This window comes from Coregonus lavaretus (genome assembly GCF_964263955.1).
Source record: "Coregonus lavaretus genome assembly, chromosome: 5".
NCBI classification, from domain to species: domain Eukaryota; kingdom Metazoa; phylum Chordata; class Actinopteri; order Salmoniformes; family Salmonidae; genus Coregonus; species Coregonus lavaretus.
In genome coordinates, this window is record NC_139992.1 from 62840963 (window position 1) to 62985141 (window position 144179).

A 144179-nucleotide genomic window follows, 5' to 3' on the forward strand; every position below is an offset into this window, starting at 1 on the left:
CATAAGCAGTGTCAGGACGATAAGCACGCAGATGAGCTTCCCTGAGACGGTTTCTGACAGATTGTGCAGAAATACTTAGGTTGTGCAAACCCACAGTTTCATCAGCTGTCCGGGTGGCTGGTGTCAGACGATCCCGCAGGTGAAGAAGCCGGATGTGGAGATCCTGGGCTGGCAGGTTACACGTGGTCTGCGGTTATGAGGCCGGTTGGACGTACTGCTAAATTCTCTAAAACAACGTTGGAGGCGGCTTATGGTAGAGAAATTAACATTCAATTCTCCGGCAACAGCTCTGGTGGATATTCCTGCACTCAGCATGCCAATTGCATGCTCCATCAAAACTTGAGACATTTTTAGCATTGTGCTGTGTGACAAAACTGCACATTTTAGAGTGGCCTTTTATTGTCCCCAGCAAAAGGTGCACCTGTTTAATGATCATGCTGTTTAATCAGCTTCTTGATATCCCACACCTGTCAGGTGGATGGATTATCTTGGCAAAGGAGAAATGCTCTCTAACAGGGATGTAAACAAATTTGTGCAAAACATTTTAGAGAAATAAGCTTTTTGTGCAAAGGGAACATTTCGAGGATCTATTATTTCAGCTCATGAAACATGGGACCAACACTTTACACATGTTGCGTTTATATTTTTATTCAGTATATATACAGTACCAGTCAAAAGTTTGGAAACACCTACTCATTCCAGGGGTTTTCTTTAATTTTACTATTTCTACATTGTAGAATAATAGTGAAGACATCAACACTATGAAATAACACATATGGAATCATGTAGTAACCAAAATTGTGTTAAACAAATCAAAATATATTTTAGATTTTAGATTCTTCAAAGTAGCCACCCTTTGCCTTGATGACAGCTTTGCACACTCTTGCCATTCTCTCAACCAGCTTCACCTGGAATGCTTTTCCAACAGTCTTGAAGGAGTTCCCACATATGCTGAGCTTGTTGGCTGCGTTTCCTTCACTCTGCGGTCCAACTCACCACAAACCATCTCAATTGGTTTGAGTTCGGGTGATTGTGGAGGCCAGGTCATTTGATGCAGCACTCCATTACTCTCCTTCTTGGTAAAATAGCCCTTATACAGCCTGGGGTGTGTTGGGTCATTGTCCTGTTGAAAAACAAGCGCAAACCAGATGGGATGGTGTATCGCTGCAGAATGCTGTGGTAGCCATGCTGGTTAAGTGTGCCTTGAATTCTAAATAAATCACTGACAGTGTCACCAGCAAAGCACCCCCACACCATCACACCTCCTCCTCAATGCTTCACGGTGGGAACCACACATGCAAAGATAATCCGTTCACCTACTCTGCGTCTCACAAAAACACGGCGGTTGGAACCAAAAATTTCAAATTTGGACTCATCAGACCAAAGGACAGATTTCCACCGGTCTAACGTCCATTGCTCGTGTTTCTTAGCCCAAGCAAGTCTCTTCTTCTTATTGGTGTTCTTTAGTAGTGGTTTCTTTGCAGCAATTAGAATATGAAGGACTGATTCACGCAGTCTCCTCTGAACAGTTGATGTTGAAATGTGTCTGTTACTTGAACTCTGTGAAGCATTTATTTGGGCTGCAATTTCTGAGGCTGGTAACTCTAATGAACTTATCCTCTGCAGCAGAGGTAACTCTGGGTCTTCCTTTCCTGTGGCAGTCCTCATGACAGCCAGTTTCTTCATAGAGCTTGAAGGTTTTTGCGACTGCACTTGAAGAAACTTTCAAAGTTCTAGAAATTTTCCGGATTGACTGATCTTCATGTCTTAAAGTAATGATGGACTGTCTTTTCTCTTTGCTTATTTGAGCTGTTCTTGCCATAATATGGACTTGGTCTTTTACCAAATGGACTATCTTCTGTATGTCAACGCTACCTTGTCACAACACAACTGATTGGCTCAAACACATTAAGAAGGAAAGAAATTCCACAAATTAACTTTGAACAAGGCACACCTGTTACTTGAAATGAATTCCAGGTGACTTCCTCATGAAGCTGGTTGAGAGAATGCCAAGAGTGTGCAAAGCTGTCATCAAGGCAAAGGGTGGCTACTTTGAAGTCTCAAATATATTTTTATTTGTTTAACACTGTTTTGTTTACTACATGATTCCATATGTGTTATTTCATAGTTTTGATGTCTTCACTATTATTCTACAATGTAGAAAATAGTAAAAATAAAGAAAAACCCTTGAATGAGTAGGTGTGACCAAACCTTTGACTGGTACTGTATATACAGTTGAAGTCGGAAGTTTACATACACTTAGGTTGGAGTCATTAAAACTCGTTTTTCAACCACTCCACACATTTCTTGTTAACAAACTATAGTTTTGGCAAGTCGGTTAGGACATCTACTTTGTGCATGTCACAAGTAATCTTTCCAACAGTTGTTACCAGACAGATTATTTCACTTTTAATTCACTGTATCACAATTCCAGTGGTTCAGAAGTTTACATACACTAAGTTGACTGTGCCTTTAAACAGCTTGGAAAATTCCAGAAAATGATGGCATGACTTCTGATAGGCTAATTGACATCATTTGAGTCAATTGGAGGTGTACCTGTGGATATATTTCAAGGCCTACCTTCAAACTCAGTGCCTCTTTGTTTGACATCATGGGAAAATCAAAAGAAATCAGCCAAGACCCCAGAAAAAAAAGGGTAGACCTCCACAAGTCTGGTTCATCCTTGGGAGCAATTTCCAAACACCTGAAGGTACCACGTTCATCTGTACAAACAATAGTACGCAAGTATAAACACCATGGGACTACGCAGCCGTCATACCGCTCAGGAAGGAGACGCGTGCTGTCTCCTAGAGATGAACGTACTTTGGTGCGAAAAGTACAAATCAATCCCAGAACAACAGCAAAGGACCTTGTGAAGATGCTGGAGGAAACAGGTACACAAGTATCTACAGTGGGGAAAAAAGTATTTAGTCAGCCACCAATTGTGCAAGTTCTCCCACTTAAAAAGATGAGAGAGGCCTGTGTTTTTCATCATAGGTACACGTCAACTATGACAGACAAATTGAGAAAAAAATATCCAGTCAATCACATTGTAGGATTTTTAATGAATTTATTTGCAAATTATGGTGGAAAATAAGTATTTGGTCACCTACAAACAGGCAAGATTTCTGGCTCTCACAGACCTGTAACTTCTTCTTTAAGAGGCTCCTCTGTCCTCCACTCGTTACTTGTATTAATGGCAACTGTTTGAACTTGTTATCAGTATAAAAGACACCTGTCCACAACCTCAAACAGTCACACTCCAAACTCCACTATGGCCAAGACCAAAGAGCTGGTCCTCTGTAGCTCAGCTGGTAGAGCACGGCGCTTGTAACGCCAAGGTAGTGGGTTCGATCCCCGGGACCACCCATACACAAAAATGTATGCACGAATGACTGTAAGTCGCTTTGGATAAAAGCGTCTGCTAAATGGCATATTATTATTATATTATATTATATTATATTATATTATAAAGGACACCAGAAACAAAATTGTAGACCTGCACCAGGCTGGGAAGACTGAATCTGCAATAGGTAAGCAGCTTGGTTTGAAGAAATCAACTGTGGGAGCAATTATTAGGAAATGGAAGACATACAAGACCACTGATAATCTCCCTCGATCTGGGGCTCCACGCAAGATCTCACCCCGTGGGGTCAAAATGGTCACAAGAACGGTGAGCAAAAATCCCAGAACCACACGGGGGGACCTAGTGAATGACCTGCAGAGAGCTGGGACCAAAGTAACAAAGCCTACCATCAGTAACACACTACGCCGCCAGGGACTCAAATCCTGCAGTGCAAGACGTGTCCCCCTGCTTAAGCCAGTACATGTCCAGGCCCGTCTGAAGTTTGCTAGAGTGCATTTGGATGATCCAGAAGAGGATTGGGAGAATGTCATATGGTCAGATGAAATCAAAATATAACTTTTTGGTAAAAACTCAACTCGTCGTGTTTGGAGGACAAAGAATGCTGAGTTGCATCCAAAGAACACCATACCTACTGTGAATCATGGGGGTGGAAACATCATGCTTTGGGGCTGTTTTTCTGCAAAGGGACTAGGACGACTGATCCGTGTAAAGGAAAGAATGAATGGGGCCATGTATCATGAGATTTTGAGTGAAAACCTCCTTCCATCAGCAAGGGCATTGAAGATGAAACGTGGCTGGGTCTTTCAGCATGACAATGATCCCAAACACACCGCCCGGGCAACGAAGGAGTGGCTTCGTAAGAAGCATTTCAAGGTCCTGGAGTGGCCTAGCCAGTCTCCAGATCTCAACCCCATAGAAAATCTTTGGAGGGAGTTGAAAGTCCGTGTTGCCCAGCGACAGCCCCAAAACATCACTGCTCTAGAGGAGATCTGCATGGAGGAATGGGCCAAAATACCAGCAACAGTGTGTGAAAACCTTGTGAAGACTTACAGAAAACGTTTGACCTGTGTCATTGTCAACAAAGTGTATATAACAAAGTATTGTGAAACTTTTATTGACCAGATACTTATTTTCCACCATAATTTGCAAATAAATTCATTAGAAATCCTACAATGTGATTTTCTGGAAAGAAAATTCTCATTTTTTCTGTCATAGTTGACGTTTACCTATGATGAAAATTACAGGCCTCTCTCATCTTTTTAAGTGGGAGAACTTGCACAATTGGTGGCTGACTAAATACTTTTTTCCCCCACTGTATATCCACAGTAAAACGAGTCCTATATCGACATAACCTGAAAGGCCGCTCAGCAAGGAAGAAGCCACTGCTCCAAAACTGCCATAAAAAAGCCAGACTACGGTTTGCAACTGCACATGGGGACAAAGTACTTTTTGGAGAAATGTCCTCTGGTCTGATGAAACAAAAATAGAACTGTTTGGCCATAATTACCATCTTTATGTTTGAAGGAAAAATGGGGTTGCTTGCAAGCCAAAGAACACCATCCCAACCGTGAAGAACGGGGGTGGCAGCATCATGCTGTGGGGGTGCTTTGCTGCAGGAGGGACTGGTGCACTTCACAAAATAGATGGCATCATGAGGAAGGAAAATTATGTGGATATATTGAAGCAACATCTCAAGACATCAGTCAGGAAGTTAAAGCTTGGTAGGCAAATGGTTCTTCCAAATGGACAATGATCCCAAGCATACTTCCAAAGTTGTGGCAAAATTGCTTAAGGACAACAAAGTCAAGGTATTGGAGTGGCCATCACAAAGCCCTGACCTCAATCCTATAGAACATTTGTGGGCAGAACTGAAAAAGTGTGTGCGAGCAAGGAGGCCTACAAACCGGACTCAGTTACACCAGCTCTGTCAGGAGGAATGGGCCAAAATTCACCCAACTTATTGTGGGAAGCTTGTGGAAGGCTACCTGAAACGTTTGACCCAAGTTAAACAATTTAAAGGCAATGCTACCAAATACTCATTGAGTATACAGTGGGGGAAAAAAGTATTTAGTCAGCCACCGATTGTGCAAGTTCTCCCACTTAAAAAGATGAGAGAGGCCTGTAATTTTTCATCAAATCACATTGTAGGATTTTTAATGAATTTATTTGCAAATTATGGTGGAAAATAAGTATTTGGTCAATAACAAAAGTGTCTCAATACTTTGTTATATACCCTTTGTTGGCAATGACACAGGTCAAACGTTTTCTGTAAGTCTTCACAAGGTTTTCACACACTGTTGCTGGTATTTTGGCCCATTCCTCCATACAGATCTCCTCTAGAGCAGTGATGTTTTGGGGCTGTCGCTGGGCAACACGGACTTTCAACTCCCTACAAAGATTTTCTATGGGGTTGAGATCTGGAGACTGGCTAGGCCACTCCAGGACCTTGAAATGCTTCTTACGAAGCCACTCCTTCGTTGCCCGGGCGGTGTGTTTGGGATCATTGTCATGCTGAAAGACCCAGCCACGTTTAATCTTCAATGCCCTTGCTGATGGAAGGAGGTTTTCACTCAAAATATCACGATACATGGCCCCATTCATTCTTTCCTTTACACGGATCAGTCGTCCTGGTCCCTTTGCAGAAAAATAGCCCCAAAGCATGATGTTTCCACCCCCATGCTTCACAGCAGGTATGGTGTTCTTTGGATGCAACTCAGCATTCTTTGTCCTCCAAACACGACGAGTTGAGTTTTTACCAAAAAGTTCTATTTTGGTTTCATCTGACCATATGACATTCTCCCAATCCTCTTCTGGATCATCCAAATGCACTCTAGCAAACTTCAGACGGGCCTGGACATGTACTGGCTTAAGCAGGGGGACACGTCTTGCACTGCAGGATTTGAGTCCCTGGCGGCGTAGTGTGTTACTGATGGTAGGCTTTGTTACTTTGGTCCCAGCTCTCTGCAGGTCATTCACTAGGTCCCCCCGTGTGGATCTGGGATTTTTGCTCACCGTTCTTGTGATCATTTTGACCCCACGGGGTGAGATCTTGCGTGGAGCCCCAGATCGAGGGAGATTATCAGTGGTCTTGTATGTCTTCCATTTCCTAATAATTGCTCCCACAGTTGATTTCTTCAAACCAAGCTGCTTACCTATTGCAGATTCAGTCTTCCCAGCCTGGTGCAGGTCTACAATTTTGTTTCTGGTGTCCTTTGACAGCTCTTTGGTCTTGGCCATAGTGGAGTTTGGAGTGTGACTGTTTGAGGTTGTGGACAGGTGTATTTTATACTGATAACAAGTTCAAACAGGTGCCATTAATACAGGTAACGAGTGGAGGACAGAGGAGCCTCTTAAAGAAGAAGTTACAGGTCTGTGAGAGCCAGAAATCTTGCTTGTTTGTAGGTGACCAAATACTTATTTTCCACCATAATTTGCAAATAAATTCATAAAAAATCCTACAATGTGATTTTCTGGAATTTCTTTTCTCAATTTGTCTGTCATAGTTGACGTGTACCTATGATGAAAATTACAGGCCTCTCTCATCTTTTTAAGTGGGAGAACTTGCACAATTGGTGGCTGACTAAATACTTTTTTTCCCCACTGTATGTAAACTTCTGACCCACTGGGCATGTGATGAAAGAAATAAAAGCTGAATTAAATTATTCTCTCTACTATTATTCTGACATTTCACATTCTTAAAATAAAGTGGTGATCCTAACTGACGTAAAACAGGGAATTTAACTTGGATTAAATGTCAGGAATTGTGAAAAACTGAGTTTAAATGTATTTGGCTAAGGTGTATGTAAACTTCCGACTTCAACTGTGTATACAGTGAGGGAAAAAAGTATTTGATCCCCTGCTGATTTTGTACGTTTGCCCACTGACAAAGAAATGATCAGTCTATAATTTTAATGGTTGGTTTATTTGAACAGTGAGAGACAGAATAACAACAAAAAAATCCAGAAAAACACATGTCAAAAATGTTATAAATTGATTTGCATTTTAATGAGGGAAATAAGTATTTGACCCCCTCTCAATCAGAAAGATTTCTGGCTCCCAGGTGTCTTTTATACAGGTAGTGAGCTGAGATTAGGAGCACACTCTTAAAGGGAGTGCTCTTAATCTCATCTTGTTACCTGTATAAAAGACACCTGTCCACAGAAGCAATTAATCAATCAGATTCCAAACTCTCCACCATGGCCAAGACCAAATAGCTCTCCAAGGATGTCAGGGACAAGATTGTAGACCTACACAAGGCTGGAATGGGCTACAAGACCATCGCCAAGCAGCTTGGTGAGAAGATGACAACAGTTGGTGCGATTATTCGCAAATGGAAGAAACACAAAATAACTGTCAATCTCCCTCGGCCTGGGGCTCCATGCAAGATCTCACCTCGTGGAGTTGCAATGATCATGAGAACGGTGAGGAATCAGCCCAGAACTACACGGGAGGATCTTGTCAATGATCTCAAGGCAGCTGGGACCATAGTCACCAAGAAAACAATTGGTAACACACTACGCCATGAAGGACTGAAATCCTGCAGCGCCCGCAAGGTCCCCCTGCTCAAGAAAGCACATATACACTGCTCAAAAAAAGGGGACACTGTGGTATCGCGTCGAATGCTGGTGGTTATTGCTGTCAACAAAGAGTCCGCTTAGGCTGCACCGTGATTAGAGGCTTTTATTAATATCACACGTTTACAGCATAAGTTACAGACCCGCGGTGTCTGGAGAAGCACCTTCCCAAATTAATCTGAATGCTTCTGACCCCTCCTTTGTCTAGCTCCTACTTATAAACAATGGCAAAAATGGGTTGCTCCCTTTTTCGTCCAATCACCTATCCCCCCTGTCTCCAACACACTTCCTGTCTGTTGTATGTGGCGTTACACTAAAACATTCCCTCTTGATACTAAAATCAACGTCCTCTCCGGTTCCACTTAAAACATTAACAACGTCATAATCTTCATATACGATATTCCCCCCTTCGAGACTAAACAGTCTCGAAAACAAACAGAATAGGATTATGACAAGTGACAATTTATCTTATTGAGTATTTTTAACCTTAAACCAAAAAACATTCTCCTCTAGAGTGTAAATACCTTTCTATGAAATATGAACAAATCTTTATGGAGTGTGAATACATTATTATGAAATATGAACAAATCTTTATGGAGTGTGAGAGCGAAAAACCTGTCCGGCAGCCATCTTTCCAGATATCCATCCATCAATCAAGACAGTAAAATTCTCTCACGGTCCCTCTGCCCCAGGCAACCACCTAGATACTCCAGATAAACTCATAAACCATGTAAATGCATTTGAAACTATGATGCAATTAAATACACATGTAAGCCCCTGCAAACAAAATACTATCCAAAAATGTCCACTCTCAGGCTGGTCAACCCATTGGACCCTACAGTGGACCTCTCCCTGCCTAGACTCCCTGTCCCTAAGCATTCACGAAATAAACAAAAACATCTAAGTTCCCCACATGTATCCAATAACATCAAATATCATTCTACAAAAATTTATACCTAAGAATATGACACAATTATGTATTACACATGCAAATATGTCTATATTTCATTGCAGACACTGGAATGTAGTCCACTACACTTCATCTCCCCGTAGTCTCGACTTCCAATGGATTGTTGATGATGGAATGGGAACCTTTCCACACCCTCCTTGTTTCATCTCCTCCAGTCATTGTCCTTTCATATTGTCCTTGGTTGAGTATTTCAATCTCCACATATTCCCCCAAATGCTTCTGGAAGAAAAGAAAAGACCAAACAGTATCTTTTGCAAAACAACACTTTCAAATTAAACATCAATATCAACTAAGAATATACAAATGATATATAAATGATATCAACTAAAAATATAAAAATGATATATAAATGATATCAACTAAGAATATAAAAATGATATATAAATGATGTATGAATCATATTATCCTCTTCCCCCCCTTTGATTCATAAAATCATACTAAAAATCACACTAATATTGAAAAAAAAAATTGAAAAATGATCAAATAATCAAAAAGGATATTTATCCATTAGTACTCCATCCAGACCCCCTTGTCCATCTTCATCCAGATCAGGAACAGTCAACAACGGCATCTGAGTGTTGTCTCCAGGCATCACAACACCAACCCATCTTAATATCATAGCTTTCGCAAAGGTCAGTAACAAAGTACAAAAGCAAAACATCACACACAACGCTATCAGCGCTGCAACTAAAATCTGAACCATCACTGCTCCTATTGGGCCTAACTGATCTTGCAACCAAGACTTCGCTGACCATCCAGCTCATTCAGATCTACCAAATATCCCTTATATTCTTCAACGCATCTATAACACTCGTGATATTATCGGAACTATCTGGGATCAAAGTATAACAATCATCCCCCGTCAGATTCATAGCCAAACATAAGCCACCTTGTTTTGCTAAAATATAATCAAGAGCCATGTCATGTTTCAACAGCGTCAGTCTGTGACTTCTTTGAGTATTTGACAGAAGGTTAAACCCTCTTATTGTTTCATTCGCAAACCCCTGCAACGTATATGTAATATTATCAATATGATCTGCCAAAAATGTTACACCATACCATGGAAAAAGACCGAGTCCCCACTTCTCTCCCAGACTTATTCTCCAATGGTAGGCTTCAAGACTATGAAACGTAGCCATATCTCTTTTCACCCTATTTTCAACTCTAGTTTCAGATTGATCTGTGTTCGGTGCTACCCCTCTTTTAATGGTAAAAACCTCATATGGAAGCTTCAACGTCGACATGTAACAACATCCTGTCCATCCATAGGGTAAGAATATATATGCTTTATCACCACAAACCCACCAAATATCTCTAAAATTCCCAATAGTTACATTGACAGGCAAAAGCTGATCTTTCACCATCAAAGTACTGCTCTTCTTACTACCTGGTACATAAAAAGTTACATTATATTTGTCCTCTCTAACCTTATGTTCGTGCTTATCCAAAGTCATCATATAATCATCACAATCTGATATTCCCATGAACATACCCTTTACATCATCTGTTTTATTAGAACAAAAACAACTTTTAGCCCTCACTGCTTTCACCTCAAATGCTTCAGGGTTCGCTGTTACCTGACTTTCTTTACCATCCAACAAATTCACATAGGGTAATTCATGTAACCAAGAACACTTATACCTAGGCTTAAACAAATGTTGTGACAACGACATTACTTTATCTGTCAATGCTCGTTGCTGATACAACAGCCATCTCAACGCATAGGACTGACACACACTTGATAGCGGTTGAGCGACCGTCTCTAAAATGGAACCCCACGTCTCTGGTGCTGGAATTCTCAACAGACATGGACCCTCAAGATTCCTCACTGATCTTACAGAATGAGTTAACTGCTGGAACCAAAGATTTCTCCCTGCCCATTGATCTTTAATCTTCAAAACAGACGAATCAAATCCATATGCTTTCCATTTAGCTTCTCTTTTCCCTAACGAGCGGTATTGATCAGATGTATCTTCTGATGTTAGGTTGAACCCAAAGAACTCATCCTGTACCTCCATGATATTATCCTGTACTATTTCAGATGAACCTATATTGTTCTCTACCACTATTTGCTGAGTCATTCCTGTTACATCGTTTAATTTCAGAAAAGTTGTTGTCGGTGTCGGTGTCATACTTCCTACATTTGTTATTGCCGTCGTACCATTAAATCCTTCCAAAGTTACCATTAAAGTAGTTGATTTAGTTGATGTATTAACCTTAATTATTTCTAGTGGGAAAGCTACCGATATCCTATGTGCATTATTTACTGTTGGAGTGACTACTGTAACATATTCTTCCTGAACTCCTTTGGTGACCGTGGAGGCTTCACCAGATTTCAAATCTTCCATTATAAGCGTCACTTTACGAATTACATAGCCTTTTAACCAATAATTCTTAACCGGAACAAATTTTAATGCTTGCACTAGATAAGTACACATATATTCTCCCTGATCTTTCTCTGTAACATTACGCAACATAAGTGAACAATCATTCACAACCCTCTTCCCCTCCATATTGTTGTACAAAATATACTTTCTTTGACTAGGGGGCACCGCTTCTACATCTGGTCCTGATAACAATACTTCTTCTCCATAATTATCTCTCCATGTGGGAGGAACGTCCCCTCCCCCACTCCATCTCTCACAGCTACACGGAAGATGAGCTGTCTCACCCCTCCTAACCTCAATAACAGTATTTTCTTCTAAAATTGGTGCTGGAGCTATTGGTTCCCTTGTAATCGAATGCGATATATTTATGGCTTTAATACCTGTCAATGTTGAAAGAGTTAAATTGCTTCCCACTGTTGTTATAACAGACTGAAGTGTTGGTGTCATTGTTGTTACTTCATCCCTAGTTTTCGTAACGTTTTGGTCTGACTTTTCTCCTAACTGGTCTAGGCCTACTTTGTCTAACTGAATCACTAGCTTCTCCTGTAACAGAGTTGCCCTTGGTGGTCTCTGCTGCTTCACATCCCACTGAAATATTCCCTGTTGCTTCTGGGACGTATTGAAAATCAATTTCCCCAAATCCCCTTTCCTTTCCATCCCCTGCATAGTCATCTCTGGCATCATCAGAAGTGTCACCATTATCAACGTTAACCCCAACATTGACAATCTCTCCCTCTTCCTGTTCTCCCCTATCTCCATCCTCTCTCTCTGCGCGTGGCACCTCTTCTGTAGGTGCTTTAACACAATGTGACAAATGATACCACGTAGGAGACCCCTTAACCTGGACAGCTGTTCCAGTACTACGAACCACTTCAAATGGTCCTTCACGACGTTCGTTATACCACTTCCTTCTGAATACCTTTACGAATACTTTGTCTCCCGGTTGTACTGTATTCCTCTTATCCTCCTCAAGCGCCTTCTGCACCTCTTCTTGTCTTTGCCTGTCAGAAACATATGTGGACAACTTTTTATGAAAATTGGCCATATATGTAACGTACGCTCTCATTTCATCTTCCAACAGAGCCAAGCTTGGACCCTTTCCGCTTGTTCGCAAACAAGGCGTAGGCATCCTTCTTCCTGTTACCAACTCATGGGGTGTCATACGTAGATCACGTAACTCACTTGAGCGACACACCATTAGTGCTAAAGGAAGCGCCGCTATCCAGTTTAGACCTGTATGTTGACAAATTTTCACAATGCGATTTTTCAAGACACCGTTCATTCTTTCACACATCCCTTGACTTTGTGGGTGATAAACTGCTCCAAGACGTTGCTTAATTCCCAATTTTTGCAACATCAATTTAACTGATTTATCCACAAATTCCCTTCCATTGTCTGAGGATATTCGATTGGGTAATCCCCACCTGCTTATGACTTCTTTACACAAGAACTTGGCAACCGACTGAGCATCCTTACGCTTGGTTGGACAAGCTTCTGTCCATCGTGAAAATCTATCTACAACCACCAACATGTATCTTTTCCCATCCACTGGTTTTATCATATCAACAAAGTCAATAACCAACTCACGCATAGGACCCCTTGGTGTAGGAATGTAACCTGGATGAACAGGTATCCCTCTTCGAACATTATTTTTAAGACAGATAGTGCACCTTCCTATCATATAATCAATTTGTTCAAACAAATATGGAGCCCAAAAACCATATTCCTTTGTGATCTTCCTGTTAACCTCCCCCCTTGCAACATGAGCTAACCCATGTGCTTCCTGAATCATCAGACCTAAGAGGTCTAGAGGCGCTACTATCAACCCCTCATGGTTTCTCCACAGACCAGTAGCATCTTTGACCGCTCCTCGGTCTAGCCATAGCTGTTTGTCGATCATAGAAGCAGCTTCTTGCATCAAAATTACATCCCGAAGCGTAATTTTGTCTTCCAAGTCCACTACATGAGTGACCAGAAAAACCTTTCCCAATTTATCCGCTCCTGCGACGGCTTTTGCAGCTTCATCAGTAGCTTTGTTCCCTTGTGTCACTCTTGACATATCTGTCTTGTGAGCTGCACACTTAGCTATCGCTATCTCTTTAGGCTTCATCATAGCATGCAACAGTTTCATTATCTGCGCATGATGTTGTATCGGAGAACCATCCGTTTTTTTAAACCCTCGACCTTTCCATACTGCCCCAAACAAATGACATACACTATGTGCATATGCTGAATCAGTGTATATGGTTACTCGCTTTCCTTCTGCTAACAAACATGCTTCTGTTAGCCCCACAAGTTCAGCAAATTGTGCAGACGCAGGCTGTGGTATTACTTCAGCCTTTTCCACAACAAATCCCGTTCCTCTGCCTCTAACTACTGCATAACCAGCACATAATTTATCTCCCACCCGATAACAAGACCCATCAGTCCAATACTCCAGGTCTGCCTCACGTAATGGAAAGGCTTGTAGATCTGATCTAAGCCTCGAATATCTTTCTGCTTCTTGGACACAATCATGTGGCTCACCATCCTCTGAAGTTGGTAAACTCTCGGCTGGATTTACTGTATCACATCTCACTAGGGTGACATCTTCCTGCTCTAAGAGCCTATGATAGTCTCTGAGCCTAGGCATAGTCAATGTATATTTCCCATAGTTCAGAAGATTTCTGAGACTATGATGGGTAAGAATTGTTACTGGGTAGCCCATCGTGACCGATGATGCTTTGTCATACATTGAGTATACTCCCACCATTGCTCTGTAGCACAGTGGTAACCCTAATTCTACCTCTGAATAAGCAGTAGAGTAGTAGGAAATAGGCTGAGGATTCGTCCCCGTGCCTGTCGGTTGACAAAGAACCGCACACGCATATCTACCTCCCGTAGAAGTAGACACATATAGCAAAAAGTTCTTCGAGTAATCTGGTAGTGCAAGTGCAGGTGCCTCCTGCAACCTCTGTTTGATCGTTTCAAATGCCACATGGCCTTCCTGTGTCCAGGAAAGATTGCTATGGAGTTGACCACTCTCAGTACCCCTAACCATAGCTCTCAAAGGTGCCATCAAACTAGTATAATCCTCTACCCAAGCTGAGGAATAACCAGCAATACCCAGAAATGTCATCATCTCTCTGACTGTTCTAGGCTTTGGAGCCTTACGAATAGTTTCCACTTGCCTGTCCGAAATGTTTCTGTGGCCATGAGTTATGTTTTGACCTAAATATACAACTTTCTCCTGGCAATATTGCAGCTTTTTCTGTGAAACCTTATGCCCCTTTTCTGCCAATACCTGTAGTAATTTAATTGAGTCTCTATGACATGTTTCCTTATTTTGTGAGCAAACCATTATATCATCCACGTACTGAATGACAGTGCTCTGCAATATCTGATCTATCCCTACCAAATCCTCCTTCAGTACTTTATTGAAGATATGAGGAGAATGCCGGTACCCCTGTGGCATTCTACTGTACTCATAGAATTGTCCCTTATATGTGAACCCAAATAAATTCTGACTCTCTACACTAAGTGGAACACTGAAAAATGCTCCACATAAGTCTAGTACTGTAAAATGTGTCGCATCAGGAGGAACTTGGGCTAACAAGGTATGAGGGTCTGGCACTTCTGCTGGAAAGTCAGTCACTACCTCATTTACTGCTCTCAAATCATGAACTACACGATAAGTTCCATCTGGTTTTTCCACAGGCCACAAAGGCGTGTTACTCCGAGGGTTTTTTGTTGTCCTTAAAACACCTGCTTTCGAAAGTCCTTCAATTTGTGGTTCAATCCCTTGGATTGCTTCATCTTTCAATGGATACTGATTTTTCCATGGAGGTCTGGCTCCTGGTCGAAGTTCAACTTTCACAGGTTGGGCTGATTTCACAAGTCCAATATCGGTACTATGTTGAGACCACAACCCTTCTGGAACTTGTTGCAACATCTCCTCTTTCATAGAGTCTGAATCCATCTTCATATTGCAAATAGATCCATGTGTCATTCCTACAGCCTGTGGCTCTCCTTGTCCTTGAGCCGAAATCATTATTTTAAGAAATCGTTGATCTTCACTTCTCCAGATCGCCAAATTCTCTTTCATTGGTCTGAAAATAAGTTTCTCTGCTTCTGTCATCATTTCTCCTATTTGCTTTTGTTCATAGCCTTCCGAAACCAACAAGGTAACATGTGGCACACTCTTCTCAATCTCAAATTCTTTATTCAGATAGTCGTCTGTGTTTATCTTCATCGCTGCTCCTTGTGGTCCTAAAATAATACAACTTGAGCTAAGTTGAACATTCTTCGGTTGATGACTCAACCATTCCTCTGAGTGTGGTTGAGCAGCCTTCTTGAAATACTTGAGCGTACAATGGAATGGATATTCCGGAAGCTTCGCATCCGGCATATTTGCAACAATAAATATTTCCCATATCTTAGCCTGCTTCATAAAATCTTCACTGAGATTTCCAATCCAGAATACTGAAGACGAATCCATCTCTGTCATCATCGACAATTGGTAAACCTTTTCCTTTGGCATTTCTATCAGACAGCCGTCTGGTGTACATCTTATTGTACAGTTCAACTTACACAATGCATCTCTTCCCAATAATGCAACAGGTGTATGTTCTGATACCAGTATGGGTATTGTAATTTTCTGATCTTTATAGCAGAGCTCAATTGGTTCCGTAAGAGGAATCAGCTGTTTTACTCCCTCAAATCCGATTGTCCTAACGAGTTGATTGGACATAGGGAGATGTGTAGCATCTTCAGGCCGAACACAGGTGAACGCAGCTCCGCTATCCGCCATCACTTCCAATGGTCGGTTGTTTATTTTCACCTCAATTGTTGGATCTTTTTCCGGTCCTGATGCTACCAGCTGACACCCCCCTTTCGGATCATCTAGGCACCTCTAGAATCCTTGCTACGGACCCCTGTAGGGGTTCACCGGTCCTCCAGATGATCTTGACTGGCCCCTGTATCTTCCTCTAAAATTCCCTCTAATGTTTCCTCCTGACCAATTGCACTCACGGACATAGTGACCAACCTGTCCACAATTATAACACACCTCTGGAGACTGCGGGAAGTATGGCTTAAATCTTCCTCCCCTTTCTAATCCTTCTCGTCCTCTTCCTCTCCAATTCGGTGTCTGTCCAGAAATTGGCTGTGGATATGAAACTGGTACCGCCATTGGTGGCGGGTACAATTGCGGTTGGACCTGTTCTGGTTGAAGCTGTGGCAGTGATTGTTGATTTGGTGCACACTGATTCTGCATAACCAAAGCTTGTTTCTTATCCTTTTTATTCTCCCCCAGTTGTATTTGATTGAGTTTTCTGAGAGTTTCTTCGTCCTGTTCTTTCTGATTATGTTCCTTTTTCCTGTACAGATCCACTTGATGGGCTATATGATCGGTATAGACGCCTTTTGTCATGCTTCCAAGTCCAACCACTTCTGCCAGTTTGATTCTTACTGGTGAGGGCAGTCCCATTTGCAGTTTAGCTCTCAAAATTGACTGCTCAATTTGACTCACATCTGGATCATTTCCAGTAATATTTCTCCACACTTGATGAACTCTTGACACATAGGCTCTCGGATTTTCTTGTTGTCCTAGCGGGTCAATCAGAATATTATCAGGATGCACATTTGTTGGAAATGTATCTTTCAATGCTCTCCACAGACGATTCCTACTTGCAGCCAACAATTCAGGATCGTTCACTGCAGTCCCTACATATCTAATGAGTCCAGCTCTCTGAAAGACTTCTTCCATATCTGGAATCCCAATGAGATTAGCCAACAGTCTCTTAACGTCTCCTATGGCTGACTGTGTTCCCACCGTAATTTCTTCCAATTTCGAAATCCAAGGATAGGCCCCATTTTGAAGAATAGGCAGCTTCTCAAGTATATTTGACATATCGGTATTTTGCAACGGCTTATATTCAAAGTTTTGACCTCGACTGATAACTGGTATCATTTTGCTCGTGGTCTCTTTCCTTGGCCTTAATGCATATTTTGTCTCACCTTTTTTGGATTCTTTTTTCAGCTGTTTCTCCTTCTGTATGGTCAGCGTCTGGAGTTCTTCCTCTAGCTCTCTTACCTCTCCTGCAGTCCTCGCATTCTCCAGTTCTGATAAGCATCGGTCTATATCTCCTTCTATTTCTTCTGTGCCAGTCTTTGCAGGATAAACTCCTTTCGAATACACAGCACCTTTAGTCTCCTCTTTATCGCTGTCTTCATCTTTGCTTTCATCAGAACTCGAATATATTGTATCCTTCTTCTTCAAACCTTCCTCAGCACTGTAATATCTTGTATCCTTCTTCTTCAAACCTTCCTCAGCCCTGGAATATCTTGTATCCTTCTTCTTCCAACCTTCCTCACCCCTTCTCTCCGTTCTGGCCAACCTCCGTTTGATCACAGGATCATATCCACCCATGATCCCCTCTAAATCACTCTGATCATCATCGTCCTCATCCAGTTTCATCCTACTTAACCTCATTCCACCCTTAGTTTCCAGACTTCTCGTTTTCTTTTTACCTTTGGAGCTTGGATGCATTTTTATGGTCGTTTCTGCTTGTCCTCTCTCTATTCGTTCATCTTCATCTCTGATGTAATAATCACCCTGCTGGAGGATCACTGGAAGCTGAGGATAAGCATCCCTAAGCTCTACTTCCTTCTCATAAGGTGGGGGTCTTTTCGCCGAATCCGTATGTGAGAAAGGTATACTGACTTCTACCCTTAGTTTCTCTGTCGACTTCTCTTCCTTTAGCCTTTTCTCCATACCTTTGCTTCCCTTATCGTTGGTATCTTTCATCAGTTTTTGTCCTTCATCTTCAAACAGCTTAAGAACACCCAGCTCCCTTTGTCTCTTTTCTTTACGTCGTTCCTTTTGTTTTCCCTTCTTTTGATCTGCCTTGTAAATTGACAGAAGCACTTTCATGATGTTGATGACGTCAGGGTTAAGAGTCCCTTCCACTGGCCATGGTTGTTCAATGTCAGGCCAACGTTTGTTCCATTTGCCGGATAACCTCGCAATACCCTTAACTAAAGGATTACTATGTTCAACTATATCAACCGGTGTAATAACTTTCATAGCCTTGCTGTCCTTTCTCCCCATTGTAACTACTCTTTTATATTCCTTTATTGTGAAATATTTTATTTTAGCCTATATAGCCTATATAGCCTATGGCTTCCCCCTTTAATTATTAATATAACCTAAACAACCCCAAAAAAAAAAAAAAAGATTTTTTTTATTTTTTATTTTTTATAAATCAATAAAAATATGAATATCAAAAATTCAATTAAAAATTGTATTCAAAAAATATTTTTAATTAAAAATAAAAAATCAATTAAAAAAATCAATTAAAAAAATCAATTAAAAATCAATTAAAAATTATGAATAATTAACACCAATCTTTTATTCCTACACCTATCTTACCAATTTATCAATTAGTGGCCCACTTACCTTAACCCATCCGGAAAGTGAATACCAGTAGTCAACTTCACAGCAATCCCAAAAACAACGACTTCCAATCTACAACCCTACCACACTCATAAATTCCATTGTTTAATATGCACCCAAGTATCTTAATTTCACAGAATAATGTCAGTACCTGCTTTCCAACCGAACCCCTAATCAAGCCAAGTAATGCACAGAGACTCCAAAATGCAAATTTTATTCAAATGATCAGTCTGTTGCCAAGCGTCTGAGAAATTGTCATAACATCAAACATCCTGTAGGGGAAGATTTGTAAACAAAAAAGCACTGGCCTGATTTTGACTGATCCTCTGCCTGCGTCACACCTTGTCACGTCACGCACACGTTAGCCCCTCCTCTCTCTCTCCTTTGCTCTCGTCCTATCGCCTCTCATATGACAAGGGAACAAAACGGGACAGACAAGCATTTAAAGTTTATACACTTAACTAAGTTATCCACATTCAATATTCCCCCACTCATATTCGCTATAAGACTGAACCCAGGACTAAATAGATCGCTCAAAAACATTTTTATTTTATTTTAATCCGTCATTTAATTTAATTCATTATACTCCGTCAACATATATTTAATTTATAAATTCACTACATCTCAACAAATAGTTTCATGTTCGAACAACAGTCACTTTAACGATTTAGAAGATTCGTGTCCAAATACCTCTTGTCTGTGGCTATTTCTCCCCCTGCAGTGTAACCCCACAGAAATATGACCCTTTACCCACAATCCCGTGTTGTAGTTTTAGCAAATCACCTCGTGTCGTAGTTTTAGCGCCGTAAAATCAAGCGCATGCGCAAATCCATTTAACCATACGATTGCCACACAATAGAACGCCAGCGTTCTACCTCAGTTCTCTATTTTACACTTATAGTCAGACAATTACACATAACAGAGCTCACATTTGCGTAGAACTCTGAATTCCACCCACACACAAACACATTTAAGAGGCTTATCTCATCGCAATGAGACCTCTAAGGACACATTAGCATGTAGCACGCAACACAATTAGCATTTAGCCTTAGCCTTTAGCATTAGCCGCTATGTACAATGTGGCATGAACCACAATCCAGCATTTAGCATTAACATTAGCCTTAGCCTTTAGCTAACTGTGGCCTACCACGCCCTAAGTAACCCTGCATTGTGCCTAAATCATTGTCCATTTATCCCCTGCTAACTTTATGCTGCCGTAAGTTATGGATATTATATATGAGCGGTTACCCCATGCAAATACCCCGTCGACTACAAGATGAGAATAACTTACAATATAACCGTCCACCTTATAGTTCCGAGAACTAACCTGAAACACCGAATGCATAATCAGGATTTATGGCCCATCCCTATATGATGGCCCCTTAACCTGGGGTCTTTATCAGATTCACAATGCCCTAATGTATGCATATCTGCCTTAATTGTACACCTACCAATACTTAATTCCTACCGTTTTATGCTCTAAAATTCCAATTATCTGCCGTTTACCAATGGAACCACATTTTAGAATATTATTACAGACTTCCAGTCGACCACAATAGCGCCACATCAACAACGACCCAAGTACTTTTAACTGTACACCTTCAATGCCCTCTCATGAATCAGCGGAATAACTAATGCCCAAATTTTGTGAGTAATCTCACCTTTAAAGCCGGCTTGGGCAGTAGTCAACTCGCGACTCAGGAAGGGAACCAAGAACGATGCAATCAGAATCTCAGCGGAGCCTCCATTTGTGGTATCGCGTCGAATGCTGGTGGTTATTGCTGTCAACAAAGAGTCCGCTTAGGCTGCACCGTGATTAGAGGCTTTTATTAATATCACACGTTTACAGCATAAGTTACAGACCCGCGGTGTCTGGAGAAGCACCTTCCCAAATTAATCTGAATGCTTCTGACCCCTCCTTTGTCTAGCTCCTACTTATAAACAATGGCAAAAATGGGTTGCTCCCTTTTTCGTCCAATCACCTATCCCCCCTGTCTCCAACACACTTCCTGTCTGTTGTATGTGGCGTTACACTAAAACATTCCCTCTTGATACTAAAATCAACGTCCTCTCCGGTTCCACTTAAAACATTAACAACGTCATAATCTTCATATACGATAACACTTAAACAACACAATGTAACTCCAAGTCAATCACACTTCTGTGAAATCAAACTGTCCACTTAGGAAGCAACACTGATTGACAATACATTTCACATGCTGTTGTGCAAATGGAATAGACAACAGGTGGAAATTATAGGCAATTAGCAAGACACCCCCAATAAAGGACTGGTTTTGCAGGTGGTGACCACGGACCACTTCTCAGTTCCTATGCTTCCTGGCTGATGTTTTGGTCACTTTTGAATGCTGGAGGTGCTTTCACTCTAGTGGTAGCATGAGACGGAGTCTACAACCCACACAAGTGGCTCAGGTAGTGCAGCTCATCCAGGATGGCACATCAATGCGAGCTGTGGCAAGAAGGTTTGCTGTGTCTGTCAGCGTAGTGTCCAGAGCATGGAGGCGCTACCAGGAGACAGGCCAGTACATCAGGAGACGTGGAGGAGGCCGTAGGAGGGCAACAACCCAGCAGCAGGACTGCTACCTCAGCCTTTGTGCAAGGAGGAGCAGGAGGAGCACTGCCAGAGCCCTGCAAAATGACCTCCAGCAGGCCACAAATGTGCATGTGTCTGCTCAAACGGTCAGAAACAGACTCCATGAGGGTGCTATGAGGGCCCGACGTCCACAGGTGGGGGTTGTGCTTACAGCCCAACACCGTGCAGGACGTTTGGCATTTGCCAGAGAACACCAAGATTGGCAAATTCGCCACTGGCGCCCTGTGCTCTTCACAGATGAAAGCAGGTTCACACTGAGCACGTGACAGACGTGACAGAGTCTGGAGACGCTGTGGAGAACGTTCTGCTGCCTGCAACGTCCTCCAGCATGACCGGTTTGGCGGTGGGTCAGTCATGGTGTGGGGTGGCATTTCTTTGGGGTGCCGCACAGCCCTCCATGTGCTCGGCAGAGGTAGCCTGACTGCCATTAGGTACCGAGATGAGATCCTCAGACCCCTTGTGAGACCATATGCTGGTGCGGTTGGCCCTGGGTTCCTCCTAATGCAAGACAATGCTAGACCTCATGTGGCTGGAGTGTGTCAGCAGTTCCTGCAAGAGGAAGGCATTGATGCTATGGACTGGCCCGCCCGTTCCCCAGACCTGAATCCAATTGAGCACATCTGGGACATCATGTCTCGCTCCATCCACCAACGCCACGTTGCACCACAGACTGTCCAGGAGTTGGCGGATGCTTTAGTCTAGGAGGAGATCCGTCAGGAGACCATCCGCCACCTCATCAGGAGCATGCCCAGGCATTGTAGGGAGGTCATACAGGCACGTGGAGGCCACACACACTACTGAGCCTCATTTTGACTTGTTTTAAGGACATTACATCAAAGTTGGATCAGCCTGTAGTGTGGTTTTCCACTTTAATTTTGAGGGTGACTCCAAATCCAGACCTCCATGGGTTGATAAATTTGATTTCCATTGATAATTTTTGTGTGATTTTGTTGTCAGCACATTCAACTATGTAAAGAAAAAAGTATTTAATGAGATTATTTCATTCATTCAGATCTAGGATGTGTTATTTTAGTGTTCCCTTTATTTTTTTGAGCAGTGTACATGCCCGTCTGAAGTTTGCCAATGGACATCTGAATGATTCAGAGGAGAACAGGGTGAAAGTGTTGTGGTCAGATGAGACCAAAATCGAGCTCTTTGGCATCAACTCAACTCGCCATGTTTGGAGGAGGAGGAATGCTGCCTATGACCCCAAGAACACCATCCCCACCGTCAAACATGGAGGTGGAAACATTATGCTTTGGGGGTGTTTTTCTGCTAAGGGGACAGGACAACTTCACCGCATCAAAGGGACGATGGGCCAGGGCATTGAAAATGGGTCGTGGATGGGTAGTCCAGCATGACAATGACCCACAACACACGGCCAAGGCAACAAAGGAGTGGCTCAAGAAGAGCACATTAAGGTCCTGGAGTGGCCTATCCAGTCTCCAGACCTTAATCCCATAGAAAATCTGTGGAGGGAGCTGAAGGTTCGAGTTGCCAAACGTCAGGCTCGAAACCTTAATGACTTGGAGAAGATCTGCAAAGAGGAGTGGGACAAAATCCCTCCTGAGATGTGTGCAAACCTGGTGGCCAACTACAAGAAACGTCTGACCTCTGTGATTGCCAACAAGGGTTTTGCCACCAAGTACTAAGTCATGTTTTGCAGAGGAGTCAAATACTTATTTCCCTCATTAAAATGCAAATCAATTTATAACATTTTTGACATGTGTTTTTATGGATTTTTTTGTTGTTATTCTGTCTCTCACTGTTCAAATAAACCTACCATTAAAATTATAGACTGATCATGTCTTTGTCAGTGGACAAACGTACAAAATCAGCAGGGGATCAAATACTTTCTTCCCTCACTGTACATACATGAACTGAGTATACAAACTTTAGGAACGCCTTCCTAATATTGAGTTGCAGCCCCCCTTTTGCTCTCAGAACAGCCTCAATTCATCGGGGCATGGACGCTACAAGGTGTCAAAAGCGTCCCAAAGGGATGCTGGCCCATGTTGACTCCAATGCTTCCCACAGCTCTGTCAAGTTGGCTGGATGTCCTTTGGGTGGTGGACATATTTACATTTTAGTAATTTTGCAGACGCTCTTATCCAGAGCGATTTACGTGAGCAATTAGGGTTAAGTGCCTTGCTCAAGGGCACATCGACAGATTTTTCACCTAGTCGGCTCGGGGATTAGAACCAGCAACCTTTCGGTTACTGGCACAACGCTCTTAACCACTAAGCTACCTGCCGCCCCGAGTGGACCATTCTTGATACACATGGGAAACTGTTGAGCATGAAAATCCCAGCAGCGTTGTAGTTCTTGACACAAACCGGTGCGCCTGGCACCTACTACCATACCCCTTTTAAAAGCACTTAAATCTTTTGTCTTGTCCATTCACTCTCAATGGCACACATGCAATATCCATGTGTCAATTGTCTCAAGGCTTAAAAATCCATTAATCTACACTGATTGAAGTTGATTTAACAAGTGACAATAATAAGGGATCATAGCTTTCACCTGGATCTTGAGCTCCACTATAAAAAGCATGTAGACATTTTCTCCCATTTATTTTAGACTAGCATTTGGTTTTCAACAGCAGAGATTTGTATTAACCTTGCGGTCTGTCTTTCCGACATTTGCAACACTAGCTAGGTTTCCATCCAATTGGCGAAAGATTTTCATGCGAATATTCCAAAATAAAGGAAATATGCTCATTTTCCCACCAGTGGTGTTTCCACCAAATTGATTAATTGCGGATAAAAATCAATGCGTGTTGACTGTAGTGCACACAAAATGTACTTTTTCGCTTATGTTTTCATGTACTGAATAATACTCTAAAGTTCAATGTGTTTCCATCTCCTTTTCAACTCTACCGATAGTTTTGGCACAAAAACTGTAGCGTTAAATAGCAAATGTGCCTACTCTGGTCTTGGCATGTGCGCTCTAGCCAACAGCAGATACAGTGCGGGTAGGCTAGTCTACATGATGAGATTATTATGGAGAAAATATTTTTATTTGTCAAACGGCAGTCGAGCATCGATCATGTCACCAGAATAAGACCCTCAATATTTATTAGAAAGGAGCATCAAGATCACTGTGCACTTTCACCACCCTGTGAAGTAACTGCATGGTTTCCCCTAGTCGTAGTGGGAGGACCACAGACCATATCACCGCGTGACTCCAAGTTTACTTCGATATGATGGTTATTATATCAATATTTGCGCATTAAGGCGTTTCCACCGCCATTACTCGCATAATTAATTTTACGAAGACAAAAAGATCCCACCATGTCGAATGAACAAATGATCTGTCGGCATTTATAAAATTGTACCGAAACTTCCTGTGTCCATCACAGCTGTCATGGTTATTGTTTAAATATTGAAATTCGATCTCCAGCTACCCCATAGTAATGAACGTGTCGGGAGTCGGGAGGAGACAAACAGTCTGTCAGCTTTTCTCAGCCAGTTGAAATCATGAATAAGCATAATTTCTATGGATATATACAAAGAAACACAGCTGGTTTGCAGTCATTCAAGCTTCAGTTTGAAATGATTGTGTTAGCTGTGTAGTTGGCTAGCTCCTCTAAACAGTGTCCTGGCGAGAGAGCAAATGTTCTATGCCAGGCGAAATCACACATTATTATCTCATGGTTATGGATGTATCCCCCCCAAAAATCACTAGAAAACAGCTTAAACAAACGCAAATGCAGCTACTTTGCTGTTATTCTTCCTGCACTGTTTGACATGACTGTGTTAGCCGAAGTTGGCTAGCTAGCAAGCAAGGGATAAGAACGTTACCTGCCATCATGGCAACGGAACATTTAGAATGAACGACTGGGTGGAAGATTTAGAACAAAAAGATTTAGAACGTTCGTCCATAGATTTAGAACAAAAAGACAACGACTGGGTCGTGTCTCTGGCAACCGAACTAATAGAACAAACGACCAGCCGGCTTGGGTAGCAACCCTAGATTTGTGTCGGGACTATATCTCGTGGAAGGATGAAATAGTATGAATAAATTCATCAAAATAATGTTTTCTAATGAAAATATGTCAATCATTATTTGAATATGTTGGTAACCCGTGGTATAAAAGTGATAATGCCCTCGATGCCGGTGTTTGGAGGACATATTTGCACGGCTTGCCGGCCCGAGACTAATATATCCTCCAAAATGTGGCTTCTTGGGCATTGATTGAAGTGGATTTAACAAGCGACATCTCAGCTTTCACCTGGATTCACCTGGGCAGTCTATGTCATGGTACACTGCATTTCTTATAATGTGATCTTTACTGTCACTGCTTCACCTACATTAAATGTTGGGATTTCATAAGTACATAGAACATACACTACATGACCAAAAGTATGTGGACACCTGCTCGTCAAACGTCTCATTCCAAAATCATAGGCATTAATATGGAGTTGGTCCCCCCTTTGCTGCTTTAACAGCCTCCACTCTTCTGGGAAGGCTTTCCACTAGATGTTGGAACATTGCTGCGGGGACTTGCTTCCATTCAGCCACAAGAGCATTATTGAGGTCGGGCACTGATGTTGGGCGATTAGGCCTGGCTCGCAGTTGGCGTTCCAATTCATCCCATAGGTGTTCGATGGGGTTGAGGTCAGGGCTCTGTGCAGGCCAATCAAGTTCTTCCACACTGATCTCGACAAACAATTTCTGTATGGACCTCGTTTTGTGCACGGGGTCATTGTCATGCTGAAATAGGAAAGGGCCTTCCCCAAACGGTTGCCACAAAGTTGAAAGCACAGAATCGTCTAGAAGGTCATTGTATGCTGTAGCATTAAGAATTCCCTTCACTGGAACTAAGGGGCCTAGCCCGAACCATGACAAACAGCCCCAGACCATTATTCCTCCTCCGCCAAACTTTACAGTTGGCACTATGCATTGGGGCAGGTAGCGTTCTCCTGGCATCCGCCAAACCCAGATTCGTCAGTCGGACTGCCAGATGGTGAATCATGATTAATCACTCCAGAGAATGTGTTTCCACTGCTCCAAAGTCCAATGGCGGCGAGCTTTACACCACTCCAGCCGACACTTGGCTTTTACAGTTGACCGGGGCAGCTCTAGCAGGGCAGAAATTTGACGAACTGACTTGTTGGAAAGGTGGCATCCTATGACGGTGCCACGTTGAAAGTCACTGAGCTCTTCAGTAAGGCCATTCTACTGCCAATGTTTGTTTATGGAGATTGCATGGCTGTGTGCTCGATTTTATACACCTGTCAGCAACGGGTGTGGCTGAAATAGCCGAATCCACTAATATTAAGGGGTGTCCACATACTTTTGTATATATATTGTAATTGGATTTGTCCACCAATGCTGCTCTTTGAAATGCTCTTTGGTCTCCGAGTAACAGAGAGTGACATCTGACTCACAGTCTGACTCGTCACACATATCCACACAGCTCCAGAAGCATGTCACCCCTGTGTCATTGTTGGAATGGGTCTTATTTGGCAAGTTTCTCCACTCGGACGTGCAGTGGCCAACTGGGTGCCAGCTGCTCCCACAATTCCCTTCCCTTAATTAGTGACAGCTGCTGGGGTCTTTATTAATTACAGATAGTTGTGTATAGTCCCTGGATACACAAGACGGCTCAGAGATTTGCACACTGTGATTCTGACCGCAAAGCTAAGTTTAGCAAAGCCCTGACACTCTGCTAATTTCTGGTGTTGCTACCTGTTGTAGACACAGCACAGCTGAGCACTTTTACCATTACAATTCAACATATAGTTACAATTACGTACAATACGAACTATTCATTATAACAGTATGACCTGCTTGGTAAAATGTATTTTAACAGCAAGAACCAACAACACAAATTAGCACCGGCTAAATGACAGTACATCCTGGGACTATGCACAACTATCTGTCATAATACAGTGCCTTCAGAAAGTATTCACACCCCTTTACTTTTTCCACATTTTGTTGTGTTAGTGACAAAGTGGGGTTAAAATGGATTGAATTGTCATTTTTTGTGTAATTGTGCAATATTTGCCCATTATTCTTATAAAAATTCTTCAAGCTTTGTCAAGTTGGTCGTTGATCATTGCTAGACAGCCATTTCCAAGTCTTGCCATAGATTTTCAAGCAGATTTAAGTCTAAACTGTAAGTAGACCAATCAGGAACATTCAATGTTGTCTTGGTAAGCAACTCTAATGTAGATTTAGCCTTGTGTTTTAGGGTTATTGTCCTGCTGAAAGGTGAATTCGTCTCTCAGTGTCTGTTGGAAAGCAGAGTGAACCAGGTTTTCCTCTAGGATTTTGCCTGTGCTTAGCTACATTCCGTTTTTTTTTATCCTGAAAAACTCCCCAGTCTTTGCCAATGACAAGCATACCCATAACACGACGCGGCCACAGCCATGCTTGAAAATAAAGAGCGTGGTACCCAGTGATGTGTTGTATTGTTTTTGCCACAAATATCTAACACTTTGTATTTAGGACAAAAAGGTAATTTCATTGCCACGTGTATTATTTAGTATTACTTTAGTGCCATGTTGCAAACAGGATGCATGTTTTGGAATATTTTTTTATTCTGTACAGGCTTCCTTCTTTTCACGCTGTCATTTAGGTACATGTAGTATTTTGGAGTAACTATAAGTTGTTGATCCATCGTCAGTTTTCTCCTTTCACAGTCATTAAACTCTGCAACCATTTTAAAATCACCACTGGCCTCATTGTTGAATCTGTGCTTGAAATTCACTACTCGACTGAGGGACCTTACAGATAATTGTATGTGTGGGGTACAGAGATGGAGTAGTCATAAAAAAAATCATGTTAACCACTATTATTGCACACAGAGTGAGTCCATGCAATTTATGTAATTTGTTAAGCAAATGTTTACTCCTGAACTTATTTAGGCCTGCCATAACAAAGGGGTTGAATACTTTTTGACTCAAGACATTTCAGCTTTTCATTTCTAAAAACAAAATTATACTTTGACATTATGGGGTTATGTGTCGATCAGTGACACAAAATCTCAATGTAATCAATTTTATATCCAAGCTGTCACAAAACAAAATATGGAAAAAGTCAAGGGGTGTGAATAATTTCTGACTACTAATAAAGTTGTCTAGTACTAATACCAGATATGCTTACATATATCCCAGGATGCACCAGCAAAAAAGTTGTGTAAGCATGTGGCACAATTACAATGTGCTAAATCTGACACGTGATTCACTGCACCCCTGCTTTCATGCTGCTTATGAGTCTGAATCAATAACCAAAAGAAAAAAAAGGAACCAGATTACACTAAACTAAGAAACATGCTTATGGATATATGAATGTCTTGAACCCCCCCCCCCACACATTTATATCTATGCTGAATCCAAACACGGGGAGAGTGCAACCCAATAGCTCATCCTATGATAATATTATAGTTGCCACAGGGAAAGGTCAAACCACAGCACACGTCTTGGTTTTCATGGCCTCCGCTGTGACTCCACAGATGGCTTCAGCATTGCTGCAAGGCAAAAATGATCTTAAGGGCCTATGGGGGGGGGGGGGGGGGTACAAGAGGAGGGCTGGCAGCCTTCCCAGAGGTGCCATTATATTGGCCCTGGATCCTGCTTCGATTAGAGCCGAGGATACGCAATTCCCTTAGGAGCTCGTATCCATAGCTGCCACAGCAGCGGAATCTGCCCCATATGTGCTGCCTTTGGCACATGGGGGGCATATCAGGCTGATTAGTGGGGATTAACTGATTATCATCTTTTAAACATGTGACAGTTAAAAAGGTCAGTCATTATTTATTTTACCAGCTGTCATTCAAACCACCTGACATGTTTTTATGTGTTGTTTTTTCTGAGCTTAGAGTTTCTTACCAATAGTTAGTGCAGCAATTAGCATAGCACATCCAGTAATATATTACATACTGCTAGCTTCTCCTCATTATACTTAATGGACTGTCCAGATGGAACATTATCAAGTTATATAATATCTCATATCACTGCTCCAAAGTGCAAGGCCTCTACTTCTCAGGTTGTATTCAACAACTGGGGCAACTGCATAGCTATTTTGCAGCACGGTAACGTAACTCCATTAACAAAGTCATCAAGGCCTAAATAAAATGACACGTGCTATATATTTACCCACCTTCCCACTACTTTTGGATCGGCAATGAGAAATCCATACATACCTAGCAGCACAGAGAGAGGTTAGGGGCACCATCCATTTCTGTTTAGGAATAGGAAACTGGATGTAGGGAATGACAAGGAGTTTTGATTTCCAATTAGAAATGTATAAAGTACACTATTGGCACCGGTATTAGTTAGATAAGAGAGAACACTTGGCTTATGTCAAAAATCAAATATAGTCCTTAAAATAATAGGACAATTGGTGCAAGCAGTTGTACGTTAACAAGGTTAAGTTTAAGCATACTAGTGAGTGGTTAAGGATAGGGTAAGGTTAAGTTTAAGCATACTAGTGAGTGGTTAAGGATAGGGTAAGGTTAAGTTTAAGCATGCTAGTGAGTGATTAACATTAGGGTAACGTTAAGGTTAAGCATTCAAGTGGTTAGGGTTAACAGTTAGGGTGGGTTACATTTAGGCATACTAGCTAGTGGGTTAGGGGTATAGGGTTAGGGCATGGGTAGGGTTACAAAACTAAAACAGGCAAAGAACCACACCTGGATTCAACCACTGCCACTCAAGGATGTCTTTGTTTCCCCCACCTACCAACCTGCTAGCAAATTTCTGAGATGACTCTTGACATTTCACAAAAAGTGTTAATTATTTACTTATGGCTGCATTTCATATGTACAAACCTTACATCTGCATAGCAGTTCCACAATAATTATTCTGACATTTCAATATGGATCAGTGGTGTTGGATAAACAAACAAAATGACACAATGACTGACAGTGCAGCTAAGTCATCATCAAAAAGCTCTGAGCATACAATTGGAATCATTGCATCTCTATGAATTTTTGGTACTCCAAAAGCAGAAATAATATTTTCACTAATCAATCCAACCCCATGAAACATGAGCTGTATCCACCTGAGTTGCCACCTGCCGCTATCAGTCTCTCCTGCCCTTATCACTCTGGTCCTGACAAAATCTAAAATGTCACCACCCCAATGAAATGCCCATTCAAGGCTGGAGCAAGCAGTCCCCAGAGATCCTACCAGGAACCACTACCTGATCCAGGCCTCAGCACTGCCAGGGCCAGAGTCTGCCTCTGGCATGTGGTGACCTCTCCATCACCTCCAGTCCCTATGGGCCCAGTTATGACACAGCCTTATATATTTATATGCCCTACTAGGACACTATTCAAAAGCTGAGCCTGTTCCTTAGCATCGGTTTCATTTGAGGGGACTGATGCCATTAGTTTAAAATGCTCTTAATGCTCATGAGGCAGCTGCAGACAAGTGCCAAGTCCTTTGCCACCCTCAAGAGGCATTTTATTTAACTTGCCAAATCAACAAGTTTGCCCTCAATTTGCTGTGATTTTTAGAGAGCAGCATTTGAGAGGCTTTCCGCAACACTTCTAAGAAAAATTTGATTCTCTCAAGACAAGTTATTCAGCTAGTCAACACCACATTCAATTTCCTTTACGAAAGGAAAAACTGGCAAGAGCTATTAACCCTTCACACTTGAATTGGCCTATATGGATAGGGCTAAATTGAAAAGTTCTTACAGAAGAAATATGAAATGCATAAGCATGGTAGCAATTGAAAGGGAACCGTTTGGAGATTATGGGTAAATTATTAGACCAAAGGTGAGGACCACATTTCACCTGACACAAGACAATCCAAACATTACACTGTTGATTGTATGTGCATTTTACATTTACTGTACCTTTTACCGCATCTAGTGTATTTTTAAACGAAATGTAAAAATACACTAGATACATTCAGTAACATGATTTTGGATTTTGATGTGTGCTTGGGTTTATTGTCTTGCTGGAAGATCCACTCGCGGCCAAGTTTCAACATTCTGTATTTTGGCTAAAATATCCTGGTACTGGGTAAAGTTCATGATGCCGTTGACCTTAACAAGGGCCCCAGGACCAGTGGAAGCAAAATAGCCCCATAACATCAAAGATCCAGCACCATATTTTACAGTGGGTATGGGGTTATTTTCTGCTCACGCATTCTCATTTCAACGCCAAACCCATCACTGGTGTGCGTGGCCAAAGAACTCTATTTTCATGTCATCTGACCAAAGCACCAGTTCCAATCCAAGCGCCAATGCCGTTTAGCAAACTTCAGGCATTTACATTTGTTGGATGACATGAAAATACAGCTCTTTGGCCACGTACACCAGTGGTGGGTTTGGCGTGGAAATAAGAACACATGAGCAGAAAAGAACCCCATATCTGGGGATATTTTCTTCCACTGGTCCTGGGGCTCTTGTTAAGGTCAACGGCATCATGAACTTTATCCAGTTACCAGGATATTTTTGCCAAAAGCCTGGTTGCCTCTGCCAGGAAGCTGAAATTTGGCCGCAAGTCGATCTTCCAGAAAGACAATAACATAAAAATCCACAAATAACTGGTTAATTGGCCACAAAATCAACAAGTCATAAAACATTTTAGGAAAAGTCTCAGTGCTGTTATCCTTGCAAGGTGAGGTATTGAAAGGTATAAAAAAAGGGGTGTCAATAACTTTGACCGCTACCTTTGAGAAAAAAACGTATTACATGTTAAACAATACCTCTTTCTCTGACCAATTGTGTTAGTATAAAATATAATTAAATAAAGGAAACACTTGAGTAAATGATGGATACAAAGTATATTGAAGCTTCCCCACAGGTGTGGTTCCTGAGTTAATTAAGCAATCAACATCCCATCATTCTTAGGGTCATGTATAAAAATGCCCAGTTGCCCATTATTTTGGCTACCATGGCTAGAAGAAGAGTGGCGCAGTGGTCTAAGGCACTGCATCGCAGTGCTAGCTGTGCCACTAGAGAACCTGGTTCGAATCCAGGCTCTGTCGTAGCCGGCCGCGACCGGGAGACCCATGGGGCGGCGCACAATTGGCTCAGCGTCGTCCAGGGTAGGGGAGGGAATGACCGGCAGGGATGTAGCTCAGTTGGTAGAGCATGGCGTTTGCAACGCCAGGGTTGTGGGTTCGATTCCCATGGGGGGCCAGTATAAATAAAATAAAATAAAAATAAACAAATGATGTATGCACTAACTGTAAGTCGCTCTGGATAAGAGTGTCTGCTAAATGACTAAAATGTAAATGTAAGAGATCTCAGTGACTTTGAAATGAGGAGTCTCGAAGGAGCATAGGGGGTTTAAAGGGTGTGTGTGTGTCAGTCACCAGATCTCAACCCAATTGCACACTTATGGGAAATTCTGGAGCGGCACCTGAGACAGCGTTTTCCGCCACAATCAACAAAACACCAAATTGTGGAAGAATGGTGTTGCATCCCTTCAATAGAGTTCCAGACACTTTTAGAATCTATGCCAAGGCGCATTAAAGCTGTTCTGGTGGCTCGTGGTAGCTCAACGCTCCCTAAAACGCTTCATGTTTATGTTTCCTTTATTTTGGCAGTTACATGTAGCTCAGTATTTCAATGAGTTATTTTAGAGTCATTTTTGCTCATCTTTAAATTGAGGGTGTCAATAATTTCAGACCCCACTGTATGCCTCTATTTATACGTGGGAATACATGGGAACAGTTTTCCTAAATTAAAATCACTTTTAACTGATTTCCTGGTGATTTTACAGACTTATGCCCAACAACGAAAAGTATAAAACCCCAAAAAATGAACCCTGCGCCTAAGGTCCCCGGTGCCAAACCCAATGATAACCACCACCACCTTGCTCATGTGGAGTTGATCAAAACATTTTAAAGCCACAAACGATATGTCCACAGGGCACCAACTGTTAAATCCTTACTGCATCTGAGCTTTATTTTCAGCAAGGTAATTGGAGGTGCCTCACTGTGACTGTGCACTTTTGGGCCAACCACAGAAAAGCAACTACTTTCATTTTATGGGCATCAAGCACACACTACTGTGATGGGTGTTAAAGGCACTGGTTTGCAGGAGTGGGATAATTTTTACAGCCACACCACATTTAATTTCATGGGTCAATGGCACCTTCTGTGGGGTCATTGATTCTTCTGTTTTTGATTTCGAATCAGAGGTCAACAAGGCCCATAGTTAAAATTAGATTTCTCAGTGACAATCGCTAAATAGTGATCATCTCACTAATAGTAAGCTATTTTTCAGCCCATTGTTTAATGAGTTCAAAAAATACCATCACAAATAAAATACTGGATCACATCCCACATTTACCAGTAATTGTCATCACTCACTGTAAAAAAAAAATTTTTCTACAGAGCTATATGACTAATATGTGCCTCAGTATTGTCACGAAAGTACTACAACACATAGCGACCTCGTCAAGAGGTTTGGACTAGAGATGCACGATACAATGGTGACCATATCGGTAATATAAAAAAAGTATATAATCGGCGGAGACAAACGGAGTGGTCTGTAGTCAACCGAATGCGCTGCTTAGTTCATAGAACCGTGGTTACATGAGTAACCTTTGATATCCGCTATTAGCAGTTGGGACAAATGGAGCGGTTTCTGTTTTCTTCCTACAATTTTGGCTCTATCTTTTGAACAGTTGGAGCTATTAGTTATTATGACCCCATGAAAGCTGACTCTCCGGAACACGTACATGTCTTCTGTTTCCCTCTACGACACACAAGCCACGCATTAAATGTTAGAAGGGACTGTGACAAAACCGCATTTGAAAGCAATGCAGATCTTATTCCTGAACTTTCCAATACCTTTGAAGCATTTCAGTTACTCTGTGATGCAAATCAACATTATTACAGCTTTCCCATTAAAACTTGGTTGCTTTTTCTATCTGTCCTAAAATGCTTAAAAAGGCCATAAAAATAAATGTCGGTATTGATAATATTGGACAATATTGCAAAGAAAATATTATACATCAGTATTGGACCAGAATTTCCACATCTGTACATCCCTAGTTCAGACTTCTTGGTTGTCTAAGGCAGCATTTCCCAACTCCAGTCCTCAAGTACACATTTTTATGTTGAATCTGGTGTGTTTGTCCGGGGCTACAATAAAAATAATGTTTACTGTTGGGTGTACTCGAGGACTGGTCTCTGTCAAAACTCGTCTCTGTCACAACCAAGAGTGTATTCATTACACTGATACTGTTGCATCGTTTTGCAAAATAAACTGTGTATTCCAAACAGAAATCATTTTGCAATGAAAATAAGACTTTCTATTGGATTAATTCAGTTAGGTCCCTCCCCGTTTCGTTCAGTTTGCACTGTTTGCTTCCGTTTGGTAAACGGTTTCCGCAATGTATACTCACTGGTAAATACCTATTTTTCTAAAAAGACGTTGAAAGGTTATTACAACCAGTGTACAACCTGACAATGAAGTCATAATGACGTCAATGCAACCAGTTTTACCCTCCTGAGATGTGTGCAAACCTGGTGGCCAACTACAAGAAACGTCTGACCTCTGTGATTGCCAACAAGGGTTTTGCCACCAAGTACTAAGTCATGTTTTGCAGAGGGGTCAAATACTTATTTCCCTCATTAAAATGCAAATCAATTTCTAACATTTTTGACATGCGTTTTTCAGGATTTTTTTGTTGTTATTCTGTCTCTCACTGTTCAAATAAACCTACCATTAAAATTATAGACTGATCATTTCTTTGTCAGTGGGAAAACATACAAAATCAGCAGGGGATCAAATACTTTTTTCCCCTCACTGTAGGTGCCTACATGTAACACAGGACAAGGCTGTGCATTTTTTGCTCATGAAGGAATTGTTTCACACTCAAACACAAAAAAATCCAGCACAGGGCCAAGTAAGGTGCGTACCATGGAGAATACGGGGACGTGAAGATATAGTTGGCTCCCATTCAAGTAAATCACAGCTATCAGCAGGAGCATGATCATGCTGAATGGTAACAGCCCAGCGACTCAGGCTGACCCAGTTTTCTTAGAAGTAGGCTAGCACACTGCACAAGAATGCGAGTTCCTGATGGGTAGAGTTGGGGGATGTGTGATGGATATTGTTCTCTACTTTGTGGCCAACATAATCAAACGCCTAAGGGCATTCTGAAGAGCTCTGCAGATAAGCATAAGTACTACACCCACGCTGACACACATTATTCAACCCATGGCTTTCAACATGTCCCTTAGCTGATAGTTAGCAATGTAAAGTATATTTTACACAGTATATAATCATTACATTTACTGAGGCATTCAATCGAATTTTGCCAGCAAAAATTCCATCCATTAACAAAATAAACTTATTCAGGATATTTATTATTACTTTGAAGAATGAATAAAGTGTAAAACGAAATATAATGCATATATTATGTAAGATAGTCGATAAGCTGAAAATTGACATTTCTCGTAACCTTATAAGACCTGCTTAATAAACTATTAAATAATGGTTTATATGCAGTTAACTAAACTGTATGTAAAATATCATAATTTATTACAATATGTATTTATTCACTTTTATTAACATTCGTAAATACATGCATAAACCAATTATTATGAAGACCTGAACATTTATAATAAATCATGAACACCACATCTTTATTATTCTTAATCATAAGCATATCTTCAAATAAAGTATACCAGTGCATTCGGAAAGTATTCAGACCCCTTGACTTTTTCCACATTTTGTTACGTTACAGCCATATTCTAAAATGGATTAAATAAAACATTTTCCTCATCAATCTACACACAATACCCAATAATGACAAAGCGAAAACAGGTTAAGAAATATTTGCAAATGTATAAAAAATAAAAATAAACGGATATACCTTATTTACATAAGTATTCAGACCCTTTGCTATGAGACTCTAAATTGAGCCCAGGTGCATCCTGTTTCCATTGATCATCCTTGAGATGTTTCGACAACTTCATTGGAGACCACCTGTGGTAAATGTAATTGATTGGACATGATTTGGAAAGGCACACACCAGTCTATATAAGGTCCCACAGTTGACAGTGCATGTCAGAGCAAAAACTAAGCCATGAGGTCGAAGGAATTGTCCGTAGAGCTCCGAGACAGGATTGTGTCCAGGCACAGATCTGGGGAAGGGTACAAAAAAATTATTGCAGCATTGAAGGTCCCCAAGAACACAGTCGCTTTTGGAGAAGTCTCTGAATGTCCTTGAGTGGCCCAGCGAGAGCCCGGACTTGAACATCTCTGGAGAGATCTGAAAATAGCTGTGCAGCGACGCTCCCCATCCAACCCGACAGAGCTTGAGAGGATCTTCAGAGAAGAATGGGAGAAACTCCCCAAATACAGGTGTGCCAAGCTTGTAGCGTCATACCCATGAAGACTCGAGGCTGTAATCGCTGCCAAAGGTGCTTCAACAAAGTACTGAGTAAGGGTCTGAATACTTACGTAAATGTGATATTTTCCTGCAAAAATGTTCAAAAACGTGTTTTTGGTTTGTCATTATGGTGTATTGTGTGTAGATTGATGAGGGGAAAAAAACAATTTAATCAATTTTAGAATAAGGCTAATAACATAACAAAATGTGGAAAAAGTCAAGGGGTCTGAATACTTTCCGAATGCACTGTATCCAGGGTTTGTTTTAACTAGCGCTACACTTCCATGGAAAAGGTAACAAAGCTACAAAATATCGGACATGATCTTCAGCGCCTCTTGTTCAGTGTCAGGAATGTCAGAAAGGTGGTGGAAAAAGGCTTGTCCATGGATGCAGGCTTGGCTGGTCTCCAGCTGCTGTTGCATCCGCGAAAGTGTGTCCTCCACATCCTCTTTGGCAAGGGTCATAGGCAGCTGACGGGCCAGTCGAACAGCTTCTCCCTTCAAGCGAAACACACCATCATGCATTAAAGGCAACATAATCAGTATATTTGGCTTTCACCTAGAGATGGAGTCTTGATCTAGTGGTCTTGATCTCGACATTTGGTCTTGGAATGGGTCTGCTTGTTGGCACCACTATCCTGGTCTGGGTCTTGATCTCGGCTCATAGTATCAGAAAATACCATTGTTTTTGTAGTCTCTAAACTCATGTCGTCAAGATACACCACCTTGCTTTCTGGCCAACTCAGTGGCCTTGTGGTAAGAGTGTCTGCCCTGAGATTGGAAGGTTGGGGAGATGGATTTGTGGTAAGGCCCTGCGATAGACTAGCATCCTGTCCAGAGGGTGTACTTGTACATCAAGCTGCCTTATGATACGAACAGGAGTTAGGCTCCTGCCCTATGGTCCATTCTGGCTTGGACATGGCTACTCTTCCTTACCTTGCTTTTTAAACGTGGAAGCCGGATGGCAAATGTTTAGAGAGAGAATTCAGTATTTCTCTGGGTCTCGTTTTATCACAATTAATTGGTCTTGGTCTCATCATGGTGTCTATATACAGGGTATTGGTCTCAATGGGTCTGGGTCTGGAGTGTTCCGGTCTTGACTCCATCTCCACTTTCATCACATGATAAAGGACTTTCAAGACCTTCACATCAATTTAACCACCATACATTTACCCACAGGAAGTACAGTATAGGGACCTTATATATACACACAGTGCCTTCAGAAAGTATTCATACCCCTTGACTTATTCCACATTGTTGTGTTATAGCCTGAATTCAAAATGCATTAAACACATTTTTTTTTTCTCACCCATCTACACATAATACTCCATTATGACAAAGTGCTAATTTATTGAAAATGAAATACAGAAAAATCTCATTTACATAAGTATTCACACTCAAGTCTTTACTTTGTAGAAGCACCTTTGGCAGCGATTGCAACTGTGAGTCTTTCTAGGTAAGTCTCTAAGCGCTTTCCAAACCTGGATTGTGCAAAATTTGCCAATTATTATTTTCAAAATTCTTCAAGCTCTGTCAAATTGGTTGTTGATCATTGCTAGACAACAATTTTCAAGTCTTGCCACAGATTTACAAGTAGATTTAAGTCAAAACTGTAACTAGGCCACTCTGGAACATTCACTGTCTTCTTTTACATTTTAGTCATTTTAGCAGAACCCACAATCCTGCCGTTGCAAGCGCCATGCTCTACCAACTGAGCTACATGGTAAGCAACAGTGTAGATTTGGCCTTGTGTTTTAGGTTATTGTCCTGGCAAAATCCTAGAGGAAAACCTGGTTGTCCAATTTGTAAGTCGCTCTGGATAAGAGCGTCTGCTAAATGACGTAAATGTAAATGTTGTCTGGTTTCTACCAGACAACCAGGTTTTCCTCTAGGATTTTGCCTGTGCTTAGCTCCTTTCCGTTAATTTTTTTATCATGAAAAACTCCCCAGTCCTTAACGATTACAAGCATACCCATAACATGATGCAGCCCCCACTATGCTTGAAAATATTGAGAGTGGTACTCAGTAATGTGTTGTATTGGATTAGCCCCAAACATAACACATTGTATTCAGGACAAAAAGTTAATTGCTTTGCCACATTGTTTTGCAGTATAACTTTAGTGCTTTGTTGCAAAAAGGATGCATGTTTTGGAATATTTATATTCTGTACAGGCTTCCATCTTTTCACTCTGTCAATTAGGTTAGTATTGTGGAGTAACTACAATGTTGTTTATACATCCTCAGTTCTCTCCTATCACAGCCACTAAACTCTGTAACTTTTAAAGTCACCATTGGCCTCATTGTGAAATCCCTGGGCGGTTTCCTTCCTCTCCGGCAACTGAGTTAGGAAGGACATATGTATCTTTGGACTGGGTGTATTGATACACCATCCAAAGTGTAATTAATAACTTCACCATGCTCAAAGGGATATTCAATGTCTGCTTTTTTATGTTACCCATCTACCATTAGGTGCCCTTCTTTGCGAGGCATTGGAAAACCTCCCTGGTCTTTGGTTGAATCTGTGTTTGAAATTCACTGCTCGACTGAGGGACCTTGCAGATCATTGTATGTGTGGGGTACATTAGGTAATCATTCAAAAATCATGTTAAACACTACTATTGCAAGTTATTATTGCCATAACAAAGGGGTTGAATACTTATTGACTCGAGACATTTCAGCTTTTCATATTTAATTAATTTGTAAACATTTCTAAAAACATAATTCCACTTTGATATGGGGTATTTGTGTAGGCCAGTGACAAGAAAATCTAAATTGAATAAAATTTTTAATTCAGGCTGTAACAACAAAATGTGGAAAAAGTCAAGGGGTGTGAATACTTTCTGAAGGCACTGTATATTTAAACACATATTTAATATTGTGTAAGTGAGCTTTATTTTCAGGTACATGAATCAGTGTTTCTTACCTGAAGGTAGTTGGTGACTTTCAGCGGCCGGCACTCCTGCACGGTCTTAGCATTCCTGTGCAGAACAGCGGTAAGGATCTCCCTGAGGTCCTCCATACAGAGGAAAGGCACGCAGTCGGCCATCGCTGTCACTTCCAGATGTCTCTCAGTGGACGAGGACCCTGGCCAAAGAAAGCAGAAAACAAGGATGAATATACTCCAGATACTATCAACTATCTACAGGAAATAATAATAAATAAATATTGTGATTTACACCCATACTGGGGTCCAAGTCAAACAAGTGAGGGGCCAAATAGAGTGCTAAATTACTATTACGATGTCTTTGCAGACTGGAAACAAAATATTGAGTGGAGGCGGAAAATGATACTAATGGCATACAATGTTGTTGAATATACATTATACAGTATATTCAAAATATAAACACAAAATGTAAAGTATAGGTCCCATGTTTCATGAGCTGAAATAAAAGATACCAGAAATGTTCCATATGCACAAAAAGCTTCTCAAATGTTGTGCACAAATTTGTTTACATCCCTGTTAGCAAGCGTTTCTCCTTTGCCAAGGTAATCCATCCACGTGACAGGTGTGGCATATCAAGAAGCTGATTAAACAACATGATCATTACACAGGTACTCCTTGTGCTGGGGAAAATAAAAGGCCATTCTAAAATGAACAGTTTTGTCACACAACATAATGCCACAGATGTCTAAAGTTTTGAGGGAGCGTACAATTGGCATGCTGACTGCAGGAATGTCCACCAGAGCAGTTGCCTGAAAATGTAGTGTTAATTTCTCTACCATAAGCTGCCTCCAATGTCGTTTTAGAGAATTTGGCAATACCTCCAACCGACCTCACAACCGCAGACCACGTGTATGGCGTCTTGTGGGCGAGTGGTTTGCTGATATCAACGTTGTGAACAGAGTGCCCCATGGTGGTGATGGGGTTATGGTATGGGCAGGCATAAGCTACGGACAACGAACACTATTGCATTTTATCGATGGCAATTTGAATACACAGAGATAACGTGACGAGATACTGAGGCCCATTGTCGTGCAATTAATCCACCGCCATCACCTCATGTTTCTGCATGATAATGCACAGCCCCATGTCGCAAAGATCTGTACACATTTCCTGTAAACTGAAAATGTCCCAGTTCTTCCATGTCCTGCATACTCACTAGACATGTCACCCACTGAGCATGTATGGGATGCTCTGGATCGACGAGAACGACAGCATGTTCCAGTTCCCACCAATATCGAGCAACTTCGCACAGCCATTGAAGAGGAGTGGGACAACATTCCACAGGCCACAATCAACAGCCTGATCAACTCTATGCGAAGAAGATGTGTCACGCTGCATGAGGCAAATGGTGGTCACACCAGATACTGGCTAGTTTTTATATCCACGCCCCTACCTTTTTTTAAAGGTACAGACGCATATCTGTATTCCCAGTCATGTGAAATCCATAGATTAGGGCCTAATGAATTTCTTGCAATTGACTGAGTTCCTTATATGAACTGTAAGTAAAATTATTAAATTGTTGTGTTTATATTTTTATTCAGTATATATGAAAAATATGACCACTGTGGAGAGAAATGTTTTGCACACACCAAACAATGTGCTACCAGGATTGGGTAGGTTACTTTCTAAATGTAATCCATTACAGTTACTAGTCACCTGTCCAAAATTGTAATCAGCAACGTAACTTTTAGATTACCCAAACTCAGCAACGTAATCTGATTACTTTTGGATTACTTTCCCTTTAAGAGGCATTAGAAGAAGACAAAAAGGATCCATCAAACGCATTTTGTGTGTCATCATAGTGGTCTCTGACTTGTGGTCAGACTCGCTCAGGTGGAACAAACTTAAAACTTGCATATTTTTTTCAATGCTGAATTGATGTCATAGAGAAAACAGAAAGGTGGCATAATGTATTTTTACGCAAACATCCGTTATGAATTCTAAAGTAATCCAAGAACTAATCATCTAGTCTTTCAAAAGTATCAGTAATCCGATTACAATATATTTGCTGGTATTGTAACTGATTACAGTTCGTGTTTTTGTAATCAAATTGTATTTGTCACATGCACCGAATACAATGGGTGTAGACTTTATCGTGAAATGCTTGCTTATGAGCCCTTCCCAACGATGCAGTTAAAAAATGATAACAAAATAAAAAATACTAACACAAGGAATAAAATAAAATACACAGGAATGGAGCTATATATACAGGGAGTACCAGTGCCAGATCAATTTGAAGGGGTACGAGGTATTGGAGGTAGATATGTACATAAAGGCAAGGTAAAGTGACTAGGCATCAGGATATATAATAAGAGTAAAATAAGTAGTAGCAGCATAAGACGAGTGTATGTATGTTGTCTCTGTGCTGCTGTGCTGTTAGTTGCTACTTGGCTAGCTGCCAAACTTGGTTACCTGTTTAACTTTTCATGAAACTTTTTTTACCCAGGACGCTTAATCTGGACATGGATCTGCAGGACCTCCACCAGCCGAAAAAAACTAAGTAACATTCTGCCTTCCCATTGCAGCCGCTGTACTTATAATATGCAGGAGAACTGTCGCCTTATGGTTAAGATAGCCGAGTTGCAAGTCAGGCTTGTTAAGGTGATAAATTATATAAGTGCCCCTTTCGTCACCCTCGATCACCACATTACAGTGGGGAAAAAAAAGTATTTAGTCAGCCACCAAGTATTTAGTCAGCCACCAAAAAGATGAGAGAGGCCTGTAATTTTCATCATAGGTACACGTCAACTATGACAGACAAAATGAGAATTTTTTTTCCAGAAAATCACATTGTAGGATTTTTTATGAATTTATTTGCAAATTATGGTGGAAAATAAGTATTTGGTCACCTACAAACAAACAATATTTCTGGCTCTCACAGACCTGTAACTTCTTCTTTAAGAGGCTCCTCTGTCCTCCACTCGTTACCTGTATTAATGGCACCTGTTTGAACTTGTTATCAGTATAAAAGACACCTGTCCACAACCTCAAACAGTCACACTCCAAACTCCACTATGGCCAAGACCAAAGAGCTGTCAAAGGACACCAGAAACAAAATTGTAGACCTGCACCAGGCTGGGAAGACTGAATCTGCAATAGGTAAGCAGCTTGGTTTGAAGAAATCAACTGTGGGAGCAATTATTAGGAAATGGAAGACATACAAGACCACTGATAATCTCCCTCGATCTGGGGCTCCGCGCAAGATCTCACCCCGTGGGGTCAAAATGATCACAAGAACGGTGAGCAAAAATCCCAGAACCACACGGGGGGACCTAGTGAATGACCTGCAGAGAGCTGGGACCAAAGTAACAAAGCCTACCATCAGTAACACACTACGCCGCCAGGGACTCAAATCCTGCAGTGCCAGACGTGTCCCCCTGCTTAAGCCAGTACATGTCCAGGCCCGTCTGAAGTTTGCTAGAGTGCATTTGGATGATCCAGAAGAGGATTGGGAGAATGTCATATGGTCAGATGAAACCAAAATAGAACTTTTTGGTAAAAACTCAACTCGTTGTGTTTGGAGGACAAAGAATGCTGAGTTGCATCCAAAGAATACCATACCTACTGTGAAGCATGGGGGTGGAAACATCATGCTTTGGGGCTGTTTTTCTGCAAAGGGACCAGGACGACTGATCCGTGTAAAGGAAAGAATGAATGGGGCCATGTACCATGAGATTTTGAGTGAAAACCTCCTTCCATCAGCAAGGGCATTGAAGATGAAACGTGGCTGGGTCTTTTAGCATGACAATGATCCCAAACACACCGCCCGGGCAACGAAGGAGTGGCTTCGTAAGAAGCATTTCAAGGTCCTGGAGTTGCCTAGCCAGTCTCCAGATCTCAACCCCATAGAAAATCATTGGAGGGAGTTGAAAGTCTGTGTTGCCCAGCGACAGCCCCAAAACATCACTGCTCTAGAGGAGATCTGCATGGAGGAATGGGCCAAAATACCAGCAACAGTGTGTGAAAACCTTGTGAAGACTTACAGAAAACGTTTGACCTGTGTCATTGCCAACAAAGGGTATATAACAAAGTATTGAGACACTTTTGTTATTGACCAAATACTTATTTTCCACCATAATTTGCAAATAAATTCATTAAAAATCCTACAATGTGATTTTCTGGAAAAAGAATTCTCATTTTGTCTGTCATAGTTGACGTGTACCTATGATGAAAATTACAGGCCTCTCTCATCTTTTTAAGTGGGAGAACTTGCACAATTGGTGGCTGACTAAATACTTTTTTTCCCCACTGTTTTTGGAGAGATTGGAAACTCTAATTGGTCTATGCGGACAAGTTCTTGTCTGGTTTAGATCTTATCTGTCGGAAACATATCAGTTCATCTCTGTGGATGGTTTGTCCTTTGACAAATCAATGGTACGTTTCAGTGTTCCTCAAGGTTCCGTTATAAGACCACTATTGTTTTCACTATATAGGGAAAGGGAAGGGAAAGGGGGATACTTAGTTAGTTGTACAACTGAATGCATTATGCTACCTCTTGGTGATGTCATTCAGAAACACTGTCAACTTTTACTGTTATGCAGATGACACACAGCTGTACATTTCGATGAAACACGGTGAAGCCCAAATATTCCATACCCTGGAAGTCTGTGTTTCAGACATAAGGAAGTGGATGGCGGCAATTTTTTAAAACGTTTAAACTCGGACAAAACTGAGATGCTACTTCTAGGTCCCAAGAAACAAAGCGATCTGCTGTCGGATCTGACAATGAATCTCGATGGTTGTACAGTCATCTCAAATAAAAATTAAGGACCTCGGCGTTACTCTGGACCCTGATCTCTCAATGATGAACATATCAAAATTATTTAGAGACCAACTTTTTTCCAGCTTCGTAACATCGCACAAATCTGAAACTTTTTGTCCAAATGATGCAGAAAAGCTAATCCATGCTTTTGTCACTTAAATATTATAACACTGCAATGGTCTACTCTCCGCTACCCGGATAAGGCACTAAATAAACTTCAGCTAGTGCTAAATACGGATGCTAGAATCTTGACTAGAACCCCAAAATTGTATCATATTACTCCACTGCTAGCCTCTGGCTTCCTGTTAAGGCTAGGGCTGATTTCAAGGTTTTACTGCTAACCTACAAAGCATTACATGGACTTGCTCCTATCTACAGTGGGGAGAACAAGTATTTGATACACTGCCGATTTTGCAGGTTTTCCTACTTACAAAGCATGTAGAGGTCTGTAATTTTTATCATAGGTACACTTCAATTGTGAGAGACGGAATCCAAAACAAAAATCCAGAAAATCACATTGTATGATTTTTAAGTAATTAATTAGCATTTTATTGCATGACATAAATATTTGATACATCAGAAAAGCAGAACTTAATATTTGGTACAGAAACCTTTGTTTGCAATTACAGAGATCATACGTTTCCTGTAGGTCTTGACCAGGTTTGCACACATTGCAGCAGGGATTTTGGCCCACTCCTCCATACAGACCTTCTCCAGATCCTTCAGGTTTCGGGGATGTCGCTGGGCAATACGGACTTTCAGCTCCCTCCAAAGATTTTCTATTGGGTTCAGGTCTGGAGACCGGCTAGGCCACTCCAGGAGCTTGAGATGCTTCTTACGGAGCCATTCCTTAGTTGCCCTGGCTGTGTGTTTCGGGTCATTGTCATGCTGGAAGACCCAGCCACGACCCATCTTCAATGCTCTTACTGAGGGAAGGAGGTTGTTGGCCAAGATCACGCAATACATGGCCCCATCCATCCTCCCCTCAATACGGTGCAGTCGTCCTGTCCCCTTTGCAGAAAAGCATCCCCAAAGAATGATGTTTCCACCTCCATGCTTCATGGTTGGGATGGTGTTCTTGGGATTGTACTCATCCTTCTTCTTCCTCCAAACACGGCGAGTGGAGTTTAGACCAAAAAGCTCTATTTTTGTCTCATCAGACCACATGACCTTCTCCCATTCCTCCAGATGGTCATTGGCAAACTTCAGACGGGCCTGGACATGCGCTGGCTTGAGCAGGGGGACCTTGCGTGTGCTGCAGAATTTTAATCCATGACGGCGTAGTATGTTACTAATGGTTTTCTTTGAGACTGTGGTCCCAGCTCTCTTCAGGTCATTGACCAGGTCCTGCCGTGTAGTTCTGAGCTGATCCCTCACCTTCCTCATGATCATTGATGCCCCACGAGGTGAGATCTTGCATGGAGCCCCAGACCGAGGGTGATTGACCGTAATCTTGAACTTGCGCCAACAGTTGTTGCCTTCTCACCAAGCTGCTTGCCTATTGTCCTGTAGCCCATCCCAGCCTTGTGCAGGTCTTTAATTTTATCCCTGATGTCCTTACACAGCTCTCTGGTCTTGGCCATTGTGGAGAGGTTGGAGTCTGTTTGATTGAGTGTGTGGACAGGTGTCTTTTATACAGGTAACGAGTTCAAACAGGTGCAGTTAATACAGGTAATGAGTGGAGAACAGGAGGGCTACTTAAAGAAAAACTAACAGGTCTGTGAGAGCCGGAATTCTTACTGGTTGGTAGGTGATCAAATACTTATGTCATGCAATAAAATGCAAATGAATTACTTAAAAATAATACAATGTGATTTTCTGGATTTTTGTTTTAGATTCCCTCTCTCGCAGTTGAAGTGTACCTATGATAAAAATTACAGACCTCTACATGCTTTGTAAGTAGGAAAACCTGCAAATCGGCAGTGTATTAAATACTTGTTCTCCCCACTGTAGCTCTCCGATTTGGTCCTGCCGTACATACCTACACATATGCTCACAAGACGCAGGCCTCCTTATTGTTCCTAGAATTTGGAGGCAGCTGCAGGCAGGGCTTTCTCCTATAGAGCTCCATTTTTATGGAATGGTCTGTCGATCCATGTGAGACGCAGACTGGGTCTCAACCTTTAAGTCTTTACTGAAGACTACTCTCTTCAGTAGATCCTATGATTGAGTGTAGTCTGGCTCAGGGGTGCGAAAGGTAAACGTCAAGGCACTGGAGTGACGAACCACCCTGACTGTCTCTGCCTGGCCGGCTCCCCTCTCTCCACTGCGATTCTCTGCCTCTGACCCTATTTAGGGGGCTGAGTCACTGGCTTGCTCGCACTCTCCCATGCCTTCCCAAGGAGAGGTGCATCACGTTGTACCAGGCTTTTTTCACTATACTTGACTTGAGTGGGTTGAGTCACTGACCTGATCTTCCTGTCCGGTATTGCGCCCCCTCGGGCTCGTGGACGGGGCCACAGTTTCCCCGACCCAGTATCCAATATCTATGCTGCAATAGTCTATGTGCCAGGTAAATTAGGGTGAGTCTGTCCTATCTGTTGTCGTGTGTGCTGGTCTTAGGTATGCTCCCTCTAATTATCCCATTTCGCCATCTCTTCCTCTCCCGTAGGACCTGAGCCCTAGGAACATGCCGCAGGACTACCTGGCCTGACAACTCATTTCTGTACTCGTCCCCAGTCCACCAGGTCGTGCTGCTGATCCAGTTTCTGCTGTTCTGCCTGCGGCTATGGAACCCTGACCTGTTCACCGGACGTGCTACCTTGTCCCGGACCTGCTGTCTCGACCTCTGAATGCTCGACTATGAAGAGCCAACTGACATTTACTGCTAAGTTACTGACCTGTTGCACCTTCAACCACTGTGATTATTATTTGACCCTGCTGGTCATCTATGAATACTTGAACATCGATGTGGCCTTAATAGCCATGCACAGTGCTTTCAGCAAGTATTCAGACTCCTTCCCTTTTTCCACATTGTTACGTTAGCCTTATTCTAAAATTGATTAAATGTATTTATTTCCTCAATCTACACACAATACCCCATAACGACAAAGCAAAAACAGGGTTTTGCAAATGAAACGTTTGCAAATGTATTAAAATTAAAAACGGAAATACCTTATTTACATAAGTATTCAAACCCTTTGCTATGATACTTGAAATTGAGCTCAGGTGAATACTGTTTCCATTGATCATCGGTCGAAGGAATTGTCCATAGAGCTCCAAGACAGGATTGTGTCGAGGCACAAAAATGTCTGCAGCATTGAAGGTCCCCAAGAACACACTGGCCTCTAACATTCTTAAACGGAAGAAGTTTGTAACCACCAAGACTCTAGAGCTGGCCGCCTGGCCAAACTGTGCAATCGGGGGAGAAGGGCCTTGGTCAGGGAGGTGACCAAGAACCCGATGGTCACACTGACAGAGCTCCAGAGATGGGAGAACCTTCCATACGGACAACCATCTCTGCAGCACACATCAAATCAGGACTTTATGGTAGAGTGGCCAGACGGAAACCACTCCTCAGTTAAAAGGCACATGACAGCCCACTTGGAGTTTGCTAAAAGACACCTGAAGGACTCTCAAGACCATGAGAAACAAGATTCTCTGGTCTGATGAAACGAAGATTGAACTCTTTGGCCTGAATGCCAAGCTTCACGTCTGGAGGAAACCTGGCACCATCCCTACGGTGAAGCATGGTGGTGGCAGCATCATGCTGTGGGGATGTTTTTCAGCGGCAGGGACTGGGAGACTAGTCAGGATCGAGGGAAAGATGAACGGAGCAAAGTACAGAGAGATCCTTGATGAAAACCTGCTCCAGAGCGCTCAGGACCTTAGACTGGGGTGAAGATTCACCTTCCAACAGGACAACGACCCTAAGCACACAGCCAAGACAATGCAGGAGTGGCTTTGGGACAAGTCTCTGAATGTCCTTGAGTGGTCCAGCCAGAGCCTGGACTTGAACATCTCTGGAGAGACCTGAAAATAGCTGTGCAGCGACGCTCCCCATCCAACCTGACAAAGCTTGAGAGGATCTTCAGAGAAGAATGGGAGAAACTCCCCAAATACAAGTGTGCCAAGCTTGTAGCGTCAAATCCAAGAAGACTTGAGGCTGTAATCGCTGCCAAAGGTTCCTTCAACAAAGTACTGAGTAAAGGGTCTGAATACTTATGTACAGTGGCTTGCGAAAGTATTCACACCCCTTGGCATTTTTCCTATTTTGTTGCCTTACAACCTGGAATTAAAATTGATTTTGGGGGGGTTTGTATCATTTGATTTACACAACATGCCTACCACTTTGAAGATGCTAAATATTTTTTATTGTGACACAAACAAGAAATAAGACCAAAAAAAAACAGAAAACTTGAGCGTGCATAACTATTCAATACTTTGTAGAGCCACCTTTTGCAGCAATTACAGCTGCAAGTCTCTTGGGGTATGTCTCTATACGCTTGGCACATCTAGCCACTGGGATTTATGCCCATTCTTCAAGGCAAAACTGCTCCAGCTCCTTCAAGTTGGATGGGTTCCACTGGTGTACAGCAATCTTTAAGTCATACCACAGATTCTCAATTGGATTGAGGTCTGGGCTCTGACTACTTGTTTGCTTATTTTTTTCTTTAAGCAATGGCTTTTTTCTGGCCACTCTTCTGTAAAACCCAGCTCTGTGGAGTGTACAGCTTAAAGTGGTCCTATGGACAGATACTCCAATCTCCACAGTGGAGCTTTGCAGCTCCTTCAGGGTTATCTTTGGTCTCTTTGTTGCCTGGTCTGTGAGTTTTGGTGGGCGGCCCTCTCTTGGCAGGTTTGTTGTGGTGCCATACTCTTTCAATTTTTTTATAATGGATTTAATGGTGCTCCGTGGGATGTTCAAAGTGTTGGATATTTTTTTATAACCCAACCCTGATCTGTACTTCTCCACAACTTTGTCCCTGACCTGTTTGGAGAGCTCCTTGGTCTTCATAGTGCTGCTTGCTTGGTGGTGTTGCAGACACTGGGGCCTTTCAGAACAGGTGTATATATACTGAGATCATGTGACAGATCATGTGACACTTAGATTGCACACAGGTGGACTTTATTTAACCAATTATGTGACTTTTGAAAACAATTTTTTTTTTCATTTCACTTCACCAATTTTGACTATTTTGTGTATATCCATTACATGAAATCCAAATAAAAATCCATTTAAAATTACAGGTTATAATGCAACAAAATAGGAAAAAACACCAAGGAGGATGAATACTTTTGCAAGGCACTGTAAATGTGATAGTTCCGTTTTTTATTATTAATACATTTGCTGACATTTCAAAAAAATCTGTTTTTGCTTTGTCATTATGGGGTATTGTGTGTAGATTGATGAGATTTTGTTTTTGTTTTATATATTTTAGAATAAGGCTGTTACATAACAAAATGTGGAAAAAGTCAAGGGGTCTGAATACTTTCCGAATGCACTGTAACAAGCCACGGCCAAGTGACTCACTGCCTGTAGGAGCGATCCTTTTTCGTGTACGTTGGTGTACCTAACAAAATGTCCGGAGAGTGTCTGTGCATGTGTATGGGTTTTGTGTGATAGTGTGTGTGAGTCAGTGTGTATACAGTGTGTTTATATAGTCTTGTGCGTGTGCGTAGAGTCAGTGCAAGATTGGGTCACAGTGCATATAGTCTGGGCAACCATTTAATTAACAATTTAGCAATCTAATGGCTTGGGGTAGAAGCTGTCTAGGAGCCTGTTGGTCCGAGAGCCAATGCTCAGGTACCGTTTGCTGGATAGTAGCAGAATGGAGTCTTTGGCAATTTCTCGGGCCTTCCTCTGACACCACCTGATATGAAAGTCCTGGAGGGCAGAGAGCTCGGTCCCAGTGATTACTGGGCTGTCCGCACCACCCTCTGTAATGCTTTGTGGTCGAGGGCGGTGCATTTGCCATACCAAGCAGTGGTGCAGCCAGTCAAGATGCTCTCGATGGTGCAGCTGTAGAACGTTTTGAGGATTCAAGGGCCCATGCTAAATCTTTTCAGCCTCCTGAGGGGGAAGAGGCGCTGTCGTGGCCTCTTCACGACTATGTGGGTGTGTGTGGACCATGTCCTTAGTGATGTGGACGCCAAGGAACTTGAAGCTCTCGATCCGCTCAACTACAACCCCGTCGATGTGGAAGGGGGCGTGCTCTCCCCTCTTGTCCACGATCAGCTCCTTGGTCTTACTGACGTTGAGGAAGAGGTTGTTGTCCTGGCACCACACTGCCAATTCTCTCACCACCTCGCTGTAGGCCGTCTCATCGCCGTCATTGATCAGGCCTACCACCGTCATGTCATCAGCAAACTTGATGATGGTGTTGGAGTCATTCAAGGCCACGCAGTTGTGAGTGAACTGGGAGTACAGGAGGGGACTGGGCCCACACCCGAGGGGCCCCAGTGTTGAGGGTCAGCGTGTTGGAGGTGTTGTTGCCTACCCTCACCACCTCGGGCCCGCTCGTCAGGAAGTCCAGGTTCCAGTTGCAGAGGGAGGTGTTCAGTCCCAGGGTCCCCAGCTTGGTGATGAGCTTGGAGGGGACTATGGTGTTGAACACTGAGCTGTAGTCTATGAACAGCCTTTGTTTATTTGGATCCCTGTTAGCTTTTGCAGAGAAGCAGCACCTACTCTTCCTGGTGAAAAAAATTATACAAACAATACAACAAAAAAATGGTGTGTGTTAGTGTGTGCGTGTGTTTGTGTACCTCACAATCCCCGCCGTTCCAGGAGATGTTGTTTAATAAAAGAATGTAAGGTCATTTTGCCATTTGCTTGAGTAATTGGAGATGGAAGGGAGTTCCATGCAATCATGGCTCAGTATAATACTGTGCACTGCTGTGAATTCGTTTTGGATTTGAGGACCGTGAAGTCCCCTGATGGCATGTCTTGTGGGGTATTTATGGGTGTCTGAGCTGAATGTTATTTGATTACGCAGACAATCTGGAATTTTCATCACAGTATTATTTATCTTAAACTAGGAGAAGCAGTTAGTCTCTCATCAACCCTCAACCAAGAAAGACTGGCATGCATGTTGTTGATGTTAGTTCTGTATGTGCAGTTAAGGGCAAGGCGTGCTGCTCTGTTTTGAGCTAGCTGCAGCTTTGCTAGGTCTTTCTTTGCTGCACTTGACCATATTACCGGACAGTAATCAAGATAATACAAGAACCTGAACAACTAGTACAGTTGATGTGTCAAAAACACACACAGAAATGTATACAGACATGCCCCTTACACCCTTTAACAACTCCAGTTGAGGTTTAGGTCTTAGAGAATGTTTTGAACCAAATACAATGTTTTTAGTTTTAGCCATATTTAAGACCAGTTTATTATTGAAATCACCCATTCTGATACTGTAACTCCTTATTTAGAATTTCAGTGAGCTCACTGGCTTTGGGTGCTGACATGTAGAGTGTGGAATCATCTGCATTCATAGTCATTCTAACTTTGTGTAAGACCAGTGGCAAATAATTAGTACAAATAGAGAAAAGTAACTGCTCAAGGCAGCTGCCGTGAGGGACACCGCACTGTATATATCTGATGTTAGAGAAGCTTCCATTAAAGAACACTCTCTGGGTTCTAAATAACTCTCCAACCATGTAATGACAGGTGATGTAAAGCCCTAGCAAGTGTTTTTCTTACAATAACAATTTATGATCAATAACATCAAAGGCTGCACTGAAATGCTGTACAAATTGAGTGCCTTCTCTATATGCATGCTGAAAGTCAGTAGTTAACTTGTTCTCTGAAAAATAGCATTGTATTTGGTCAAACACAATTCTCTCCATCAGGTTACTAAGAACATGCATTCTCACATAGTTATTTCCCCTCTTATCCAGGTTGGAGGGGAGTTCGAAGTACAATTGAGATTGCGTAATCTGTGGATCTGTTGGGGCAGTATGCAAATTGGAGTGGGTCCAAGGGTGTCTGGGGTGATGGTGTTGATGTGTGTCATGACCAGCCTTTCAAAACACTTCATAATTACAGATATGAGTGTTACAGAGCGATAGTAATTTAGGCAGGTTACCTTGGAGTTCTTGGGAACAGAGACAATGGTCATCTTTGAAACATGTTGGGATTACAGACTGGAACAAGGAGAGACTGAAAATGTCCATGAAGACACTTGCAAGCTGTTCTGCGCATGTTTTGAGAATGCGCCCTGGTATTTCTTGTGAGTGTTAACATGTTTAAACGTTTCTCACATCGGCCACGGAGAACGAGCTCACACAATCATCTGGAACAACAGGGGCTTTCACGCAAGACTCAATGTTGTATTCCTCGAAGCGAGCATAAAAGGCATTTACCTCGTTTGGGAGTTCTGCATTTCACGGCTGGGTTTCCCTTTGTAATCCGTTATTGACTGCAAACCCTGCCACATACGACAAGTGTCTGAGCCAGTTAAATAGGATTTCACCTTCCTCCTATATTGTCCTTTTGCATGTTTAATGTCTCGTCAGAGGTCGTAGTGGGCTTTCTTGTGGGCGTCCATGTCCGTGTCCCGTTCCTTGTAAGCAGTAGCTCTAGCCTTTAGGCCAGTGCAAATATTGCCTGTAATCCATAGTTTTTGGTTTGGATACGTTCATATAGTCACTGTGGGGACAATGTCGTCTATGCACTTATTGATAAAGCCTGTGACTGATGTGGTAAAACTCCTCAATGCTATCAGATGAATCCTGGAATATATGCCAGTCTGTACTAGCAAAATGGTCAGCACTATCCAGGATCCTTTGGACGTCCCTACCCCATTGAAGTAGACATTTAAAATTGTTAAAGTAAGGGTTAATAACCCTTGGCCTACAATTTCCACGCTCATCCATCTAATTCTCGAGTGACTGGACATTTGCCAATAGAACGGAGGGGAGTGCCGGTCGGTTTTCTCTTCGTCTCAATCTCACCAGGATGCCGGCTCGTCTACCGCGTCCACGCCTGCTGTGTTTTGGTGGCCCATGAAACAAAGGAATGGGGTCCGGTATGAGCAAGGGAACAGCTGAGTCAGAGTTGAAGTCGGATTTGAAGTCGAAATCGAGGTTAGTAACTGTCGATCTGATGTAAAGAAGTGCTTGGCGGTCATATCTGATCCTATTATGAACTTTCTGTCCAAATAAAGTTAAGACGAACACGAAAAAAGTCTATAAATAAGTTGGAACTCTTTAGATGTCGCACTTCTCTGTCTGCGCTATCTTTCCATCAGATTCCATGTAACTTTTAACCCATGTAATCAGTTACTCCCCAACCCTGTGTGCTACTATTATGAGGCAAATATACCAAAACCCTTGCCTGTGAACAAATATTTGTGTTGAACCCATCGGAACCACATTTGACACCCAAACGAATGTTTCTCTATTGGGAATTCGGTCCCAAATCAGCACCTAGACAAGGTACTTCAAATTGTTGAACACTCAAATCCCACTTGATACGAAGTCATGCGGAACCTTGAATAACTAACATGTTGCATATGATGGTAGCAAAGAAAAAGCCATATCTCAGACTGGCCAATAAAAAGAAAAGATATGGCTTTTTCTTTGCAACTCTGCCTAGAAGGTCAGCATCCCGGAGTCGCCTCTTCACTGTTGACATTGAGACTGGTGTTTTGCGGGTACTATTTAATTAAGCTGCCAGTTGAGGACCTGTGAGGCGCCTGTTTCTCAAACTAGACACAAATGTATTTGTCCTCTTGCTCAGTTGTGCACCGGGACCTCCCACTCCTCTTTCTATTCTGGTTAGAGCCAGTTTGCGCTGTTCTGTGAAGGGAGTAGTACACAGCGTTGTACGAGATCTTCAGTTTCTTGGCAATTTTTCGCATGGAATAGCCTTCATTTCTCAGAACAAGAATAGACTGACGAGTTTCAGAAGTTCTTTGTTTCTGGCCATTTTGAACCTGTAATCAAACCCACAATTGCTGATGCTCCAGATACTCAACTAGTCTCAAGAAGGCCAGTTTTATTGCTTCTTTAATCAGCACAACAATTTTCAGCTGTGCTAACATAATTGCAAAAGGGTTTTCTAATGATCAATTAGCCTTTTAAAATGATAAACTTGGATTAGCAAACACAACATGCCATTGGAACACAGGACTGATGGTTGCTGTACACCTATGTAGATATTCCATAAAAAATCTGCCGTTTCCAGCTACAATAGCCATTTACAACATTAACAATGTCTACACTGTATTTCTGATCAATTTTATGTTCTTTTAATGGACAAAAAAATTGCTTTTCTTTCAAAAACAAGGACATTTCTAAGTGACCACAAACGTTTGAACGGTAGTGTAGCTACTACCGTTGGCAATCGCTCCACCCTGGCTACCTAGTCTCACATTCACACCCACCTGCTGGGATTGGCAACAAGAATACTTGGACATTCTTCCCTCTCTAAAGGGCAGCCATTCTCTTCACCTGCACACTGTGGTACAAATCCACTGTGAGGGCACAGTGCCTGGCAAAATGCCAAAGTCAACTAAGGTGACCCATACCGGCACCAAAACAACCAGGATTTGGAGAAGGCCTTTGGCACTTTTCAACCGCAAGAAGAAATAAGGTCATACCAACTGAAGACAAGGGGGATAGGAGTAGTTTGCTTTAGCTTTCACAGCCATTGAAGGTATTTGAGAGACTGTTCAGTACCATGTAAAACCAAACACAATTCATAGTGAACATATACACATTATAGTGCAGATAAACTGTGTGGATGTCATATGAAAAACATAAAAAAATACCGGTACACAAATATTGACTGAAAAGAGAAACATCGAAAAGCTAATAGAAATGGTAATCTTGACTGGAATTTCTCCCCTCCATAATTAAAGCATTGATGGCAAGGGATTACAACTATGACTAATAATAATGGGATGGATATATTTAGCGCTTTCACCCCAGAGGGAATTCGGTCACAAATCAGCACCTAGACAAGGTACTTCAAATTGTTGAACACTCAAATCCCACTTGATACGAAGTCATGCGGAACCTTGAATAACTAACATGTTGCATATGATGGAAGCATCCACTGCTAATCCAATACTGACACAGCAACTCTGTCAGAAATAATTGACCATAATCCTGTTACTCCAGCTCTTATGTTTGACATTTCTAAATTATTTGTGAACTATGACATTAATGACGTCCAATGAGCACAACCTTTGTTAAATTGAATTGGGTCAATAAGCTTTTAAACAGCTTGAATCAAGAAATTATCAAGGCCTATTTTCTCTCAGAAGGAAAGGGTGGGCTGTAAACTGTACTGTCTTATGTACCAGCGAGAGACGGTAAGTAAGATGAAAGGACCAGACCAGGAGAACAAGAAAACAGTGAAATAATGGAATGGGATAAAAAAACAACAACGCTTAAATCCTTTTTAACAAGTGAATGAACTTTCACTGTGCGCCACCAGGACCAGGGAAATGCTGACATTGTTCTTTTCCTCTCAAGCAATTTATCCTCGCAATGATGTCATCATAAGTGTTAATACTGTAAGAGGCTCTGCTAACAATGTCAGCTTGTGCAAAGAAAAGTCATGTTGCTTCAAGATAATAATTTTAGCTATATTGTCTGGAAACCCTGAAAGGTTCAGAATCAAGTTTGTTTCGCAAAACGAATGGTTTGCATCCCATCTAGTCGATAGCTTAAGCCAGGTTACATGGAGTGGGTCTATCTACTCACCAAACAGCAAAGCAACCAGTGGCGTGTATTCATGTATGCCAAAGGAAGCCAGGCTTCCCCAAAACATTTATCAATAAAAAAACACAAAAACATACAAAATCATTTATCTTTTGTCTCTGTGTTTCATAATTTTCCTTCAATTCGCATGAGGCTGAATGTATCTCACCGGAGAAAGCATCCGAGCGAGTGAAACAGCGCCCCTCTGTCTCTGTATGTGTAGGCCATCGATCTGATGCTGCCTGGTCAAAAAGAGTATGACATCGTTGCCGCCCGTAGCAATGAATGCAACGGAAGCAAGCAAGTATTTTGCCTCCCTTAATACATTTTTTAAATAAAATAATAGCCAATCAGCATTGAGCTCAACTGTGAATGGTCCTGGCACACCAAAAATAAAAAATATAAATACAAAAGTCAATAGAAGCCAGTTCAATAGAAGCCCTCCAATCACATCGACAGCAATACGTCAGACAGAAACAACTTGAATTGTTGCATCTCGTCGTGCTGTTGTCCTCTTGTGGCTAGATAGCTAGCTAAAATTGCCCCTTTCCTAAATTAGCCATGGATGGAGATAGGGATTTGAACTGTTGGTTTTACTTAATTCTCCATACAGTCCAATGATTATAACAGCGATTCTGATTCAAACATACAGAGCATTCGGAAAGTATTCAGACCTTAACTTTTTCCACATTTGGGCCACTCAAGGACATTTAGAGACTTGTCCCGAAGCCACTCCTGCGTTGTCTTGGCTGTGTGCTTAGGGTGATTGTCCTGTTGGAAGGTGAACCTTCACCCTAGTCTGAGGTCCTGAGCGCTCTGGAGCATGTTTTCATCAAGGATCTCTCTGCTCCGTTCATCCTGACTAGTCTCCCAGTCCCTGCCGCTGAAAAACATCCCCACAGCATGATGCTGCCACCGCCATGCTTCACCGTAGGGATGGTGCCAGGTTTCCTCCAGACGTGAAGCTTGGCATTTAGGCCAAAGAGTTCAATCTTGGTTTTATCAGACCAGAGAATCTTGTTATTCTTGGTCTGAGAGTCCTTTAGGTGCCTTTTGGCAAACTCCAAGCGGGCTGTCATGTGCCTTTTACTGAGGAGTGGCTTCCGTCTAGCCACTCTACCATAAAGACCTGATTGGTGGAGTGCTGCAGAGATGGTTGTCCTTCTGGAAGGTTCTCCCATCTCCAGAGAGGAACTGTGGAGCTCTGTCAGAGTGACCATCGGGTTCTTGGTCACCTCCCTGACCAAGGCCCTTCTCCCCCGATTGCGCAGTTTGGCCGGGCGGCCAGCTATAGGAAGAGTCTTGGTGGATCCAAACTTCTTCCATTTAAGAATGGAGGCCACTGTGTTCTTGGGGACCGTCAATGCTGCAGAAGTTTTTTGGTACCCTTCCGCAGATCTATGACTCGACACAATCCTGTCTTGGAGCTCTACTGACAATTCCTTCGACCTCATGGCTTGGTTTTTGCTCTGACATGCACTGTCAACTGTGGGACCTTATATAGACAGGTGTGTGTGCCTTTCCAAATCATGTCCAATCAATTGAATTTACCACAGGTGGACTCCAATCAAGTTGTAGAAACATCAAGGATGACCAATGGAAACAGGATACACCGGAGTTCAATTGAGTCTCATAGCAAAGGGTCTGAATACTTGCAAAAATTTATAAAAAACAGATTTAGCTTTGTCATTGGGTGTTGTGCGTAGATTGATGAGAAGTTGTTTTATTTAATCCATTTTAGAATAAGACCGTAACATAACAAAATGTGGAAAAAGTCAATGACTAAGTCGCTTTGGATAAAAGCGTCTGCTAAATGGCATATTATTATTATATTATAAGGGGTCTGAATACTTTCCGAATGCACTGTAAATTCATACATTGTGCCCCTGGTCTGAGAGGATGGAAGTTCAATATGTAGATAGATGTAAAAGGCTAATGTTGAAGAAGGATAGCTAACGTTGCCCATGAAAGAAAGTTAGGCTAGCGAGCAAGCATTTTAGCCAGGTAGCCTTGGACATCAAAAAAATAAAAATGTGTACTGTATGACAGTCATAGACCGTTTCGTCAACATGAAAGAGAGGATGGCATTAACGTTTCTCTACTAGTAGGGTGAATCAACATGTTTTTTCTACTTGCACACACACACACACACAGAGAGAAATAAGAACCATGGCCAGCCACATCATATTTAGCTTACATATTTAGTTGTCACTGTATTAGACTAAGCATAGGTGATTTGATAATCTTGAAGTTGAAATGGTGCTGGAATAGTGGAGGCAGCTCCTGTTTTCGTTGCGAATTAATGTAACTCTGTGGTTCTAAATCATTAGATGTTTAGTTGTCTGAAAATGTCAGAATCATTAACTTGCTTGACCATGCTGTATGTCATGTAACTGTTTGTTACATGCAATATGCTTTGTGGACTTCACCTGACAGAGATCGCTCTCAGGTTTTGTGATGAAACAAAGGTGTGGTTGAATTTTTTCTGCCACTGTCTTCTTATTGTCTCTGCCTTTAGGCCTATATATCACGGTCGCAAGGCACATGAACTAACAGGTTAACGCACACACAATGCAATTATCACAACACATAAGGTTGTCATTTTTTTCCTGGCTTGGCTTCCCCAATGATTTTAGCCACACAGCTATTGGAAGCAACAGGTGTTCCTCATGGCTCAGTGCTGGATCACCTGTACTGTTGTGAATGTTTTACATTTGACTTTTTCAACTCAAGATTACATTTTCTACTTAAATATGGCTATTTGTCAACTTACCTACAAATGATAATGAAAAATCGTTTCAATTAATATTCTACCCTACCTGGAGTGAGTGTGATTTGAAACCCGTTGGCCACAAGCCTGGGATCAGAGAAGATGGCCATTCCTCTCAGCTCAGGACTTCCCTTCTCCATTGTACAGAGAGCCTGAGTATACTCAGCACCCCCTAGGATACTAAAAAAAGACAAGCACATATTGTATTAACAAAGGATACCAAATCTGTACCTGGTACCACATGGGACATTGTGGTACTTGTTTCAATGAATCTCACAGAGATCCAAAAAGTAATTATCATGTACACTGAACAAAAATATAAACACAACATGTAAAGTGTTGGTCCCGTGTTTCATGAGCTGAAATAAAATATTCCAGAAATGTTCCATACGCACAAAAAGCTTATTTCTCTCAAATTTTGTGCACATATTTGTTTACATCCCTGTTAGTGAGGATTTCTCCTTTGCCAAGATAATCCATCCACCTGAAAGGTGTGGCATATCAAGAAGCTGATTAAACAGCATGATCATTACACAGGTGCTGGGGACAATAAAATGCCACAAAAAATGTGCAGTTTTGTCACACAACAATGCCACAGATGTCTCAAGTTGAGGGAGTGTGCAACTGGCATGCTGACTGCAGGAATGTCCACCAGAGCTGTTGCCAGATAATTTAAGGTTAATTTCTCTACCAACGTCGTTTTAGAGAATTTGGCAGTACATCCAACCGACCTCACAACCGCAGATCACGTGTGACTATGCCAGCCCACATCCGGGCTCTTCACCTGCGGGATGCTGAGGAGTATTTGTCTGTAACGAAGCCTTTTTGTGGGGAAAAACTCATTCTGATTGGCTGGGCCTGGCTCCCCAGTGGGTGGGACTGGCTCCCAAGTGGGTGGGCCTATGCCCGCCAAGGCCAACCCATGGCTGCGCCCCTGCCCAGTCAAGTGAAATCCATAGATTAGGACCCAATTTATTTATTTAAATTGACTGATTTCCTTATATGAACTGTAACTCAGTAAAATCGTAGAAATTGTTGCATGTTGCGTTTATATTTTTGTTCAGTGTAATTATAAAATTACCATTCTACCCAGTCATTTATAAGTACTGTATATCAGGTACCAGGTAAATAGCAAGCTGTAAAATTAAGTGTAACATAAGGTGTTACATAATGACTAGATTATAGAATGCATTATGAAATCACTCTGAACTTATGAGCTGAGAACAAGATTGTGTCAATGTTCACATTTCACTGTTAGGTGAGAAATCTGAGTGATATGTTACCCATCTGTTAACTGTATAGGGTTCTGCAGGCTCGCTGCTGGAAGTATATTATTCTCCAGAAGTCTCTTAAACAGCAAGGCCTCCTCCACCCGAAATGGATTTAACAACATGATCTTTCTACCACATAAAACGACCCAGGCGCTTTGAGAGGCCAAGCGGTTTACAAGCCGGAGGCCCTGAGGTCTTGGGCTGCTCTGGAACGAGAGGCGATGAAGCCGCTGCCTGAGGGTAACCACACTGAATGGTAGGGGTTCTGAGGGCTTTGGCACAGGGCTCCTCTTCTTCTGGGGCTGGGAAAAGAAGAGCTGGTCCAGGACCGGCTGGTTAGAAGGCAGGACCTTGCGTTTCTGGCCCTGGGGCCGACTCAGCGGGGAGCCCAGACAGAGCCGCCTCTCGGGCTCTCTCACACCTCGATCAGAGGCCAGCTTGGTCTGGAGGTCGTAGCGTTCCAGGTGTTTCTTTGCCTTATCCTCATACCTGCAAGGACCAGAAATCAATTAAGCCAATTAAGAAATGGTGTATTATCATCTCCAACATGATCACAAAGGTATCTTACTCTAGGTCTCTGTAAGAACGTAGCAACAGACCTGGGCAGAAAATAGTTGCATTTTGTAGTTTATTTGAAAATGCCAACTTAGTCGAATATAGTTTATATAGAGTTTAACTAAAACTATTTTTCTTTGACATTCAAATACAAATCTCAGAAAAACAAAATTATATTTTAAAGTATTTTGAATAACTCTCAGAAAACCAAATAATATTTGAAGGTATTTGAATATATGCAACTTATTTGATTAAAAAAATAACGTATTTGATGGTTGCCAAATATTTGATGAAGAACCAGAAACTACAACAGTTGGTTGAATTAGTCTAAATACTGCATATGATCATAAGCACATGGTTTGGAGGGCTCTTAGATATTAATCTTAGTATACCCATATCGACGGGTTGGCTGACAACGTCACGAAAATGATGCGCGCGTATCGATGTGGCCAGAAGACGTGGGTTACGATTCTTAACTGTCAGATGGCTAGCAACAATGACAAGAAGCTGCCATGTGGGGAATTATAATATAATAATATAATATATGCCATTTAGCAGACGCTTTTATCCAAAACGACTTACAGTCATGCGTGCATACATTATTTAATTTTTTTGTGTATGGGTGGTCCCGGGGATCGAACCCACTACCTTGGCGTTACAAGCGCCGTGCTCTACCAGCTGAGCTACAGAGGACCACGAATTGTAGGTGGCTAATTTTTCAGCTCGTATCTTGTTATTGATTCTGTCTTGTTTTGAGGTGGTTTGACTGATGTCATGTCTTGCTAATATGGCTAAAGTTAGCTAGCTATCTAACCAACAACTGTACCCTTACGAAAAAAGATTGCAGTTAGAGTGCAGTATAACTGCAGTATGCTGCAAATACTGCATCCAAAAGAACAGTATTTTTTACTGCAGTAATTTTGCAGTGAACTCTGCAATTACTGCATCCAAAATACCACAGTCGACTGCAGTTACTGCACTTTCACTGCAGTTTCAAAACTGCCCTTTTTTTGGGGAAGGGTAAGCATGTATTTGAGAGACAAAGAGTGCTCATTGTGCAAAAGTATTTATGCTTTCAATAAACATTTGGAGACAAAATATAGTTTACATGTTGTCAACAGTCTAAGCCAACCCAGTCTGTTTTGCCCCATAGTTGCACACGTGTTGGTTTTGTTGCTAAACAATCAACCGTCTATAGCCTAGACTTAAATACATGGGAAATGGAATTAAGAGTAGACCACTTTTGCAGCTTCAAAATGACTAACAAATACATTTTCATAATGAGTGAGACATGAGGTAATACACAAACACTTGGCATCAAGTTCTTATGCATGTGTAGTAACTGTGATTATTACAAAAGCAACATTTGTGTTACATAGTACTTTGGAAATTGCTTTATAATTGCATAATAATGGAGTTATTACATAAGTGGAATAAGGAACAGAACCTATTCCTCTTGTGTACAGTAGTTAACTCTCAGCTCATTGCTATGCAATTATGAAAGTATTGTAACATGCTACTACAATATTGCTCCAAAAGTCATTATTTTATTACAAGAACAGTTGAATGTTAAGTGTTACTGAGAATGCTAACAGTAACAAAATATGTCTATTAAGTGTCGAACGGAAACTAAATATCTCAAAACTGCCTTCTTGAATCAACTACAGTCAAGGTATGTGGAAAATCATGTTAGTTTGTATTCTGAGTAGACTATCCCTTTAAAGACGACAGTGTGTGTTTGAAACAAGAACACTTACCCTCAGATGGACAAAGGTTCTAAGTTGTTTTTCCTAAGCATCCAACTTGCTGTTTGCAAATGGCTTTTAATTACTCTGCAGTATTTTCAGGTATCATAAAATTAATTGCAGCTTTTGACCTTTTCAGTGGCATGTTGAAAGAGTCATACAGTAGCTGAGCGTAACAACTTATTTATACTTATCCGTACAAAATATCATTGGTTAATTGGTTTGAATTGATTATGTACATCTGGGGCAACAGACATTCAGGAGAATGGTCATTTACACAATGTTCAGATATAAATGTATTGTGTTGATCAAATATGACTGTCAGACAGATTGGAATAGTATAGGAGATTGTGTGTTCTCTATTCATTCTATTTATTTATTCAACATGCAGTTCCAGATACAGCCCTGCCATTAGTTGAAGGCAGCCAATCCAATAGTTTCAGAAAAGTAGTCACTTCCTGAGTTGCTTTCTCAGATCTGTATTCAAGTAATTTTTTGGGAACTGTATTCAAATAGTTGTAGTCACCTCCAAAGTAACCATTTGTTCGCCTGGAAAAAATTGTTACTTTCCACAAAGCAGAGTTAAAACTATAGTTATCCCAGATCTGGTCAGCAATCACATTCAGGATTCCTCCTACTTCACCTCACTAGATGCAGCACAAAGCTGCACTGGGTTATAAATCATCTTTAACATGTTAAAAGGAGTACTGCACTCAAAAATACTTATTCCTAGGATTTTTGTAGTTGTTCAAATCAGTGCGAAAATGTTTTTTAACACTAATATACCTTTTAAATTATCAATCTGAGAATTCAGAAAAATCCACAAATTTGGGCAAGCTCAGAAAGGTAGTTATTGTAAGCTACTGTGCATTATACAACGGGTGGGTCTAATCCTGAATGCTGATTGGTTAAAACCGCATTCCAGCCGGTGTCTATTCCACAAGTTACCACCGGCTAAATCTATGATGTTAAAATGCCTATTTACTCTGTTCCATCTGAATGCGCAATCCACTGTCTCATCAGCCCAGCCAGACAATTTCTAAACTTGATCTCCACTATAAAAAGCATCTAGACATTATCTCACATTTATTTTAGACAAACATTTAACAGCTGAGATTTTTATAAACCTTGCTGTCTGAGAAACAGGCAGGCAGCGTTTCTCAGCCAGTCGAAATCATGAATCAGCTGGCATCATTTTTATGGATATATTCAAAGAAATGTCAATTGAAAAAAAGGTGCAGCTAGTTTGTAGTCTTTCCAGCTCCAGTTCGAAGTGATTGTGTTTGCTGTGTTGTAGGCTATCTACTCTGAACAACATTGTCCTGACGAGAGAGCACATTTTCTATGCCATGTATCCAAATAAATGTCACTAGAAAACAGCTTAAACAAATGCACATTTGTGTCGGGACTATATCTTGTGGAAGGATGAAATGGTATGAATAAATTCATCAAAATAAAGTTAATGAAAATATGTCAATCATTATTTGAATATGTTGGTAACCCGTGAGAGATTAGATGAGTTTGGATTGGTCTGCCATGTAGCACGCGTCTGTCTATAACATGAGCTGGTCAGTATGTGTAGGTAATTCTTTCTAACGCGACTTTTTTGAAAGATATCACATAGTAGAACTGCAAAAGTGTTGCTCTCCACTTTCTGGAGGACCAAGTTTTGAAATCAGTGGAATGCCCAGTGGAATTAAAGTATGATAGCTAAGGAGATGGAGAAAATTCTGGCGTTTGATTGCAAATATGCAGAGAGTCGAAAAGAGAACACACAGAAGGCTATTGTATAAAACACCCGTCTCCGGATTACATCTTCAAACTAAGGGCAACCATGGCAGAGAGGTAGAAGCGTCCATTGGGTAAGATAGTCTAGCTAGCTACATTTTCAGATATTACACGTTTCTAATTTTGTCAGAAAATAGTTTTCATTTCAAGTTAAAGCGTACTGTTAGCTATCTAGCTAACGTTAGCTGGCTGGCTCGCTAGCTAAAGTTACGTGTATGATCTGTATAGTAATATTATTCATATCTCAGAGCCATTTGCATTGCTAGTTATAGCCTAATGTTAGCTACCTAGCCAACATTGAACCTCGTTGGTTAGCTACTTGCAGATTCATGCAGGGTAGTAACGTTATGAGTTGGGATTATGGTTCATTGTTTAGCTAGCTAGTTACATGTCTAAACAAAAGACTCCACTATGCAAGTAACCATTTCAATAGAATGTTCATGATGTCATTGTGACAGCTGTCGATAGACGTGGCTTGTAAATTCGCGGAATAACTGACGAATTTATGAACGCTCAACACCCGTTGAATATGGCCGGTGTCAGTAAATGTTGGCAAAAATGCGTCATTAAATTGTTGCCCGCAGCACAGTTACCAACGCTCTGGATAACAAAAACAGCCTAACCAGCTCTGATAGGGCGAGTAAAATGGTCAGTGAGCTGTTCTCTCATTTGAGTCTGGAAGTAGCTAGCAAGCTAGCCAACGTTAGCCAGTTAGTTTGGGTGCTTGACTGCTGTTGTTAGGTCAGAACGCTCGGATCAACCCTACTCCTCAGCCAGAGCATCCAGCGTGCGCTCTGAACGCTCCGAGAGCGAAACGCTCTGAATTTACGAACTGACAATGCTCGGAGTGCACTCTGGCACTCCAGATTGAATTTACGAAAACGCCGTAGTATAAACCAGCCTTTAGTCTTGAAATGGTATGTTGTTTAGTACCCAGATGTGAATCCTTAAAGAGATGGGTGGGGCTAAGGCTTAAGAGGGTGTGAACGATGCTGAATGGGTGTAGACAAAGAAGAGCTCTCCAGTAGGTTTATCAAAACCTTCAAGGTTCATTTTCTCAAAAGTGAGGTTACAAGTTTATCAACTTTCAAAGCAGAATTACTTTCCCATTGTTCCCCAACTGTAGTGTATGATATACAATTTTCTAGCTCCGAGTCTCTACTTTCATCCAATGTAAAAAACACAATAAAAAATGTTGCTACATAAGACCGAATCGAGCCGGTCGGTCACATATTGGCACGGTTTGCTGGCCCTCAACTTCGTCTCGGCCCGAACAACACCTATGCCAATATATCCTCCAAACACCAGCTTCTCGGGCATTATCACGTAATTACACAGTGTATATCAGTTTGCAAACTCAGCTTATTATTTGTCGTAAAGCCCTAATCTTTTAGAATAAGCCCTTCTAATTTATCAATTCAGAACCAATTACTCTACGGGCATGATGGAAATAGGTTTATTGAAGGGGTCACCAATTGTGACCAATTAAATATCCTAAATTCACATATGGAATCTTGATTCAATTTACTCTAGTGAATCTAAGTGACATGCAGTAAATCATAGCGTAGAACATGTGCTAAAACCGTCAAGATAAAAAACATCTGCCACTTGTAGCCAGATGGGGGTGGGAGGTGAATCACTCAAAACGGAAGTGGAGGACTGTTAAAATATCCAGTCTTGACCTTCCACTTAGAATTGTTCCACATTCCTGCCAATTAACATCAGTGGCAGTGTGTTGAGGTTTTCTAGCTGCTGTAAATACAGAAGCTTTTTGAGTCACCTCAAGGCTAGGGGTTAGGGCAAAAGTACTATAACATGCTTGAAAGCAATAGCTACTGCTTGTATCCCAGTATGATCAAACATTGGTTTAATCCACTAAAATAACAGAGTTTAGCTCCATAAACCCCATTCATTCACAAAAACACACATCTTTCTCTGGATTATGTATGGCATCTGTTTGGCACTTCCTTTCACAAGTTGTGTTAATGTATGGATTTCGGCAAATAAAGAAACCCATCCCGTCGTTTATGCCCTGAAATGCCCCCAGTTTAAATTTCCTAAATGCAAAGGAAACAGTCGCAAGTGAAACAGGAAACAGCAGTCCAGGGTGATGCACAACTGTGGCAAAATTAAAAAGGAATTGGACCTAATTCAGAATGCGCAAATCAATGTTGTCAGAGGTACACGTCTACGTTTCTGGGAAAGTATATTAAAAATAAGCTGAAACGGTCATATAAAAGTGAACTATCCCTTTAATGTTTGTAAACTCACTTACGCTAAGTTGTGAAGTGCAGGAGCGATGCCAGTATTCTGATGTGAATGGCTCCAAAACAGCATTTGTGGGGAGCTCAGGGGACAAAGAAAAATGTGGGGTACTCCCGAAATCCTGGAGTAATATTGTCAGCTTCGCTATATAAAAGTGTCTATCTATACTGTAAATCGCCTTCTCCCAACGCCGTACCACCTGGAAGTACAAACAGTACAGCCTTAAGACAAAGGTCCACCTACGCAAGAGCAATGTAAAGCCTGTGTAAGGCGGTAAGGCAATTTAAGTCTCCCTGGATAAAGTGTGTGTTTTCAGATTCCAGCAGGGTGTTGGATGTGCAGTCCACACATGGGAAATAAGAGAGAGATCCCCCCAAAAAAACTCAGAAGCTGCAGTGTCCACTGAGACAAGCTACAGTGGACCATGCTCTCCTCAATGTTTCAAGCTACTGCATTATTAGGTAATGCAATGTTTGCATTTAGAGCCTTCATAAGAGAGGATCAAAAGTATATAGTGCGTGCAATAAGAGGTCACTTGCACAGGGATTCTGGAGGCGGACCAGTTCTATACATGTCAGCTGGAAGACAGCCAGGGGGGGGGGTCTTCTAACTTGCACTCCCATACGGTTCCATGTAAATAATCCTATGGGTTTATGGCACTGCATCCACACATGCAACTGACCTGTGTTACTAGAGTACATGTGAGAGGGATAACGATTCCTAGAAGTGGCTTGCCACTTAACAGCGGCGTCGAAAGGAGACAAATATTTGCCTCATCTTATTTCATGTTTAAGACAGCACTAACATGATTCTAAACAGATGTCTTTTTCCATACACTCGTCCATCCCTTACATAGGTTCCACACGTAGGCTAATGCTGATACACATTTTCTGTCCTTTCAATTACTTTAAATTGGTATGCAGTAATCTACGATAATTGGGTGGAGTGCTTTCAGTAGAGGGTAATGATGTTATTCCGTGATGCTGGTTGAGTTGTTCAGTCTCAGTGGATTGAGATCAGAAGATAATGCCATATTTGATTGGCTTTACTGGCCTGTGAACGCGTATCTGGATGTTGTTAGAAGTCCAAAGAATGGCAGTACGACATGCATTGCTCATCTTTGGTACGTCCGATTAAAACAATTCTACACTGTTAGGAAAGCACAAAGGTAAGTTACCTCGTGCTGAATCATGAGTCACGCAGACCCTATTACAGTGTGCTGTGATATACAGATACTGCCAAAAATCATGTCCTCTCAGCTGTGGAAAGGCAATTCAACCAAGGTCACAAAATGTAAGATTTGCAACATTTGTGTAATTTCTCAAAGTTTCAAATGTTCTCAAAATATTGGTAGGACTTTATAATAACTCCACGTAATAAAGCATTTATAATTAATTCGTAAATAGTTTATTCATAAATGATTAATCATTACTCATTTGTAAACATTATTAAACTAGTTATTCACAAATGTATAAACAACTTTTAAAGTATTTAATAATGATTCATAAGATCATTCATAAGATGTTTAATATTGTTCCTTATAAACCATTTACTAATCATTAGTAAAGTTTTTCTTGTGTGGCCTCATCTAAAGTGTGGGCTATTTATACTTTATAAATACTAACATAAGCGTTTCTTGGCAGTGACTTTTCTACCAAAACTAAAGTGTGGATTGCAGTCACTCCTTAGAGCGGTCTAATCTCAGTTAACCAAGAACTAAAATCTTGCGTAATTTGGTCAAATGCGTGATTAAGTTCTGGGTCCATATGTGTTAGAAATGGGGAGTTCCGGTTTGCCCTCGCAAAAGGAAGCTCTCAGCCAAAGTCTGCAGTTAAAAGACTGAAGCACTTGAAGGAATAAAAGGTTATACATGTAACATTTCTACCTACAAATCATACACTATATATATATATATATATATATATATATATATATATATATATATATATATATATATATATATATATATATATATATATATATATATAGTGGGGAGAACAAGTATTTGATACACTGCCGATTTTGCAGGTTTTCCTACTTACAAAGCATGTAGAGATCTGTATAATTTTTATCATAGGTACACTTCAATTGTGAGAGACGGAATCTAAAACAAAAATCCAGAAAATCACATTGTATGATTTTTAAGTCATTAATTTGCATTTTATTGCATGACATAAGTATTTGATCACCTACCAACCAGTAAGAATTCCGGCTCTCACAGACCTGTATATATATATATATATATATAAATAAATAAATACACACTACCGTTCAAAAGTTTGGGGTCACTTAGAAATGTCCTTGTTTTCGAAAGACTACTGATCAGAAATACAGTGGACATTGTTAATGTTGTAAATGGCTATTGTAGCTGGAAACGGCAGATTTTTTATGGAATATCTACATAGGTGTAAAGAGGCCCATTATCAGCAACCATCAGTCGTGTTCCAATGGCACATTGTGTTTGCTAATCCAAGTTTATCATTTTAAAAAGGCTAATTGATCATTAGAAAACCCTTTTGCAATTATGTTAGCAAAGCTGAAAACTGTTGTGCTGATTAAAGAAGCAATAAAACTGGCCTTCTTGAGACTAGTTGAGTACCTGGAGCATCAGCAATTGTTGGTTCGATTACAGGCTCAAAATGGCCAGAAACAAATAACTTTCTTCTGAAACTCGTCAGTCTATTCTTGTTCTGAGAAATTAAGGCTATTCCATGCGAGAAATTGCCAAGAAACTTAAGATCTCATACAACACTGTGTACTACACCCTTCACAGAACAGCGCAAACTGGCTCTAACCAGAATAGAAAGAGGAATGGGAGGCCCCAGTGCACAACTGAACAAGAGGACGAATACATTAGTGTCTAGTTTGAGAAACAGATGCCTCACAGGTCCTCAACTGGCAGCTTTATTAAATAGTACCCACAAAACACCAGTCTCAACGTCAACGGTGAAGAGGCGACTCCGGGATGCTGACCTTCTAGGCAGAGTTGCAAAGAAAAAGCCATATCTCAGACTGCCCATCTTTTCTTTTTATTGGCCAGTCTGAGATATGGCTTTTTCTTTGCAACTCTGCCTAGAAGGTCAGCATCCCGGAGTCGCCTTTTCACTGTTGACGTTGAGACTGGTGTTTTGCGGGTACTATTTAATGAAGCTGCCAGTTGAGGACCTGTTTTATTTTACCTTTATTTAACTAGGCAAGTCAGTTAAGAACAAATTCTTATTTACAATGACGGCCTACACCGGCCAAACCCGGACAACACTGGGCCAATTGTGCACCGCCCTATGGGACTCCCAATCACGGCCGGTTGTGGCACAGCCTGGAATCGAACCAGGGGGTCTGTAGTGACGCCTCAAGTACTGAGTGCCTTAGAACGCTGCGCTACTCGGGAGCCCAGAAACTGTGAAGTGCCTGTTTCTCAAACAGATCCGGTTCATCCTTGGGAGCAATTTCCAAACGCCTGAAGGTACCACGTTCATCTGTACAAACAATAGTACGCAAGTATAAACACCATGGGACCACGCTGCCGTCATACCACTCAGGAAGGAGACGTTTTCTGTCTCCTAGAGATGAACGTACTTTGGTGCGGAAAGTGCAAATCAATCCCAGAACAACAGCAAAGGACCTTGTGAAGATGCTGGAGGAAACAGGTACAAAAGTATCTACAGTGAGGGAAAAAAGTATTTGATCCCCTGCTGATTTTGTACGTTTGCCCACTGACCAAAAAATTATCAGTCTATAATTTTAATGGTAGGTTTATTTGAACAGTGAGAGACAGAATAACAACAACAAAATCCAGAAAAACGCATGTCAAAAATGTTATAAATTGATTTGCATTTTAATGAGGGAAATAAGTATTTGACCCCCTCTCAATCAGATTGAGAGGGTCCCAGGTGTCTTTTATACAGGTAACGAGCTGAGATTAGGAGCACACTCTTAAAGAGAGTGCTCTTAATCTCATCTTGTTACCTGTATAAAAGACACCTGTCCACAGAAGCAATCAATCAGATTCCAAACTCTCCACCATGGCCAATACCAAAGAGCTCTCCAAGGATGTCAGGTACAAGATTGTAGACCTACACAAGGCTGGAATGGGCTACAAGACCATCGCCAAGCAGCTTGGTGAGAAGGTGACAACAGTTGGTGCGATTATTCGCAAATGGAAGAAACACAAAATAACTGTCAATCTCCCTCTGCCTGGGGCTCCATGCAAGATCTCACCTCGTGGAGTTGCAATGATCATGAGAACGGTGAGTAATCAGCCCAGAACTACACAGGAGGATCTTGTCAATGATCTCAAGGCAGCTGGGACCATAGTCGCCAAGAAAACAATTGGTAACAGACTACGCCGTGAAGGACTGAAATCCTGCAGCGCCCGCAAGGTCCCACTGCTCAAGAAAGCACATATACAGGGCCGTCTGAAGTTTGCCAATGAACATCTGAATGATTCAGAGGAGAACTGGGTGAAAATGTTGTGGTCAGATGAGACCAAAATTTAGCTCTTTGGCATCAACTCAACTCGCCTTGTTTGGAGGAGGAGGAATGCTGCCTATGACCCCAAGAACACCATCCCCACCGTCAAACATGGAGGTGGAAACATTATGCTTTGGGGGTGTTTTTCTGCTAAGGGGACAGGACAACTTCACTGCCTCAACGGGACGATGGACGGGACCATGTACCATCAAATCTTGGGTGAGAACCTCCTTCCCTCAGCCAGGGCATTGAAAATGGGTCGTGGATGGGTATTCCAGCATGACAATGACCCAAAACACACGGCCAAGGCAACAAAGGAGTGGCTCAAGAAGAAGCACATTAAGGTCCTGGAGTGGCCAAACGTCAGCCTCGAAACCTTAATGACTTGGAGAAGATCTGCAAAGAGGAGTGGAACAAAATCCCACCTGAGATGTGTGCAAACCTGGTGGCCAACTACAAGAAACGTCTGACCTATGTGATTGCCAACAAGGGTTTTGCCACCAAGTACTAAGTAATGTTTTGCAGAGGGGTGAAATACTTATTTCCCTCATTAAAATGCTAATCAATTTATAACATTTTTGACATGTGTTTTTCTGGATTTTTTTGTTGTTATTCTGTCTCCCACTGTTCAAATAAACCTACCATTAAAATTATAGACTGATCATGTCTTTGTCAGCAGGCAAACATACAAAATCAGCAGGGGATCAAATACTTTTTTCCCTCACTGTATATCCACAGTAAAACGAGTCCTATATTGACATAACCTGAAAGGCCGCTCAGCAAGGAAGAAGCCACTGCTCCAAAACCACCATAAAAAAGCCAGACTACGGTTTGCAACTGCACATGGGGACAAAGATCGTACTTTTTGGAGAAATGTCCTCTGGTCTGATGAAACAAAAATATAACTGTTTGGCCATAATGACCATCGTTATGTTTGGAGGAAAAAGGGGGTTGCTTGCAAGCCGAAGAACACCATCCCAACCGTGAAGGACGGGGGTGGCAGCATCATGTAGATGTCATCATGAGGAAGGAAAATTACGTGGATATATTGAAGCGACATCTCAAGACATCAGTCAGGAAGTTAAAGCTTGGTCGCAAATGGGTCTTCCAAATGGACAATGACCCCAAGCACACTTCCAAAGTTGTGGCAAAATGGCTTAAGGACAACAAAGTCAAGGTATTGGAGTGGCCATCACAAAGCCCTGACATCAATCCTATAGAAAATTTGTGGGCAGAACTGAGAAAGCGTATGCAAGCAAGGAGGCCTACAAACCTGACTCAGTTACACCAGCTCTGTCAGGAGGAATGGCCAAAAATTCACCCAACTTATTGTGGGAAGCTTGTGGAAGGCTACCCGAAATGTTTGACCCAAGTTAAACAATTTAATGGAAATGCTACCAAATACTAATTGAATGTATGTAAACTTCTGACCCACTGGGAATGTGATGAAATAAATAAAAGCTGAAATAAATAACTCTCTACTATTATTCTGACATTTCACATTCTTAAAATAAAGTGGTGATCTAAACTGACCTAAGACAGGACATTTTTACTAGGATTGAATGTCAGGAATTGTGAAAAACTGAGTTTAAATGTATTTGGCTAAGGTGTATGTAAACAAGATCTCCATGCGCAATACCAAGTGTCGGCTGGAGTGGTGTAAAGCTCGCCGCCATTGGACTCTGGAGCAGTGGAAACGTGTTCCCCATTTGGCAGTCCAACGGACAAATCTGGATTTGGCGGATGCCAGGAGAACGCTACCTGCCCCAATGCATAGTGCAACTGTAAAGTTTGGTAGAGGAGGAATAATGGTCTGGGGTTTTTCATGGTTCGGGCTAGGCCCCTTAGTTCCAATGAAGGGAAATCTTAATGCTACAGCATACAACGATATTCTAGATGATTCTGTGCTTCCAACTTTGTAGCAACAGTTTGGGGAAGGCTCTTTCCTATTTCAGCATGACAATGCCCCTGTGCACAAAGCGAGGACCATACATACATTTGTCGAGATTAGTGTAGAAGAACTTGACTAGCCTGCACAGAACCCTGACCTCAACCCAATCGAACACTTTTGGGATGAATTGGAACGCCGACTGCAAGCCAGGCCTAATCGCCCAACATCAGCGCCCGACTTCACTAATGCTCGTGACTGAATGGAAGCAAGTCCTCGCAGCAATGTTCCAACAGCTAGTGGAAAGCCTTCCCAGAAGAGTGGAGGCTGTTGTAGCAGCAAAGCGGGGACCAACTCCATATTAAAGATTTGTAGAACAATTCATATTTCACACTGTCACTTTAGCATTTGCATATAACCTACAACATGTCATGGAACTTCTGGAAGCATGGCCCATCCTGCAAAGTGACACAGAACACGTAGAGCTCCCAAAGGAGGTTTCTATACCTCTCCCACTCTTTGCCCTGCGTCCACTCAGGATGCACAACACTCTCTTGCGCCCTTCAAACTTCAACAGCTTTCAAATAGGTTACAACTCGGTCCACACGCCCTGGTGCCACACTCTCCCCTCTTCCTGCCACTGTAGCCGTATCACAAAGTGAATGCACAAGCTGCATTTTGAATACCTTCAGGGACCAGCACCTGCAGTTTCTGGGAAGGGGCCATTGCAGGGTCCCCCACACAATGTACACATTTATGATGGCAATGTTGAGCGTCCCCCAAAACACCTACTTCCACCATTTTCTGCCTGTGCGTCCAACATTAGCTCCTCAGTTGGTCAAGATGGTCAACCCCGCCCATTTTCTTGTTATAATCCATTACAAGCTCTGGAACAGATCCTACCACTTAAAAATCCCTCCAAAACTCCTACTACTGTCACTTCAGGCCCAGGCTGTGTGGTACAAGGGTGAATGGTGGGACTTGGGGCAGACACATCCCATGAAAACATAGGCTCCCCTCTCAGGTGTGCTCTCCTTCCCCTCCCTCTGCTTCCTCCTCTCCCTCCATGTTCCTCTCCGTCCACATCTCTCTCCCGCCAATCATCTCTAACTCTTCCTCCCTGCCTTTTGCTGCTGAGCCCTGACTCTCCACATCACTTCCTTCTCTTTCACTGCCCTAAAGGAACAGAGGGAGAGGAGAGGAGCAACAAATAGGATGCAATTGTGGTCAGGAACATAATCCCTCTCTCTCACACTGTCTCTCTCTTCCTTCCTCTTTCTTTTTCTCCTTATAAAAAGGTGTGATACACGCCTCCCATCCCACACATACAAACTCAGTCTCCTCCAATCAACTCTTGCTTTCTTGCCTGACAGACTAACTACAGAGTTCGCCAATGTTAGCTGATTAGTTATGAAGCTGGGCCAGTTTCTAAATGAATTACATCGGTAGAAACAGGACAGAACAAGCTACTTGCTAGCTGGCTATGTAAACAAATATACTATAGCAGCAAAGGGGGGACCAACTCCATATTAAATGCCCATGATTTTGGAATGCGATGTTCGACAAACATGTGTCCACATACTTTTGGTCATGTAGTTTACATGTAACATGTCTACGTCGATCGCATATCAGTAATGAAGGAATAAAAGTCCACTAGTTGTAAACTACATCTCCCCGTTTTATGATTAATTAGCATTCGCACGGTTGACATTAGCAAAGCATGTACATTACAACTCTTCCTCAAGTCCGCGCAACAGTTGTTTCACAACAATTTTTGTGAATAAAATGGTTGATATATTTCCTTCAACATCCTGTGTTGTGTGCTTATTCTTTTACCATTGGTTATGTTCTAGGCTATTTTGAGAACTTAAGGAGCATCAGCTTTATAAAGTATTTATAAAGCATAAATAGCCAACACTGTAGAGGCCACGTAAAAATAATTAACTAATGATTAGTAAATGGTTTATAAGGACCCATATTAACCATTGTATGAATGGAGTAATGATTAGTAAATTAATAAACTATTTACTAATCCATTATAAATGCTTTATTACGTGGAGTTATTATATAGTGCTACCAAAATGTTCTATTACATTTTCAAAAATTATATTCATACACCAAACATTAGGAACACCTTCCTAATATTGAGTTGAACCCCACCCTTTTGCCCTCAGAACAGCCTCGATTCATCGGGGCATGGACTCTACAAGGTGTCGAAAGCGTTCCACAGGGACGCTGGCCCATGTGGACTCCAATGCTTCCCACAGTTGTGTCAAGTTGGCTGGATGTCCTTTGGGTGGTGGACCATTCTTGATACACACGGGAAACTGTTGAGTGTGAAAAACCCAGCAGTGTTGCAGTTCTTGACAAACTGGTGTGCCTAGCACCTACTACCATACCCTGTTCAAAGGCACTTAAATATGTTCTTGCCCATTCACCCTCGGAGTGGCACACATACACAATCCATGTCTCAATTCTCTAAAGACTTAAAAGTCCTTCTTTAACCTGTCGCCTCCCCTTCATCTACACTGATTGAAATGGATTTAACAAGTGACATCAATAAGGGATCAACGCTTTCACCTGGTCAGTCTATGTCATGGAAAGAGCAGGTGTTCTTAATGTTTTGTATACTCAGTGTATATCATAAGTTTCTTTCACCTACATCTTATTATTTGTCGAAACCGCAACAAAATGAAATATTAGAACACCTTAATAATTTATATATCAAGACATTTTTGATCCATCTGAAACGTGGCCCATCTTATGCACTTGCTGATTAAGATCTTCCTGACAACGTCTTGATTAGGAACAAGCCGCACCAGACGGGCGAGACAGAGGAGAGGGTTAGTGCGTGTCCACATACAGAATATTAAGTTAAATGTATTAAGCGTCTGACTAGCACTAGCAAAATACTTTTGAGTGCCTAAGATGCATGGCATACTTTGGAAAAAGGGGAGTTATTTCAGCATACAGAATACCTGTTTTACAGTCGAAAATATTGACCATGTAACCTAGTAATCAGATTCAGTTGTCTGGAAAATAAACATAGCTCATCTCAACAATTCTCTGTCTGGGTAGCAACATGAATATGCCAAGCAAAATTTCCTGGGCCATATTTTACACATGCAAGTGACAGGTCAACCTATTTTTTTGCCTTGCTAATAATAATAAATGGAAACAACTGCTTCGAAGGTGAAGTCTGGAAACCCACTTCTTTCGGTCCTCCTCCCCCAGGTTTTTCCATCTCTCCTGCACAGCAGTGGTGATGTCCTGGAGGCTGGCTGTGGGCTTCTCCTGGAGAACCTCTGCCCGGGTCTCCCTCTCAAACAGGGAGGCAGGCGACAGGGGGGTCTTCATGGCACGGTTATTGATCAAGTCGTAGGCCGTCAGCGCCGCCTGTTTCTCCGTTATAGCGTTGGAAACCTTTTTGCCAGGGCTGCTCTGACCCTTGGCCTTGACCTGGCCAAGGTCACTGCTGCATCCGGTGGGCAGATGGACCTTGACGGGCTGCAACGGCTCTCCTGTGGAGGGGTCCGTCAGAGCCGTGCCTCGGCTCCAACTTACTGCTGATAACTGCTCGACGTCTTTGCCTTTGTCAGGACCTTTGTCGTGGTTGTTGAGCCTCTCCAGGCCTTTGGCCGGGCCTGGATTTGTTGTCCCGGTGCAGGTTGAAGCCATGTAATCTTCCAATAGTGGAAATGTCAGGTCAAAGTCCCCTGGATTTAGGTTGACTATCCAGTCTTCAGAGGAAGAGGAGGAGCTAGTGTTTGCTGTCTGGTCACCAGCCACTACCCTGGATGGAGGGCCATCACTGCAGTCAGATGGAGCTTTGGCCACTCTGACACTGTGCTCCTCAAGACTGTCCTCTGCATCAGCGTTTCCCCTACAGTCGCCCAGTGATGGGCCAGCATGCAGGCCGCTGCCTCCATCATATTCTCCAGTGACTGGTGGAGCCTCAGTGGCAGACCCCAACCCAGGGCCATAGAGGGAAACCAACAGCATCTCCACTGCAGCCAGCACAGCCACCTGAGAGTCAAAGTCTCAGTGAGAAATAACACCACACACTAATGCCCATGCTGTTCACTTTTCCCTTTCTGTTTAACAGGAAGTGGCTGTGCATAACTGTTAATTTAGTGTCTGTGGTTAATTACTGCACTTGTCAGCTCCTCCTATTTCAAATGGTGGTGGCTACAGAAGTGATTGGCAACTTACGGTTTACTGTCAGCACTTTCTATTTTTATAAAAGAAAATCAATCAAGTGGTTTTGAGGAGTTACATTTAAGAGAAGTTAAAAAGTAACGAGACTGTAACGGTTACTAGCCAAAGCAAGTACATGGATTCTACACGTAAGGAAATCGTGAATTTGCTAAATGGATCTCGCATTGCATATTTGCAGTTGAATCAGTCTGAAAGCCAAAAGTAACTGGTTCTGCAGCTGCCCCCCCCCCCCCCCCATTATATTCTGTTTCCCCTTAGTTCTCTAATCTTTCAACCTGTCTACGAGGAAATAGAGAAAATAATGGAAAACGGCACCTTGTTCTGGAGCAGAATCTGGGTCTTGTCGGGCGTCAGGTTGACATCTACAGTGGATGCGGGAACAGTGATGTTGAGCATCATAGTGGGATAGCGATTGAGGGCAGAGTCTGCCGGGTACTGAGCCAGGTAGTGCTGCCGGACCACCTGATGGTCAAGCAGAGAGAAGGTATCAGAACTGCAGTGATACTATGAGCAATGCTTCACATTGACAGTGTTGTAGCATTTACATAAAGTGACAGTATCAATGACAGAGCGCTACATTGGGGATAATAGACAGGCCTATATGATGACAAAGTGATACTTTAGAGGACCACAATGGAAATAAGCCTTTGGGTTATATTGTGAATGCATTGCGGTCTTCAGCTGGAGCGACTTTATATGTATTTTTAATCTTCGGTTAAATAAAATAAAATACTACTGGGTGCGCTTCTAATAACCACATTTCTAATAGTGAATGTTGTCTATGACTTCCTTGGACGACTTGTGTGAATGTAGGGTGAATGTAACGTGAATATTAGAGCTGGACGATATGGACAAAAATCCATATCGCAATAAAGTGCCTGAAATGATGTGATAAAGATAAATAGAACGATACGTTTATAAAACTTTTTGTTTTACTATCCTTGAAACTACTAGTAATAGTTTGATGGTTGTAGCCATCAATTGTCCCATTAACAATCACCCATATTAGAAAACTTATTTCATTTCAAAGGTTATATTTCTTTAGTATAGGCTACTTATTATAATGAACAAAATCAGCAAAAAGTGATCGGTATGGTCCGTGTCGATAATGTTTGGTTTATCGTCCCAGCTCTAGTGTACAACTACAGGAAGAGAACAAATATTTTGTCCAAGCAACTTCAAAAGCTCTTGTTTATAGAACAACTCAATTACATTGGCTGCTGATTTTCTTTACCTAAACCACAACAAACAACATATGTACATTTCACTAACACAAAAAACGTTTTTACCTTCAGGATATCCTTCTGGTGGACTGGTCGATCATTCACAAAGATAAATGTTTTGTCGGGGTTACTGGAGCTTGCTAAAGAGCAATCCATACCAGGTCTGGGAAAGAATCCATCTATTACAATCTGTTAAAATAAATAAAACCAACATAATAACTGAGGAACAATTTATCAGTGCAAAACAATATAATATTTTCTACATTTATATTTTGATCTCACTTCATACCAAGTGGCCCTGCCTTTTAACATGCATATTACACAGGCAGGTACAATGTAATACATGGGTTCCCTTTTGTGATAGCAAATTCATCAGGGACCCCCCTCATAATCAGAACAACTCTAGTGCGCTAAAAATGGATTACAGGGAGTTAGGGCTGGGCGATATGGCCTAAAAATAATATACACATTTTTTCCAACTTATGGGCGATTCACATCTCGATTTTTAAAACCTCTAAATAAGCTTTATTGCACAATTGCAGTGCCTTCAGAAAGAATTCATACCCCTTGACTTATTCCACATTTTGTTGTGCTACAGCCTGAATTCAAAATTGATTACATTGATTTTGTTTCTCACAATACCCCATAATGACAAAGTGAAAACTTGTTTTACAAATGTTTGCAAATGTATTGAAAATAAAATACAGAAATATCTCATTTACATACTATAAAGTATTCACACCCCTGAGTCAATACTTTGTAGAAGCACCCTTGGCAGCGATTACAGCGGTGTCTTTCTGAGTAAGAGCTTTCCACACCTGGATTGTGCAACATTTGCCCATTATTCTTTTTCAAAATTCTTCAAGCTCTTGTCAAATTGGTTGTTGATCAATGCTAGACCACTATTTTCAGGTCTTGCCATAGATGTTCAAGAAGATTTAAGTCAAAACTGTAACTCGGCCACTCAGGAACATTCATGGTCTTCTTGGTAATCAACTCCAGTGTAGATTTGGCCTTGTGATTTTAAGTTATTGTCCTGCTGAAAGGTGAATTCATCTCCCAGTGTCTGGTGGAAAGCAGACAACCAGGTTTTCCTCTAGGATTTTGCCTGTGCTCCATTCCGCTTCTTTTTTTACTGAAAAACTCCCCAGTCCTCAACGATTACAAGCATACCCATTACATGATGCAGCCACCAATATGCTTGAAAATATGGAGAGTGTTATTCAGAAATGTGCTGTATTGGATTTGCCCCAAACATAACACTTTGTATTCAGGACAAAAAGTGTATGGCTTTGCCACATTTTTTGCAGTATTACTTGAGTGCCTTGTTGCAAACAGGATGCATGTTTTGGAATATATGTATTCTGTACAGGCTTCCTTCTTTTCACTCTGTAATCTTAGGTTAGTATTGTGGAGTAACTACAATGCTGTTGACCTATCCTCAGTTTTATCCTATCACAGCCATTATACTCTGTGACTGTTTTAAAGTCACCATTGGCCTCATGGTGAAATCCCTAAGCCGTTTCCTTCATCTCTGGCAACTGAGTAGTGACTGGGTGTACTGACACACCATCCAAAGTGTAATTAATAACTTCAACATGCTCAAAAGGGATATTCAATGTCTGCTTTATTTATTTTTTACCCATCTACCAATAGGTGCCCTTCTTTGCAAGGCATTGGAAAAACCTCCCTGGTCTTTGTGGTTGAATCTGTGTTTGAAATTCACTGCTCGCCTGAGGGACCTTACAGATAATTGTATGTGTGGGGTACAGAGATGAGGTAGTCATTGAAAAAATCATGTTAAACACTATTATTGCACACTGAGTGGGTCCATGTAACTTATGTGACTTGTTAAGCACATTTTTACTCCTGAACTTATTTAGGCCTGCCATAACAAAGGGGTTGAATACTTATTGACTCAAGACATTTCAGCTTATAATTTTTTATTCATTTGTAAAAATGTCAAAAAACATAATTCCACTGACATTATGGGTTATTTTGTGTAGGCAAAAGTCAAGGAGTGTGAATACTTTCTGAAGGCACTGTAAAGGTCAATACACTGCATTTCAAACAGTCGAGAATAATCTAATGAATTCAGGGCTTGTAAAGTTATACCTAGGCTAAATATAAGCCTTCACACTATTTATTATTTGATCAGAATAGTTTAACCTGCTTTTTTGCAATAATCACTGATCTGGCTGTCAAGTCTATGAAAATGCCCTTTCTGTTACAAATGTAACCAGACTCATGCACAACGCACATCCACTGATAATGACCAACTTACGGTAGCAGGCGTTATAAAACGTTAACACAGGTCCCATTAACAATCTCTCAAGCACAAGCCAGCTAACCTTTATATTTATAGTCTAGCCAACTTGGATCTATTTGCTTGCTAATATGGTAGAACAGTTGAACTGTTATGAACACACCCTCCTGTCCATCTACAACTGTTTGAATAGCCTGTTCACTTTGTTTAGATGTTGAAATCAAGTTGCCTAACTACCTGAATAAGAAGATGCTTATTCCTCAGAATTCCTTATACAAATGCATCTTTTTAATGCTCATTGCACATTTATAAAACACAGACTAGTGGTACATGGTACCGCAATGCCGCACAATAGAAAGTGAGCATACATTTTCCAATCATGTTCATTGTTGATCCTCCCGTCTTAGTAGGTTGTGCTCTGTTCAACATTTTGGGAGTTGAGACATAAAAAGGGTATCGTTACAAAGGTTAAGTTCTCTATTAGGGTAAAATAATGTCTCAATGTGTTTCGGTGTCCATATGACCGATTACGTCGGACCAAACCTCAAATGCAAATACCAAGTTGAAACCGCTTGTTGTCAGAGAGGAAGAAGTGATCTTTAGTTTCTTTGTTGTTGTGAGTGGCAGGGGGAGGGGCTTGTTGTCTGTGTGCGAGTGGGAAGGTGCACAGTGCACACAGTACAGAAGGAATGAAGGAGACGAGACCAAAAAGACAAAACACTCAAAAACAGAAGTTGAAAAAAATACTTGATTCTTGCGATACAGGTATCTGGAACATCGTGTTAAAACAAATTCGATGTACACATTGTTACATAGCTACTGCAGTTAAACATGCTTTTTGCATAATTTATAACAATATGTACCGATACTGTACTTACAATGCATCTGTCATTTAAATACCATGTAAAAGTAGTCAAATAAAAGGTACTAAAGGGATAGTTCACCCAAATTAGAAAAAAAACGTATTTGTTTCCTTCTATGGACAAGGAGAGACAGTAATCTATGCTTTCGTTGTTTACCTAGGCCAGCGCTTCCCAAACTCGGTCCTGGGGACCCCAAGGGGTGCACGTTTTGGTTTTTGGCCATGCACTACACAGCTGATTCAAATAATCAAAGCTTGATGAGTTGATTATTTGAATCAGCTGTTTAGTGCTAGGGCCTAACCAGAAACCAGTTACCCAATATTAGAATGTTTTAAAATTTCACGCCAAAATCTTAAAATAACTTCAAACCAAGTCTTTGAGCAATATAATCCCAGTGACTTTGAAATTTTAAAAAGTACACTATCAAATCGATTCATGCCGTATCCTCAAGGGTTTCACATCTTTAAAAAGGTATAGTTCACCCAAATTACAAAATTACATATTGGTTTCCTATGTCTATGAACAAGGCATGACAGCAATCCATGCTTTTTTTTGTTGCATTTGTGGCACAAATCCCATTCAAGTCACGGGGACTGATATTAGCATTTTTCTCACATCATGTTCAAATTATCTATAAGTGACTTTGTTAAGCTTCACAATCAATTTTAGATCCTGTCAGATGATTTGGACATAACGTGTGAAAAACACCCATATCGGTCCCATGACTTGAATGGGATTTGTGCCACAAATGCTAAAACATTAGCATGTGGAAACAGTGCTAAGGGAAACTAAACAAAAGCATGGATTGCTGTCATACATTGTCCATAGACTGCTTACAGGGTAGGGAAACCAGTCATTTTGTAATTTGGGTGAAATATCCCTTTAAGGATTAACTTTTTTTTTTTTCAACAGAAACATCACAAGCTGTTCACACTTGGAAACTGTTTGGACAACCAATGACATCGAACTGCTGTTTCCAAGCTTCTTAATTCTAGGAATTAAATGTTGGCGGCATGTGATAGACGAAAGTGTTGGCGAAAAGAGAACCAGCTCCAAATTACTCAATTAGCCACCGTGTACTGCATAACTCAGGCAAACAATTCTAAATTAACAAGCTCTGCAGTTGGCGAGCATTACGGCCATATAATTGGAGTTTTAACGAAATCTCTAATTACTGGCATTGAAACCTTGACAATAGCCATGTACATTACGTATACTTTGCCATTAAAACATTTGTCAATTACTGTGACACAGGTGATCCTGCCCACTGTCTGCCTGGCCATGAATGAGCTCTATTATTATGAGTCGTGTAGAGGTATCTGGGCCTCATTGGCAGCAGTGTTCACTGCCACAGGACCCCGCTCTAGAAATTACAAAAGCTGTACAGCAAAACTGACCCAGGTTCACCGCAGATACTCGTTGACACACTTACAGATAAGCCTCTTGAAAACTCTCGATTTGTCAAGGCGTGACCACGAGTATGGAGTTCTTTACAAAAAAATTGTTTTAATACAAAATGTGTCAAACAATTTGTCTTGCCTAAGGTGATGAAATACTAAATATAATAGGCACCAAAGTTAAAAGGAAAATAACAAAACAAACTAAGTAAGACCTTTGAGGTTTGAAATCTGCAAGACGACCTACCTAAATCTGCAAAACAGAAGTCCTAGGATTGACGCAGGCCAGGGTCCTAAGATTGACTCAAACTTTTCTCAGGTGACCTGAGCAGCGGGCCAGGCTGTGTTCCCCAGTCTGTCTGCACACATCTTCACGTGTCACACCCATGCGCTCGGAACTGGAACACATCTTGGCTTGGTGTCCTACCCGATGAGTGATCATCTCTCCCTGGCTAATGACTGATTACTCAAGCAGACCTCTCACCGCATAAATTAAAAGGGTGGGTCTATAGGACATTCTAAGAATGTTGAGAGGAAAAACCCAAATTGGTAGACAAAAACATTTCCTTATCTGGATAATGAGTTTCATGAGCCAGACTTAAGGCTAATGTTATGTAACAGGCAAGAGAGGGACAAATTGCAAAGCAATCAATGTAGCTGGGCTATATGTAATGCGTTACCGCAAAACAAAAGAACACACTATCCTCACACATGGAAGATGTAGTTCCAGGGACACATTGTTCTGGTTTTAGATTGGCACACTGCTCATTTTAAATGAGCAATGCAAAACTTCTCATAACTTCTTAACACATAGTAAATGAAAAGCCAGTTAATTGATGCAACGCTATTTGAGGATGTTGTTTCTTCTCGTTCTGCTCATTAGGTCAAGTTATGGGAGCACCAATGGCACCTTTGCCACAAAGGGCATGGTTGTGTGTTGTCACGTTGCCAAAATGAGTGTCACATTTTGTTCCACAAGAGGCATGGCACCTACATCAACTTGCCAGAATTGCGTGTGGAATCTTTGAACTGGATTCCGTGATCGCTAAGCTTCGGCGAAAGAAGGGGGAGCCAATAAGCGTTCTTTCATTGCTACTGGGAGGACAAAGGCCAATGAACCTTCTCATAACTGGGACCCAGAGTCCTGCTGAAAAATAACAACAAAGCAAACGGGGGAAAGGGACTTGTGCTCCATATCTGTCAGGCCACATTAGCCGGGAGATGCACGGCAGGTAGCAGCCACACAACACCTACCATGACCAAGCAGAAACTTAACGCTCCACAGCCAACTCAATTACCAGCAGCAAAGCAAATCTCTCACACAAGGAGAAAAGGGCATAGACATAGCTGCCGAACAGCCAACCAACATCATATACTCGCTTGAAATCACGAGTTCTTGGTGTAGTCATTTAATAAGCTTGCTGTCTAGTATTTCTCTTGGGTTTCTCACACACACACACACACACACACACGGTGGACCTGTCCATTCTGTAGCTGAACCAACACCATCCAGAGCAAGGTTCATGCAGACTGTGGAACACACCCAGGATATGGAGAGAGGGTCTCTGGGAACCCTGGTGTTGGCCAAGACTGGAGGGCAGTGGGAGGACGAGTGGCTGGGTGCCAGTGCAGCCGTGCTATGTCTCTCTATGACGCTGGGCCATCCACATGCACCACAGGTCACACAATCTCTTCTAATTTAATTCAGTGCCACATTTGTTACAAGGGTACGAATGGCTTTGACTTGTAAAGACAGTTCTGGTATATCGTTTCATGATTGCCCCTTCCATTTGCATCACACGCCATTCGAGTCACACGGTGCTCTGACTCTTTACATGTCCTCTTTTTCTATTTTGGAGGCAGGATTCAGTATTATAATGTATGTAATGATGAACAACAGAAGCACCTGTGACCGTGCCATGGTATCATAATGGGATTACTTATTGTGTAGGATCTGTCTATATGGGTATAGTTAGGATAGTTTAAACATCAGGTCCCAATTCAGAACAAAAAGAACTCAGATGTAAATTATGCAAAAAGGTCACACCCCATCCTTAATGGTGCCCAGTTTTTGTATCTCTCATTGTACTCTTGGTTAGGGGAATCTCAGGGCACTTATTGTAAAACCCAGAAAAATATGACTGACATATACTTTTGGGAGAGAATGAAATCAATAAAATAGTAATTGGTGTCATTGAGCACTGCAGGAGGGGACAGTACTGCAAAACCAGCAATGTTTAAGTCAAGCTCTGTGTGGACACCTCCAAGAACAGCCACCTGCTAGCAGATTTCAGGACTGAGGTATTACATTAAAGCCCTTGACTGTGGCTAATGTGTAGCCTTGCTTGATCAAATTGCATGTGGCGCATGAGACTACATTATAATAGCCACTCGAAAGAGGGTTCAATCAAAACAGATTGGGAGTTTCTGGGGTAAGGGCCAACAACGTTGGTCCTGTGCTGTGTTTTAGAATTCATATCTAATTTCAGTTTTTCACTTATTTAGCATAGTTAAATTGCATTATTGCAGTAGAACAGCAATGTTTTATCTATGATAACTGGTTTGGATGGACCAGTGTCATGACGGAGTGATGCTGGTGTGAGTGTTTGACTGACCTCTGGTTGTTGATGGTGGACGGGGAGCAGGTGGGCCACAGCGTTGGGCCCCAGTGTAGCCATGAGAGCCATCCTGTGATCGGACACCTTGGCCTTCTGCCACACCACCACCTGCAACAACACGCAGCAGCTTATTTTCAGTCTGGCTAAAAAAAGACCACCTGCCGGATCTCGAAATCAAGACAGTAGACGCTGACCACCAATCAAAGCCTCTCCTGTAGCACTTCCCTTACCTGTGTGGTGGCACAAGAGGGGCTAGGAGAGAGGTTTACTGTGTCAACTGTTCTAGAAAGACCTGAACCAGACCAGGGGGTTTGGGGAAAGCTAGAGAACAAGCTAGTGCGCACTGGTGCATATGTCAGGTCACATACTGTGAGAGCAGTTCTACTGAATCAGCAAGTCTGCTCGGACCTTGGAGCTTGTAAAACGGACACTAGTTCACACCACTCTCAAATCAGCATGTATCTGAGCATATTATTCAACCCAATGGATCAATGTCCAATACATAATGGAAGCTGACCACAGTGGCCACAAGGTTACACAATCTTCCTCATCACTGTGCACCCTCCACCGAGGCATGGATTCCTCAGATTTTCCTTCGTATCAGATGTATGTGAGAGGAAAGTAGTCCAGGAGAAAGAGCGAACACATTTTCACACCCACGGGTGGGCCTGTCATTGGTGTGTCCACAAGCGAGTACATCTCCAGGGTGTTGATTTCTGATAGCATGCTGCCCGCAGCAGCACACGTCTATGCTATGAAATATGCAATTTAGTGACTGTAAACAGATCACTCCCGTAAAAAGCACTTGGAGAAGCCATGAAACCTAACACAGGCTGAAGTGCAAAGTTCGGGATACGGGATATGTCTCCCAACTGCTGATGCCATGAAATGGGGGCACACTCCTCCCATGATGATCTCCGAGTGGTTTCAATGAAAAGTATACGGTGGTCGTGGAACTCCTCTGACCCCCTCCCCTAATGTTATATTCCAAGTGGCCACTGATTGAAACTGAATCTCAAATCAAATCGTATTGGCTGCGTACACTATTTGCAGATGTTATCGCAGGTGCAGAGAAATGCTTATGTTTCTAGCTCCAACAGTGCAGTAATATCTAACAAAACAAAATACACACATCAAAAAAATAAAAATAAAGGAATTAAGAAATATCAGAACGAGCAATGTCAGAGTCTGGAATATAAATATATACACTGAACAAAAATATAAATGCAACATGCCAATGATGTCTCAAGTTGAGGGAGCGTGGAAATGGCATGCTGACTGCAGGAATGTCCACCAGCGCTGTTGCCAAAAAATGTCATGTTAATTTCTCTACTATAAACCACCTCCAACGTCGTTTTACAGAATGTGGCAGTACGTCCAACCGGCCTCACAACTGCAGACCACGTGTAACCACGCCAGCCCAGGACCTCCACATCTAGATTCTTCACCTGCGGGATCGTCTGAGACCAGCCACCCGGACAGCTGATGAAACTTTGGGTTTGCACAACCAAAGAATTTCTGCACAAACCGTCATAGGGAAGCTCATCTGCGAACTCGTCGTCCTCACCAGGGTCTTGACTTGATTGCAGTTAGGCATTGTAACCGACTTCAGTGGGCAAATGCTAGCCTTCATTGGCCACTGGCACGCTGGAGAGGTGTGCTCTTCACAGATGAATCCCGGTTTCAACTGTACCGGTATCTGTGACCAACAGATGCATATCTGTATTCCCAGTCATGTGAAATCGATAGATTAGGGCCTCATTTATTTATTTATTTCAATTTACTGATTTCCTTATATGAACTATAACTTAGTCAAATCTTTGAAATTGTTGCGTTTATATTTCTGTTCAGTGTAAATTACATCTGTATTTCATTTTCAATAAATTTGCACAAATGTCTAAAAACTTGTTTTCACTTTGTCATTATGGGGTATTGTATGTAGATGTAATCAATTTTGAATTCAGGCTGTAACACAACAAAATATGGAATAAGTCAAGGGGTATGAATAATTTCTGAAGGCACCGTACCTGCGTATGACACTGATCTACAAGTCAGATAACTGTGCGCACAGTGCGGGAGAATCATTGGCGTGAGCAGCTGCAAGGTAGCTAGGCATACCCTATCCCTGTTCTAATTTATGTAGGCTACACCTGTGCGGCACCTTCAGCATTCAGATGTTTGTAAAATGGCTTTCGCAACATGAAATCATAGGCTTTATTGCAGGACAACCAATGCAACTTGCTGGGTCATTCTTACCAAATGCGCTGTAGAAAATTGTGTTTTACCGGCGGAGCTGTGTGGGCTACCGGAGTGGACACAACTCACATCTTGCGGATTGCACATGTAACTGCTGATTGAGGCTTTTCGGTCATTTTTACATGAACAGGGTAAAAGTGTAATTTCATAACAAGGACATCAATAATTTTTGTGAGCTGCACTGGTCGGAACAGGAGAAGAGAGCAGCTCTCCTCCGTAAAGTTCCAAACGGTCAAAAACATTAGCTTTTGTGACATGGGTGAAATCCAAAGCTGTGTTATATTAATTGGATATGTATGTCTTAGCTAATTTCTAAAGATAAATATTGACATATTATTAGCTCAAAACATTTTTATCTTCTATATGACAAGTTAATCACTGGGTGATGAGAATTTCAGATAAAAAGTGGGGGGGACAAAAACATAAATTGCCCCCCTCAATCTGATCGTGGTAGATGCTCAGTCTGCCCTATGGCTCAGCTCACACACTACATCATACAAACACACACACACACAGAGAGAGGTCAGCTGAGACAGATCCAGCTCAGATCTAATCGTTTCAAACTAAAAGTATCGTTCCTGTATAGTATCGGAGCCCATGTATCTAGATGCGTATCGAATTGTGCTTGTAAGGAGAGATGCACATCCCTAGAATAAGATTATCTACCATTTTAAGCCCCATCAAGACACCACTAACGTATCAAATCATAGACAGCATTAATGACGTTTAAACAGTGATTACTGGAGTTGGTATGCAGGGATTGGTTTCATGGAATATACAGATGAGGACACCTTGTGGTAAGAAGTATAAGTGTGTGCAAAAGATTCATAAATAATGAGAATGAAGTTGTACCTTATTGTGAGTGAGGGTGAGTCTCAGCTCTGGTTTTATAATGGCATAGGCCATGAGCAGGTCCTGCACCTTCTTCAACTCCTCCTTGCACTTCTTCGTGTTGGCGTAGTACTGCCTCCTCACTGGGAGATTCTTAAAAAGCTTCAGCGCACAGACTGTGGTACCTGAAAAGACATCAAAGCTCATGTCTACCCATAACATTTTTCTCTGTTAAGTATACATAATAAATATTGTTGGAAACTGAGGGAATCAATCCTCTGTTTCAGTAAAAAGGAAAAAGACAAACCTTGCCCTAGGTGAGAGGGCTTCTGGGAAACAACACTTCCCGTGAGGTCAAGCGTGTACTGGGTCCCGACGTCATCCTCGGACGTCTTTGTCGTGACAGCTACCTGGCGGGAGACAACGGGACAAATCTATCACTGCTGCTTAGTACCGCTTTGGACTTTTTGGAGCAGAATTGTGTAAAAGACAGCTATGTCTGACCTCTGCCACAGCGCAGATGGAACACAGGGCCTCTCCTCTGAAGCCATATGTCGCCAGGTGCTCCAGGTCATCGTGGCTGCTGATCTTAGAGGTGTAGTGTTTCACAGCCATCACAGCAGTATCAGCAGCTTTGATGCCAGAGCCATTGTCTCTGATTTCTATTCGATCCAGACCATAATTCTCCTAAGACACATGACATACACAAAAAACAGAGAATGCAGTTCATTAAGAAATTGAAGTCAGTTCAGTATTGTCCCATCAAAGAGTCTCAAAAGCAGATTGAGTTTTGTGTCCTATTAACACCTAAGTTCTTAAAGTACCTTTTGTGGGTTGATCTGACAATATTTTAGTGTCCACTGCAGCTTAGTTTCCAATTCAAGAGGAGAAAGTACAAGAAAATAATAAATTGTGCTTCAATAAAACATTCGCTTCCTTCCTTCCATACAGGCAGGTTTATGTGCTAGATGCTTGGAGGGCTTTTGATATTGATGATGTGGTGTTCACAGTTCCGGAAAAATGTTTTCCTCTTCATAAGTGGATTTGCTTTCCTCTTGGCAATATAGGAGAAGAGTTGGAGATATTAGTCCAATAAAAAAGCTTCACTATGTCCTCAGAGGCTGGCTGTGCTGCCTGAAAGGATTACTGCTGACAGCTCATTAAGAAATGGCTTTGAAGTGGGCAAAGACTGCACTGATGAGAGTGAACTCAAGTATTCCGCCATGCCAAGAAAAACAAGCTCACACTGAGAGCAGGTGAGCCGAGCCCACTCGAAATGGGAAAATATCTTAGGAATTCAGATGACATGACCATGAGTACACTACAACCATTTCAGACAGTATTGGGAGTTGGAGACAGTGTGTGTGTGGCTAGCTACATTCATTTTTTCATGACAGGTTAAACAGCATCCCTTAAAGGACAATTCTGCCACTTTTCAACCTTATATTCATTATTTCCAGCACCAAACCATTGTGTCTACATATGTGAAAACAGCACGTTTCTATGATCTGTGGTTCAAAAGACAAGGTCCTAAAAAAATGCAGGGTAGAAGTAACCCTTTACGCTCGTACTCGTATACGGGTTGAAAATGGCAGATTTGGGCACTTATAAGCGCCTAAATTGGAACGTAGTGCCTGTACAGTAACATGCTATACATGACGCTAGAGCTCTGGCTCTGCGCTTCACAGTGCTGTATGGTTTTGACTGACAGCTGTTCTGAATTTGAGCACCGCGCGACAAGAAGTTACCCCCATCCCTTCCGGTAATTGGGCAACTTTTGCACATTTTTTGTTGTTTGCGTGAGTGAAATGCTGTAAATTAAGATTACTATGTATTTTGACAGATGAGGATTATAATAAATACCTCTTTGATGTCATACAAGCAAGCCATATGAGTCCAAATGTGCACTTCACATTTCCAAATCATAAATCTCTTGTTACATACAATGTCTACTTTTATGAAAACTATGTTTGATGTAGTTACAAGATGACATGGCGTCATACCCTGGGTTGTTCTGAACAGAATGAGCCTGTTTGTTTATTTAAGAAAATGTGCGCAGCAAACACACCTGAATGCACTCATGACTCCTTTCTATGCGCACCAAAATGATGATCTGTTTCTCTGAATTGCCTTGTGAAAGCCTAACACTCTAAGATTGTATTTTATAACTTAGTTAGTCATGTTGGCAATAGAACAAGCTTTCAAATCATGATAGATTGCGATTTATAATGGACTGTTTTTGGATTGCGTAAACAATTGCTTTTGAACTGTGCACACAACGGACCACTACTAGGCTACCTGACACCCCATGTAGAAATACGTCGTTTTAACATATGAATAAACTTATTGTGCTGGAGATAATGAAAATTTGGTTGAAAAGTGGTGTAATTGCCCTTTAAGTAGGCCAAATTCTTGCCAGGGAAAGCAAGTCAAATATGTGCTTTAGAATGTGACAATTTCAACATGCCATTAGTGATTTTCATGTGCTTCCCTGGCCACAGTAATGGGTAAAATAATATTTTACCAGTTTAATGTCGATGCTCAAGGCACCAGCATCCAAGGAATTCTCCAGCAGCTCCTTCACCACGTTTACGACAGAGGTGACGACCTGACAGCTGGAAAGAAGCCGCACCGTGTCTGCAGGCAGCTGTTTCATGATTTGTTACTGTTTATGGACACCTGCAATATGGAGGGGAAAAATGATGTGACATTGTAGTGCAATGAGCTGTCACTCACAACACAATTGCTAGCTAACTTGTTGGCTGAGTAGCGTTAAATTAGCTAGCAAGGGTGTATTCATTCCGCCGATTCTGTTGCTAAACGTTTCTTAAACGGAATAGAGAGGGACTTCACTGAATTTATCCAATAGAAACTCTCGTTTTAGTTGCAGCTAATTAATATACCCATGGTTGGCTGAGTGAATAACGTTAGCGTTGAATTAACGTTAGCTAGTTAACTAACCTTACCTGCCAGCCATGAACTCTCGAAACGATTAATATATTTACAATAAATTATTAATTGTAACACAATAGTGACTCACTAGTGGACTGTGTAGTTATTAAACGTTATTTACTTGAAATACAGCGGTCTCCTACCTCCTCGACCCCGTCTGGTTCAGTAACAATAACGCAAATACAAGTGCTAAAAAATTACACCGCTATGAAGTCGTTCAGTGTGTAAAGCGGGCAAGAATAACTAAGTACTTCCAGGTCACGGATTTTTGGAATCATTCAGAATAAGAGTCCCGTCCTGTATACTTAGTAAATTAATAATTAGGACGAAAATTATGGAAAACGTGCACAATTATCAATATATTTTATACTATATTGAACAAAAATATGTAAAGTGTTGGTCCCATGTTTCATGAGCTGAAATAAAAAATCCCAGAAATGTTCCATACGCACAAAAAGGGTATTTCTCTCAAATTTTGTGGACAAATTTGGTTACATCCCTGTTAATGAGCATTTTCTTGATGGTGGAACAGAGGTCAAATTAGCGCCTTCACCCCTCTGACTTGTGATTGGCTGTGTGGAAAATCCATTGCGGCCCCACTGTGAAGTAGGCAAGGATAACTAAGTACTTCCGGGGCATGGATTTTTTGGAATCCTTCAAAGTAAGAGTTATGACCTGTATTCTTTGTAACTGAATAATTAGGGCGAAAATGATGGCAAATGTGCACAATTATTGATATATTTTATACTAGCTATCATACAAAGAATAATTTAAAGTATTTCTATAAGATATTAAGTGATTTATTTGTGTATTTTTTCAAGGCTAAATGGTCACAAAAAAAAATGTGTGTGTACTTTATAATTTATTGTACCTACATTGTGTCACAGTAAAACGGGGTTCCATTCTACTCAGTAGCACTTGTAGTTTCCAAATCCACAGAGTTTACACCCCTAGGAGCGTTGCTGCTCATTTTGCGGCCTTTATAGAGTGGCCAATCAGTTTAAATGTAGTACGTTTTTTTCATATTGAACATACATATTGCACCATACATAATTGCCTGTACGTGGTGTCGCAGTAAAAGGGGGTCCATTCTATTCAGGAGCACTTCTAATATGTAATTTATTGGCCTACAGTGTATTGCATTGGGACCAATGGAGTGGGTGGGGTAAAAAGTGCTCAGTCCCCTAAGAAATAACACCATATATAGATTCTACAAACCCTACTGAGTAATTCCAACCCCACTTTTACTTCAGCATATAGAATAGTTTTTTCTCTATGGACCAAAGGAGTGGGTGTAAAAAGTCCTGCTGGGTATTTAGACCTCAGTCCCCCAAGAACTAACACCATATATAGATCCTACATTTACATTTTAGTAGACACTCTTATCCAGAGCGACTTACAGTTAGTGAGTGCATACATTTTCATACTGGCCCCCCGTGGGAAACGAACCCACAACCCTGGCGTTGCAAGCGCCATGCTCTATCAACTGAGCTACAGTATTCCCACCCCCACTTCTCTTTTTTAAGCCATATGTAATTTATAGGCCTATAGGGGCCGATTCCGACTTATGTAAGCCTTTTCTATGCACGCCTTTCCTACGCACTTCACAGTAGTTGGTACTCAAACTTACCTTATGCAGGTGCTTAACGGGCTTTGCAGGCGTGGTTCCCTAGCGCACTGAAGACATTTAATTAATCACTGAAACCCCCCCACTTGCTGGCGAACTGATTTTCTTGTGGGGTTTTCATTCAATTGGGTTTTCAGTACATTTATCTTAAGCCATCCCTTTAAATATGGTGTACCTTTAATTATAATTTTGTCAACAGACTCACTAGAATACACAGAGAGAACAGTGTCAGAATATAGGGATCAATGAAATAAATCCATCTAAATATATGCATATTTGTCTACGCCTCAGTACCAACTGATAGATTTTAAAATACTCTGATTTTCTAGATTATTTAGGCAACTTTTAGGGTTAGGAAAGTATGTATGAATCATACAAAAACTGGTTTGGAGAGCCTTTACACACAAAACATATTGAGGAATATAAAATACAGTGGTTTGATTCATACTGAACGTTGTCATATTCAAGTTCAATCCATGGAACATTGGAAGGTGGATAAAGTGTACAATAGGGGTTGAACAATAGTCCTATAAATCGAACCTAATTGTCACTAATCATGGAACTGTATGACAACGGTCTAGTTGTGAATCATGCGCCAGGCACCAGGTTTCATAATGATTCCATAATGATTCAAATTGGCTGCATGTCCCAAATTATTGCACAACGTTAGCCTAATATGATCCACTAACGCTAGCGACCCTCAGGAAAAACAAAGAAAGGTAAATTGAATAGAATGGAATGATGCAAAAGGTAAGCTACAAATTGAAGAAAACTAGCACTAAAGTGACAGTTATAAATGTATGTGGGTATTACTGATGGTAGCTTCCGATAGTGGCTAACATTTAACATCATACAAATTGTAGAATAAAACGTTAAAAAGCCCGGGCATAGGCTATAATTAAAACATTATAAAGTGCATATATCATCTCAGCAGGTTCAGCCCTACAGAAGCCTATAGCTTGGGTGTCCAAATTTCATCCACGCAAATTTTGAGGGCACACAATTAAAATTCTGAATAACAGCACAGCTATTTATAGCCTATATCACTGCGGAAAAGGGGACGCAATACATGTCATGTTGATATGATTTTCTATTTGCTTCCATGTGGCTGGTTTCACATTCGTCTCCAGAAATCATAAGGAAGAATTATCTAAAACAATTGCTATGTGTATTTACAATCCCCTTTACCTTACTCATTTACCTAGCTCTTATCAATAGCTCTTAATCCATGTATAAATTACGGTGCATGGAGAATGCTGTTATTTCTATTGGAAAAATAAAGTAGATGCCTTCAAATAAAGTAGATGCCTTTTCCCACTTGGAACTGGCAGGTTCGCTCGACCTTATTCATGGTTTCCTCGTGCGTAAAGGTGGTGGAATTATGAGGGCATTAAGTAAAGGTCAGAATATGGCTTATCTGTAGACACGTCCACCACACCTTCATTTCTTAGATCTCCACCACGAATTAATAGCGGGTGAACAGCATGCCATTCTCATACTTAAGGTCAGAATATGCAGAGAGAAAAGTGCATAAAAGGGAATAACGTTCCATTTACGTGTGCTTAACTCGGGTCGGAATCGGGCCATAGAGAAAAGTGCATAAAAAGTGAATTATGTTCCATTTATGCACTGCTTAACAAGGGTCGGAATCGGCCCCATAGTGTATTATATTGGGACCAATGGAGTGGGTGGAGTAGAAAGTGCTGCTAGGTATTTAGACCTCAGTCCCCCAAGTAATAACACCATATATAGATTATACAGACCCTACTGGGTAATTCCAACTCCACCTTCATTTCGGCACATAGAATAGTTGTTTTTTCTCTATAAGCCAATATGTAATTTATAAGCCTACAGAGTATTGTTTTGTTTTTGTGTCATTTAGCAGACGCTCTTATCCAGAGCGACTTACAGGAGCAATTAGGGTTAAGTGCCTTGCTCAAGGGCACATCGACAGATTTTTCACCTAGTCGGCTCGGGGATTAGAACCAACGACCTTTCGGTTACTGGCACTATGCTCTTAACCACTAAGCTACCTGCCGCGTAGTAGAAAGTGCTGCTGGTTATTTAGACCACAGTCCCCATGAAATAACACCATATATAGATACTACAGACCCTACTGAGTATTCCCAACCCCACGTTTACCTCAGCACATAGAATAGTATTTTCTCTACAGCCCAATGATTTTAACATAATAATAATACCAATCTGAACATTGTATTTTTCGATAGTAGTCTTAAAAAATATATATATATTTGAGCATATTTGTAATTGTTTCCATAAAGTCCTTCTTGCATTTGCTTTTACGCAAAATAAAAAATTGACATTGATTAAAATGTAATATCTTTTGAATGAGTTATCCACATTGCAATGTTTTGAAAGGCTGGCTTTTATTTTTAAAGGATTCCTCATTACAATACAAAAGTGACGTCATCGTTTGTGCTGCTAGTGAAGGGGAGCTTGGCCTTCTGTCGTTCTTACTGCCACGTTTAAAAACCGATTCATAACAAGGTACTCCGGTAAGTATATGGACATATCTATGTGTTGACTGTTTGTTAAAATATTTGATAACACTATTGATATGCAAATATTGTGACCTAGATATTCCTAGTTTGTCACGAAAAATAGCTAGCTAGCAAGTTAGCAATTCAACTGGTGTTGTTTCAAGCATACAATACTTCACTTGACTTGTTGAAGTTTGGCTAACGTAAACTAGCTAGTTTCCAGCTGAATCATTGGTAGCTGGCACTTATAAAATGGGAAAATAATGGTAGTTACCTAGCTAATGTTAGCTAGTACGGCTTAGCTAGCTAAGCTAACTAGAAATTAGCCATTGATCGTGACTCCCAGTTCCATTACATTACACATAAGTCATTGGATGAAGGCGTCTTCTGTACGGGGGCGTTGTGTTAACCTTTACGGGATCGGTGTCCCATATACGGGACGGTTGAGCTAATGTGATTAGCATGACTGTTGTAAGTAACAGCAAACTTTCCAGGACATAGACATGTCTTATATGGGCAGAAAGCTTACATTCGTGTTAATCTAACTGCACTGTCCAATTTACAGTAGCTATTACAGTGAAAACATACCATGCTATTGTTTGAGGAGAGTGCACAACAACAAAAAAGTTATCATGGCAACTGGTTTGATACATTCACCTCTGAAGGTAAATAATGTACTTAAATTCAGTAATCTCGCTCTGATTTGTCATCCTGAGGGTCCCAGAGATAAAATGTAGCATAGTTTTGTTTGATAAAATCAATTTTTATATTCAAATGTTGGAACTGGGTTTTACAGTTTGAACCCTTGCTGTTTCTGGCTCCACACCCACCCCGCCCGGCCATCTAGATGTGTGAGTTAGTATATAAGCTAATGATCCATCATGTATGACATTCCTGGGAGTGTGTAAATTTACATTTTGTATTACCATATCATTTTTGTATGTTCTCTATAGTTATGTACTTGAAAATGTATGAATTGACCAATTCGTCACATTTGGGCAGACTTGATACAAAATAGTCCAATATTGCAATGTTTCACTGGATCAATCTGAAACTTTGCACACACACTGCTGCCATCTAGTTTTAGTGTAGATTTGACCAATATGACTTTTCAATGGAAAGGAATGAGCTGATCTCTGACTTATCTAACATGTTGCACACTGTAAAAAAATGTTGAGCTTCAACCAAAAGATGTAGAAGCTGTATTTAAAAGGACAAAGCACCTGGGCCAGACAACATTAGTGGTCGCCTACTAAAGATTTGCCATAAGCAACTGTCAGGTGTTTCCTGTGAGCTTTTTAACCGCACTCTGGCAGAACACTCAATATGGAAATCATCCACCATATACCCAGTACCTAAAGAGCAACCCCTACTGCAACAATGACTACCGCCCTGTAGCTTTAACATCTTTGGTGATGAAGAGCTTTGAAAGGCTGATTCTCCCCCAGCTACAAAAGGAGGTATCCCACTCCAGTTTGCTTACAAGTGGCACAGGGGTGTTGATGATGCACTTCTGTTCCTACTGCACTGTGCCTACACCCACCTGGAGAAACCCAAGACATACGTCAGGATGGTATTTGTGGATTTCCCTAGTGCCTTTTAATCTAGTCTTCACTTAATGGGTCAAAAGCTCCAGAACATGAATGTCAATCCACATCTGATTCTCTGGGTCCTCTCCTTTCTGACAAATAGAGAACAGCTGATCAGATTCAATGGTCATTGCAGCTCGTCCAGAACCATCTCTACAGGATCACCACAAGGCTCTGTCATCTCACCTGTTTTCTGTTTTAGGAGCTCAGACCCAGAGATGATGTTCATCAAGTACTCAGATGACACAGTAATTATGGACACAGCAGGAAACTCAGAGGGGCACCTCCAGGCTGAAATTGACAGGTTTTCACTGTGGTGTAGCCAGAACTACCTGGACCTCAATGCAACCAAAACCAAAGACCTGGTCATTGACTTCAGAAGAGACCAACCTACCATCCCACCACTGGAGATTAACAGACAGACCATTGAGCGAGTGGAGGACTACAAATACCTAGGAACCATCATTGGCAACAAGCTAGCTCTCCTTCAAAAGAAACATTGAACACATTCCCTCAATGTCAACAACGCCTGTTCTTTCTACGGAAATGGAGGAAGTTTAATGTACACCCATCAATCTTCCAAGCATTTTATTCAGTGCATTCGGAAAGTATTCAGACCCCTTGACTTTTTCCACATTTTGTTACATTACAGCCTTATTCTAAAATGGATTACATACTTTTGTTTCTCTCAAATCTACACACAATATCCCATATTGACAAAGCGAAAACAGGATTTTAGAAATTTTTGCAAATGTATTAAAAACAGATACCTTATTTACATAAGTATTCCGACCCTTTGCTATGAGACTCAAAATTGAGCTCAGGTGCATCCTGTTTCCATTGATCATCCTTGAGATGTTTCTACAACTTGATTGGAGTCCACCTGTGGTACATTTAAATTGATTGGACATGATTTGGAAAGGCACACAAATGTCTATATAAGGTCCCACAGTTGACAGTGCATGTCAGAGCAACAACCAAGCCATGATGTCGAAGGAATTTTCAGTAGAGCTCAGAGACAGGATTGTGTTGAGGCACAGATCTGGGGAAGGGTACCAAAACATTTCTAAAGCATTGAAGATCCCCAAGAACACAGTGGCCTCCATCATTCTTAAATGGAAGAAGTTTAGGACCACCAAGACTCTTCCTAGAGCTGGCCGCCCGGCCAAACTGAGCAATCAGGGGAGAAGGTCCTTGGTCAGGGAGGTGACCAAGAACCCGATGGTCACTCTGACAGAGCTCCAGAGTTCCTCTGTGGAGATGGGAGAACCTTCCAGAAGGACAACCATCTCTGCAGCACTCCACCAATCAGGTCTTTATGGTAGAGTGGCCAGACGGAAGCAACTCCTCAGTAAAAGGCACATGACAGCCCGCTTGGAGTTTGCCAAAAGGCACCTAAAGACTCTCAGACCATGAGAAACAAGATTTCTCTGGTCTGATGAAACCAAGATTGAACTCTGAATGCCAAGCGTCACGTCTGGAGGAAACCTGGCACCATCCCTACAGTGAAGCATGGTGGTGGCAACATCATGCTGTGGGGATGTTTTTCAGCGGCAGGGACTGGGAGACTAGTTAGGATCGAGGGAAAGATGAACGGAGCAAAGTACAGAGAGATACTTGATGAAAACCTGCTCCATAGCGCTCAGGACCTCAGATTGGGGGCGAAGGTTCCAACAGGACAACGACCCTAAGCACACAGCCAAGACAACGCAGGAGTGGCTTCGGGACAAGTCTCTGAATGTCATTGAGTGGCCCAGCCAGAGCCCGGACTTGAACCCGATCGAACATCTCTGGAGAGACCTGAAAATAGCTGTGCAGCGACGCTCCCCATCCAACTTGACAGAGCTTGAGAAGATCTGCAGAGAAGAACTCCCCAAATACAGGTGTGCCAAGCTTGTAGTGTCATACCCAAGAAGACTCGATGCTGTAATCGCTGCCAAAGGTGCTTCAACAAAGTACTGAGTAAAGGGTCTGAATACTTATGTAAATGTGATATTTGCGGGGGGGGGGGGGGGGGGGGGGGGGGGGGGGGGGGGGGGGGGGGGTTCATTTGCAAAAATTTCTAAAAACCTGTGTCTGCTTTGTCATTATGGGGTATTGTGTGTAGATTGATGAGGGGGAAAAAAACAATTTAATCGATTTTAGAATAAGGCTGTAACGTAACAAAATGTGGAAAAAGTCAAGGGGTCTGAATAATTTCCGAATGCACTGTAAATGCTTAATAGAGTCCATCTTAGCCTTTAATATTGTGGGTTTTAGGGAACATTTTAGGGAATATTGTTTGGTGCTCTAGGGAACACAAGTCAGAATCCATTTAACAGGGTAATAAGAATCAGTGAGAAGGTCATCAGAGCAAGCACCTGTCTGCCATAGCATTGGTGCTGCACTTTTCAAATGAAAAGCTTCTGTGCAGCTGCTTTTGAATGCATTACCCTCTTGGGACATTTGCAAGTGAATAGGTTGGTTTCCCCTTTGATGCTTGAAAGTGAAAATGCTACACGCTTTCTCTAAATGGCTGAGATACCAGCTAACCCTATTCCAAGCATACTGGTATATAAACAAGTATAGCTACTTGCCCACGGTCAAATATTTCGACATCACCATTATCAAGAGTTTGAGAAATCTGAGAATTCATGACGCAACCTCAGACTTTCAATCTCAAGCCAATCAATGGTCTTAAAAGCAACTCTCAGACAAGTAAAGTTCAAATAGGTTACATATGTCATGTTGTGGAAAGCTTAATTTAATTATTTGTCTGAAAACAACAGCAAGAGCTATTGTTGTGCAAGAAAGGTGAAAGTGTACTAAGCAGATCACATTCATTTTATTTGCGTAATCTATCTTGTACCTGCAGGCTATGAACTTTGTATATTGCAGCAGTAATTATTTTATTGTCCTGGAGCAAATGGTTCCCTGTTGGTATAATTTATGAGTGACACATTTTGGTGATGTTTTCGAAGGAATAAGGTGTATTCATTAGCAACACAATCCTCATAATCCTCTTGTTCACAGAAACAAAATGAATGTTGGCGTAGCGCACAGTGAGGTGAACCCCAACACTCGGGTCATGAACAGTCGAGGGATCTGGCTGACCTATGCCCTCGGTGTTGGAATGCTTCACATTGTGCTTTTGAGCATACCCTTCTTCAGTGTACCTGTGGTGTGGACTCTCACAAATGTTATACACAATTTTGTAAGTAATTTCTCTTCTCACGCTTTAATAACCTATTACCAGTTTGTCCTTCTTACTTTCAGCCATATCATGGTAAACCCCCCCCCCCCCCCCTCCCCCCTTCAAAGTTGGTGCCTAGACAATTGTTGCTTCATCAATGCATTGGTCTCTCATTGTTCCTTGCGGAATCTGTTTAATAAAGAAACAAGGTCACTGACTCACTAAGTTTAACTGTTGTCCCCATATTGGAAAGGTCTTCTGTATTACAGCAGTAAAGAAGGCCATTAAAAGGGAACCACAATATTCTGCTATTTTAGTTCAGCAGCTTATTGTTTACTGTATCTTTTGCTTGCCAGCAAGTGCTAGTTCAGCTGGTAAATGCATTTTTTTCACAGACCCTTTTATTCATAGAATGTAGCATTCTCATTCAAATGACCTTATGTCCTCAGTGCCAAGTGTTGTAAAGGAACTTAGGAAGTGAATACCCAGAACATAACACACTCCAATGTCCCATTTATGACCTAGTAGTTAATAAAGTATCAGTTGAGGTAATTGTGAGAGGCTTTGCACCAGTAAGCAGATTTCACACGCACTCCACTTCTTATCATAAATACAGTTCTGATTCTATCCCAGCTCTTTCCATGGAATGATAATTAAAAGATGTATAATATAATTTTAATGAACCAAAAGGACATGTAGTTGTGCTGCAACATCTACCCTCAGTCTCTGGCACCATTTGCTACGTTATGATTAGTTTGTCTTGTCTTAGTGGACTGTCTCTCGCCGTCAAGATTTGGACTCATTCACTGTATCTGTGTCTGTCTTGCAGGGGATGTATGTCTTCATGCATGCAGTGAAAGGCACTCCGTTTGAGACCCCAGACCAAGGAAAAGCCCGGCTCCTGACACATTGGGAACAGTTGGACTACGGCGTGCAGTTCACATCATCCAGAAAATTCTTCACCATCTCCCCAATCATTTTGTACGTCGCCTCCCGTCATTTAGAACAAGAGGTTACATTTTTGTCCATTGGCTTTAGATACCCATTTAGCATCCAGTGCAGAAATAATTGCAAACTGTATGGGATGGTTTCCCGGACACAGATCAATCCTAGTCCTGGACTAAAAAGCACTTAAATCCTCCATTTGAGAATGCGTTTTAGTCCAGGATTGGTTTAATCTGTGTCTGGGAAACTGGCCCTATAAATTACAACTGTTGACCATGTTGCAGAGCTTTTTTAACTGACACATTTGCTAACTTGTCTTGTTTTTTTCTCCTAGATATTTTCTTGCAAGCTTCTACACGAAGTACGACACAACACACTTTGTCATAAACACTGCCTCCCTTTTGAGTGTGCTGATCCCCAAATTGCCACAACTACATGGAGTCCGCATCTTTGGCATCAACAAGTATTAAGCTGAGTGTTGAGGGTCAGTGGTGTGTGACCAACTCTCAAAGGAGCTATTGGCTCATAGCAAGATGAATAGTTAACCCTATGTACTCTGTACCACTGGAGTGTGTACTGAGCAGTTTTGTACAGTATGTGTAATTGTCACTCATTGTTTAGATACGCCAGGTTAAACTATAATGGGAGACTTACAGAGATAAGATAATGCCATGTGCATTACTAACTTAAGTAAATATTATTATTATTAATTTTATTTTTTTATCTGCATAGACCTGGGCTGGCCCATGTATAAAAAGTGGAGCTTTTTTTTGTTCTGTTTTTGTTTGCCCTCACTTCACACAGTGACACAAATATTGAGTTCCTCCTTGTTACAATTAATTTTTCTCATCATAACCGAAAGCCTTATCAGATGTATTTTTGAAGATGATTTCTTCATAAAAGTAGGGGCCTATGGTTCATTGTTTGACACATTTATTTTTTAGATGGGTTATCATTGCTGAAAAGAACTGAACAATATGAAATACAAATGTTGCATGATTTCCTTGGTATATGAATCATTTCTCATTGTTACTCAATCATATAGGGCAGGCATTTTTTTCAGTGTATATAGTTTTATGTGTTGGTTCATGTCTTGATTCTTATGTGAAGATCAGATAATTTTTCATAAGATGTTAAGTGTTGTCAGATGAAAGTGTTTACTGAGACCGGTCTATGGTATGCCTACGTACCTATATTCATGTAGCTGTACTTGTTTAGGAGATCTCCTGGACGCTATTACTAAGGCAGCTAGTCCTGTTTTGTTTGGTCATGGCTTATCCATGATATTCTTGGAGCTTTGTCAGCCCCTGTATCTAACATCATTAAAACATTTGTGCCCTTAAAAGCAGCATATATGTCTTAACTGGCTAAATCTCTTGAGGGAAATGGATGGAAACCATATTTTGGCATGCACTGACTACAGTGGAAGAGAAGTATAAAAACAATCTGTGAATGCTTTTAAGTGATGTCACAGTGGCAAAAGCTTTGTTACAGTTTAAAATTAAATGCAATAAAGTAAAACATTTAATTTATGTAATCCAAAATGTCACATGTAATTTCGTCACACCGTGATCTCATTCATCAACCGTGTGTGCATAGTAGTCTGACACATGAGACTATTCAATTATAAAGGTAGAGCATTCCTGTAACAATTATGTGAAACTTAGGAATTCATTGTGGTACAGTTGTTGGAATTGTTGGCCCAAGACTCCTTTGAAAACCTCAAAACGGTGATTCAGATCTTTTTGAGCATGGATTTTATATTTAGTCCCAAATGCCTCATCGGTAGAGGCTGTTCCATAGAAGACTGCCTATCCTGGAATGGAATAGCGCCATGGCACAAATAATACAAGGCTCTCGAGTAACGTACAGGTCGTACCCGGTGCAGATGTACGGCTGACCGCTCTCCTCTGCACTGTCCCTGTCCCCCAGGACGGCATAGTGGTGGCGCCATGTATTTCAGAGGGTGAGGAGTCGGGCAAAACAAACTGGCAGGCAGGGTACTTATCATGGGTGTAGGCCCCACCACCCTGCCCACGTGCCACAATTCAATGCAGACTATGACAGCGTGATGAAGTGGGTGAATGCCTTCCCGGCAGTCATGTCCCACAGCGATGATCCTCACTGCCTCTGGACTGCAGCCCCCACAGCCTCCATGCCTCTCTCCTGCCCCGCTCTTGCTGCAGCCATAGCAGCCATCATGTAGTCCTGCATCTTGGCTTTCTGAGAGGAGGTGAACAGCTGGCCTTTCAGTGCCACCGTCACCTGGTTGTCCTCATAAAAGGAGGTGGGCCAGTGTTTGTTGGCCTGCTCAAACTGTGATCTGGTCAAAGGAGGGCATGCAGGTATCTTGACCAGGAAAAGGTCTCCTAGACCTCCACAGGTTAATCTACCTGAGGACGACAGATCAGATATGTGCATGTCCTTACTGCAGTCAATGTCTGGTGCATCACTGGCAAGGCATACAATGACCTCCAGAGGGTGAGGGCTACCCTTATCCTTGCATGCCCATACCCTCTTGATGTGCTGAAGTCCAGGTAACGAGTACACTGTGGCTAACTCCTTTATCAAACGAGAGGTTTCTTGTTGACGATGGGAGCTGCAAAGGCCTCGATTAGCTCAGTGTCTTGTGACTGAACGTTGGACAGCACAGGATAAGCGACCCAGGAGTCAATGTCACACTCCGATTATTTGATGTGTTTGGACTGTAGCTCCATTTCATAGTACCTGTGTTAAAAATATAGATGTTCAACCACAAATCAGGTCAAACAACTCAGATCCAGACAATGTTTACATAAATGGGTGATTCTGCAACTTCGGGCACTTTGGCCCTGCAAGCTTTCAGAAATTAAAACTTATTCAAACACCATTTTACCAGTATTTTAATTGTCTATGATTTGTCTAGAAACAATATCTAATAATGGCTGTGATTGTACTATTCAGGAATGTATACATTTTTGTCATTTTTCCCAGACAGCCATAGACAAATGTAATTTCCATCACGTCATTAAACATACATTTTAGTTGAACATGAAATATCATACAATTTACTTATAACACATTTCTTATACATTTGTACATGAACTTGTATGGAATATTATTTTAAGTGATTTTTAAGGTTGTCCTAATATTAATAATTCAACACGACGCCAGAATGTATAAACTTTCCTTGGTGACAGCTGAAAACATTTATCATGAAAAATATACACTGCTCAAAAAAATAAAGGGAACACTTAAACAACACAATGTAACTCCAAGTCAATCACACTTCTGTGAAATCAAACTGTCCACTTAGGAAGCAACACTGATTGACAATAAATTGCACATGCTGTTGTGCAAATGGAATAGACAACAGGTGGATATTATAGGCAATTAGCAAGACACCCCCAATAAAGAAGTGGTTCTGCAGGTGGTGACCACAGACCACTTCTCAGTTCCTATGCTTCCCGGCTGATGTTTTGGTCACTTTTGAATGCTGGCGGTGCTTTCACTCTAGTGGTAGCATGAGACGGAGTCTACAACCCACACAAGTGGCTCAGGTAGTGCAGCTCATCCAGGATGGTACATCAATGCGAGCTGTGGCAAGAAGGTTTGCTGTGTCTGTCAGCGTAGTGTCCAGAGCATGGAGGCGCTACCAGGAGACAGGCCAGTACATCAGGAGACGTGGAGGAGGCCGTAGGAGGGCAACAACCCAGCAGCAGGACCGCTACCTCCGCCTTTGTGCAAGGAGGAGCAGGAGGAGCACTGCCAGAGCCCTGCAAAATGACCTCCAGCAGGCCACAAATGTGCATGTGTCTGCTCAAACGGTCAGAAACAGACTCCATGAGGGTGGTATGAGGGCCCGACGTCCACAGGTGGGGGTTGTGCTTACAGCCCAACACCGTGCAGGATGTTTGGCATTTGCCAGAGAACACCAAGATTGGCAAATTCGCCACTGGCGCCCTGTGCTCTTCACAGATGAAAGCAGGTTCACACTGAGCACATGTGACAGACGTGACAGAGTCTGGAGACGCCGTGGAGAACGTTCTGCTGCCTGCAACATCCTCCAGCATGACCGGTTTGGCGGTGGGTCAGTCATGGTGTGGGGTGGCATTTCTTTGGGGCGCCGCACAGCCCTCCATGTGCTCGCCAGAGGTAGCCTGACTGCCATTAGGTACTGAGATGAGATCCTCAGACCCCTTGTGAGACCATATGCTGGTGCGGTTGGCCCTGGGTTCCTCCTAATGCAAGACAATGTGGCTGGAGTGTGTCAGCAGTTCCTGCAAGAGGAAGGCATTGATGCTATGGACTGGCCCGCCTGTTCCCCAGACCTGAATCCAATTGAGCACATCTGGGACATCATGTCTCGCTCCATCCACCAACGCCACGTTGCACCACAGACTGTCCAGGAGTTGGCGGATGCTTTAGTCCAGGTCTGGGAGGAGATCCCTCAGGAGACCATCCGCCACCTCATCAGGAGCATGCCCAGGCATTGTAGGGAGGTCATACAGGCACGTGGAGGCCACACACACTACTGAGCCTAATTTAGACTTGTTTTAAGGACTTTACATCAAAGTTGGATCAGCCTGTAGTGTGGTTTTCCACTTTAATTTTGAGGGTGACTCCAAATCCAGACCTCCATGGGTTGATACATTTGATTTCCATTGATAATTTTTGTGTGATTTTGTTGTCAGCACATTCAACTATGTAAAGAAAAAAGTATTTAATAAGATTATTTCATTCATTCAGATCTAGGATGTGTTGTTTAAGTGTTCCCTTTATTTTTTTGAGCAGTGTATTTCCACCCAACCTTTTTGTGAGATTATGATAACAACCATATGAATTCCCTATCTAAAACAAATCAATCAATGTAAATGATACATAATATACTAATTTACCTCAAAAATATGGGTTATGGTGGAAATGACAAGGTGTGGTGGAAATTACATCTATGTTAAAAAAACAATATTTTATTGCAAACATTTTGAACAACCACCATTGTTAAACATTTAATTAATCTAAGACAAAGTAAGATTCCAAAACACTGGTACTAGCACCTTTTCTAACCTGAGAACAATGTTTTGTCATTGGCTACACTTAGATGCAACAACTAGAACTTCTAGCACCTATATATTGAGGGAAGAGTTAATTGAGAGCTGCACATAGTTTTATTTAATGTATGATTTGATGTCCTGCTTTGTATTGTATGTACTGTATAGTGAGCTTCCAATGGTATCTAAGGCTTAGAAAGAGAGCTAAGTTCCTCTCAGACCAATGCATCGAGCTCCATGTGCCTTTTGGTCAAGCACATGCTGTGGTCTGTACCATATGATGTCTCTCATCGGCCAAAAGAAACGGTTGGGGCCAACGTGACTCATGGTTTTCAAAAGAGCACCACTCTCTGCGTGAACGTCTTGCACGATGCCAGGGTAAACATCCTGATCATACTCCACCACACACCACTTTCCAATCAATGCTTCACTTAGATCTTCAATGGGCTGGAAGGCGCTGTGAGATGTGTTGGATTTTCCATCTCGGTCTGCCTCTATTTTTTCAACCAGAGTCACAGTCTGTGATAGCATAGTCTAGTGATATATAGTGTAGTGATAATATGTTTGTATAACAAATGTGAGATTTGACATAAAATAACCCACAACTAATACCTGGTGTATCTTCATTGTCCCACAGATTATCTCCAGGTGATCCGGTGGGAGGTCCTCCATGCTCTCTATCTCCTCCTCTGAGATATAGAAGAGCTTGATAGCTGACTGATCTTTTGACAGTTCCTCAAATACAGTTCTTCCATTTGGGAGGTCCTTGCCTTGTGCCACAATTCCATCTGCTCTTCGTTTCACAGCTGCTCCTACCCAATCAGCTGGGCCTTTTCCATGTCCGGCTTCTAGGAAATTCCATGTGACTCTCTGGAAGCCCATTCCAAAGGGAAGGGTTTGATAGTATACATTATTTTTAGACCTATACTGGGTTGTAGGCCCATCACTCACAAAGTGTACAGCAGTAGCCGATGGGCAGAGCTCAAGAAAGTAGGCCAGTGTTTTTGAGAGATGGGCCCAGATAGCAGAGGGGTTATCGAAGAGCTCAGTGAGCAAAGTGAAACTGTATAATTTGTGGCATATCCAACACAGGTGTGGAGGGTCACCTGCTTGTGAGAATCACCAAAGTGAACTGCCTGGATTTCACTGATGTATTTACACAGGTAGTTCTCTGCAAAGTCAATATGCATGATGATCTCCTCTTTCTCCAGATTCTCTTTTAATTCTCTCAGTTTGGAGTATTGGTGTCAAATGTTGTACACGTGTTTCCCCAACTTCTCTTACAATCCTTTGGAGAAGTCCTCCAGTAGAATCTGCAGTGTGCCACACACCTTTTCTTTTACTGTCAAATGTCTTTGTTTTTCCTTCTCTCTCTCTTCAGCATTGTTTTTCCACTCAAACCACCATGTCTGCTCACCAGCATCAAAGTCAGATGTTTTAAGCTCCGTTGCTTGGCAAAGGGAGCACACTGTGTACATACATGCACTCTTTCTTCAGGTTCTCACAGCACAAAGACTCAATAAGGTTCTCAGTATTGCTGCAGCTGATCACTTTGTGATACTGTAGTTTGTCTGCCATGAACTGGAGGTTGGCGTGGGTTTTGCAGAGGCATATGTCCCTATCCTGGACTGTTGGCTTTGCAGAATGCATAGAAGGACATTTGAATCTCTGAATATTCCCTCTTAAACTTCTGATAAAGGTTCTGAATTGTGCCATTCAAGAAGCACTTCTGCTTTTTTTTCTTGTTCCTGGTTAGTGTGTCCTTTTTCCCTGTTGTTGCTCTACTGTTGTCATCACATTCATAGAATCTAGTGATTTTCTCTTCTGTGGCTGTGCTAATTCTGTTACACTTCTTTTTCCTTGAGTATTGAAGACTTGTTGGTCTGTTTTCATTTGCACTCATTGCTTTTGCTGAAAATCCAAATTATCTGTATGCGGCTTTGACCAGGCCATACTTTCTCAGGATGTTGCCACTGAGCATTTTTTAAGCCACTTGTTTGTCCTTGGCACTGCACATTTTTTGATACTTTTGCTTTAACTCTGCAATGATGGCATTTTGAAACAATAAAACAGTTATTCAGAGTTCCCTTCATTTGCTGTTTTGTTTTTGTCTTTGGGGAATCTTTCTCTCCATTTTCTTCATCAGTTGATCATACCTTTGTTTGGTCTTCTCAGCTTTCTGTAAAGCATTATGAAGTTTGACATTTGTCATGCAAAGATCTGTGTATGTTTTTGAGCGACCTCTTCCAACCTTTTTCCTTCCAGCAAGTATTCAACTTCTCATCCCTGTTGCAGACGATGAAGAAGGGGTATCAGGGCGTGCATCAGGGGCAGGTATGTTAGGGGCAGGTATGTTGGCCTCATGTTCTGGCTGCAAGTCATCTGGTGACTGAGGTGGTGTGTTGCCTGATAGGTAGGTCTCCATTGCAACTGTTCTCTTTAAAGTCCATTGGTTGCATTTCCATTGCCTTCTCTTGCTTATTTGTTCTCGCTTTGTAAGCTCGGAGATAGATTTCACTTCTCCCTTCTCTTTTTTCTTCCAGCATCTCTCCCTGTCTTTTTGCAAATGTTCCTGGTATCGTATGGGGCGGCAGGTAGCTTAGTGGTTAAGAGCGTTGTGCCAGTAACCGAAAGGTCGCTGGTTCTAATCCCCGAGCCGACTAGGTGAAAAATCTGTCGATGTGCCCTTGAGCAAGGCACTTAACCCTAATTGCTCCTGTAAGTCGCTCTGGATAAGAGCGTCTGCTAAATGACAAAAATGTAAATGTATAGGACCTTTTTTTTCAATTTTTTTTTCTATATGTCTGTGACCTCTGTGCTATTTTATGTGGCATCTTCTAAAAACAAAGAAAAATACTACTTAGTTTTCAACTTGTGCACACCTTGGAGCATTTCCTAGATGAAACTAATTTAAAACATGATTAAATCAGCCTAAAGTAAAAAAATAAAAATAAAAATTAATAATAACTAATAAGATAATGGATTTTTGTCATTTCCACCATGTTATGTAATTTCCACCACAGTTAATTAAGTTTGTGATGGAAATGACTGTGATGGAAATGACATTTCCACAGTTTTTGGAGAAAAATGACAGGCTGCTTAGCATGCTTTGGCTAGTATTACAGCTAGCATATAGTTTACACTAAATACATAAAATATACAAATTTTTTCAAAATTCTACCACAAATTAAAACAATTATAGCCTGTTTGGAAATGACTGACAATAAAAATAGTCTCTACACAAGCAATATTTACCTAGACTTTTCTTCAACTTCTGGACATCACATCTGGAACAACTGTCAGCTGCAGCCATGTGCTTCAGTGTCACAATAGGTTTCCATGGTAACTAAATTAACAGTCTTTTGAGAAAACATTATTAATTATGGATTTGTCCTCAGTGGTGGAAATTACACGACTACCAAAAGACAGGTATATTTTGTGTAAAAAAACAATATAAAGGGCATACTCACAATAAATATTGATATAGATTTCATTTCATTGACTCTTTCTCTAGTAGATAACATTATAAATGTGTAATTATTAATGTTTTCTCATAGAAAAACATAGTAGAAGCTAAAAACAGTGAAACAGGTATAAAATACATCTGAAAAGTAGCTAAAATACTTGATAGAGGTGTTAAAAAAAGTATGGGGTGATTGTAGTGTGAACTTAACATATAAAGAATAAAACATAAAAAAATGAAATAAAATCCAAAAAATGGACTCCTACCGCATATTGACTACCGAATTCAAATTACCTTGTTGACTAGCTTTGATTAGAACTGTAAAAGGTGACATTCATTCAGATACTTGGAGCTGGCACTACATTTCCATCAACGCTTGTTGATGTCCAACTGCATATAATTTCCCCCTGAAACAAAGGCTATCACTATTCAGAGCCATTCACGGTTTTGTTTTCTAGATTAATAAAAAAAGTACTCATTCAATTCAAACAAATTCCGTTGATACCTGCAAAACATTTTAACATTTTCTTTCACAATTTTCAAATTGGACAAATGTAACTGCACCTAGCTAGAAAACTATGTGAGGTTTCATGGAGGAATCGTTTATATGTGACACAAGCTCCTCAGAAGTACAAGCGTGAGGTCGTGGAGCTCCGCACTTAACAATTTGTCAGCATCGCAATTTTAACTTTTGCGACAAATGCAAACGTATTTCATTCCCACCTGACAGCGGCATTGTCGTGAGACTTATAATCAAGTTATTAATTAAGGACATACCTTTAGAAAATAGTAATAGACCATCGTAATGGTCCCTAGTAGCAGAGCTATTTTTCTCCCACTCTTGTGATTCTCTACGGATAGTGGCGCTTACCAAATTTCAGTAATTTAAAACATGTATTTTGGCAAATGCAGGAAAATCGGGTTTAGTGAAATAAAATGTTTGCATTGAACGCTTCGGCTCAACAGGGCGCACGTATGTTTAGAGTCAAGATTTTATGCAAATGTTATTTTAGAAGAAAAATGAGTTCCAGGCTTGTTCTCGGCATTGAGACAAGCTGCGACGAGACAGGTGCGGCTGTAATGGATGAAACAGGCTTAATCCTTGGAGAATCTCTTCATTCACAAAAAGAGGTGCACTTGAAGTGGGTATAATCTTGTAATTTTTCATGTTCATTCAACAAAAGTGATTGTCAGATTTATCAATGCAATGCCCCCCTTGGTCAAGAATCAAGATAAAACCTTGCAAAGATGTCTCAGGACATCATGTTCTCCATTTGTATTTGATTGTAGGACTGGTGGGATTATTCCCACTGTTGCCCAGCGGCTCCACAGAGAGAACATAGGCCGCGTTGTCCAGGAGGCCATGGAGAGGAGTGGCGTCACCCAGAGTCAACTGTCTGCTGTAGCCACCACAGTGAAGCCGGGCCTGGCCCTGAGTCTGGGGATAGGCCTGGACTTCAGCCTGAACTTTGTAAAGCTACACCAGAAGCCCTTCATCCCCATCCACCACATGGAGGCCCATGCCCTGACAGTCAGGATGCTCCAGCCCGTGGTATTCCCCTTCCTTGTCCTTCTAGTCTCCGGGGGTCACTCTCTCTTGGCTCTGGCCAGAGGAGTCGACGACTTTCTTCTCCTGGGTCAAACACTAGATGAAGCTCCAGGGGACACTATGGACAAGGTAAAGAGTCTAACTTTGAGAAAACACTTATCAGAGGCCGGTGGGTTTTCTTGGCCTTGAATTTGTGACATTTGTGTGTTCACAGGTGGCAAGACGTTTATCACTCATCAAACACCCAAAGTGCTCCATGATAAGTGGGGGTCAAGCAATAGAGCTTCTGGCTCAAGATGGAGACAGGTTGAAGTTTCTCTTCAAGCCACCAATGGGAGTGCACTATGACTGTAACTTCTCCTTCGCTGGTCTGCGAAATCAGGTGACGATGTCAATACAGAAAAAAGAGAAGGAGGAAGGTAATAAATAATTCATAAAGATATAATATGCATTTATATCATAACCTTTCCCTAATCAACTAATTGAATCAGATAATTTAAAGGACAATTCCACCCAAAAGCAATCTTTTGATATTTGTTTCATTAGTCCATTGTTGATATAGTCCCATTTTTTTTTTGCATGTCAGCCAGTCATCAAGGTTTCAAGATATATAACTTTCAAAATACAGCTGGTATGATGCATTTTGCATCATATGATGCAAAATGCATCACACCGGCTATATTTCTGTATTTTGAAAGTTATATCTTGAAACCTTGATTGCTGATATGCAAAACATTTTGGGACTATATCAACAATGGACTAATGAAACAAATACCAAAAGAAAATTTTTGGGTGGAGTTTTCCTTTAAGTGTGAAAATGCTCCTACATGTTTTTTTCATCCAAGGTGTGGAGCAGGGAACTTTGTTGTCATGTGTGAATGACATAGCTGCTGCTACACAGCACACAGTGGCCTCTCACATTGCCAAGCGCACACATCGTGCCATTTTGTTCTGTAAGGCCAAAGGCCTTCTGCCTTCCTGCAATCCAACGCTGGTGAGTGAAATCCCATCATTGGAAGTGGTTTTCACAGCTATCAAGATTTTCTAATCCACAATATTGCATTGAATGATCTCCTTCAGAAAGTATTCACACCCCTTGACTTTTTCCACATTTTGTTGTGGAATTAATTGTCATTTTTTGTCAACGATCTACATAAAATACTCTGTCAAAGTGGAAGAAAAAATTCTAACATTTGTTAAAAATTAATAAAAAATAAAACACAAATATACACTGAGAGTACAAAACATTAAGAACACCTGCTCTTTCCATGACATATAATCCAGGTGAAAGCTATGATCCCTTATTGATGTCACTTGTTAAATCCACTTCAATCAGTGTAGATGCATGGGAGGAGACAGGTTAAAGAAGGATTTTTAAGCCTTGAGACATAGATTCCCATGGGGGGCCAGTAGGAAAATGTATGCACTCACTAACTGTAAGTCGCTCTGGATAAGAGCGTCTGCTAAATGACTAAAATGTAAAATGTAAATTGTGTATGTGTGCCATTCAGAGGGTGAATGGGCAAGAACAAATATTTAAGTGACTTTGAACAGGGTATGGTAGTAGGTGCCAGGCGCACCGGTTTGTGTCAAGAAGTTTCCTGTGTGTGTCAAGAATGTTCCACCACCCAAAGGACATCCAGCCAACTTGACACAACTGTGGGAAGCATTGGAGTCAACATGGGCAAGCATCCCTGAGGAACGCTTTTGACACCTTGTAAAGTTCTTGCCCCGACGAATTGAGGCTGTCCTGAAGGTATTCCTACTGTTTGGTATACTCAGTGTACAATGAGCTTCAAAAGTATTGGGGCAGTGACACATTTTTTGTTGATTTGGCTCTGTACTCCAGCACTTTGGATGCTACCATGATTACGGATAGTCCTGATTGAATCGTGAATATTGATTAACAATGACAGGTTAGTTTCTCACTCATCATTATTCACAATTCATTCATCATCCGTAATCATGGTAGCGTGCACATTCATGTAGAAGTGTTTAGAAACATATTCTATTCTTATTTACAATAAAAGTGACTCCAAAATCACACAATACATTATTTACCATTCATTTCTATTGGGCACAAAATAATCTGAAACACAACCAAAATAAACAGCAAATCCATCCAACAGGTTTGTAGCATCACAAGCTTGATATAATCATTGCATGCCAGGAATATGGGAACAAATACTAAACTTTAATACACATAAGTGAATTTGTCCCAATACTTTTGGTCCCCTAAAATGGGGGGAATATTTACAAAAAGTGCTGTAATTTATAAATGGTTCACCTGATATGGATGAACATACCCTAAAATTAAAGCTGACTGTCTGCACTTTAACCTCATAGTCATTGTATCAAATCCAAAGTGCTGGAGTACAGAGCCAAAACAACACATTTGTCACTGTCACAATACTTTTAGAGCTCACTGTATCTTGATTAGATAAGTATTCAACCCCCTGAGTCAATACATGTTAGAATCAGCTTTGGTCTTTCTGGGTAAGTCTCTAAGAGCTTTCCACACCTGGATTGTACAATATTTGCACATAAGTCTTTTTAAAATCCTTCAAGCTCTGTCAAGTTGGTTGTTGATCATTGCTAGACATACATTTTGAAGTCTTGCCATAGAGTTTCAAGCCGATTTAAGTCAGAACTGTAACTAGGCCACTCAAGAACATTCAATGTTGTCTTGGTAAGCAACTCCAGTGTATATTTGGTCTTGTGTTTTAGGTTATTATCCTGCTGAAAGGTGAATTTGTCTCCCAGTGTCTGTTGTAAAGCAGACTGAACCAAGTTTTCCTCAAGGATTTTGCCTGTGCTTAGCTCTATTCCGTTTCTTTTTATCATAAAAAAAACTCCCTAGTCCTTGCCGATGACAAGCACACCCATAACATGATGCAGTCACCACCATGCTTGAAAATATGAAAAGTGGTATTCAGTGATGTGTTGTGTTGGATTTGCCCCAAACATAAAGCTTTGTATTCAGGACATAAAGTTCATTTCTTTGCCACATTTTTTGCAGTTTTACTTTAGTGCCTTATTGCAAACAGGATGCATGTTTTGGAATATTTTTGTTCTGTACAGGCTTCCTTCTTTTCACTCCATCAATTAGGTTAGTATTGTGGAGTAACTACAATGTTGTTGATCTATCCTCAGTTTTCTTCTATCACAGCCATTAAACTCTGTAACTGTTTTAAAGTCACCATTGGCCTCATGGTGAAATCCCTGAGCGGTTTCCTTCCTCTCCGGCAACTGAGTTAGGAAGGACACCTGTATCTTTGTAGTGACTGGGTGTATTGATACACCATCCAAAGTGTAATCAATAACTTCACCATGCTCAAAGGGATATTCAATGTCTTCTTTTTTACCCATCTACCAATAGGTGCCCTTCTTTGCGAGGCATTGGAAAACCTCCCTGGTCTTTGTGGTTGAATCTGTGTTTGAAATTCACTGCTCAACTGAGGGACCTTACAGATAATTGTATGTGTGGGGTACAGAGATGAGGTAGTCATTCAAAAATAATGTTAAACACTATTATTGATCACAGAGTGAGTCCATGCAACTTGTTAAGCACATTTTTACTTCTGAACGTATTTAGGCTTGCCTAATTTGTAACAATTTTGAAAAACATAATTCCACTTTGACATTATTATTGGGTATTGTCTGTAGGCCAGTGACACAAAATCTCAATTTAATCCATTTTAAATTCAGGCAGTAACACAACAGCATTTGGAAAAAGTCAAGGGGTGTGAATACTTTCTGAAGACACTGTATTTCTACAAACAAGCATATGGTGTCCTAAATGTTTTGCTCTGTTAGGTGGTGTCAGGAGGAGTTGCCAGTAACCAGTACATTCGAAAGACTTTGAAGATTGTCACTGACACCACTGGATTACATTTGCTTTGTCCTCCGTCCAAGTTTTGTACTGACAATGGAGTCATGATCGCATGGTATGTAGAAGACTATTAGTTATTTTGGTTTTGAAAATATATAGTTAGTTGTTTGGTCACATGCACAAGTACAGTGAAATGCTTAACTTGTATGCTCTACCCAACAGTGCAGGAATCAATATCAAAATAGTATAAATAATAAAATAATATATATATATACAGTGAGGGGAAAAAAGTATTTGATCCCCTGCTGATTTTGTACGTTTGCCCACTGACAAAGAAATGATCAGTCTATAATTTTAATGGTAGGTTTATTTGTTGTTATTCTGTCTCTCAGACAGAAAAACGCATGTCAAAAATGTTATAAATTGATTTGCATTTTATTGAGAGAAATAAGTATTTGACCCCCTCTCAATCAGAAAGATTTCTGTCTCCCAGGCGTCTTTTATACAGGTAATGAGCTGAGATTAGGAGCACACTCTTAAAGGGAGTGCTCCTAATCTCAGTTTGTTACCTGTATAAAAGACACCTGTCCACAGAAGCAATCAATCAATCAGATTCCAAACTCTCCACCGTGGCCAAGACCAAAGAGCTCTCCAAGGATGTCAGGGACAAGATTGTAGACCTACACAAGGCTGGAATGGGCTACAAGACCATTGCCAAGCAGCTTGGTGAGAAGGTGACAACAGTTGGTGCGATTATTCGCAAATGGAAGAAACACAAAATAACTGTCAATCTCCCTCGGCCTGGGGCTCCATGCAAGATCTCACCTTGTGGAGTTGCAATGATCATGAGAACGGTGAGGAATTAGCCCAGAACTACACGGGAGGATCTTGTCAATGATCTCAAGGCAGCTGGGACCATAGTCACCAAGAAAATAATTGGTAACACACTACGCCGTGAAGGACTGAAATCCTGCAAGGTCTCCCTGCTCAAGAAAGCACATATACAGGGCCGTCTGAAGTTTGCCAATGAACATCTGAATGATTCAGAGGAGAACTGGGTGAAAGTGTTGTGGTCAGATGAGACCAAAATCGAGCGCTTTAGCATCAACTCAACTCACCGTGTTTGGAGGAGGAGGAATGCTGCCTATGACCCCAATACTTTTCCCCCCTCACTATATATATATATATACAGGTAAAAGTCAGTAAATTAGAATATTTTGAAAAACTTGATTTATTTCAGTAATTGCATTCAAAAGGTGTAACTTGTACATTATATTTATTCATTGCACACAGACTGATGCATTCAAATGTTTATTTCATTTAATTTTGATGATTTGAAGTGGCAACAAATGAAAATCCAAAATTCTGTGTGTCACAAAATTAGAATATTACTTAAGGCTAATACAAAAAAGGGATTTTTTAGAAATGTTGGCCAACTGAAAAGTATGAAAATGAAAAATATGAGCATGTACAATACTCAATACTTGGTTGGAGCTCCTTTTGCCTCAATTACTGCATTAATGCGGCGTGGCATGGAGTCGATGAGTTTCTGCCACTGCTCAGGTGTTATGAGAGCCCAGGTTGCTCTGATAGTGGCCTTCAACTCTTCTGCGTTGTTGGGTCTGGCATTCTGCATCTTCCTTTTCACAATACCCCACATATTTTCTATGGGGCTAAGGTCAGGGGAGTTGGCTGGCCAATTTAGAACAGAAATACCATGGTCCGTAAACCAGGCACGGGTAGATTTTGCGCTGTGTGCAGGCGCCAAGTCCTGTTGGAACCTGAAATCTCCATCTCCATAGAGCAGGTCAGCAGCAGGAAGCATGAAGTGCTCTAAAACTTGCTGGTAGACGGCTGCGTTGACCCTTGATCTCAGGAAACAGAGTGGACCGACACCAGCAGATGACATGGCACCCCAAACCATCACTGATGGTGGAAACTTTACACTAGACTTCAGGCAACGTGGATCCTGTGCCTCTCCTGTCTTCCTCCAGACTCTGGGACCTCGATTTCCAAAGGAAATGCAAAATTTGCTTTCGTCAGAAAACATGACTTTAGACCACTCAGCAGCAGTCCAGCTCTTTTTTTCCTTAGCCCAGGTGAGACGCTTTTCGCGCTGTTTCTTGGTCAACAGTGGCTTGACACGAGGTATGCGGCAGTTGAAACCCATGTCTTTCAAGCGTCTCTTGGTGGTGGATCTTGAAGCCCTGACTCCAGCAGCTGTCCACTCCTTGTGAATCTCCCCCACATTTTTGAATGGGTTTTTTTTCACAATCTTGACTAGGGCGCGGTGATCCCTATCGCTTGTACACTTTTTCTGACCACAGTTTTTCCTTCCCTTTGCCTCTCTATTAATGTGTTTGGACACAGAGCTCTGAGAACAGCCAGCCTCTTCTGCAATAACCTTTTGTGTCTTTCCCTCCTTGTGCAATGTGTCGATGGTCGCCTTTTGGACAGCTGTCAAATCTGAAGTCTTCCCCATGTTTGTGTAGGCTTCAGAACTGGACTGAGAGACCATTTAAAGCCCTTTGCAGGTGTTTTGAGTTAATCAGCTGATTATTTTGTGGCACCAGGTGTCTTCAAAATGTAACCCTTACACAATATTCTAATTTTGTGACACACGGAATTTTGGATTTTCATTTGTTGCCACTTCAAATCATCAAAATTAAATGAAATAAACATTTGAATGCATCAGTCTGTGTGCAATGAATAAATATAATGTACAAGTTACACCTTTTGAATGCAATTACTGAAATAAATCAAGTTTTTCAAAATATTCTAATTTACTGACTTTTACCTGTATATACTACCGTTCAAAAGTTTTGGGTCACTTAGAAATGTCCTTGTTTTCTAAAGAAAATCAATTTTTTTGTCCATTAAAATGACATCAAATTGATTAGAAATACAGTGTAGACATTGTTAATGTTGTAAATGGCTATTGTTGCTGAAAACGACTGATTTATAATGGAATATCTACATAGGCGTATAGAGGCCCATTATCAGCAACCATCAGTCCTGTGTTCCAATGGCACGTTGTGTTTGCTAATCCAAGTTTATCATTTTAAAAGGCTAATTGATCATTAGAAAACCCTTTTGCAATTATGTTAGCACAGCTGAAAACTGTTGTGCTGATTAAAGAAGCAATAAAACTGGCCTTCTTGAGACTAGTTGAGTATTTGGAGCATCAGCAATTGTGGGTTCGATTACAGGCTCACTTTCTTCTGAAACTCGTCAGTCTATTCTTGTTCTGAGAAATTAAGGCTATTCCATGCGAAAAATTGCCAAGAAACTGAAGATCTCGTACAACGCTGTGTACTACTCCCTTCACAGAACAGCGCAAACTGGCTCTAACCAGAATAGAAGGAGGAGTGGGAGGCCCCGGTGCACAACTGAGCAAGAGGACAAATACATTAGTGTCTAGTTTGAGAAACAGACGCCTCACAGGTCCTCAACTGGCAGCGTCATTAAATAGTACCCGCAAAACACCAGTCTCAACGTCAACAGTGAAGAGGCGACTCCGGGATGCTGACCTTCTAGGCAGAGTTGCAAAGAAAAAGCCATATCTCAGACTGGCCAATAAAAAGAAAAGATTAAGATGGGCAAAAGAACACAGACACTGGACAGAGGAAGATTGGAATAAAGGGTTATGGACAGACGAATCGAAGTTTGAGGTGTTCGGATCACAAAGAAGAACATTTGTGAGACGCAGACCAAATGAAAAGATGCTGGAGGAGTGCTTGATGCCATCTGTCAAGCATGGTGGAGGCAATGTGATGGTCTGGGGGTGCTTTGGTGGTGGTAAAGTGGGAGATTTGTACAGGGTAAAAGGGATCTTGAAGAAGGAAGGCTATCACTCCATTTTGCAACGCCATGCCATACCCTGTGGACGGCGCTTGATTGGAGCCAATTTCCTCCTACAACAGGACAATGACCCAAAGCACAGCTCCAAACTATGCAATAACTATTTAGGGAAGAAGCAGTCAGCTGGTATTCTGTCTATAATGGAGTGGCAAGCACAGTCACCGGATCTGTCGTAGCCGGCCGCGACCGGGAGACCCATGGGGCGGCGCACAATTGGCCCAGCGTCGTCCAGGGTAGGGGAGGGAATGGCCGGCAGGGGATGTAGCTCAGTTGGTAGAGCATGGCGTTTGCAACGCCAGGGTTGTGGGTTCGATAAAATAATGTATGTGCTAACTGTAAGTCGCTCTGGATAAGAGCGTCTGCTAAATGACTAAAATGTAAATGTAAAATGGATCTCAACCGTATTGAGCTGTTGTGGGAGCAGCTTGACCGTAAGAAGTGCCCATCAAGCCAATCCAACTTGTGGGAGGTGCATCAGGAAGCATGGGGTGAAATCTCTTCAGATTACCTCAACAAATTGACAACTAGAATGCCAAAGGTCTGCAAGGCTGTATTACTGCAAATGGAGGATTCTTTGACGAAAGCAAAGTTTGAAGGACACAATTATTATTTCAATTAAAAATCATTATTTCTAACCTTTTCAATGACTACATTTCCTATTCATTTTGCTATATTTCCTATTCAAACTAATTTCATGTATGTTTTCATGGAAAACAAGGACATTTCTAAGTGACCCCAACTTTTGAACAGAAGTGTATATACAGCACCAGTCAAAAGTTTGGACACACCTACTCATTCCAGGGTTTTTCTTTATTTTTACTATTTTCTACATTGTAGAATAATAGTGAAGACATCAAAACTATGAAATAACACATGGAATCATGTAGTAACCAAAAAAGTGTTAAACAAATCAAAATATATGTTATATTTCAGATTCTTCAAAGTTGCCACCCTTTGCCTTGATGACAGCTTTGCACACTCTTGGCATTCTCTCAACCAGCTTCATGAGGTAGTCACCTGGAATGCATTTCAATTAACAGGTGTTCATTTGTGGAATTTATTTCCTTCTTAATGCGTTTGAGCCAATCAGTTGTGTTGTGATAAGGTAGGGGTGGTATACAGAAGATAGCCCTATTTGGTAAAAGACCAAGTCCATATTATGGCAAGAACAGCTCAAATAAGCAAAGAGAAACGACAGTCCATCTTTACTTTAAGACATGAAGGTCAGTCAATCTGTAAAATTTCAATAACTTTTAAAGTTTCTTCAAGTGCAGTCGCAAAAACCATCAAGCTCTATGATGAAACTGGCTCTCATGAGAGCCAGAGTTACCTCTGCTAAAGAGGATAAGTTCATTAGAGTTAACTGCACCTCAGATTGCAGCCCAAATAAATGCCTCACAGAGTTCAAGTAACAGACACATCTCAACATCAACTGTTCAGAGGAGACTGTGTGAATCAAGCCTTCATGGTCGAATTGCTGCAAATAAAACACTACTAAAGGAAACCAATAAGAAGAAGAGACTTGCTTGGGCCAAGAAACACGAGCAATGTACATTAGACCAGTGGAAATCTGAGTCCAAATTTGACATTTTTGGTTCCAACCGCCGTGTCTTTGTGAGACGCAGAGTAGGTGAACGGATGATCTCTGCATGTGTGGTTTCCACCATGAAGCATGGAGGAGGAGGTGTGATGGTGCTTTGCTGGTGACATTGTTGGTAATTTATTTAGAATTCAAGGCACACTTCACCAGCATGGCTACCACAGCATTCTGCAGCGATACGCCATCCCATCTGGTTTGCGCTTAGTCGTACAATCGTTTGTTTTTCAACTGGACAATGACCCAAAACACACCTCCAGGCTGTGTAAGGGCTATTTGACCAAGAAGGAGCATGATGGAGTGCTGCATCAGATGAACTGGCCTCCACAATCACCCGACCTCAACCCAATTGAGATGGTTTGGGATAAGTCGGACAGCATAGTGAATGAAAAGCAGCCAACAAGTGCTCAGCATATGTGGGAACTCCTTCAAGACTGTTGGAGAAGCTGGTTGAGGGAATGGCAAGAGTGTGCAAAGCTGTCATCAAGGCAAAGGGTGGCTATTTGAAGAATCTCAAATATAAAGTATATTTTGATTTGTTTAACACTTTTTTGGTTACTACATGATTCCATATGTGTTATTTCATAGGTTTGATGTCTTCACTATTATTCTAAATTACAATGTAGAAAATAGTAAAAATAAAGAAAAACCCTTGTATGAGTAGGTGTGTCCAAACTTTTGACTGGTACTGTAGATAAAAGAAAACATGAGAAATAAGATAGTAAGCTATACACAGCTTATATATGGCTTTGGAGTCCAGTGCATTCAACTACACTTTATTTCAGGAATGGAGTTGAGAGACTGAGGGAAGGAAAGGGCATCCTGTCCCATACTGAGGAGGTCAACTATGAGCCCAAGTAAGTAAAAGTAACAGAGTTTACAGTTAATAAGTAAAAAAGATGGCCAACTTCTATTGATAAGTTCTATAGCTTAATTGTTGCTCCTTGTGTTCTAGAGCTCCCCTGGGTGTGGACATAACAGCAGAAGTGAAGGAGGCAGCTATCAAACTTCCACCATTAAAGCTGAGGATTTTGGACTGACGTTCACTTATGTGCATATCCATGACGCATATATTTCCTACTATTTACGATTAAACTTTTGAAATACACTACCAGTCAAAAGTTTGGACACACCTACTCATTCAATGATTTTTCTTTATTTTAACATTGTAGAATAATAGTGAAGACATCAAAACTATGAAATAACACATATGGAATCATACAGTAACCAAAAAAGTGTTAAACAAATCAAAATATACTTTATATTTGAGATTCTTCAAAGTAGCCACCCTTTGCCTTGATGACAGCTTTGCACACTCTTGGCATTCTCTCAACCAGCTTCATGAGGTAGTCACCTGGAATGCATTTCAATTAACAGGTTTGCCTTCTTGTGATGAGGTGGTGATGAAGGAGTCAGGCGCAGGAGGGTAAATCACAGAATAACAGGCTTTAATCCGCAAAATACAGGTTTACGCAGAAATGCGTCAAATACACTCCAGGGCACAAAACAGGCGCACTGGAAGATACAAGGCACATGGGAAAAATACTCCCGTCAATACACGAGCTTCACTAACCTCCACAAACAAACAATCACCCACACAGACAAGGAAGCAGAGGGAACACTTTTACCATGACTAATGAGGGAATAAGGACCAGGTGTGTGTGATTGAAGACAAGACAAATGGAGTGATGATAAATGGATCGGCAGTAGCTAGTAAGCCGGTGACGCCGAACGCCGAAACCTGCCCGAACAAGGAGGGGAGGCAGCCTCTGCGGAAGTCGTGACACTTCTTTAAAGTTAATTTGTGAAAATTCTTTCCTTCTTAATGCGTTTGATCCAATCAGTTGTGTTGTGCCAAGGTAGTCTAACCTATATAGAATATAGCCCTATTTGGTAAAAGACCCAAGTCCATATTATGGCAAGAACAGCTCAAATAAGCAAAGAGAAACAACAGTCCATCATTACATTAAGACATGAAGGTCAGTCAATCTGGAACATTTCAAGAGCTTTGAACGTTTCTTCAAGTGCAGTCGCAAAAACCATCAAGCGCTATGATGAAACTGGCTCTCATGAGGACCGCCACAGGAATGGAAGACCCAGTTTCCTCTGCTGCAGAAGATAAGTTAGAGTTACCAGCCTCAGAAATTGCAGCCCAAATAAATGCTTCACAGAGTTCAAGTAACAGACACATTTCAACATCAACTGTTCAGAGGAGACTGCGTGAATCAGGCCTTCATGGTCGAATTGCTGCAAAGAAACCACTACTAAAGGACACCAATAATAAGAAGAGACTTGCTTGGGCCAAGAAACATGAGCAATGGACATTAGACCGGTGGAAATCTGTCCTTTGGTCTGATGAGTCCAAATTGGAGATTTTTGGTTCCAACCGCCATGTCTTTGTGAGACGCGGTGTGGGTGACCAGATGATCTCCGCATGTGTATTTGCCACTGTAAAGCATGGAGGAGGAGGTACTGGTGTGGGGGTGCTTTGCTGGTGACACTGTCTGTGATTTATTTAGAATTCAAGGCACACTTAACCAGCATGGCTACCACGGCATTCTGCAGCGATACGCCATCCCATCTGGTTTGGGCTTGAGTTTGAGTTTGAGTTTATTTTTACAGGGACAGTGCACATTAATCAACGTTTCAGTAAAAGTGCCGGTTTTAGCCAGCCGGCTAATTTTCAACCGCAGTCCCTGGGCAGGTTTAAAAACAATTACAATATAGACAATAACAACATAGAACAAGACATAGCATACAGACATAGCAACATAGGACAAACAAGACGTAGCATACAGACCGAGCAACATAGAACAAAAAGCAGCAAGACAAAATTCATAAAAGCAACAAAGTGTTTCCACACCTCACAAGTTACAGACAACAGACATGGAAAGCGGCAACACACAGCTAGGGACAGCTTAGTGGGACTATCATTTGTTTTTCAACAGGACAATGACCCAACACACCTTCAGGCTGTGGAAGGGCTATTTTACCAAGATGTAGAGTGATGGAGTGCTGCATCAGATGACCTGGCCTCCACAATCCCCCGACCTCAACCCAATTGAGATGATTTAGGATGAGTTGGACCGCAGTGAAGGAAAAGCAGCCAACAAGTGCTCAGCATATGTGGGAACTCCTTCAAGACTGTTGGAAAAGCATTCCAGGTGAAGCTGGTTGAGAGAATGCCAAGAGTGTGCAAAGCTGTCATCAAGGCAAAGGGTGGCTATTTGAAGAATCTCAAATGTAAAATATATTTTGATTTGTTTAACACTTTTTTGGTTACTACATGATTCCATATGTGTTAATTCATAGTTTTGATGTCTTCACTATTATTCTACAATGTAAAAAATAGAAGAAAAACCCTGGAATGAGTAGGTGTGAGTAGGTGTCCAAACTTTTGACTGGTACTGTACATCCTGGCAGAAAGGACAGAAAGGACTAGGTGTTTCATTTTGTTTTTTTATTCAACCGACTTCCAATATATTATTCCATTAAGTCAGTCTTTCCCATTAATAATATAAATGTAATATATTCATCTTGAACATAAATAGAATGGTTCCCTGAGTCATAAATTCACTACTACTTTAAGCTAGTCCAGTCAGGCTAGATCCTAGGCTGACCTCCAGGGTCACTGCCTTTGCTGGGGTCTCTGGCTGTCCTTATCCAGCCCCAGTGACTCCAGGGTGGGCTGGGAGCTATGGGTTGGCCACTCTCCCTGCAGCCTAACCTTGGGGTTGGCTGTCCTGCTCCTCTGGGGTTGAAGCTGAAGAACTGGAGCCGAGCTGGTCCGCCCAAAGTGGCCTGCAGACACTGACAGGCCAGGAGTGCGGCTTGTCTTTTTGGACAAACCTGACATAGGTAGAGGCGACAAAGACGATGACATAGACCATTATGACTTTTTATTATATAAATAGATTCAAATCATTATTTACAGCATAACAAAATGTACCTTTTTTGTTGCGTTGAGGAACAGGTGGGCCACCATTTATCTCCAAACTGTTAAAAAGGACAGAAATTATTGATGTTATCCCAGCTAGAAATATATGAAAGCATTGCTTTTTAGGGCAAAAAAACTAACATACCTTAGTGATGGCAGCCCCACTATTTTCTGCCTTTCGAACTCGGCAGTAAAAACGTGTGAGATCTTGGCGTCCTCGATGAGATGCTGGGTCATAAGGTCGTACATAGATGGAGTGTTTCGACATTCCACCAACAAGAGGCGATGTGCGTGACGATTAAAGGTGAGGTAGCCGAGGGCACTTGAAGATGCCGTTCGCACCTGAAAATATTAAGGATTTCACCACCATGCTTGTATCAAAAATCTGCACATCATAACCTGAAATATGTAAAGTTGGATAGCATTTGATGGTTGTAGAATGAATTATCTTGGTAATTTTCAGGCAATAGTCATAGACAGGAATGCTCCCCCATACCACCAGTCCCATCCTTACCTCTTCCTCCTCAGAATACAGGTGAGCGCATAGGTGACCAACAGCTCCCATGGTGACAATAGCATCAGGAATACCTGCCCGGGTGTGAGCCAGACTGGCTAGCAACTGAGCTATGGCAGAAATGTATGCAGCAAGGTCAGACAAGTGTTATTCTATACTGAACAAAAATATAAACGTAACATGCAACAATTTCAAAGATTTTACTGAGTTACAGTTCATATAAGGAAATCAGTCAATTGAAATTAATTAATTATGTATCTGTTGGTCACAGATACCTTTAAAGAAAATGCGCGTCAGGATCTCGTCACAGTATTTCTGTGCATTCAAAACTGCACATTTTAGAGTGGGTTTTTATTGTCCCCAGCACAAGGTGCACCCGTGTAATGACCATGCTGCTTAATCAGCTTCATGATATGCCACACCTGTCAGGTGGATGGATTATCTTGGCAAAGGAGAAATGCTCACTAACAGGGATGTAAACAAATTTGTGCACAAAATGTGAGAGAAATAAGCTTTTTGTGCATATGGAACATTTCTGGGATCTTTTATTACAGCTAATGAAACATGGGACCAACAGTTTACATGTTGCGTTTATATTTTTGTTTAGTGTACAGTGGGGAGAACAAGTATTTGATACACTGCCGATTTTGCAGGTTTTCCTACTTACAAAGCATGTAGAGGTCTGTAATTTTGATCATAGGTACACTTCAACTGTGAGAGACGGAATCTAAAACAAAAATCCAGAAAATCACATTATGATTTTTAAGTAATTAATTTGCATTTTATTGCATGACATAAGTATTTGATACATCAGAAAAGCAGAACTTAATATTTGGTACAGAAACCTTTGTTTGCAATTACAGAGATCATACGTTTCCTGTAGGACCTGACCAGGTTTGCACACACTGCAGCAGGGATTTTGGCCCACTCCTCCATACAGACCTTCTTCAGATCCTTCAGGTTTCGGGGCTGTCGCTGGGCAATACGGACTTTCAGCTCCCTCCAAAGATTTTCTATTGGGTTCAGGTCTGGAGACTGGCTAGGCCACTCCAGGACCTTGAGATGCTTCTTACGGAGCCATTCCTTAGTTGCCCTGGCTGTGTGTTTCGGGTCGTTGTCATGCTGGAAGACCCAGCCACGACCCATCTTCAATGCTCTTACTGAGGGAAGGAGGTTGTTGGCCAAGATCTCGCAATACATGGCCCCATCCATCCTCCCCTCAATACGGTGCAGTCGTCCTGTCCCCTTTGCAGAAAATCATCCCCAAAGAATGATGTTTCCACCTCCATGCTTTATGGTTGGGATGGTGTTCTTGGGGTTGTACTCATCCTTCTTCTTCCTCCAAACACGGAGAGTGGAGTTTAGACCAAAAAGCTCTATTTTTGTCTCATCAGACCACATGACCTTCTCCCATTCCTCCTCTGGATCATCCAGATGGTCATTGGCAAACTTCAGACGGGCCTGGACATGCGCTGGCTTGAGCAGGGGGACCTTGCGTGCGCTGCAGTATTTTAATCCATGACGGCGTAGTATGGCGTAGTGTGTTACTAATGGTTTTCTTTGAGACTGTGGTCCCAGCTCTCTTCAGGTCATTGACCAGGTCCTGCCGTGTAGTTCTGGGCTGATCCCTCACCTTCCTCATGATCATTGGTGCCCCACGAGGTGAGATCTTGCATGGAGCCCCAGACGGAGGGTGATTGACCGTCATCTTGAACTTCTTCCATTTTCTAATAATTGCGCCAACAGTTGTTGCCTTCTCACCAAGCTGCTTGCCTATTGTCCTGTAGCCCATCCCACCCTTGTGCAGGTCTACCATTTTATCCCAGATGTCCTTACACAGCTCTCTGGTCTTGGCCATTGTGGAGAGGTTGGAGTCTGTTTGATTGAGTGTGTGGACAGGTCTTTTATACAGGTAACGAGTTCAAACAGGTGCAGTTAATACAGGTAATGAGTGGAGAACAGGAGGGCTTCTTAAAGAAAAACTAACAGGTCTGTGAGAGCCGGAATTCTTACTGGTTGGTAGGTGATCAAATACTTATGTCATGCAATAAAATGCAAATTAATTACTTAAAAATCATACAATGTGATTTTCTGGATTTTTTTTTCCGTCTCTCACAGTTGAAGTGTACATATGATACAAATTACAGACCTCTACATGCTTTGTAAGTAGGAAAACCTGCAAAATCGGCAGTGTATCAAATACTTGTTCTCCCCACTGTATATAATGTTCTTCCCATACATAGTACTGGGCTGAAGTTACCTGTCAGGACCACAGTGTTGGGATTAGTGGACTGCAGAAGGTCTACAAGGCCAGTCACCCCTCTGGCAGACAGAGTCACCTGGTCCGTGTCTGTGATCACTTTGGCCAACACGACTATCTGGAGAGAGTAGTGACCAGTTACCACGAAACTAAAAGGTAGCGATAAAAGGCATTACCTAACACTAATTCCGTGTCAAGACAGAAAGCACATACAAATCAGCAGCTGTTAATGACCCATTGATATTACTGTGGCCCTCATGTTAATTTTTTCAATGATCTGCTTCATGGCTACCTGAAAAGCAGCTTTGGCCCTCTCCATCTCGTTCCTGGAGTTCAAGAAGGCCTCGTACATGGCTATGGGAAGGCCACCATTCTGCAGGATGGCTGCCTGCTGGGTGGTGTTGTTGTAGGCAAACAGAGACAGGGCATAACCAGCCTCCAGGCAGATGTCCTATTGGGAAAAGGCAAACATGACAAATCACTTCCGCAATTGCCATGGGGAATCCACTTTACGGATTGTCAACACCCCTTAGTGCTTGAGCAGTCCTTGTCCATTAGGTGCCAGTAGTTCATTGCACATTGAGATACCTGTATTGGATCTTGTAAGCTTTTCTTTCTAATCTGTACTAGACCCATCTCTTGTTCCACAACATATTGTTAGTGACTGTGCTGACTGCTGACATACTGAAAGGTTCAATTACATACTGGGCTAAAGTTGGTTTGAGGATATGAAGTAGCCCACAAATAGCCTTTCAAATGGTTTACCTGATCTGGCACTCGCAGCAACTCTAGAACTGTTTCATAGGTAAACTCCTTTTTTTCCCAAAAGGCCGTTTGTAGGTCCTGGTTTCCCAGCAGCACACAGGCCAGCGTTTGAGCCACTTGGACCTGCAGGAGAGTCAACATGTCACCCAAGCCTAAATTGCTTTCAATGGAAAATTATAGTATTGGCTGCCCTTGTTTGTGGGACTTTTGTGGCACTACCAAGGAAATTTAAGAGGAGAGAGAAAGATTTTTTGGGGTGATCGATTTCCAATGTATTTACCTTGACCTGCAGTGATTCATGGTGCGTCACAAGTTCTAACAGAGTTGGAATGGCTTGCTCCTCAGCTATGACCCTCTGGCTGTTTGGGTTATTGGTGTGTGCCACTCCTAAAATTAGTATGAAACATGCATGCACTAGAAGTCATGGTATATTATTAGCTTGTATACTGTGACCTGTTGTCAAGTCTGAAAGCCATGTTACTACTGTAGCACTGTTAAAACATCAATGGGCAAAATAGTCAAGTAGTATCATGACAAAGGTTTACTAAAATCTCCCATTGATACCAATGCATGGTTTATGCAAACCTTTGAGTGCATGTACTGTGTTTCTCAAGATAAGATTAAGGCCACAGTGAGAATGTACAAACCAATACACAGGATGCCCAGGGATCGTATAACACTGAGGAGGGTTCTCTCTGTGGTCCGGGACCCTCGTAGTAGGCGAACCAGTGGGGGCACCCCGTTTTCTTTACACAGCCCGTCCTGGTGGCTCCGACTGTCCCTGCTCAGTGCTATAACTGCCTGGCAGCCTGAAACACAATACTATTTTATTACAATTTACCAAGCTGAATTGTATGTAAACCTTGACTTGACTTGACTTATTTCATAAGGGCCCTCTCTGGCCTGACCAGATCTGAAACCTCCACACCACATTTTACAATTGGTGGCAGCGCTGGGATGTGAGTGAGTGACGCCTTTATGGAGTATTGGCCAGCAGTGGTGACCATCAGTGTGAAGATGACAGGACAAAGGCATAAGTTGATGCCAGCTGTCAGCTCATGAAACAGCTAGTTGGCTAGAGTTATGACCTGCCCATTAGCTGGCCCTAATAACGATTTTGGGTTAGCATAATGTAAAGTTAGTCGCTAGGCCTATAAGCTGACATCAGCGGTCATGACTGTTATGCCATTACTATGATGGCATTATGTAGACTTTGTGACAGACGGTTCAGGTAAAGTGTTACCTAGAATTCAATCTGTACATTAACTTTGTAAACCATTGTCGTGGTGTTATTGTGGTCAGGCGCAGGCCTACCATTTCCACATCATTAACCTCAGTTCGTCTCCCTTTTAAGAGGACAGGCATTTTTTTGTGAAAAAGAAGGCTGGAATGAAAGAAACAGCTGTTGTCTTGTCTGGACAGAAACTATTTCAGAAGCTGCTGTACAGATGCTCTGTAGAGATGTGTGACAGACAGAGGACCTGAGGGAAGAGTAGAGGCTCTTCACATGTTACAGCAAAGAACAACCTGGGAACACACGTGTTCAAGGAGTGACAGAGGTATGGGGAGTGACCCATCCCATTTCAATTGATACCCCAGTTCTTCCAAATCAACTTTGGGATATTGAAATGTTTGTCACATTCAATTTTGTTTGAGATTGTGTTCCACTTCTTTTCAATCAATCAATCAAATTTATTTATAAAGCCCTTTTTACATCAGCAGATGTCACAAAGTGCTATACAGAAACTCCCTAGAAAGGCAGAAACCTAGGAAGAAGCCTAGAGAGGAACCAGGCTCTGAGGGGTGGCCAGTCCCCTTCTGGCTATGCCGGTTGGAGATTATAAAAGGAGTTGGGATTCCCAATGGAGGGATAGACAGACAGGCATTCCTGACTGCATGCCTTCCTGTGCTCTGGCTGCGGGTGATGAGTCTAGCAGAGGAAAGCCGTCTGGGGGTAGGAGGTGGCTGGGCTTGCGGTGACAGAGGCGGGCCTCGCTCCAGCACAAACCTCAGGGTGCCTGTTTATGGTACAGTCAATCATTCATCTGCATCGCCTGTCAACGCCGCATGGAAGTATCATTGTTTTACAACACTCAGTGTTTAGTTTCAACGATCCCTGGAGAGGTCATCCCCCTGACCGAATAAAATGTCTGGAAAAGCTCAATGTTAGCTTGTTAGCGAGCCAACTCTGTCCATGAACCGATGATTGCCATTTAACCTTTGCTTTGCTGGAGAGTCCTCTTGTGAGAGAGATGAATTTGGTGTAAGTGACCTCTTTTGCGTAAGAGACCTAGCAAGTACAGAGAGGTAGCATTTAAATGAGAGTTAAAGGAACCTACCGACGTATTGCATCCTGTCGGAGGAGGAAAGGATGAGCTCGAGGATGAAGTGGTAGCCGATGTGCTCTGCCATGAGTCTCTGTTGCTTCAGAGTGTGTCCTGCCAAGGCCCATAGAGAGACGGCCCCCTGCTCCCTCGCCTCGACCTGGAACACCTGGGTCACGTTCAATAGGGAGAAAAGGTTTTGAAAGATTGAAACGGGGCGGTACTACCTGAATTTGTCCCATAAGAACACAGATGTTCATTTTCTGTGGCAAAACAGTTTGATAACGCGTGTCCTACTGAACTCAACCCTGAACATGGCCCAGGGGACACAACTTAAAGTACATGAATATACATGTTCAAGAATTCCATGAGCGTATTTAAAAATGAGGGAAACAATGATTTGACTTGCTCAGGTCCTACCTTTAAGAGTCGTAGGAGGTGCTTGGCGGCCAACTTTTTCAGAAAGCAGGCCTGTATGGCAGGGTTGTGATCGGCAATGGCCTCCAGGGCTCTGGCCGCAGTCAGCTGCGCGGCCATCTTCCTCCCCCGCAGTATGAACACCAGTGGGGCCACGGCGCCCGCTCCACAGATGGTGTCCTGGTTCTCCCGGTGTCCCTTAGCCAGCTCAGCCAGAGCCGTGCACGCCTCCTCCTGCAGCACTTCTGGAGATACACGACCAAAGAGACGATTCATCATCATGTTCTAGATCATCATCATCGTCTTACTCATGATTTAACAGTATACCTGATCTGACAGTCAAGAGCTCCACAAGTTGTGGAATCCCCCCAGCCAGAGCCACGGCCGTCTGGTTGCCGGGGCTACGGACACACAGCGCCTTGATGCACCGCACAGTGTTCACCAGCACATCCTGTAGGTCCGAGCCCAGGAGCTTCACCAACGGGGCCACTCCACCCTGGACACATACGAATGGTCAAACATACACAAATACAGACAGACAGGCACACACATGCGCGTGCACACACACAAGACTGGTTATAACTGAACCAACCTATTAGTTATAACAATACTAACCAGATGGGCTATGGGAAAGACTGATTATATCAGTAGTACTAACCTGCTGGACTATGAGGGACTGGTACTGGTCACTGTGCCCTGCCAGGTCTGCCAGTATGAGGGCACAGCGGGAGTGGAGCTCGGCCTGCCGGCTGCCCAGCAGATTGACCAGCACCGGCACGGCACCGTAGCGCACCAGGGCCTCACACACGGGCGTCCTCTCCGAGATGTGACACACCACGGCAGCAGCCATACATTGCAGCACTGGTCTCGTGCTGCGCATTAGCTCCAACAGGGCCGGGATCCCTCCTACAGAGTAGGTAAGCTGCTTTAGGGTCCGTAAGTATTTTGATTCTATTGCAATTGGCCTAGCTTTGTGTTCCCTAGTACCAACATGTTTAATGCTGTAATGTTACTGTGATATGGAGTATAATTCCAAGGATGGTTTTGCAAGGCAAACATGTAAATTGGCAATATAAAGCTAGTATTCATGGTTATAGTATAAAACAAAGCCTTCCTGTCTGATATAGGCCCAAACTCTCCAAAAACTCACTCACCTGCATCCATGATATCCCTCCAGAAGGAATTGGCCGTGACACACAGAGCTTCCAGGCAGCGGATGGCCATCTCCAGCCTGCGGTGGTCCTCGCTGTGCAGCATCTCTGCTCCATCACACACACACACACACAGGCCTCAGTATCAGTGCAGACTCATCGTACGGATACAACCTGCGAACCAAACATTGGCCTAGCGTAACCCTCGCTAGCTAGCTAATTCCCATCTCCATCTTTTCCACCAGGCAGCGTACCCACAAGGATCTTCCAGACGGGCAAGTCCGGCAGGCCCAGGGAGATGAGGTGCCTGAGGACTTTGGGGTGGAAGTAGAGGGCGGCCAGCTGCACGATGTCGTTGCCCTTGCTGTCCTTCCTCCGCCAGTCGGCTCCCGCGGACAGCAGGTAGTCCAGGGCCTCCACGGAGCCCGAAGTGGCCGTCAGGAGCAACGGGCAGCTGCGGTACCTGAGGAGACAAAAAACTAAACCTGTGTGCGTGTAGAAGCAGATGCATCCATACTGCCCGAGTGCATTTTGTGGTGTCTGTTACTTGTATGTCAGTGGAGGCTGCTGAGGGGAGGACTATGGCACTATGGCCTATTTATTGCCTTACCTCCATAACTTACTACATTTGCACACACTGTATATAGATGTTCTATTTTCTATTGTGTTTTTGACTGTACGTTTTGTTTATTCCATATGTAACTCTGTGTTGTTGTTATTTTTATCACACTGCTTTGCTTTATCTTGGCCAGGTCGCAGTTGTAAATGAGAACTTGTTCTCAACTGGCTTACCTGGTTAAATAAAGGTGAAATAAAATAAAAAATAAAAATAATGGCTGGGATGGAGTCAATGGAATGGTATCAACGACATGGAAACCATGTGTTTGATACCATTCCAATGACCCTATTCCAGCCATTATTATGAGCCGTCCTCCCCTCAGCAGCCTCCACTGTTGTATGTGCTGATTACAGAGCAATGTCATGCTAGTGTTACATTAAATGATACTGAAAGCATCTGTGTAACAGTGCCAGTGGCCTGCTGTTGCATCCTATTGATCCCTGTTAGACATGTCATCTATTCTAAACCTAAAAGTGTCTCCTCACTCACTCGGCAGTGGTTTGCATCTCCACCAGCTCTGGGTCTTTTCTGCAAAGGGCCTGTATGCAGGCCACCTGGCCGTAGTAGGCAGCAAAGTGTACAGCCATCCAGCCCCTGCGGTCCACTAGCCGGTGGTCGGCCTGCAGAGCCAGCAGACAGCTGATGGCCTCCAGGGAACCACACTGAGCAGCCAGGTGCATGGGAGTGGAGCCTGGAACATGTACAAACAAACAGTGGAAAGCTGTGTCTAAAAGCCCTATTTCGTTACAGTAGAGTGAGGCTGACATACTCACACTGGTATGTGCTTACCAGCTCCTTCTTTTGGGGGCCCGCCGCCCCCTCCAGATTTCACTGCAAAATAAAGGTGTTTGTAAACAGTTTTTAGGAAAGTGTGTAAACGAGAGTAAGGGAGAGAGAGGCTTGTGTCTCTGACCTGTGCGGCTGAACCTGCCGCTGCGTGTCTGGTTGAGATTGACCCCGTTGGTGGCCAGCTGGCAGATGATGTGCGTGTGGTTGTGTTTGGCGGCGTGGTGCAGCAGGGAGTAGCCCTGCTCATCCAGGACCCCCAGGTGAGATGGAGAGTTCCGGCGGCACAGCGAGTAGAACACGGCAGATAGGCCGCGCTCTGCCGCAGCATGGAGGCCGAATGGCACACTCTGACCCCAGTGAGAAATAACACACACGATCATACAAGCCTTTTACATTTACCTAACACTCTATAAAAAAAAGAACAGTTTCGTATATTGCTATATCTTCTTTTCCATCATCACCTTGCATTTGATGGCCTTTTTGTAGCCAAATGTCTTCTTGAACTGCTCGTGCAGCTGGATGTCAGTGAGAGGCAGTCTCTTCCCTCTCAGGGTTTTGATGGCAGTGTTGAGGGCCTCCCACCATGGAACCACATTGGGCTGATGGTAGAATGAGCCCACCTCAATAGAGATGACATGATAGCTGTCAAAGACACCAAGCAGCGTGTAAGAGCCTCACCATTGGACACTAAAAAGCATGGGTATATGTTCTCTTACAAGTGCATCTGTGTGCGAGAGTGTGGAGTATAAGGCCTCCGAGCACAATGTAAGTGAGGTGTGTGTGTTTATGCGTGCATGTTAAGACAGCTTCTCTGCAAGTGAACTTAACATACTTCTTGCCGTTGACCTCGTGGACTGGTATGGGGAAGTGCTCTTTGTAGGTGGTGTCCTGACTTAGCAGGTCTCTCAGGTGATCTACTGCAAGACTCTGCAGTGCAGCAAAGGCCTCCTGGAGGGAACCACAAGACAACCTGATTTCATTATTAAACTAGGGCCCTCACTGTGGAAGTAGATGGCTCTTAAGTGGCTTGTGACGGCTCACTACTAACTAGTAAGTGAATCCAACTCTCACCTTTGTTTCCTCAGAGACTTCCTCTAGCTGAGGGGTTCCGATGTCAACTTCAATCCCACCGTGTAGGTGAAAATACTCATCTGACTTGTACGGAAAATGTTTACAGGCGAATGCAGGTCCAAGGAGCAATGGTGGTAATTCCCTCTCTGTCTTCAGTTTATCCTCTACAAAAACAACGATAAACACATCTGTTGCAACCCCAAAGTCAATGGTATGATAGCCATAGGGAACCTAGGCATGAAACGTGGCAAAGCCCTTCAAATTATGTAGGCAACGCCACGCACATTTATGTTAAAACATTCCAAACAGTCCCTACAAGTCAGAATGTTGAATAAACTTCATTTGAACTTACTCTGCCGATTGTCCGTGGTGTTGATCCTTCAGTTGGTTGAAATGTGAGGCAATATCCAAAGGAAAGTGTTATTAACCTGACTTCAAAACACAGGTCTCTGTGTGTGGCAATCAAGATTTGTTTGCTTGTGACCAAAGCCACGTCCATAAGACGGAAGTACATGCACGTGACGCATGCACGTAACCGAAGTCTGCAGGTGTTTACATGGTTTTGCACGTGTCAGGTGATATACATTTCAACAACAGTACTGGCACTGTAAAAAGTTGTGTAAACAATGCTTTCCTGTAGATATTTTGTCTAAAATTTAGAGCAGCTGTAAACCGAGCAGACAACCGGTAGAGTAAGTTCAAATGTAATTGTAGTCAACATTCTGGCTTGTAAGGAAAACTTTGATTTTGCATTGCTGTTTCAGACTGTATATTAAGTATTGGTATAAAAGTCTGATTTATTAGGCAATATGGAACCTAGTTGTTTAAGTGACAGAAAATTGGCCTCAGTCTAGAATTCAAATACCGGTATGAACGCAGTAAGTAAGTAGCACAGAGATGTACTGTTGCTCATGGAGATCCTGTAAATTATATTTCATTGTTGCGCTGTAGCAACTGACCTGAGTAAGCTGGTAGCAGCTGCGCCAGGTCGGGGATCTTCATCCTCTTCTTCAGCCCTACCAGGAAGGGCACCAGGAAGGTGAGGAGGCGCAGGTAAGCCAGGTCTCGGCACACCTCTGCCTTCCTCTCCAAGCAGCCCCTCACCAGGCCCGCCTGTAGACCCAGCCTCTGCTGCAGCCTCTGGTAGGTGGCCAGCTCCAGCCTCTCCTCTGTCAGCCTCACCACACTGGCCAGACTGTGGGCACTCTCGAACACAAACAGGTTGCCGTGCTGTCGGGCCGAGGACAGGTAGGACGTCAGCTTGAGCAGGATGCTCTCCTGGTGTTGGGAAAAAAGCCTCTCCTCCTCAGCACTGTTGGGGTCGTAGGTCGGATCCACATTGACCTCCCCGTTGTATATGCCATGGTAACAGGGCTCCTCTGAGATGTCCTGAAGACCTGGAGGACACAACAAGCACCACCAGTTGAGGGGAATCCTATTTCTAAAGTAGGCATGTTCAATTGAATCTAATCAACATCATTATTTGAAAACGGACACAATTTTGCCCCAAAGTTAGGGCATGCATTTATCTGTCTGTATTTATCTTGCATAACATGACATTTCTCTGTCTGTCACCCAAATACCTGCAGTGAGAAACTCTGCAAACACATCTTTCTTCGTCTGGGGTATTCCATTTGAGTCGACACCCATGCTGCTTCTCCAGAGTTCAGAGAAGCGAATGCGCTTTTCTCTAGGGATGTTGGCTCCATGCCAAAGAGCCTTTATAGTGTAGTCAATATTAACCAGAATTTGGCCTACTTTCGTATCATAATATGCTGGAGACAGTTGGCATGAGGTGCTCTGGTCAAAGTTTGGCTCAAGACTGATAAATGGCACTTGGTTGAAACAATAGATGGCAACTGTGAGCTCTCTGACGATTTGATGGACCACTTTGTAATCAAGAAGGACTCGCGCATCCACAGGTGCGAGAATGATGAAGTTTGATTCCGTGAAGTTCCTCATTTGTTTGATTATGCCTGGCGGCATTTCAGCTGGCTGAGTGAAGTCATCACCATACAGAAACCAGTTACAAGAGGTCAGGCTCAGCAACTCCTGAACTTCACCCTTTTCGTACTTCTCAAAGAAAGCGTTGGCGTTTCTTTGAGCTGTCAATGAAGCAAGGTAGGCCGTATCATCCTTCTCTTCAACAGAATAATTTTGTAATCTGGATGAAGAATTTGATGTCAGTGAGCGCGCCATCATTTCCATAGCTAACGTTAGCTAGCAGGCTATTGTAACCTTTGCTTACACTCTAAATGACTTGCATAGACCGTTTTAGAATAACGAGTGAAACCTGTTGGTACTAGCACAGCACAACATTGTTGCCTCCAAAAAGTCCAAAATTATGTGGATGATTCCGAGCTCTTTGCTCTTGGCAACCAAGACGCTAAGCCTTGGTTACCGGCGCGCGATGTCTAGAGAGACTTCATCTCCACATACAAATAGTGTTACAATTTATTACATACGGGGGCGCTGTTCATTTACTTTTGAAGACGTTGCTTTGTTGATACTTTGTACTGTTACCTACAGCGCATGCGCGGTTTACAAAAAATGCTGTTACGTTGTGGAAGAATGACATTCTGATTGATACAGGTTCGTGTATTCACTATTGCACACAGATGTGAAGTCGGATGTTATAATTGCTGCTTTGACACGTTCACTTAACCTATAACCCACTGCTTTTAGGGAACTGTTTACAGCAACATTTGAGCTAGCGTCTTATTTAGCCACCTAGCTAGCTAAATAAATAAGTGACTGACGCTAAGTAGCCTACTCTGGCACAGTTATTTAAATGAAAGCTGTTATTCTCGCTGCGGGATATGGAACAAGGTTGCAGAGAGATATTGATAATGACACGAGCGGGAGATTCAAACATCTGGCTGGAATTGCCAAGCCACTGCTTCCTGTGGGGCACTGTGCCTTGATATCTCACTGGGTCCAAGCATTGAGTACCACTGGATGCGTGGACACAGTCTTTGTCATTGTAAGTATCAAAGTACATTAAGAGTATTTTATATGAATTATTTTACTCCACATGTAACTGTGCCTGGCCAACATTTTGAACATTCTCATCAGTTCATTGGAAAGTAAAACCCAATAAATCTTTGAAAATAATTTCAAAATACCTAAATTCATATTTAAAGGACTGAGATTGTTGTGTGGTGATAATGTCAATGATGACTTATCTTTTTACCTTAACAGACCAATGCCCTTCACCACAAAGCATTTGAGGAGTGGGCCCTGGAATTCCCTAATGTCAAAGTCCTAAGTGATGGAACAAAGAGCAATGAGGTTCATCAGCTCACATGATTTATAGTACCTTTCCCTGAGATAGTGTTGTCTCATGTTGATCAATGTGCATTGTCCCAGTCAAATATGAATTAAACATTTGTACATTTTACCATTTTTATTCCACTAGGACCGTCTTGGTGCCGTCGCCTGTCTTCAGCTAACAGTCAAGCACTTCAAGATCAAAGACCATGTAATAGTTATCGGAGGGTATGTTTGAAAAAGCCTTCACTGATTCGAGGTAGAAAACATTTACTGACACATGCTGAAAGGCTCTTCTTCTCCACACAGAGACACTTTGTTCAAGGAAGAATTCAGTCTCATTAAAGTTAAAGAGAGGTTTTCTGACCTGCAAGCAAAGTGTGAAGACAGCAGTCTGGTTCTTTCCTACCAATGTAAAGATGAGGGTGAGTGAAATGTCAGATTGCGTGCTTTTGAAGTTTTTTTGTCATGTCAGCTGTAGCCCCAAAGAACAAGAACGTCTATTTTGTACACTAAAACCTTTCAAATGTTGCACTAATCACACATTACTTGTTTGAAGTATATCTCTAGCTGGATAACATTTGTGAGCGATTGTCATTACATTATTTGTAATAATATTACATACATACACTGAGTATACCAAACACCTTCCTAATATTGAGTTGTATTTCTGTATTTGCTCCCATAGAGACACAGAAGTATGGTATTTTGGAAGTCGATGAAGACCTTCGGGTGCTCTGTATGAAGGAGAAACCTCTTCCCTCGGAGACAAAATCAAGGAGAGCAGTAAGTGCATACTAACACTTTTCTGTCCCTCCCTACAATATATCCAACCTCAGACTTTTCTTGCTTTGGAACGTTTATAATTGCAACATTAAAGACTAAGTCACAGTAGATAAACCTTTGGTTTATGTTATAAGTGCTCAAACTAAGAGCGAGTAATCTATTTGCTGATAAGCGCAAGAAGCATTTGACTTGCTACTAAACCTCCCAGTTTCCCACAGTGTCTACATATTCGCCACTTGATAATGTATTCCTTTTTTGCAGTGTCCATGTTTCTACTTGTTTTCCAAGAAAACCCTTCATCTATTGGATGCCTTTCTTGATGAAAATAAGGTAAACAGTTAGTAATTTCCTTAATTTGTGCTGGTAATCCATCACTTGATGTTGATCTAAACTAAAGCAACTGGCTTTTTTCAAAGGAAGCGCCAATCGAAGAAAAGGACGCACCTGGAAACTTTTTGTCATGGCTAATTTCAAGGTACTATTTCAGATTGATGATCAACATTCATGGCTGCAAAAACAATGCATTCTCCAAGCACACATTTCATTTTCCCACCACAGAAAGCCTGTGTATATTCATCAGATTTCTGGCCGTTTTGATGTGGGAAACCTGCCCTCCTATGTTGAATGTGACCGGTACTTCAGAGAAAATCTTCAAGATGTGAAGTCTTACATGATGTAGTGTGCACAGATGCATGTTTGAGATTGGCATTGTGAAGAAAATGGTAACTTTATTTGTGCCTTGAAGATTAGAAAACATTTTGAAAATGAACATATTCAAAATATATTACAATCAAAATGTGTATTTGTATATTTGTCTGAAATTAAAACATGTCTGTTCATATTTTGGCTCACTGTGACACTAATTAAGAGGATGACTTAGTTTCTTTATGTCAATACAGTGTAAAAAAAGAGAACATTCCTGATTAAATGCTATGCTGACCTAAGGTGTGAGGAGTCTCTTGCACTTGTCTGAGGCCTTCTCGTGGCTGTTTTCCATCTTTGCAATGCGGGAACCAAACTGCATGGCTCTCTTAGGCAGTAGAGCAGAGGCCCCCAGACCCAGTTTCTTGGCAGCCAGCCTCAGTAGCAGTTTCTCCCCTACACCTCGAGGCAGGGACAGATCTGCCTTCTCAGACACTGGCAGGGCATTCAGGAAACACACCACATCCTCGTCCAAATAGGGAAACCTATACAAAGACAACAAAAACATCCAGCATATCACAATTTCTTCAAATACACTATATATACACACAGAAGTATGTGGACACCCCTTCAAATTAGTGGATTCGGCTATTTCTGCCATACCGGTTGCTGACAGGTGTATAAAATCGAGCACACCGCCATGCAATCTCCATAGACAAACATTGGCAGTAGAATGGCCTTACTGAGGAGCTCAGTGACTTTCAATGTGGCACCATCATAGGATGCCACCTTTCCAACAAGTCAGTCAAATTTCTGCCCTGCTAGAGCTGCCCCGGTCAACTGTTGTTGTGAAGTGGAAGTGTCTAGGAGCAACAACGGCTCAGCCGCGAAGTGGTAGGCCACACAAGCTCACAGAACGGGACCGTCGAGTGCTGAAGCGCGTACAAATCGTCTGTCCTCTGTTGCAACACTCACTACCATGTTCCAAGCTGCCTCTGGAAGCAACGTCAGCACAATAACTGTTTGTCGGGAGCTTCATGAAATGGGTTTCCATGGCCGAGCAGCCGAACACAAGCCTAAGATCACCATGCGCAATGTCAAGCGTCGGCTGGAATGGTGTAAAGCTTGCCGCCATTGGACTCTGGAGCAGTGGAAACGTGTTCTCTGTTGTGATGAATCACGCTTCACCATCTGGCAGTCCGACGGACGAATCTGGGTTTGGCGGATGCCAGGAGCACGCTACCTGCCCAAATGCATAGTGCCAACTGTAAAGTTTGTTGGAGAAGGAATAATGGTCTGGGGCTTTTTCATGGTTCGGGCTAGGCCCCTTAGTTCCAGTGAAGGGAAATCTTAATGCTACAGCATACAATGACATTCTAGACGATTCTGTGCTTCCAACTTTGTGGCAACAGTTTGGGGAAGGCCCTTCCCTGTTTCAGCATGAAACAAAAGTGCACAAAGCGAGGTCCATAAAGAAATGGTTTGTCGAGATCGGTGTGGAACAACTTGACTGGCCTGCAAAGAGCCCTGACCTCAACCCCCTCGAACACCTTTGGGATGAATTGGAATGCCGACTGCGAGCCAGGCCTATCGCTCAACATCAGTGCCCGACCTTACTAATGTTCTTGTGGCTGAATGGAAGCAAGTCCCTGCAGTAATGTTCCAACATCTAGTGGAAAGCCTTCCCAGAATAGTGGTGGCTGTTATAGCAGCAAAGAGGGGACCAACTCCATATTTATGCCCATGATTTTGGAATGAGATGTTCGACGAGCAGGTGTCCACATACTTTGTCATGTAGTGTGTTTTTGGTACTGGAAAATCTGCTTGCTTCTAAACAAGGGCCAAAAATGGGCTAACAGTGATGACCGAGACTTGCCTAGCCTCCTTCCCATGGTCTGCTATGATTCTGTCATCTCGACCCAGATTCCTTGTGGAGATTCTGCCCAGCTCCATGGCCAGCTCTTGGACCAGACCCTCTTGCCCAGAGGTCTTGAAGCGGACTCGGTGTCTGGAGTACCCTGCCAGCTGCTCATCAGCTCCAATACCGGTCAAAATCACCTGCAGTCACAGAGCAGTTGAAAAGACAATTTACTTGAAAATACTTAATTTCCAAGGTTGTTAATTTACATACTGTTGGGTCAGATTTATACCACTGCAAAGCTAACACAATTTTCTCAAAAAAGGAGTTAGAATATGAAACTTTATTCACAACTTGTAAATAGCATGTTCCTTATTATTTTACCCATTTGATAATCTACTGTACCTTGGCAGATGAAGTGAACCCCCTCTCTTCGTTGCCTTCTGTGAGGAAGCCGGTTCCTCTCGCCGCAAACCACACAGCACATCCAATGCTGTCATCAAGGACGGTATCCAATGGGTGCACCAGGTGACAGATGCGCTCATGGCGCATTTTCTGCAGCTCCTCCTGAGAAACGTTGATTTCAACAAAATTCCATCTTCTCTCTGGGTTCAAGTCCTGAAGCTCTTGCAGGCCTGCTCTGCCAGTGATCCTGTCTGGAACGCCGAAGGGGTTATACACATTGGAATCAGCCACGACAGTTTTAGAAGCCATTGGCTTTGTTTTGTGCTTTTTGCTTTTTTTGGTAGACTCCTTCTGAATTTTTGGTTCCTGCAGTTTGAATGCCACATTCAGAAGGTCGATTGGTTGGTGGGTTGGGATGTGGCGGTCGGCCAGGGCTGCCAGAACCATGGAATCAATCCCTCCTGAGAAAAGGATTGCGATTGCTGCCTCGTCATTGGTCAGTGGTGATGTCACCTGTGTATCAAAGGGAAGACATTGCACACGCCTCCGTACTGCCTCACTGAGTACATCAATGAGACAATTTACCACAGGCTCTCTCTCGCCAGACTTTAGCATCACCTCCAGATCTTCAACTGAGAACTGTGAGCTTGGATCATGTTCTACCTCCTTCAACAACTGAGGGATTGACATGTTCAGTGGGCAAACTGGAGAGGTGAGGGAGAGACCTGAATTGTTCATCATTGCTGAGGTGTAACTAGGGATACCCTCCCACTTAGATTCATGACTAACAGACGATAGATTCTCGCCTGCGTGAACCCATGGATAAACCTCAAAGGTCAAACAGCCAGACTCTGCAAACGCCCTCAGATCAATCCTGTAAACACCAACTGCTGGAACCTCTTGCCACTGTGGTGGTCCGTCAGAGCCAGGGAGACAGGCAGCCACAGACGTCAGAGTCAAAGACTTCTCCTCAGCATCATATTGCCAAAGCAGGCTTCGCCGGCCAAAGAAGTCTCTCCCAAACCAAAGATAGTGTCCACTCTGTTGGTAATATGTAAAAGCCCAGGGTCCTCTGACATTGGCCAGGACAGACAGGATCTCTGTAGGGCTGTTGCAGGCTGAGAGGTGGTGGGAAAGAACATCAGTGTCATTCTCTTCTGGTCTCAATAACAGTCCTCCAAAAACCTCTCCATTCCACATCAATACATTCCTGTTACTGTCTTGTGCTGGCTGAGGGGCAAGGCAACCTCTCATGTGAAGTACATGAGCAGAGAACAGACACTGGTAGTGGGGATTTGAAGCAGTTTTGGTGATGTTGCAACTGGAGTTAGGCCCTCTTTTCCTTAGGTTTTCATGCACACTCTTCTCCAGCACAAGCTGGGAGGAGGACAAGCTCAGCACACAACAAATACCACACATATTTATAGCAAGTAAGGCCTTATTTGTAGTTCCGTCCCAGATTGAGTAGATTCTACATATCCTTCTTCATGTTGTCCAGTTCCTCTGAGGGAAGAGAAGTTCACATGTAGTGTATCTCTCAAAAAGATGGTTAAGAGAAAACAAAACTTGTACACAAAAATTGTATTCTTACTTTTGCATGAACCAAGAGTCTGCCCTCTGTCTGCCAAGAAGAATATGTTACTGTTGGGCTGTTGAACATAGACCCTCTGAAAGAAATATGCATCAAGATTAGCATTACCTTCACAGAAATTAAACATCTAGGTTTTAATTGTATTAACCACTTCTCACCCTATTTTTCTTCAGATTGGAGAGCTCATCAAACACAATTTTCTGTTCCTTGATCTGCAGAAACATGAAACAATTTCAGTGAAAAAAAACATTGATAATACAGATGAGGTCTGAATGGCAGGTTAACCAGAATCTGGATACAGGAGACGCTCTTTTAAGACCAGGAAGCAGCCATTCACCAGCTTTTCAAGCTTAATAATGTCAAAATACATCTGGTACTTACCAAAGAATGGAGTTTCACTGAGCAACTACCGTCATTACTGCCGTCCCGGTCGGTATGTACTTCCAAAAAAAGGTCGAAATATAAAGTGACATGCAACCGAAAAAACGACGTCTGGAAATAATCAAAGTATTGTTTTTGAGCAAGTGTGCATGCGCCAAATCCACCTGTTCTGCACCTCCTGCAATGTTGGTAAACTGAATTAAAATACACTACATAAAGCCTATCTAGAAATATACAATCACTAAAAACATACCCTTTATTGTCTACTTAATCTACTTACATGAAATATTATTGCATTTCGTGTAGCGCAGGTGAAACAGATTGATAGGACGTTCATACCAGTGTTGTAGTACTCGAGACCGGTCTAGGTCTCGAGACCACATATTCAGTGTCTCGGTCTTTGTCAGATACATTTGTACTCGGTCTTGACAGTGAGGACTCGTAATTTCTTCCCGAGACCAGCCGAGTAAAAAACAAAGAATTATCAGCTTCCATTCAGTTAGAGTATAAAACCACTTCGCCAGGCCAAATATATACACTCCTTTCTTGAAACAATATCTTAACAGACTTTATATCTATTAGACATGTTTGCGCAGTGGCAAACCTATAGGCCTTCAGTGTGTGACAGGTTCGTGATTCTGAAAGGGCAGTGTCATGACGTGACTTTCATTAATATGATGACTGTTATTTATCGAATCAACTAACTATGTTTAATTGTTACTCTATTAAATGAATCATGTAACAATTAACTCATTAGGATTTGGGGCACCACGGAAGAAGTTTGTAGAGTTACCATCTCCAAAATTAATTAATTCTCCTTTACCTATCAATATGTATAAA

At 42.0% G+C, this 144179-nt stretch overlaps 6 protein-coding genes and 1 pseudogene across 9 annotated transcripts in view; 3 read left to right on the forward strand and 4 right to left on the reverse strand.

Moving 5' to 3' along the window:
• Window positions 1-35748: 35748 nt before the first annotated feature.
• Window positions 35749-91601, reverse strand: pms1 (PMS1 homolog 1, mismatch repair system component). Its single transcript, XM_084161859.1, has 13 exons — window positions 91515-91601; window positions 90966-91120; window positions 88946-89128; window positions 88749-88851; window positions 88463-88626; window positions 85352-85462; window positions 78277-78399; window positions 77303-77449; window positions 75981-76795; window positions 60071-60547; window positions 58837-58967; window positions 39586-39746; window positions 35749-37160 (listed from the first exon to the last, which is right to left on the reverse strand). The coding sequence occupies exons 2-13, from the start codon at window positions 91095-91097 to the stop codon at window positions 36966-36968; spliced, it is 2742 nt and encodes a 913-aa protein (XP_084017985.1). The 5' UTR covers window positions 91098-91120; window positions 91515-91601; the 3' UTR covers window positions 35749-36965.
• A 3848-nt stretch (window positions 91602-95449) lies between these two features.
• ormdl1 (ORMDL sphingolipid biosynthesis regulator 1) lies at window positions 95450-102764 on the forward strand. Its single transcript, XM_084161325.1, has 4 exons — window positions 95450-95536; window positions 100123-100303; window positions 101112-101263; window positions 101562-102764. The coding sequence occupies exons 2-4, from the start codon at window positions 100130-100132 to the stop codon at window positions 101695-101697; spliced, it is 462 nt and encodes a 153-aa protein (XP_084017451.1). The 5' UTR covers window positions 95450-95536; window positions 100123-100129; the 3' UTR covers window positions 101698-102764.
• Window positions 102765-102792: 28 nt separating this feature from the next.
• LOC311129059 (putative inactive tRNA-specific adenosine deaminase-like protein 3) lies at window positions 102793-104024 on the reverse strand (annotated as a pseudogene). The gene has a single exon. The product of its transcript is annotated as a putative inactive tRNA-specific adenosine deaminase-like protein 3 (transcript).
• A 6324-nt stretch (window positions 104025-110348) lies between these two features.
• Window positions 110349-121686, forward strand: osgepl1 (O-sialoglycoprotein endopeptidase-like 1). Its single transcript, XM_084161718.1, has 7 exons — window positions 110349-110862; window positions 111011-111398; window positions 111484-111688; window positions 112115-112263; window positions 115086-115216; window positions 121345-121416; window positions 121515-121686. The coding sequence occupies exons 1-7, from the start codon at window positions 110657-110659 to the stop codon at window positions 121597-121599; spliced, it is 1236 nt and encodes a 411-aa protein (XP_084017844.1). The 5' UTR covers window positions 110349-110656; the 3' UTR covers window positions 121600-121686.
• A 2252-nt stretch (window positions 121687-123938) lies between these two features.
• On the reverse strand, window positions 123939-136614 carry ankar (ankyrin and armadillo repeat containing; the record flags this gene model as incomplete). Its single annotated transcript, XM_084162542.1, has 23 exons — window positions 123939-124408; window positions 124509-124555; window positions 124642-124838; window positions 125011-125120; window positions 127271-127388; window positions 127563-127721; window positions 128036-128158; window positions 128316-128422; window positions 128683-128844; window positions 130375-130528; window positions 130780-131021; window positions 131104-131272; window positions 131435-131682; window positions 131931-132035; window positions 132182-132390; window positions 133036-133237; window positions 133336-133377; window positions 133460-133682; window positions 133797-133977; window positions 134168-134283; window positions 134407-134570; window positions 135366-135803; window positions 135990-136614. 23 exons carry the CDS (start codon window positions 136612-136614, stop codon window positions 124188-124190), a joined length of 4362 nt encoding a protein of 1453 aa, XP_084018668.1. The 3' UTR covers window positions 123939-124187.
• Window positions 136615-136938: 324 nt separating this feature from the next.
• Window positions 136939-139303, forward strand: LOC311129062 (glucose-1-phosphate thymidylyltransferase). 2 transcript variants are annotated; one of them, XM_084161328.1, is made up of 8 exons: window positions 136939-137389; window positions 137608-137697; window positions 137825-137904; window positions 137986-138101; window positions 138365-138462; window positions 138724-138792; window positions 138879-138937; window positions 139021-139303. In XM_084161328.1, the coding sequence occupies exons 1-8, from the start codon at window positions 137198-137200 to the stop codon at window positions 139139-139141; spliced, it is 825 nt and encodes a 274-aa protein (XP_084017454.1). In that variant the 5' UTR covers window positions 136939-137197; the 3' UTR covers window positions 139142-139303. The 2 variants fall into 2 exon arrangements, with proteins under 2 accessions (XP_084017454.1, XP_084017455.1); XM_084161329.1 differs by having other exon boundaries at window positions 139043-139303.
• Window positions 139170-144179, reverse strand: part of asnsd1 (asparagine synthetase domain containing 1) — a 15070-nt gene continuing 10060 nt past the window's right edge. The window contains exons 2-6 of one of the 2 annotated variants that reach the window (XM_084161327.1): window positions 143117-143170; window positions 142959-143034; window positions 141368-141618; window positions 140981-141162; window positions 139170-139649 (exon numbers count right to left, since the gene is read on the reverse strand). In XM_084161327.1, the coding sequence (XP_084017453.1) occupies window positions 139403-139649; window positions 140981-141162; window positions 141368-141618; window positions 142959-143034; window positions 143117-143170 (810 nt within the window). In that variant the 3' untranslated portion in view covers window positions 139170-139402. Of the gene's footprint in view, window positions 139650-140980; window positions 141163-141367; window positions 142865-142958; window positions 143035-143116; window positions 143171-144179 lie in introns of those variants that run through there. The other variant, XM_084161326.1, reaches the window with a different exon arrangement.

Excerpts from the sequence above, each read along its gene's own strand:
- pms1 (XM_084161859.1), bottom strand. The coding sequence starts at position 91,097 with ATGAAACAGCTGCCTGCAGACACGGTGCGGCTTCTTTCCAGCTGTCAG. Across the intron at positions 88,852-88,945 it reads CCATCTGCGCTGTGGCAGAG|GTAGCTGTCACGACAAAGAC; the intron begins GTCAGACATAGC and ends GTCTCCCGCCAG. Across the intron at positions 58,968-60,070 it reads CCTATACAGTTAACAGATGG|TATCCTAGGGGGTGCTGAGT; the intron begins GTAACATATCAC and ends GTCTTTTTTTAG.
- ormdl1 (XM_084161325.1), top strand. The coding sequence starts at position 100,130 with ATGAATGTTGGCGTAGCGCACAGTGAGGTGAACCCCAACACTCGGGTC. Across the intron at positions 100,304-101,111 it reads CAAATGTTATACACAATTTT|GGGATGTATGTCTTCATGCA; the intron begins GTAAGTAATTTC and ends TCTGTCTTGCAG. Across the intron at positions 101,264-101,561 it reads ACCATCTCCCCAATCATTTT|ATATTTTCTTGCAAGCTTCT; the intron begins GTACGTCGCCTC and ends TTTTTCTCCTAG.
- osgepl1 (XM_084161718.1), top strand. The coding sequence starts at position 110,657 with ATGTTTGCATTGAACGCTTCGGCTCAACAGGGCGCACGTATGTTTAGA. Across the intron at positions 115,217-121,344 it reads AATGGAGTCATGATCGCATG|GAATGGAGTTGAGAGACTGA; the intron begins GTATGTAGAAGA and ends ACTTTATTTCAG. Across the intron at positions 121,417-121,514 it reads GAGGTCAACTATGAGCCCAA|AGCTCCCCTGGGTGTGGACA; the intron begins GTAAGTAAAAGT and ends CTTGTGTTCTAG.
- LOC311129062 (XM_084161328.1), top strand. The coding sequence starts at position 137,198 with ATGAAAGCTGTTATTCTCGCTGCGGGATATGGAACAAGGTTGCAGAGA. Across the intron at positions 137,698-137,824 it reads ATGGAACAAAGAGCAATGAG|GACCGTCTTGGTGCCGTCGC; the intron begins GTTCATCAGCTC and ends TTATTCCACTAG. Across the intron at positions 138,938-139,020 it reads TTGTCATGGCTAATTTCAAG|AAAGCCTGTGTATATTCATC; the intron begins GTACTATTTCAG and ends TTCCCACCACAG.